This window comes from Nyctereutes procyonoides, unplaced genomic scaffold, assembly GCF_905146905.1.
Source record: "Nyctereutes procyonoides isolate TBG_1078 unplaced genomic scaffold, NYPRO_anot_genome, whole genome shotgun sequence".
In the NCBI taxonomy this organism is placed as follows: domain Eukaryota; kingdom Metazoa; phylum Chordata; class Mammalia; order Carnivora; family Canidae; genus Nyctereutes; species Nyctereutes procyonoides.
Window position 1 is genome coordinate 32,453,777 of NW_026575120.1, and position 141,666 is coordinate 32,595,442.

Genomic DNA, 141,666 nt, shown 5'->3' on the forward strand with positions numbered 1-141,666 from the left:
CCCTTATTTCATGAAAAGCAGAGAGTTCTGGAACTGAGACTGTCATAGATCCTCTCTGGAGAAGTCTTATGGCCATGAAGAAAAAAAAAAATAAAACGGAGATCACTGGCACCTGCATAAACATTATCACAAACTTCCGTATCTTGTATGTTCCTCCAGAAACCCATTTATTTGTCCTTAGCACAGAAGCCTTTTCTCCCCCTTCCTCTCCCCTATTAATTAAGGATGCAGACCCCCATCTTTAACCATTTAGGGAGTCACTTTGTTTCCAGATGGCTGTGGTAAACTTTGAGGGGTTTTGTCTCCTGTTAATCTGTTGTCAGTTAATTTGCACTCCTGAACCTAAGAGAAAAAAGGAAGTTTTTTCTCCCAGTTAGTGGATAAATATCCCAAGGCATTATTATTCCTCAGATAGAATGACTTCAAGGTGTATGTATATTCCTTAGTCTCCCTGAGGTTCTTCAGTGGCATCGAGCTTCAGTTGCCCACAGCTCTAACTTGCTTGTTAAAATGCCCTATATTGCCTTCCTTTAAAAAAAAAAGAAAAAAATATTTTATTTATTTACTCATGAGAGACACAGAGACACTGGCACAAGGAGAAGTAGGCTCCTTGCAGGAAGCCCGATGTGGGTCTCAATCCCAGGACTCGATCATGACCTGAGCTGAAGGCAGATGCTTGACCACTGAGCCACCCAGGTGCCCCCTCTATAGTGCCTTCCTTTCCCTGTCTTACCTCCCTACTTCTCCACTGGTGTTTCTTGGGCTCATCTCCCAAATCAACTGCTTGCCTTCGATCTTCTACCTGCTTCTGAGGGAAGCCAGCCTAACATATAAACCAATAAAGAGATGAGAGAGAAAAATGAGTCACTCAGGGATGCACAGAGGGGAAGTTTCAAGATCTTCAGCATTACAAAATGCTGCAGGAAGTTGCCCTACAAAGGTGTTGATAAACTAGGTGAGTTTATTTCAGAGGTATAATGAGAAAGGGCAGATTGCTGTAGGCTAAGAGGGGTAAAAAATGGGAAAGTCCAGCTTTTTAAGATAAGTTATCATAAAAGGTAAGGTGGTGATAAAATGATTAGAGAAAGACGTAAGGTTGAGAGCACTGTTTTATTGTAGGAGGGGCAAGCATAGTTCTACAAGTGAACAGAGCCAGTAAGAAGGGAAAGTTGAAAATTTGGCTGAGAAGAATGATAATGCAGCAGGTGATTTTCCTAAGGCAGTGGGAGAGGACAGGACCCTGGAAGAATTCATCTCAGGCAGAAGGAGAAATACCTCTTCCATTTAGGCAAGAGGAAGAGAAGCAAGGATGAGTACATGGAAAGACAAGTTTTAAGATGAAGTAGAAAGTTCCAATAGCCATTTGTGTTGTTAAGTATAAGACAAGACTGAGAATGGGTGGGGAGTCCTGTGAGGAGGTTGGTGGAGGTTTAACACAGCTGTCCTGAGGGGATGGGGGAATGTGCACCAGGAGGACAGGTGGGCGGTACAGAGGGCTTTGCCAAAGTTGAACACCAGGCATGTGGAGTGGTATTCACCAAAACAGCTCTGCTAATTCTAAAAGTACTCAGTGTTAAAAAAAAAAAAAAAAGATAAGAAAGTACTCCATGTTCATAGAAACAGAATTTGATGAACCTTCTGCTAGGTTTGGCAAACGGATGGGACATTAAGTCCAGGGGTTCCAGGGGATTGAAAGTATTAACTGAAGGAGCGGTCAGGGGCCTCATGGGCTCCGGGGTAAAGTCAGGAAGGAAGTGAAGACCAGAAGGCGCTGCATGTGTGTGAGAAAGTAGATATAGGAAATGTGAGAGCAAGAGAGCTAAAGGGCTCAGTAGAGGTAGTATATATTAATTTGCAATTTCAGAAAGAGTGGTTCTACAGCAATTTTCCCAGCAGTAGGGCAATGGATATGGATGCCTAGAAGTAAAGATAAAGATGTTGGAGACAAGGAAGTTACAGACACCTCTGAGACTAGGAGTGTTGGCTCGGCTTTCCACAATGAATGTTTGAAGGAAAGATGGGGGACTTGAGTGGGGAGGTAGGCTGTGAGCCAGAACAAGTCTCTCCCTCTGGGAGGTGAGGAGGCGGGACCAGGAGTCTGTGCAGGAGTTAATGGAAGTGTGGGAAGTCAGAGGGAAGGGGTAGCGACTGTTCCCTAGAGAGGAAGCCTAGCAGTATGGTTAATCTGTGGGTTCTGGAGCTAGACTCCAGGGGTTCAGAATGCTGGTTCTGTTCCTCATTAGCCATGAAACTTTGGGCAAGTTATTTGAGCCCTTAGCAGAGGTACAGATTCTGGAATCAACAGTGTGTGGTACCTAAAGTATGGGAATAAATGAGCTTCATGGGGAAGCGTGTTAAGGGGTTGGGATGGGGGGATTGGGAGAAGATCCCAGAGCAGACTACTGGGGAATGTAGAGTTTCAGGGTGCAAAGGGAGACATCAGGAAATGGGTGAAGAGGACAAGAAGATTCACAAGAGCATGTAAAAGAGAAACACAGAAGGTTGAGGTTGGAGTGGTATTTTAGGAGTTGAGTTTTTAGGATTCAGGCAGTTCCTTGTAAGTTCTGATATGTCCTCCAACTCAGATTCTGAAGCTAGTTCTCAAAGAAACTGCTGACCCCTCCAGGTACACTTGTCTGGCACAGGCTTTTATGAAGTCACTCCACTGGTAGGACAATTTTGCCAATACCCATTGATATTTTTAACTTTTGTGTTTCAGCCAGGCCTTGCTGCCATGCCTGGGGCCAAAGGGAAAGATATATTCATAGTTGCCAGCCTCTCTTTCTCTAAGCCCCTAGGCCAAAGATGTGCCGACCAACCGACCAACCACGGGTTCCTCCATCACCATTACCCTGCCTCTCCCTGGCAGTGTATTGACAGCTCCTTGGTCAGCAAGTCCTGGAATGAAAAAGCCAGAAGGAAAAACCACATCCTCTAACCCCCCATTGAATAAATTAGTGTCTGCAGCTGATTATCTTTTTGGAGATACCTAGAAATAAAAAGTCAATTCAGGCAGCAAGGCAAAATTAATATTTCTCTTTATTGGAGAGTCTCGAATTACACTTGAAGAAGAAATACAGCTCAACCCCTGAAATGTAAATAGTTGAGCTTACTTTATTCGACAAAATATATCCAATGTATCAAACACTCAACTAAGTATCAGGTGTAGCACAGTGAACAAGGCTGTTGAGTCAGCCCTCAAGGAGCTTACAGTCTTATGCAGAAAGCAGACAACAAGTTGGACAGATGCTAAAAATGAACAAAGGAAGGCACAAAGTTTTTTAAAGATTGGGGGTTTGGGAAGCAAGCATCGAATCTATTCTACAGAAGGACTCCTTACGAAGGTAGAAGTAAACTAATCTGAGGATGCTAGACATATAACTAAGTCAGTGGTTCTCACTGTGGTATTTTGGAAACGGATGGGTTATTGGCTTCATAATCAGTGGGAACGATTACTACCATTGAGTAGATGCAGCCAGGGAGAACGGATGACCTGTACTGGATGGGTTAGTCCCACAAAACGAAGAATTATTCTGTACTCTATTCGCCTTTTTAATGTCCTTCTAGACATTTATGAAGGACTTGCAGCTCGCCAGAGAGTATCATTCATTTTCTCGTCTTAGACCACCTGTTATCCTTCTACCAGTTAATTTTGCTCTTTTCCTAACCACATGCCTTCTCAGTATGTTATGACTTACCCTAACACTGATTTTCATCCTAGGGTCACCCCTAGCTCTCACCTTTCATTTTCCTGTACTTCTTTATAAGAAGTAGCCTCTGAATGACTCTGAAATTCAAACCTATTCACTGGAAGTAGGAGTAAATGTCTATTACATGATGTCGTAGAGCATAGTCATGCCTGAGCATTTACACACTGAAACTCATTTTCATTACAAATTTTTTTCCTGATGAATGGATAAAGAATATGTGGTCTATACATACAGTGGAATATTACTCAGCCATTCAAAATGACGAATACCCATTTGCTTCCACGTGGATGGAACTGGAGGGTATTATGCTGAGTGAAGTAAGTCAATCGGAGAAAGACAATCATTATATGGTTTCACTCATACGGGGAATATAAAAAATAGTGAAAGGTATTATAGGGGAAAGGAGAGAAAATGAGTGGGAAAAATTAGAGAGGGTGACAAAACATGAGAGACTCCTAACTCTGGAAACGAACAAGGGGTAGTGGAAGGGGAGGCAGGTGGGGATGGGTGACTGGGTGATGGGCACTGAGTGGGGGGTACTTGATGGGACGAGCACTGGCTGTTATACTATATGCTGGCAAATCAAACTCCAATGTAAATATATATATATATATATATATATATATATATATATATATATAAATTCTTTCCTTCTGTTTCTCCATTATAATTGAGTCGGTGTGTTAAATGGGTTTGTAAAGAAATTCACGTGTATAGGTAGGTTGTATCACCTAGGAGTCCTCTCAGACCAACAAAGGGGATGTGACAAAATGTTACTGCTCTGGAAAGGGTGAATAGATCTGATGGGGTTTGCAATTGCCCTATAACTGGGGGGAGGAAAGGGTGCTATCGGCACTTTGTATATGAGAGCCAAGTATGCAGAACATTTCGCAATATACTGGACAGTTCCCCATGATAAGAAACTATTCTGCACCCTACACGAATTTTGAATGTCTCGCTAGACATTCTTGTATGACCTACAGTTCGTCTGCAAAAAATAGAATATTTCCTCATTTTCTCCATTTTGACAATCTGTAGATTTTCTTGGATAGTATCTTTATTTCAATTAAGGCTATTTCGATATTTCTCTTGTAAGTACTATCATATGCAATAAGTTATGCATCACTAGTTTTTATTATAAGGTCCACTCCTATCCCTGCTTTTTCATTTTCCCATACTATGTATAAAATCAGGTTTGATCTACCTTCTTGTAAATTTGCTCATTATAGGTAGGTGTAAACATCTGACTACTTAATTAGGTCTTCTAATAGGGTCGTGCCCAAGTAACGTACCTTTTGTTTTCCTTTTATGTTCATGTTAATTTTGATTAATTTTAAATTTACTTCCAAAATTATATGTACGTAGAGTATATTACAATTGGATTGCACTTTGAGGATAATAAAACAGATGTTACAATGTATTTGTCAAAAAAAAAAAAAAGGCAGGCTTACTTTTTGAGAACCACTGAGCTAGGGAAAAGGAGTACTAAAGAACTGCAAGTAAACTAGCCAAGAGTGGCTTGGGTGGAAGAAAATAAATAATAGAGGGCAGGGAAGGGTGAAATCATGTGGGGCTGTAATAATGATTTTGAACTTTATTCTAAAGGCATGATCAGATTTGTGTTTTTAAAGATTGTTATATAAAAAAATGTTAAAATACGACCATTCTTACTGCTAAGTAAAGAACACCTCAGAAGGGGACAAAGAAATATTTGAAAAACTGGACTTCCCCCAAGCTTGGGGGAAGGAGAGGAAGAAGTCAATGATGACTTCTGGAAACAATACTAGGGGAGAAAATGATTCGTTTGAAGGAGGCTGATTGAGAATTCCATTTGGGACATGTTGCTTTAGAGGCATCTATGAAATATCCAACTAGAGATGTCTCATGGACAACCAGAGTTGGACAAATTGCATCTCTGAACACATGAGAACCGAGATCAAGAAATCAAAGCTCCAAAGCATACCACCATTAAAAAAAAAAAAAAAAGTGAATGAGAGTAAGTGTTTGTGACAAGCCTCCCAGAAAATAACTCTGCCTTAAAAAATCTCTATACATTTGTTGCTGGTGGAGTCCTTTAAACCAAGGGGTTGTGGAGATGTTTGAAGTGATCTACAATCTGATATAAAATCAACTCCAAGGCTAAGTAACTTTTATAATATGTCTGCTGAGGAGCCATAACAGGAAACTGGTGAATGCTGAAAAGGAAAACTGAAAGGAAAAACCTGCTTCATGATAAGGAAAGAACTCTTGGTCCAGGAACCTCAACTGCTTTGAAAACTGATTGTACTACAATGCTGTACAATCCGTTATATTTAGAAAAAAGAAGCCCCTTTGCAGGTGCAAGACCTGTTGAGGCATTATTCTCTTTGTTCTGATTCCGTGCTCACCAGGAAACAAATCTCAACTCCTTAAGGAGCCCATGCTTCAGTGGGGATGGCTTGCTCCCAATTCCTTGGTGAGCCTCATTTGCTACAGCGAACGACTACAATAGCACTCAGGTTTATCAGTCGCGCTTCTGTGAATCTGGTTACTGCAACTCAGATCTCCCAAAATACAGACGCTTTCATTAAAGTCCAACCTAAAAACCTTCTCTATAATCATATATTAGGATATACATGTCTACTTTGCCATAATTATATAAAGAACCCAAATGGGCAATTAACTCCAGTGGGTCGCTTTTCTCTGAGCCACACTTTGTGGCTCTTTTTATTGCATTCCGGACAATCAACCTGGATGGAGCCCCCTAAGTAAACGTAGAGATAAAGAAATGTGTGCCCCAATTCAGTCTTATCTCGAAGGTACGGTACAGTTATATCTGTAATGGCATTTATTTTGTTTTGTTTTCTTTTTTTGTAATGGCATTTAAATGATCTTTTCTTCTCCCTTCCCCCAGCATTTTTCTAAACCCTACCCCCACCCCCAGCTTTCCATAATCTTCTATCCAAGGTGGGATGGTCTAATGTGCTTACTTTCATAGGCAATTTTTAGATTTCTCTCAAATTGCCCAAATTAATTTTCTTTCAATTAAACCAAGACAAAACCATGCCATACAGTAAATGAAGAATAAGTAGCTGGGAGAGAAACTTGTTGCAGTTAAAGATGTTTTAGAAATCCGACTTTTCCCAGTTCTATCTAAGACGGTGATTCCCAAACTTTATGACACATTCGAATCCTTGTAATTCAAAGATTAACACTGCCCAGCTCTCATACCGGAAACAGTGGTTCAGTTGGCACAGGGTGCAATCTGAACACTGGAATTCTTAGCCTTCCACATGATTCAAATGGGTAGCAAACTTTGGGAACCACTGATCTAAAGCAGTTGATAACTAAATGAGAAACGTATAAGTGTACTATTGGGGCAATCTGACTCCGTAAGTGAACAGAATGGTGATGGCCTCCTTTATGACGCTGTATTCATCATTTCTAACTAATCATACAGGCTTTCTCTGGTTCAGTATATTCAATCACGTATTGTGGGTAAATCTGATCTTTCTCGTAGATGACAAAAATGGAAGGATTCAACCTTACATCCACATAGCTGTCATACGGTGGTGGAGGAGGGTTTAGGCTTTCCCTATATCCTTGAGTAAAATCTCCAACCAGGACTCGAGCTACAAACATAACCATGTTTTTGGTATCATACTGCTGATCTTTATGGGAATAGATGGCATCCTTTGTGAAGTAAATTCCTAGAAATAATCAGAAGAAGGAAAAGGGTAAGAATTATTATGAAAAAAAGGCATATAGTTTGCAAGATTATTTACATACCATCAGATGATGGATATTAACTAAGCACGCGGCAGTAACACCTTACTGGTACTTAGAAACTTTCCTTCATACTTAAAAAAATGTGTTTTGGGGGATCCCTGGTTGGCTGGTGGTTTGGCGCCTGCCTTTGGCCCAGGGCATGATCCTGGAGTCCCAAGATCGAGTCCCACATCGGGCTCGCTCCCTGCATGGAGCCTGCTTCTCCCTCTGCCTGTGTCTCTGCCCCACCCCCCGTCTCAAATAAATAAATAAATAAATAAATAAATAAATAAATAAAATCTTTTTTAAAAATGTGTTTTATGCAAGTTAATTTGAATCCAGTATATAACCCTACTGAAATAACAGAAACATTTGCTACCATGCAGGGGCTCCCAGTGAAGGTGTGGTGTGAGCCACTCGCTACAGTAAGTAGCGATGATGTCACAGCAGCCCAACTCATGCAAATCATGCAGGGTGAGTTGAATTGTAACCTGATGAAACAAAGCTACTCCAGCAGAGTACTTTTTATATTATGTACATTTAAAGGGACAAAGGTCATTTACTACTGATGGGAAGGTCCTAGAAAACGTAAAAGAAGGATGTGTAGCATAAGCAACCAACTGACCCTGGTAGAGCTTTTCAAAGCAGTTGATCTATTGTCCTTCTCGAGCATAAAACAACCTCTCTATCACGGAGGTCTCCCTCCCTTTTATTTTTTTTACACTTTATTATTTATTTATGAGAGAGAGAGAGACAGCATGTATGCATGGGGGGGGGGGCAGGGGAAGAAGGAGAATCCCAAGCAGGACTTCACAGTGTGGAGACTGAGGCACGGCTCCATCTCACATCCCTGAGATCATGACCTGAGCTGAAATCAAGAGTCAGACATATAACCCACAGAGCCGCCCAGGCACCCCCGCATCACTGAGGTTTCTATACTCAGCAGATCAACAATGATTTCCTGACAAACTGAAATTTCTTTTTTTGTTTTTGTTTTTAAAGATTTTATTTATTTATTCATGAGACACACACACAGAGAGAGAGAGAGAGAGAGAGAGAGAGAGAGAGAGACAGGCAGAGGGAGAAGTAGGCTCCATGCAGGCAGCCTGATGTGGGATTTGATCCCTGGTCTCCAGGATCATACCCCGGGCCAAAGGCAGGCTCTAAACTGCTAAGCCACCCAGGGATCCCTGAAATTTCTTATATTAATTTTTGTCACTGCCAGATACTTTTCTCTATATTTTTTATTGAAAAGATTTATTTATTTGAGAGAGACAGAATGGCGTAGGGGCGAGGGTTGTGCAGGGGGAGAGGGAGAAGCAGACTCTCGCTGAGCGGGTAGCCTGACACAGGGATCCATCGCAGGACCCTGGGATCATGACTGGAGCCAAAGTCAGCTGCGTAGCCAACCATACCCACCCAGGTACCCCATTTTCTCTCTTTTTAAAGAAATGTGGGGGCACCTGGGTGGCTCAGTGAGTTAAGTGTCTGACTCTTGATTTCAGTTCAGGTCATGATCCCAGGGTTGTGAATTAGGGCCCCAACTCAGGCTCTGTGCTCATCAGGGAATCTGCTTGAGATTCTTTCTCCCTCTCCCTCTGCCCTTACCCCTACTTACATAATAAATAAATAAATAAATAAATAAATAAATAAATAAATAAATAAACTATTTAAAAGGAAAAAAGAAATGTGTATGGGGCACCTGGGTGGCTCAGTCAGTTAAGTGTCTGACTCCTGATTTTGGCTCATGACCTCAGGGTCATGGGATGGAGCCCCATATCTGGCTCCATGCTCAGCAGGGAATCTGCTTAAGATTCTCTCTCTCTCTCTCTTCTCTCTCTCTCTCTCTCTCTCTCTCTCGGGAATGCCTGGCTGGCTCCGCAGTTGAGCATCTGCCTTCAGCTCAGGGCATGATTCCAGGGTCCTGGGATTGAGTGCTGCATCAGGCTCCCCACAGGGAGCTGGCTTCTCCCTCTGCCTATGTCTCTGCCTCTCTCTCTCTCTCTCTCTCTCTCTCTCTCTGTATCCCTCATGAATAAATAAAGTCTTTAAGATTCTCTCTCCATCTCCCTCTGCCCTTCCCCCACTGCTTGCACTAAATAAAATCTTTTAAAAAATTAGATATGTGTGTATATTTGCAAATTCTGATTTTCTATGAAAAGTTAATTAGTAAAATGAATTTGTTTCATTTATGTAACAAGTGTTTAATATTTTTTCATGTATCTGGTTTATTTTTTTATTACTGATTTTAAAAAAATATTTTAGATGTTTGAATTCCAGAAATACTGCTTATCCTGAGTAGATCAGATGCTGGATATTCTGAGTAAATGATGTTCAAATATTTGGAATAAGAAATGAAAGTCCAGGGTGCCTGGGTGGCTCAGTCTGCTTTTGGCTTGGGTCATGATCCTAGGTCCTGGGATTGAGCCCCACATCAGGATCCCTGATCAGTGGAGAACCTGCTTCTCCCTCTCCCCTCTACCTCTCCCTGCCCCTGGTGCTCACGTGCACTCTCTCCCAAATAAATAAATAAAATCTCAAAAAAAAAGAAAGAGAAAGAAAGAAAGAAAGGAAGGAAGGAAGGAAGGAAGGAAGGAAGGAAGGAAGGAAGGAAGGAAAGAAAGAAGAAAGAAAATGAAAGTCCACTTATACTGATCTACCATTTTCCTGCCTGCAGTCCCTCAAAAACACAGTGACCAGCTTGGTGGGGATTCTCTGACCCATTTCTAGGCATTTACATACATATATAACACATTTACTCTGGTAGTTTGATGTTCTTTTATTTGTTAATTTTAGGATTATACTATATGAACTGTTCTGCATTTTTCTACACTCTAGTCCTGGAAATTTTGCTGTCACTCCGTTTAACTCCACCTCATTCTTTTTAATGACTGCACAGGATTCCATTGTATGGATGTTCAATTTAACTACCTTTGTATTGATTAAAATATAGGTTGCTTTTACTTTTTGCTATGGTTTTGAACCAACAACAGTTCTAAATAAATACTTTTAAGACATCCTAGTAAACATACCTTTGAGAGCCTGTATAAGCATTTCTATAGAATAGGTTGCAAAACTATAATGGCTGAGTCAAAGGACATGTGCATATTATATTTTGACAGAGATTACAAATTGTCCTCCAGAAACAGTCTAAAAATTTTACCAGCAATGGAGAAAGTCCCATTTCTCCAAACCTTGTCAACATTGGATATCAACGATCTTTTTAATTTTTGTCAATACGAAGTGTGAAAAATTGTAATGTGTGTTTTCCTCAATACTAGTGACATTAAGCATCTTCTCATATGCTTATTGGCATATTTCATAAGCTCTTTCTTGCAACTGCTTTTCCCTTTCTTTTTTTCCTATTGTATTTTTGTCTTTCTTTTTTTACTGGTGTGTGACCAAAATAAGCTTACATTTAAAAGACAGTGTCCATACAGATCTTTTTTTTTTTCATACAGATCTTTTTATAATCTTATTAAGTAGGCCAGTAGATAATTGGAAAATGATCAAGGACAAAACCAAAAATCATCATCCCACCACAATTCTATTGGGTCACCAGCCTTCCCTCCTAGCCGGTTCCCACTCTCAGTTTTACCAGATGGCCAAATATAGATGTATTCTATACTACTCTGCTATCCCCTGAGTATAGAGGCTGTGCCTTCTTTATTTATTTGAGAGAGAGAACTTGTGCACAAGCCAGGAGAGGTAGCAGGAGAAGAGAGAGGGAAGTTCCCACTGTGTAGGAAACCCAACAAGGGCTTGATTCCAGAACCCCAGGATCATGATCCGAGCCAAAGTCAGATGCTTAACCAACTGAACCACCCCGGCACCCCTGTGCCTTCTTTATTTTTATTATTTCTCATTTGATGGACGCCCACTACAAACTCTCGATCACACTACCCACCTCTGTGCATCATAGTATAATCATAAGTCATTTCTTTTTTTTTTTTTTATGACAGTCACAGAGAGAGAAGGAGAGAGAGGCAGAGACATAGGCAGATGGAGAAGCAGGCTCCATGCACCGGGAGCCCGATGTGGGATTCGATCCCAGGTCTCCAGGATCGCGCCCTGGGCCAAAGGCAGGTGCCAAACCGCTGCGCCACCCAGGGATCCCTCATAAGTCATTTCTAAGTGTCTGCAAAGAGCCATTCCTAAAGCCATTCCTCATAAGTCAATTTCTGGAACTACTAAAAAAATTTTTTAAGATTTTATTTATTTATTCAGGAGAGACACACAGAGAGAGGCAGAGACACAGGTAGAGGAAGAAACAGGCTCCCCACAGGGAGCCCAAAGCGGGACTCGATCCCGGGACCCCAGGACCATGCCCTGAGCCAAAGGCAGACGCTCACCCACTGAGCCACCCAGGTGCCCCACTTCTAAACAATTTAAGCTATTTTGTAAGGAGATCTTTCTAAAACATATATATTTCTCTGATTTAAAAAATGGAACAAGTCATTTTGCTCTTTTCCTGATGCATCAGATGTAGATATTAATTCTGATATACGGTGTTACAACATAGGGGGGGCCCTCTTGAGTTACTAAGGGGGACAGAGCCATTTACTCCTTTACTAATGGTCTATACACAGCTTGAAAACAATGTTAAGCTGTGTTTGTATCTCGTAGATCATTTCCCCTCTCATTCTCCACTTAAAACTGCTAACTTTCTTCTTGCTGCCACCTCTAGCATCTCTCGACTCCCACTCCACACTTGCTGGGCTGAGAAAAACAAAAACAACAACCACCACCACTGTTTTGAAATAAGACCAAATGATTCTGCGAAGCTCCCGAGAAAAAAACATACACAATCTTCAGCACAGGAATTTTATGACAACAACTCAGGCTATTCATAACACAGTTGTTCACTCTTTTCAATTCCAAGTTATCTTTCAGAAAGCAAATATTTCCAGATAAGTGAAATCCAGCTATGCATGTAAAAGCTGTCAAATAAATAGTATGGATTTACTGGTAAAAATATATTTGACTTAAAGCAAATGGAATAAAATCAAGAGACAAAAATTTCATTCATATTTTTCTTGAGTGTGCATTTTTATCGCTTGATAAAGCCATAAAACTTATTTGCAACATTCAGAGATAGTTGTGTATATTTCAATGGCACAAAGTTACTTTTATACTTGTTAAATTAATTTTTTCTATTTTATAATAAAGTCTGAGTACTAATTTGATTATTCAGCTATTTTTTAAAGATTTATTTTTTTTAAAGATTTATTTATTTATTCATGAGAGACAGGGGGGAGAGAGAGAGAGAGAGAGAGAGAGAGAGAGAGAGAGAGAGGCAGGCAGAGACACAGGCAGAGGGAGAAGCAGGCTCCATGCAGGGAGCCTGATGTGGGACTCGATCCTGGGACTCCAGGACTACGCCCTGGGCCAAAGGCAGGCGCCAAACCGCTGAGCCACCAAGGGATCCCCCAAGATTTATTTATTTATTTTAGAGTGAGAGAGAGGAGAGAGAGAGAGAGAGAGAGAGAGGGTGGGGAGAGAGAGAGGAGAGAGAGCACACGTAAGCACAGGGAAGGGCAGAGAGAGAGGGAGAGAGAATCTCAAGCAGGTTCCACATCCAACACAGAGCTGGACCTGGGGCTTGATCTGATGGCCCTGAGATCATGACCTGAGTTGAAATCAAGAGTCAGACATTTAACCCACTGAGCCACTCAGGGGCCCCCAACTATTTTTTTAAAGTAATCTCCATGGTTAATGGTTAATATGGGGCTTGAACTCACAACCCCCAGAAATCAGGAGCTGCACACTCTACCACCTGAGCCAGCCTGGTGCCCCTATTCAGCTATTTTTGTTTACCAGTGATAACCAAACGAAAGACAAATGAAGCCAATGACAAAAGATTCTTTATACAGGTATTCTAGGTCTTTGGAAGACATCTTTATCATTCATCATTCAGAAAAGAGTAGCCATTACCCTAAAGAACTGATTTTTTTTTCCCAAAGGATCATCAGTTGTTTTTAAAAATCACATTTCTATAATGTGGAACCAATATTTGTTTAAGTGAGTCAACCCTAAGACCCAACCCTGTAGCCTGCTCTCCTAAGACTTAGACTCAGTCTTCTTGCAAATACCTCCTTCAAGTGATAGATTTCCTGAACCCCAGTATCCTCTTCATCCCTCTACCTGCATCTAGACCACCCTCATTTCTAGCCTGGACTCTTTTTTTTTTTTTTTTTTAAGATTTATTAAGAGAGGGATGCCTGGGTGGCTCAGTGGTTGAATATCTGCCTTCAGGTGGGGTCGTGATCCCAGGGCCTTAATGGCTTATATCCTCCATGGGGAGCCTGCTTCTCCCTCTGCCTAGTGTCTGACTCTCTCTCTCTTTCTCTTTCTCTTTCATGAATAAATAAATAAAATCTAAAAAAAAAAAAAGATTTATTGAAAGGGAGGGAAGAATGGCCGAGGGAGAAGAAGAAAGCATCTTCCACAGACTCCACACTGAGCACAGAGCCTAGAGTGGGGCTCAAACTCATAATCTGAGATGAGGAGGATGTGAGCAGAAACTGAGAGCCAGTTGCTTAACCAGCTGAGCCACCCAGGTGCCCCATGGACTAGACTCCTAAATTGACCTCCTTACCTGCTTTCTCTCCTATAGGCTTGGTCCCACCTATCCTTTCTCACAACGCAGCCAGAGTCATTGGTACTTCCTTCTCAAAGCCATTGGTGGTTTGTGATTGACCTCTGGATAAAAATCCCTCCCCTTAGCATGGCTCCCATGGTGTTTCAGGAGCAGACACTGACTTCCTGCTCCAGCCTTATCCTCAGTCATTCCCACCAGATCTTAAATGTCCTGTGCTGCTACAGCCTCCCCAGCCTTTGGCAATCTCCAGTCTTCATAAACACTCTTCTCCCAACTTGTCCGTTTTGTTTTGTTTTGTTTTCTGCCAAGCTAGCTTTTGTAAATTGTCCTACAGGTCATACTTAGGTCATACTTAAGACTTCACAATATGCTGTCTTCCTATAATCTACTTTATTCATTTTTTTCATTTATTTAGTATAACTGACATAATGGGATAACATTGTGTGTTTTTTTTTCTCTTAACAATTCTTTATACATAACCATCTTTTATTTTGGCCAGACATATTCTTTGTCTCAGAGAGGATGAGAATCACTATGGAAGGACTCTATAAGGAGAAAGAAAAAATCGTGGCCAGCTTTCGACTACTAAAATAGGACCTGAATATACATTGTAAAAAATGGACTTTGTTAACTAGAACTCTGAATAACACCAGGGAAAGGAACATTCTTCTAGGTTGGGAGTCACAACAGGTCAAGTTGGCTCTAACTCAGTTATTCGGGCATCATGGGCTCCATCCACCATGCTGGGCCTGTCAGGGATAACAGAAAGGAGTCCTGCGGCAGAGGAATGCATGTGTCCCACTTCCTATGTGGAATGCCAACCTTCCAATTCCCCATAGATTCTTTTGGGTTTTCTACATAGACACTCATATTACCAAAAATAATATTTTTGTCTCTTTCTTTCCAACCATTTAGCATTGAGAGATACCTGGGTTGCAGAATCTTGGGAGATGTTATAGATGTCGATGCCTGCAGCACCCTGGATCCCAAACAAGTTACCTGGCCTCCTATGCCTCTCATCGGGCCTCTTGAATCCAGTTTGTAACCAGGACAGGTCCTTGTTTGCTTAGCTACCTTAGCACAAACGTGCTTCTTTTGCTAACTTCACCTCACTTCCACTTTTTATCCAAATCTGAGTTTTTATCATCTCCTTTGACTGTGAAGTTGGGTGGCTTTTACCTAACTGTTATTCTCAGTCCAGACTGCTCAGCAGGTCTGGTTCCGCTTCCCAGCTCTTACCAACTCTCCAACTAACCCGTCTTCCACTCTGATCCCCCATCTCCCAACAGATGCCCTCTTCCCACCTCCAATTTATCAAAAGGTAGCCCATAACCCTTCTATCTTTCCAGGCACATCTTACTCTCCTGACACTCTCCTTAACACAGTCACATACAAAATCATGCCATCTAACAGCCTAACTGGAGTGGTTTCACACATGCAAAGGGGGGTCCTTTGTTTTCCCTCAGAGAGGAGCAGGATCTCTAAAGTCTACCAGTTGGCTTCTTTTAGGACAACTGCCCGAACTTTTTAAGATTGTGGGCCCAGTGAGGTTGCCACCTGGGTAGCTCAGTCGGTTCAGCATTTGCCTTTTGCTTAGGTCATGATTCCACATCCTGCGATCGAGCCCCACATTAGGCTCCCTGCTCAGTGGGGACTCTGCATCTCTCTCCCTCTGCCCCTCCCCCCGACTCATGTTCTTGCTCGCTCTGCTCTCTCTGTCAAATAAATAAATTTAAAAGAAAATCTTCAATAAACAACAACAAAAAAAGATTACAGACCCAATGGTTTGTATCTATCCAGGAAAAGAAAGAAAAGAAAGAAAGAAAAGAAAAGAAAGAAAAGAAAGAAAAGAAAGGAAAGGAAAGGAAGAAGGAAAGGAAAGGAAGGAAAGGAAGGAAAGAAAGAAAAGAAAGAAAAGAAAAGAAAAGAAAAAGAAAGAAAAGAAAGAAAAGAGAAAAAAAAAGAAAGAAAAGAAAGAAAAGAAAAGAAAAAGAAAAGAAAAGAAAAGAAAGAAAAGAAAAGAAAAGAAAAGAAAGAAAAGAAAAGAAAGTGGCAAAGGCAGGCTACTTGTAGCAGCGTCACAGGGTTGGACTTAAGTCAGCAAGAGCCATAGGTAGAAATGAACAGTAAATGGTAGACAATGTAGCCAACAGTTATAAGAGTTTGCAAGCATGTAAGAGACTCTCCCATCCTTCCACCCCCAAAAAAGCCTAAGATGGGAGCAGGGCTCTGATACAGCAATCAAGTCCCAAGCCAATGTGCCACTCTAATTTGGACAGTTAAGGTGAACATAAGCTTAACTCTCCATGCATGCAAAATCCACACATGCTGGTTAGTAAAGAATCATGACATATACCTCATAACAGAGCCTGAGTTATGATTCTACTAGTTAGGTTTCTCTATTCCAGCACAAACCTTTTCCATATTTGGTATTAGAAGATCCATGTAAGATCCAGTTGAAGTTATCCTTACAGATAGACTCCACATAGGTGCGTCTTGTTGCATAAAACAGGATTTTTTCCGTTCTGTTGTTCATCTTCAATTTTTTCCTAATACAGGAAATGTGAAACACCCAGAGCATTCCTCTTCCACTCCAGTTAATGACATTAATCCCAACTAAGGTCTAATCATCTTAAAATTTTATTCCACCCACTTTCAGAATGGAGCTTCTAACATTAATGCACCAGAGGCAAAAAAGTTAATTTATGACTTTTAAATGATAGATAAGTTAAATCAAGGAGTCATAAAACTAAAGCTGAAACAGAGAAGTTGGAGTTTACAAAATGAACAAGACAACTAGACACTGAAGAAACTCTTGACTTAAAATAAACCAGTGGGTAGGTTTTAAAGTGTAGCTCTTAATGAATCCTTTCAAACTTTACATTAAAAAAACCCAAAAAACTCCGAAACCAAAAAACAACCCAATAATGCAGCCACCAACCTTTCAAAAGCATTCAAGAGCTTGGTGTTCTTGATCTTCTTTATGTTTTCAATCTTAAAATTTTTCATGGAAGCTTTAAAAGACTCACTTATCATGACATATTCCGGATTCTGGTTATTGATCTCTACCAACTAAAAAATTTCAAAAATATGTAAAATGTGAAACAGGAGACATTTAAAGCATGCTATGTCCACACATGTGGCCCCCTATGCCATGGAGTACCCTTGCCAGGCCTCTGGTAGCAGGTGGGATAAGCTGGCTTAGGGTTTCCACATCTGGCAGGTCATCTTAGTAATGAACTAGCTGGCACTGGGCCCATCTGCGCAGGCTGACTTCTGGCTAGTGAGGCATTATGCCTAAAGGCAAAAGGATGCCCCCTGGGGGTGTCCAATTTAGTCTAGGGACCTGGTGAGTTCCTCACACCCACAGAAACCTGCCCTTTACCTCCAACTACCAGACAAGGCACTTTTACTCTCTGGCTTTCAGCTTTGTCCTCCATAAAGTGGAGATGATAATATCTATCTCGTAGGGTCTTTTGTAAGGATGTGCCCATAAGAGATTGTGCGTGGCTAGACAATGAGGTGCCCTGTAGAGGGCAACCATTCTCTGGGAAGGTAACACCGTTACCATCTGGATGCCTTTGAATCTTGATCCAAGAATTTTACAGAAACCATTCATTCTTTCATCCAAATACTATACATCCATGGCTAGGTACTTTTCCTCACCTTGAAACAATTTACACACCAAAAGGCAAAAACCAAGTACCTCATATCCATTCAAGCTACAGTCTGGCTGAGGAGGTAGTGTCGAGATTAAAGGCTCTGACAGGGTCTGCATCAGCTGATAGCTACAAAGAAGACAAAGAATTCACTTGGTTCCCTGTTCCATATGCCGGAGTTCCATCCCGAAATTCCAGCCACTAAACCAAGAATTCCCAGAGAATTTATTCTTTGTACTTTATTTTGGATTATATTCTTGCAATATTCCTGGTACAGACATCCTCGTAACCATAGTTCTTTAAAAAAGACAGTCATAAAAAAAAAGTCATTATTCATAATTTGGTAAATTAATGTTATTTTGGATAAAAATTTATATAAATTAACTATAAAGATGTCATACTTGATTTTACACCCATTTTTTTATGAATTTATTTTATTTTTTTTAAATTTTTAAAATTTATTTTATGATAGTCACACAGAGAGAGAGAGAGAGAGAGAGAGAGAGGCAGAGACACAGGAAGAGGGAGAAGCAAGCTCCACGCACCGGGAGCCCGACGTGGGACTTGATCCAGGGTCTCCAGAATCGTGCCCCGGGCCAAAGGCAGGCGCCAAACCGCTGCGCCACCCAGGGATCCCATAAATTTATTTTTTATTGGTGTTCAATTTGCCAACATATAGAATAACACCCAGTGCTCATCCCATCAAGTGCCCCCTTCAGTGCCCATCACCCAGTCACCCCCACTCCCCATCCACCTCCCCTTCCACCACCCCTAGTTCGTTTCCCAGAGTTAGGAGCCTCTCATGTTCTGTATCCCTTCCTGATATTTCCTACTCATTTTTTTCTCCTTTCCCCTTTATTCCCTTTCACTATTTTTTATATTCCCCAAATGAATGAGACCATATAATGTTTGTCCTTCTCTGATTGACTTATTTCACTCAGCATAATACCCTCCAGTTCCATCCACGTCAAAGCAAATGGTGGGTATTTGTCATTTCTAATGGCTGATAATATTCCATTGTATCCAGAGACCACATCTTTATCCATTCATCTTTCGATGGACATGGAGGCTCCTTCCACAGTTTGTCTATTGTGGACATTGCTGCTATAAACCTCGGGGTGCAGATGTCCCAGTGTTTCACTGCATCTGTATCTTTGGGGTAAATCCCCAGCAGTGCAATTGCTGGGTCGTAGGGCAGATCTATTTTTAACTCTTTGAGGAACCTCCACAGTTTTCCAGGAGTGGCTGCACCAGTTCACATTCCCACCAACAGTGCCAGAGGGCTCCCCTTTCTCCACATCCTCTCCAACATTTGTGGTTTCCTGCCTTGTTAATTTTCCCCATTCTCACTGGTGTGAGGTGGTATCTCATTGTGGTTTTGATTTGTATTTCCCTGATGGCAAGTGATGTGGAGCATTTTCTCATGTGCATGTTGGCCATGTCTATGTCTTCCTCTGTGAGATTTCTCTTCATGTCCTTTGCCCATTTCATGATTGGATTATTTGTTTCTTTGCTGTTGAGTTTAAAAAGTTCTTTATAGATCTTGGATACTAGCCCTTTATCTGATACGTCATTTGCAAATATCTTCTCCCATTCTGTAGGTTGTCTTTTAGTTTTGTTGACTGTATCCTTGGCTGTGCAAAAGCTTCTCATTTGGTGAAGTCCCAATAGTTCATTTTTGCTTTTGTTTCTCTTGCCTTCATGGATTTATCTTGCAAGAAGTTACTGTGGCCAAGTTCAAAAAGGGTGTTGCCTATGTTCTCCTCTAGGATTTTGATGGAATCTTGTCTCACATTTAGATCTTTCATCCATTTTGAGTTTATCTTTGTGTATGTGCAAGAGAGTGGTCTAGTTTCATTCTTCTGCACATGGATGTCCAATTTTCCCAGCACCATTTATTGAAGAGACTGTCATTTTTCCAGTGGATAGTCTTTCCTCCTTTGTTGAATATTAGTTGACCATAGAGTTGAGGGTCCACTTCTGGGTTCTCTATTCTGTTCCATTGATCTATGTGTCTGTTTTTGTGCCAGTACCACACTGTCTTGATGAGCACAGCTTTGTAGTACAACCTGAAATCTGGCATTGTGATGCCCCCAGCTATGGTTTTCTTTTTTAATATTCCCCTGGCTGTTCGGGGTCTTTTCTGATTCCACACAACTATTAATTTTGAATGTGTTTTATATAACCACATATCATCCAACAGTGGGGAATCCATCTCCAAAACCGTTCATGAACAATATAGATTTTACTGAGCTTCTTTCTTTCTTTCTTTCATTCATTCATTTCATTCATTCATTCATTTATGACAGACACAGAGAGCGAGGAAGAGACACAGGCAGAGGGAGAAGCAGGCTCCATGCAGGGAGCACGATGTGGGACTCGATCCCAGGACCCCGGAATCATGATGCTCAACCACTGAGTCACCCAGGCATCCCGATTTTACTGAGCTTCATAAGCAGACAGAGGAGAGGGATACTGAATCCTCCACAGCAGAGATTCCTTTAAACAGTCTCTTTTAATCAACTGTATCATGGTCCAAATCTCCTCACTTGGGCGGCTGACACATCCCTCTCTTCTTCCATTTCTTTCTCAGCTGCCTCCCCTCTATAAATCCACTCAGCAAGACTAAAGAACAGAAGAACACACAGCAAAATGAAACCCTTCTGTGCACTTGATCATTTCCGGGGCACACCCATCAATCCAGCCATTCACAGAAGATGCTGAGGCCCAGGTAGGAGAGGCTTGCCCGAATTCCCTGTGAGTCAGAGGGAGATCGAGTTCCTGCTCGCCTACACCTTTGGGCAAGCTATACTGCTTCACGAGTACAGATGATGCAAAAGGAAACTGCCATGTAAAGCAAACAGGAAGATTTCAAGAAAACAGATTCAAGAGTGATTTGGTGAGATCAGTGGGTGAATATCTTAAACATCTGCTGGTAGGCAGTGCTTCAGAACACTTACTTGCTTTTAATCTGCTCCACATCCTTGTACGACATAAAGGTTGGCCTTCTGACAACATCCTTTTGGGTCTTGGAAGCTACATTTGTCTGAATCATCCCTTTAGACAGAAAAAAGACAACAAACAAAAACCAAGAATTAGTCCTAGAAAATGATGTACTGTTATTTTCTGTAGGCTAGTAACACAGCAAATATCACAAGTGAGCTGTAACATGCATGAATAGAGAAAATCCTTCCAGAAGGGGATTGCTCATGATTAAAAACTCATATCCTTTGCTGACTGCCCTTACGATAAGACCCAGAAAACAAAGAGGCAATGAGATGAGCAGTCAGCAATTAATCTAATCTTTAAATCAAGGTCAGATAGTAAAGGGAAGAACTAGGGCAGTCAGATAACAAGACATCATCCATGTAAGCTGCCCTAAACCAGGCATCAATGATTATGGGTTGGAATGTGGTAGCTATATATTGAAGGATCTTTCTAGATCAAGTGTGAAATGTCATTTTCAACTGATGCATGTTGTAGACCCAGGCCAAAGTTGCAGCCAAAGGAGGTTTTTATTTTTTAAAGATTTTATTTATGGGATCCCTGGGTGGCGCAGCGGTTTGGCGCCTGCCTTTGGCCCAGGGTGTGATCCTGGAGACCCGGGATCGAATCCCACGTCAGGCTCCCAGTGCATGGAGCCTGCTTCTCCCTCTGCCTGTGTCTCTGCCTCTCTCTCTCTCTCTCTGTGTGACTATCATAAATAAAAAAAAATAAAATAAAAAAATAAAAAAAAAAGATTTTATTTATTTATTCATTAGAGACAGAGAGAGAGAGAGAGAGAGAGAGAGAGAGAGAGAGAGAGAGAGGCAGAGACACAGGCAGAGGGAGAAGCAGGCTCCATGCAGGGAGCCGGATATGGGACTCGATCTAGAGACTCCAGGATCACACCCTGAGCTGAAGGCAGACGCTCAACCGCTGAGCCACCCGGGCACCCCCAGAAGGAGCTTTTTAAAAAGTAAATCATCTAGGGTGCCTAAGTGGCTCAGCCAGTTGGGTATCGGAGTTTCAGCTCAGGTTGCGATCTCAGGGTGGTAGGACTGGGCCCTATATAGGGCCCTGTGCTCAGCGAGAAGTCAGCTTGGGATTCTCTCTCCTTCTGCCCCTGCCTCCCCCTTCGCGGACAGACTCATGGTCTTTCTCGCTCTCTCAAATTAATAAATAAGTAAAATCTTAAAAAAAAAAAAAAAAAAAAAAAAAAAGAATAAAATAGGGCAGCCCCGGTGGCTCAGCAGTTTAGCGCCACCTTTGGCCCAGGGCCTGATCCTGGAGTCCTGGGATTGAGTCCCACGTCGGGCTCTCTGCATGGAGCCTGCTTCTCCCTCTGCCTGGGTCTCTGCCTCTCTGTGTGTGTGTCTCTCATGAATAAATAAATAAAATCTTAAAAAAAATAGAATAAAATAAAAAGCAAATCATCTTACATGGCTATAGAAAATACAAATGGCATAGCCACTTTGGAAAACAGTTGGGCAGTTTCTTATAAAGTCAAACATACATTTCCTATGTGATCTAGCATTCCCATTCCTTTGTACCCACATAAGAGAAACGAACACTTAAACCCACACAAAGACTTGCATTGAAATGTTCCTAGTAGCATTATTCTAATAGTCAGAAAGTGAAAACAATCAAAATACATCAACAGGTGAATGGATAAACAAACCATGGTATAGCCTTATAATGAAGTGTTACTAGGCATTGAAAAGGGAAGAATTACTGTATAAGCAACAACACAGGTGGGTCTAAAAAACATTCTGAGTGAAAGAAGTCAGCCACATGCAGAGTACATGCCACAGGATGCTATTTACATGATGTTCTAGAATAGATACAACTAATCTATGGTGACAGAGAGCAAATGGGGATAGGAAGAGACCAGTTGCAAAGGGGCAGGAGGAAACTTGGACTGATGGGAATGCTCTAGATCTTGATCAGGATAGCAGTCACATGCACTTTGTCCACACTCATACAACTGCACACTTAAAATGGAAGCATTTTATCGAAGCAATTATGCTTCAGTAGAGTTGATGTAAAGTGAAACAAACATAAACAATAAAAAGATAAAATGAGATGGTGTGGAGCACCTGGGTGGCTCAGTCAATGAAGCATTTGACTCTTGATTTCGGCTCAGATCATGATTCCAGGGTCACAAGATCTAGCCCCAGTCCAGCTCCTCACTCAACAGAATCTGTTTTACTCCCTCTCCCTCTGCCCTTCCCCCTGCTCATACACGTACATTCTCTCTCTCAAATAAATAAATAAATCTTTTTAAAAGATTTATTTATTTATTTGAGAGAGACACATAGAGAGAGAGAGAGGGAGGCAGAGACATAGGCAAAGGGAGAAGTAGGCTTCTTGCAAGGAGCCTGATGCGGGAGTCTATCCCAGGTCCCCGGGATGACCTGAGCTGAAGGCAGATGCTCAACTGCTGAGCCACCCAGGTGTCCCAAAATAAATAAATCTTAAAAAAAGAATAAAGAGGAAGAGAGAGATGTTGCCACAATTCTGCTCCACACCTTGCAGCACTCCCATCTCTTACCAGCCTTCCCACTGTTCTATGAAACCAGCTTGTCTGCAGGTTTGGGGGGCCCTGCTTCCCATGTGCATGGGCTGCTCCCTTCCTTCCACAGTCTCTTCCTGGGATAAAACTAGATACTCTCAGGGATCCCTGGGTGGCTCAGCGGTTTAGTGCCTGCCTTCGGCCCAGGGCATGATCCTGGAGTCCTGCGATCGAGTCCCACATCAGGCTCCCTGCATGGAGCCTGCTTCTCCCTCTGTCTGTGTCTCTGCCTCTCTCTCTCTCTCTCTCATGAATAAATAAATAAAATCTTAAAAAAAAAAAAACCTAGATACTCTCCTAGATTCTCTGGCTTCTTCACCACACTGCTTCATTTTCCCCAGAGCTATTATTGCTTTCAGAAATTGCCTGCTGCCCGCATCTAGAACAGGGCAGAGCTGCGACTCCAATACTAGTTTAATGAATGTCAGAATATAAGAAATGGGGGGAAATTGCCTGGAATACCACAAACTGCTCTGGACTAGTTTCTATGAACCAGGTGAACAAAATTGCCAGTCAAATTTCTTCAGATTTGGGGAACAAGGTACATTATTGGTTCTCCCCACTCCATCACCTTTCTTTTTTTAAAGATTTATTTATTTATTTATAATAGACATAGAGAGAGAGAGGCAGAGACACAGGAGGAGGGAGAAGCAGGCTCCACGCCAGGAGCCCGACACGGGACTTGATCCCGGGACTCCAGGATCGTGCCCTGGGCCAAAGGCAGGCGCCAAACCGCGAAGCCACCCAGGAATCCCCTCCATCGCCTTTTTAAATTGCCAAAGCAATAGAATAATATCCAAAGAAAAAAAAATTTTATTTAAGCCATTCTTAATCTCACCATCCAACAGAAGAGATTTCTTTTTTTTTTTTTAAAGATTTTATTTTTTTATTCATGAGAGACCTAGAGAGAGAGGCAGAGACCCAGGCAGAGGGAGAAGCAGGCTCCATGCGGGGAGCCCGATGCAGGGTTCAATCCCAGGACCCTGGGGTCACGTCCCAAGCCGAAGGCAGACGCCCAACTGCCGAGCCACCCAGGTGTCCCCAACAGAAGAGATTTCTGTTTCTTCCTACTCTCTTCTGTTCTTGGTCCACATGCATACATTGTTGCCTTTACCATGCATATTACATTTATTTATTGATTTTTAAGATTTTATTTATTTATTTATTTATGAGAGACACAGAGAGAGGCAGAGACACGGGCAGAGGGAGAAGCAGGCTTCCTGCAGGAAGCCTGATGTGGGACTTGATCCTGAATCCCGGGATCATGCCCTGAGCTGAAGGCAGATGCTCAACTGCTGAGCCCCAGGTGTCCCCATATTACATTTAAAAAAAATATTTTATTTATTTATTCATGAGAGACACAGAGTGAGAGAGAGGCAGAGACACAAGCAGAGGGAGAAGCAGGCTCTATGCAGGGAGCCCGACATGGGACTCGATCCTGAGACTCCAGGATCACGCCCTGGCCAAAGGCAGGCGCTAAACCACTGAGCCACCTAGGCTGCCCCCCACATATTACATTAAAAAACAAACAAACAAACAAAAAAAACAACTTTCCATTTGAAAAAAAAGAAAACCTTTTCATTTGAATACAACATCTAAAAAGAAAGGCACAAAAACATACATTTGGAGGTTTGCCTTTTTCACTTAACAATATTAAATTTTGCTTTTACTGTGCAGGTTTCATAATCAAAAATTTTAACCAATACTCTACTAAAATTTAATACTAATTGGTTTGGTCACTATGCTAGTACCCTAAAGGACATACCTCTACTGTAGTATGTCAAATAGGCTTTACTAAAAATCTTCATGCTCATCACTTTCCTTTTCCTTCTGGTGAATTCACCAGAATTCTAATTATTCCCTTAGAAAGATTCCTAAGAGAATGAAAAGCAAGCATAGTTTAACATTTTTTAAGTAGGCTCCATGCCCAACATGGGGCTTGAACTCACAATCCTGAGATCAAGAGTCGCATGCTTTACTGACCAAGCCAGCCAGGTGCCCCAAAGTAAACATATTTTAATATCTCTTGATATGTAGCACCAGATTGCTTTCCAAAATACAGCAGCTGGTCTGATGTTCTTCAAGCTACATTACCTAATACACAGTAATTGGCACAGGGCCCGAAGCAACCTGGAATGTCAAGGACCTGAGAAAGTCTTCTTTACCTCTTTCAAAGCACCTGTAGGGATCCTGAAAGGGCAACTATCTGACCATATGCGATGAAGTGTGCCAGGGTGCAGCTGGTGAGATAGTATATTCGGAGGGAGGCCAGTTCCTGCCCTGATTTCTTACTAAACACAATTGATTGGTAGAAGCTAAGCTGACGGCCTTCCCGTGGAGCTCAAATCAACATGGTGGAAGGCAAAGTCTTTAGAAAAGGTGATGGATAAAACCACTAATCTAGATGATGAAGCCCAAAATGAACAGCAAGGTTCTACAATTCTGAAGGCACCCATTGGACCAAGGTCTCTACTGGAGTCACCAGCCCCTGAACTTCTGCCTCGGCCTGGGATAGAGCCCATCCAGAATCAGAAACTTAGAATGGCCGAGCTAGAAGTACCCCTTAGAGACCACTTCATCCCCTGCCCTCATTTCATAGAGAGAGAACAGTGGCCTAGAGAGGCCAGGTGCTGTTCCCTGCATTACATACTACTATGTGGTCAGAGCCAAGGCTCTTGAGCACAGGCCTCTGCTGACAGCCACTGGCTTCCACCCCATCATACTTCATACCTTACTAAAAAGAATCGTGATCCTGGGTACAGCATGCACCTCCACTCTGCTCCCACTCCCACCACATGCCAGATTCGAATTAACAGGCACCACTACCAAATGCGAAGTCTCACCTATAAAACTCAGCTCGTAGTTCCGTGAACCCGCCTGAAATGGCACAATTCCCCTTGGATACAATAGAAAGAAGGACTCCAGGTAGGAAGAGTCGATGTTTGAAGCTTCCTGATTACCAGCCTAAAAATAAATAAATAAACAAACAAACAAACAAACAAACAAATAAATAAAGATACTTCAGGGTAGGCTTTTAAGAAATCTCTATCATATGTCTTATACAACTGTACTTCAGCCATGGGATTTGAACTGGAATGCATCTTGCCTCCCAAACCAGACTGTAAAGGCTGCCAGGTGGAGGCCATGTCACATCCTCTTGTAGTATCCCCATCATGGAGCTAGAAGACAACCGCCTACCTTGCAGAAATGGACTATACACTCAGGGGATGCCTGAAAAATGGAGCTCGTTGCAATATCCTTTTTATACCTTCTATAAAATATGACCTTAGCGTACAGAGCAACTGACACCCACGGTACAGAAATCATGTCTGCCCTTGCCGTCTAACAGAATCCAACACTCTGGCATCGAGTAGAACATGGTAGCTGTTTTTAGGATATCACATGTGAGAATGCAGTTTCCAGTGGGTGTGCTGCTGTCCAAACGTAAACGACCTCCCTCTTCTCTGCCCTGAACCAGAGTAAGCAAATAAAATGGACCGATCCCCCAGTCAGTCAATAACACTGCAAAAGCATCTGGATTTGCCACTCACTGTGGCTATTAAGAAAGAGGCACGGAACACCACCCCACAAATGTAGGGATACAATCTCTGCTCTCAAGGTCTGTACAAAGGGGTAAACATCAGGATGAGTGGGTAAAGGTAAGTGTTGATTCTAGCAGACACAAGCTAGGCCACCACTCCACGGTCCACACGCCAATGCAGGGAGTGGCAGACCAGGGCAGATCGGATGTAAGCCCTAATAGCACGGGTTCCCGATATTTCATGGCGAAGAGACACTCGTTGTTTATGATCTAGAATGGAGGAGCTAATGACAGCAAATTCGCAGCTGGTGGCAGGGAGAGGCTCCCTGTCCCTTTAATGAGACTGTGGGCTCTGCAGCTTTCAGCTACACCTCTGCCCTTCCCCGGTGAACATGCCGGCTGGATGTAAGGGGAGGGGGCCGCAATGAGCCTCCGAAGGAAATGTCCTGGATGGAGAAGGGCCTGAACTAGGTCTCTTCAGCCTGGAGAGGAATATGGTGAGGGCAGATGTCTGCACAGTGCAAAGTGGGAATAAACGAGAAAGGGGTTCAAAAGGTAGAAATGGGACAAACAGGTGGAAGTGACAAGAAAGCTACCTTTAGTAGAACTTTCTAAGCTATAGATCCTAAGTCACACCATGAAGAGGTTTGCTGCAACAGCTGCTGGGACATTATCCACCAGGATAATTGTAAACGAGATTGGCATCCTCAGGGGGCAGGAGGAAATGAGGTGGCCGTGATTAGATGATGTGCGGGTGAGCCACGTGCCTTCCTAGGACCCCAAAGAGCAGATGATGTGGGCAAATGCCTACAAACACAGGGGGCAGTGAGTCACCTCTGGGGACTCTGGGCTGCCATCTCAAATCACTGTCCTGATTTCCCTTTTTTTGTTGTTTTGAAAGGTTTTATTTATTTATTCACGAGAGACACACAGAGAGGCAAAGACATAGGTAGAGGAAGATGTAGGCTCCCCCAGGACCCTGAGATCATGACCTGAGCCAAAGGCAGATGCTCAACCACTGTGAGCCACCGAGGTGTCCCCTAACTTCCCATTCTGACAGCTGACGTTATGGGACATCTGAAGGCCAGCTCAGCAGAGCCAGTTCCAGGCTGGAAGGATAATCTACAACTCTAGGCCAGGCCTTTCAAACTCTAATTTGTGTGTGAATCACCTGGGAATCCAGTTAAAAAGCAGATCACAGAATACAAATTTAGGGAAAGGGTATTTAATTCTCCCAAAGGGCTCCCAGGGTGCCCACGTTGCTAGCCTGAGGGCCTGACTTTGCTGGCAAGGCTTTTGGGTCTAGATCAGGCTTGTCCCCTGGAATTTTCTGGAACATTTCACTGGACACATCCTCTATGTTTTCCTATATGATAGCCACTAGCTCCATGTAGCTGTAGAGCACTTAAATGTGATGAGTGTGACCATGGAACTGAAGTATTCATTTTATTCAAATTTAATTAATTGAAGTTTAAAATGAAATATCCGGGCAGCCCGGGTGGCTCAGCGGTTTAGCTCTGCCTTCAGCCCGGGGCCTGATCCTGGAGACCTGGGATCAAGTCCCACGTCGGGCTCCCTGCGTGGAGCCTGTTTCTCCCTCTGCCTGTGTCTCTGCCTCTCTCTCTTTCTCTCTGTGTCTCTCATGAATAAATAAATAAAATCTTTAAAAAATAAATAAAAAGTTTAAAAAAATAAAATAAAATAAAATAAAATAAAATAAAATAAAATAAAATAAAATGAAATATTCAAGGGATCCCTGGGTGGCTCAGCGGTTTCGCTCTGGCTTTGGCCCAGGGCTCGATCCTGGAGTCCTGGGATCAAGTCCCACCTGGGGCTCCCTGCACGGAGCCTGCTTTTCCCTCTGCCTCTCTTTCTCTCTCTCTCTCATGAATAAATAAATAAAATCTTTAAAAAATAAAAAATGAAAATAAAAAAAAATGAAATAGCCACCACAAGTGGCTGGTGGTTGTCATACTGGACAGGACTAGGCAATTCCAGTGTCTGAGCATTTGGACAGCCTAGCGTGGTTCAGGCCCTTCCTTCACACTGTACTCCAGTTCTGAATAAGTGAAGGAGTGATGATGAGCGGTAGAGCCCTCAATGATTTATTCTCCCTAAAGACGTGAATGTGTGTCTCCACTGCAGTAACCAAGTCTTGACTTTTGTCCTGTTCCCACATGACTGCCTTGATCTTGGTTTCTAGAGCTCTCATCCATGGACTCCTGCCCCTCAACACCAGCTATCAGAGCTACTAACCTCAGCTCCCAGTTAGTAAACATCCCTGGTGGGCTGGATCTGCAGGCACTGCCTGATGCAAACCCCAGGAAGACCTGCCCTGCCGTCATTCCTGCTGTCACTCTGTCCTGCACCACTGCTGCCCACCTGCCCAACTACTCAACCATCACTCTTCCAATGCCACATCCTCTCCCTGCCTACCATCTGTGTAGGGACAAGTCCTGGCTAAGTGCCTTAATTTCCATAAAATGATATCAAGTCTACATTCCAGAGAGTTCACAGTCAAAGCATATGTACTTACCCTTGGCTGGCAAAAGCTGTTCTCCCAGTTTCTACTGGGGAGGTTACTTTTTTTTTTTTTTATAAATTAATTTTTATTGGTGTTCAATTTACCAACATACAGAATAACACCCAGTGCTCATCCCGTCAAGTGTCCCCCTCAGTGCCCGTCACCCACTCACCCCCACCCCCCGCCCTCCTCCCCCTCCACCACCCCTAGTTCATTTCCCAGAGTTAGAAGTCTTTATGTTCTGTCTCCCTTTCTGATATTTCTCACACATTTCTTCTCCCTTCCTGGGGAAGTTCCTGACCCAGAAATCTTAGCTGCCCCAACTCTTACTAAAAATTCAATTACAAGAAATAAAACCTGCAGGACTCTCCCTGTCTGAAGGCTATGCAGTCCACTCTTCTCTCTAAATATTCTAACCTCTACACTGGATCAAACCAGGCTATCAAAGAGCTGCAGACTTGACCCATCCATACACACTGAACTCTGAAAGAAACCAGGCTGCTCCTTCTCTTGTGGTTCAAATCTCCTAGACCGACCAATTTTTATGTCATTGGGACAGACAGCAAGGAAAACACTAAACCTACAGCCTGTTTTCCTTCTTCTTTTTTTTTAAATAGCAGAAGAGCCAACTCAAATTTATGTAATAATGGGTCTAATTAATGAAACGATAATAATTTATTCAAATCACCCAGAACAGGGGATCCCTGGGTGGCGCAGTGGTTTGGCGCCTGCCTTTGGCCCAGGGCGCGATCCTGGAGACCCGGGATCGAATCCCACATCGGGCTCCCGGTGCATGGAGCCTGCTTCTCCCTCTGCCTGTGTCTCTGCCCCTCTCTCTCTCTCTCTCTCTCTGTGACTATCATAAATAAAAAAAATAAAAAAAACAAAACAAATCACCCAGAACATGTGCCACAGATTAAATGAATCCAACAACATTTCACGTGTTTGCATCAAGTTCCAAGTTATGTTCTAGGACTTTGCATTTAAAACAGATTGAATGTCCCATGGAGAACTTTGTGTCAAGTAGTTTGTTGCGTTTTAAAAATGATTTTATTTATTTATTTGAGAGAGAGAGATAGAGAGTGTGAGAGAGAGCATGAGCAAGGGGGAGGGGCAGAGAGGAAAGCAGGCTCCCCTCTGAGCAGGGAGCTCAATCCAAGGCTAGGTCCCAGGACCCCAGGATCACAACCTGAGCCAAAGGCAGATGCTTAACTGACCTACGTGCCCTGTATCAAGAAGCTTTATTGGATGTTGCTTGATATTTTACTAGGGAACACGAGCAATGGAATTTGTGTACGTTTAAATATCATCTATTCCCCACCGGCATTTTTCCTTGGTCTCCAGGACCCCTGAGGTCACGCAAATGCAAATCTTTTCCAACCTTCTTCCCATCTTACTGAAAAGTAAGTATTTGCCAGTATTTGACACATGAACCACCGAAGCATATAGTTTATTTTTATTTTAACCAAGGCTAATTGAGTTTATAATATCTATTTCCACAGTCAACTCACAGGATCACATTTACAGAATTGCCCTCTGACATCATCCTTGGCTTGACCATGGAAACAACCTGTACGATGCTCAACGTCAGGGGGGTTGTCACACCATATTGCTCCACAAGCCACCACAGGAGAGAGAAGAGCAAAGGGGACAGACACCAAGAGACCAGGCTCTGAGCCCCTCTCCCCCGTGCCACAGGCAGCTCTGCTCTACTCCCGTCTGTCTATCCGGGTTCTGTGAACGGTTGTTTGATGGCATGGATGTGCTGCTAGGACAGTGGGGAAACCACTGCACTACGTGGAGTCAGTAGGGCTCATGGGGAGGACCTCACTGGCTGCAGCATATGTGCTCTCCTCTCTGTAGCCCCAAAGGAGAGGTCTTCCTCAGGCTCCACCAACAGAAAAAAGCAATGCTTCTCCTGAGGAATTGGTGTGTTCTTCCCAAAGAGGCACAGGTGAGCCTTGACAGATGGCGTTTCTCTGTGTGCTTTGGAAGCAAGGCGGCTCACAGCCAAACTCAGGGCCCAACAGTTTCTTTTGCTGGCATTTCATTGTCCTGTTTCAGCTTTGGCTGCATTTTTTTTTCTCTTCAATTTTTGTTTATTTACTTATTTTTAAGTAGAACCACACCCAGCGAGCCTGACATGGAGCTTGAACTCATGAACAAGACCTGAGCTGAGATCAAGAGCTGGGTGGACGCTTGACCAACTGAGCCACCCAGGCACCCTGGCTTTGGCTTCATTTTAATCTCTCGCTTTCCTTTTTTCTTTCTTATCGCTCTCATCTCATTGCCTTCTCTCTCTCTCTCTTTCTCTCTCTCAATTTAATCCTGTGAATCAAAGAGAGGAAGAGACACTAGATAGAAGCCGTGCTTATCTGAACTTCTATGGTCTGTTACTGTGTCCCTCTGTGGGTAAGCCAGTTCCAGCCTTCAAATCCATCTGAATCCAGAATCCTAATGACCATCTACCAGTCTTCTGATTTCTCACCCTGCCTGCTGTGCTCCACTGGCTGGAAGCAGTAGTCTCTGTACATTTACAAACTAACACAGAGGAAGCTAGCTCAAGGTTCCACCTCAGTCCCTGATCATGAAGAAAGAAGGGTACTGAAAATAATTCATAGATGCTGTCACTTATGACAGCAATCAGAGTAGACACTTGCTGGGGCCCCTGGGTGGCTCAGTGGTTGACCATATGTCTTCAGCTCAGGTCATGATCCGGGTCTGGGAATTGAGTCCCACATCGGGCTCCCTGCAGGGAGCCTGCTTCTCCCTCTGCCTGCCTGTGTCTCTGCCTCTCTCTCTGTGTCCCATGAATAAATAAATAAAATCCTTAAAAAAAAAAAAAAGGGTAGATGCTTACTAAGAAAAATGCAAATAAAGCTGTGTATAACGTGAAAAAGTATGACTTCCTCTACTATACCAGTGTTCTATGGGTAACCAATTAGGCATCAAGCATTTTATCATTAGTTTTTTTTTTTTTTTTGGATTTTATCATTAGTTTTATCTGGAAGTATCAAGTCTAAACTAGAGCCTCCACAAAGAGGAATGGTACTCACCTCCTCCCCATATTGAACCCATATGTCTGATTCTTTCTTCCAGTACCAAATCCATTTTGTGGCAAAGACAAAATTGGTCAGTGTCGTGACAGATGAAGGCGTGGAGATGCGTCGGATAGGAATGGAATCACAAGTCATTTTCTGGAAATCGATGCTTTTATTTCCAATAGAAAAGCTGAGAGGGAAAAGTTGAAAGTTAACAGCGTACTTTACTGAACTTGATCTTCTACAATCTGGTCTTCCCTAACAAAAGCACAGAATTAAGATCTTAGAGACGACAGGGAACTTCAAATTTTCTTTATACAACTCCAGGTCTTATATACCAAAGAAGAAAAAAACTGAAATGCAGAGAGGATGGGTAAGTTACTTGTCCCATAGAGTTAATCATGTCACAAAATATAATCCATCCTCAACAAATATGTCAGGGTAAAATGTGCCCACAAAACAAAGGATTGGCTCAATGTTAGAAACTCATGTGGGTAAGTTTTCTCAAGTATTATCACTTAATTAGTTACACTATGTGGTCTGAGACCTTTGCAGGAAGTTATTTTCATAATAACACTAAGACATGATTTGCCTTTTCACTTTCATACTTTCATAGGTGCACAGTGGAGTCTGCCAGAGGCTACATGATGTTGTGATTCTACAACAGATGAAAGAGGTTTGCCAAAGTATAAAACAATGTCCATTCTTCTGAGGGAATATCTTGGTTTCATTTTGGAAAAGTTATTATTTAATTATATGTACATATATAGCTATTACATATAACTATTTATAACTATATAAGCATAGTTATATAAAAATATGGTATTTATGTTACCATGTAATGAATTTATTATTGTTATTTTTCAATGAATCCATAAATACTGAATTTTTCTCGGTTTTGATTTTTAATATGGTAAACGTTGACAGCTATAATTCACAGAAACAGAAATTATTTGGGATCCTCAATGTATTTTAGGATACAAGGGTCCGGGATCCCTGGGTGGCGCAGCGGTCTGGCGCCTGCCTTTGGCCCAGGGTGCGATCCTGGAGACCCGGGATCGAATCCCACATCGGGCTCCCGGTGCATGGAGCCTGCTTCTCCCTCTGCCTATGTCTCTGCCTCTCTTTCTTTCTCTCTCTGTGACTATCATAAATAAATAAAAATTAAAAAAAAAAAAAAGGATACAAGGGTCCTGAGACCAACAAGTTTGAAAACTATTGCTCTAAGAAACACCCACCAAATCAGTAGTTCTCAATGAGGAATAGTTTTGCCCCGCAGAGGACATTTAACAATGTTGAAAGAGATTTTTGGTTATCACAACAGGAATCCAGTGGATAAAGGCCAAGAATGCTGCTAAACTGCCTCCTGAAAACAAAATCACTATGTAGCCCCAAAATTTAATAGTGAGAGGTTGAGGAAGCCAGCTTCAGATTTACCTGGGGGGTGGTGGTGGGGGGAAACACACCTCCAAACAAGAAAGTGGCTGATGCTACCCTCTAGTGGCAAAATGCAGTAACACAGAATCTCTACCAAAAATTCACTCTAAGAGGATGGAATGTACGCAATCCTTCCCTCCAATATATACACAAAATTTCCTTATAAGAGAAAGGAAAAAAGAAGAAAAGAGGAAGAGAAGGAAGAAGAGATGGAGGAAACAGAATTGTAAATACAGAAAACAAAATTAATGTTGCCAGAAGGGAGAGGGTTGGACGATGGGCAAAACAGGTGAGGGGTAGTAAGAGGTACAAACTTCAGTTATAAAATAAGTCAGTCACGAGGATGAAAAGTACAACATAGGGAATAAGGGAAAAAAGAACTTACTTTATAAAACTAGGATGCACCTTATAAATATAGTCATATGTGGTATCACCCAGTTCATCACTGGCAGAAACAGAAATATAAGGTATCCCCTTAGATACCTCCAAGATAGAGAAAATAGCAAACATAAAGAAAGACATAAAATGCTCAAGTAGACAACAACATTCTGCACGAGAACTATATGAAATTACTCAACTCGTGTTCTACAGCTATCAAATTAAGCCAGAGGCTCTTTTGACCTATAATCACCATACTTATAATAGTCCTGTTGTGAGTTTACAGTATTACAAACTGACCTCTGCAATGTGTTTTTTTGCAGGACACCCTGAGGATAACTGTTCATATCACACGAATCAGCAAAGAGTCTCAGAACCCCTAGTATATCGGCCAGGTTCTTTGTGACTTCAAATCTGGCTCGTGTTTTTTTTTTTCCTTCATGAATTTAGGAGGCATCTGACATTTTTTATCTCAAGAGTTACCTGAAACTTGAATGGGATTCTGAAGGAAATTTTTTTTTCCTCTTGCCATATGCCCAGCACTATGCTTTCTTTTGATGATGTTGTGGATCTCAAAAGCCAGAGTCTGGCCACCAACTTACATGCGGATTTGGGGGTCACAATAGGCCTTCTCAATATTTTCCATGGGCTGGAGGTCCATCCAGGTGTTTGCAAAGAACATCTGCCAGCGGTAGGGCAGGTGGAAATGAACTTTGTTGCAGTTCTCTACAAAGACAGAGAGGAAGTCTGAGGGTCTGTTGAGTGGCGGTTCTTTTTTTTTATTTTTTTATTTTTTTTTATTTATTTATGATAGTCACAGAGAGAGAGAGAGAGGCAGAGACACAGGCAGAGGGAGAAGCAGGCTCCATGCATCGGGAGCCCGACGTGGGACTCGATCCCGGGCTGCCAGGATCGTGCCCTGGGCCAAAGGCAGGTGCCAAACCGCTGCGCCACCCAGGGATCCCCTGAGTGGCGGTTCTAACCAATTCAACCAAGTTCACTGCTGCCTTTCCCCCACTGAGGGCTGCCTTTCCCGCCATGCTGCACCTGCATGCGAGCACACTTCCTTCCAGTCTATGCCTTTGCCCATGCTGATTCCTGCCTACACCACCCCATAGCTCCAGCTTCCCTTGTCACCAATAGAGACTCACCAGAAAACAAAGCTCCCCACTCCCCAGAGTCACTCTATCCACATGGAAATCTGACGTCATTACAAATGTATGGTTACCCCTCCTGCACCCCCAAGGGGTACATGGAGACAAATTACTCTCTAGTGTCCACAGCTGTATGCATTTTCTTGAAGCCCTGGCTTAAGATTCGGTTCTTCCAGAAAGATTCCCTCACTCATCTCACTCTGTCCTGATCTGACTTGTAATTTGTATTCCCTTAGCCAGTACTCAGGACCCAGTTGGTACTTAGGTTATTTATGTATCTACTTATCTTATGCAGTTTTCTCATTAGTGGGTGCTTTGATGCCACCTCGACGACAAACCCACTGAAAAAAAGTTGGCATCATTGTGCGACAGGACATGAACTGTGAAAGCATGTTGGCTGGATACTTTTTTTTTTTTTTTGTCTTTCATTTGTTTGCTTTTAGTATATGAAAAGATGGGTCCTTGACTAAGTACAATAATATTGCACCTGAAACTGAACTGCAAAAGGAGAAAGTATAATACTATACCGGGGCAAAGAACACAGGATAGGTGGGCAATTGAGAGTCAAAAGTCAACTTGGCCACTTGTGTATGTGAGGTCTTAAGCTCTCTGTGCCTCTAGTTTCCACATCTTAAAATGGGTTAACCATAGAACTTACTTCCAGGCTTGATAGGACATTTAAGGGCAATACACCTAGGGTTCTTGGCAACGTACCAAACATACAGTAAATGCTCAGGAAATGTTGGCTTCTAGAAAGCCTTTAAGTTACTCACCAGTTTGACAACCCTTACACAGGTAGTCAAGACAAATTTCCTGTGGGTCACAGTCATGCATCCTGGAAGAGCTGGTACTACCAACGTCAAATGCAGAATCTATAAAACAAAAGGTGTGTGTATGCTGATCTTAGTGTTTAGACCAAAAATCAAGAGAACCTGATCTCATAATGGGAAAGAGTATCTGTAACTGGCCCCATGTTTAAGAAAATTGCAAATTCACGCGTTGCTCATGAGAGCCTAGATAGCCCCTCCATAAAAGCACACATGGACCATCAGAAAGGATGAAATACCTGCCACTTGCTTCAACATGGATGGAACTGGAGGGTATTATGCTGAGTAAAGTAAGTCAATCGGAAAAAGACAATTATCATATGGTTTCACTCATATGGGGAATAGAAGAACTAGTGAAAGGGACCGTAAGGGAAGGGGGAGAAACTGAGTGGGGAAAAATCAGAGAGGAAGACAAACCATGAGAGACTCCTAACTCTGGGAAACAAACGAAGGGTTGCAGAAGGGGAGGTGCATGGGGGATGGGTACTAAGGACGGCACTTGATGGGATGAGCACTGGGTGTTAATACTATATGTTGGCAAATTGAATTTAAATTTTAAAAAAAAGCAAATGTGGATCTTAGGGTCATGTGAGAGTTATGTTTATTTTTTTAAACCATGACTAAACTACTCCTGTGCTCAGGAAATGTGGCAGCTAACTCCCCATGATTCAACTGTTGGCACTTTGGCCTTCAGGTCAGTCTCCTCACCAGTATCACCCCTCAACCAAACCCTCCAACTCTGCCCTTTAGTGACTACTGGGAAACGTCCAGAGAGAGGCCACCAGCTGTAACTGTTCTGCAGCAGACACAAGACCTGGCCCCCTGCTTCATCCCTCAGTGACTTACATGGAGCACATCTTGGGGTCCTTGCAAACTCACTGGCAGGGCTAACTGGGGTCTGGGCAGAGTTCTGACCATGGCTTGCATAGGTTGCAGCTCTGGTGCCTGAGGAGGACATGGAAAGTGGCATCTCAAACCAAGTGCGCACTTGTACTGTGGGGACAGTGGTCTCCTGTGGTGTTGGCAGGACAAGGGTGTCCAGGTTCTGACTCTCAAAGCAGAATGCATTTTTATCTCCTCTGAAGGTCAGTGTTAAGTAAAAACCAGGGGATCCCTCGGTGGCTCAGCAGTTGAGCACCTGCCTGCCTTCAGCCCAGCGCGTGATCCTGAGGTCCCAGGATCGAGTCCCACATCAGGCTCCCTGCATGGAGCCTACTTCTCCCTCTGCCTGTGTCTCTGCCTCTCTCTCTCTGTGTGTTTCTCATGAATAAATAAATAAAATCTTTGAAAAAAAAAAAGTCAAAACCAGAGGCACCAGTACTGACACTGGGGGGCTTCCCCCCACAACTTGACTAGAGCCGTCTAGTGTGCCGTGGACAGATTTACTGGCCCAAGGTGGCTTCACCTTACCGTTAGCAGGTGCCGCTGCTGGATCATCACCACCCATAACTGTGCCAGTGGTCTGGACATTACCGGGAGGAGTTCCCGCGTCCTGATTCCGAGGTAACGATTTTTCTCTCTGTCCTCTGGTTGTGGTTTTGTAATTTAAAGATCTTGCAGAAGTTCCATCCGTGGCCATTCCATCAACGTTGTTATTAAAAAGCAGGAAATACTGGGCATTTTGATTGCTACCGCTGGCCTCAGCGCTCACGCCGTCTGGGGAAAGCAGGCCTGTGCTCTTTCTGGTGGTCATGGTTTCAGGGGTTTGTAGAGAACCTACAGAGCCAGAGGTGGCCTTACTCCAGGAAAACACAGACTCTCTACTGGTGCCTTTGTCATTCAGCCGGGAGTCAGGGCCCTTCCGGTTGGAGGCAGGCGTCGAATCAGAAGGAAAGAAAATGCTACCTTGATGCCCATAAAAGAGATCCTCTGGACTGCCGTTCTCTGAAAACTGCCGGCTTCCTCCCACTTGACCTGTTCCTCTGAGATTATTGGCCTTAGGTGAGACCGGGGAAGGCTGAGGGCAATCCTGACTTCCCAGACGCCCAAACTTGTGGGCCAGATCCTCAACGGGCACATTATCCAGGGGAGGCCTGTGGCCCACTGGATCTGGACTGGACGAGCAGGACTTCTGAGCAGGAGCTGGAGCAGATGAAAGAAATTCTGTACTGCCCTGAAATGATCGGTCTCTGCTCTTGCTTCTACCTCTGTATGCCTTGTCTCTAAGATAGGAGGGAGGAGCTAGGAAAAGAAAAACCAAACAAGGAGAATGAGCATTAGCATGTTTGGGTTCTCGCCACTGTTCCTCCTCAGCTTTTCCAAGTTTGCGATCTACATTCCATCAAAATCACGTGTCCCAATCTGGTGTGTAAAAGTCTTGGGAAAGGTGTTAAAGATGAAGGAGGAATCTGCTATTCTGCTAGCAGAGCAGGAAACACTCTGCCCCCATGGCCCAGTCAGAGTGACCCTGGCTGGTCTCAACTTCTCTCCTGGGCCTCGGATGTAACCCCAAGCCCCCAAGGTCTTAGCTGGGGGTGTCCACTATGCTCTGGTTCCCATCAACATTCACCACTCTGAGGAATGGAGATGCAGACTAGTGCAGGTCAGGGAGGATTTTCCAAGTCATTTAGGTTTTGCCCATGTTGTCGAAGGTCCCCCAACAAACTAAGGATTCACACACACACAAGAAATAAATTAAAATAAAAATGAAACCACAGTAAAAAGGTCTGATTTCATTTAAACTAGAAATCTTTCCAGAGTTCATCTAGTCCCCAAATATCCAAGCTTAGGTGAGAGATATCAAGAAGAATTAGCCTCTCTCAAGAAAGTTGATGAGTCCCTGGGGAAGAGGAGGGAAGGAGTGGGCACGGGTGCTTTCAAGTGCGTGTGAAGTGTGTATGTGTGGTAGGCACGTCTGTCACATTTCTGTGTGGTGTGTATTGTGCTGGGTGTGCATGCACACATGAGGTGTATATGTGTATAAGATATACATATGCAGTGTACGTGTGTGAGACGTCAGTAAGATGTGAGTGTAGTGTGAAGTATGTATGCATGTATGGTGTGAATGCATGTGTGTTTGTGTGTGGTGTGTACAAGTGTGTGGTACGTATGCCTGTATGTGGTGTATGTGTGTTGTGTGTGCATGTGTGGCATATAAGCTGGCTATTATATGTGTGGGGAAGGGCAGGAAGAGGGCCCTTCTCTTCCAAACTCAAAGGGCAGGGGTAATAGAGTAAAAGCAAACATCCTTCTCCTGCCAACAAAATAATTAATCAAGTAAATTAACCAGAAGGGATAATACATAAGATCTCTCTCACATACCATGAATTTATATTGGGAAACTACACCAGAACACATCCCTCCAGGTGTTCCCCTGTTCAGAGAGCATTACAATGTGGGAGAAAATACACCAGATGAGGGAGCAGAACACGTAAACTCTGCCACTATCTAGTGGTGTGAGGCCTTGAAAACATCTCTTCTATTTATTCATAGTAAAAATGATTTAAGGCTGCTTCCAATAAAAGTCATTTAAGAGACACCTGGGTGGCTCAGCGGTTGAGCTCTGCCTTTGGCTCAGGATGTGATCCCAGGATCCCAGGATCGAGTCCTGCATCGGGCTCCCTGCGTGGAGCCTGCTTCTCCCTCTGCCTGTGTCTCTGCCTCTCTCTCTCTGTGTCTCTCATGAATAAATAAGTAAAATCTTTTTAAAAAATAAATTTAAAATAAGTCATTTAATATTTCTGACCCTCAGTCTCCTTAATCAATTGAGGCTAATAATATGCCTGTCTTCATGGCTTTGCCGTCAGGAGGAACGATGAGATATTTTGGGTGAAAAATTCCTGGTTAATTATAAAGCATTTCTCAAATATAAAGAGGTGTAATTGTTTATTACGTATTATAGAATCTTAAAATTATGTATTCTATCCGCTTTATAAAATTCACCTCCTCTCTCCCTGCTCTCTCTCTCTCAAATAAATAAATAAAATATTTTTAAAAATTTTAAAAATTAAAAAAGGGGTGCCTGAGTGGCTCAGTCAGTTAAGTATCTGCCTTTGGCTCAGGTCATGATGCCAGGGTCCTGGGATCCAGCCCTGCACTGGGCTCCCTGCTCAGCGGGGAGTCTGCTTCTCCTTCTCCTGCTTCCTCTGTGCTCTCTCTCTCTCAAATAAATAAATAAAATCTTGACAAATAAATAAATAATAAAATCTACCTCTTTAACATCCATTTCAGAAAGGCATAAAAAATTGCAAGTGTTGATATTATTAAACAATGTGAAAATGATTAAGGAATAGAACTGACCATTTCATACCCATTAGGATGGCTGTTAACCTGAAAATCGAAAATAACACGTATTGGTGAGGAAATGGAGAAACTGGAACCCTAAAGCACTGATGGCGGGAATACAAAATAGCAGAGCTGCTATGAAAATGGGATGACAGTTCCTCAAAAAATTGAACATAGAATGACTACATGATTTAGCAACTCCACTTCCAGGTGCATACTCAAAAGAATCGAAGGCCTCAAGCAGATATTTGTACACCCATGTTCACAGCAGCATTATTCACAGTAGCTAAAGGTAGAAGCCACTCAAGTATCCAACCACAGATGAATGGATAAACAAAACATGGCATATACACCCAGTGGAATGTTATGCAAAGTGAAATAAGCCAGTGTCATAAAAAGACAAATCTCATACGATTCTATTTGTATTTGGTATCTAGAGTATTCATCTTCATGAAACCAGAAGGTAGAACGGTGGTTGTCAGGGCTGAGGGGGAGGAGGAAATGAGGTATTGTTTCATAGGTATAGAGTTTCAGTTCTGCAAGATAAAGTGAGTTTTAGAGATGGGCTGCAAAACAAAACAACATAAGTGTACTTAACACCACTGAACACTTAGAAATGGTTCAGATGGCAAATTTTGTTATGTATATTTTTACCACAATTTTTAAAATTATATGTATAATTTTGTATATATTCCTTTTTTAAAAAAAGGAAGGATATGCTATCACATGGGTGGGTTGAACCTTGAAGACATTACATGGAAATGAAATTAGCTCATCACGAAAAGTATAAATCCTGTATCACTCCACCTCTATGAGGATGTTGGAGAAGTCAAATTCATAGAGACAAGAAAACACAACGCAGTTGCCAGGTGCAGGCACAAAGAAGGGGGTCATTGTGTACTGGGGTACATAGTATGCATTTGGGAAGATGGAAAAGTTCTGGGGATGGATGGTGGTCGTGGCCGGCAACAGTGTGAACGTAATACCACTGAAATACCACTGAACTGTACGCTGAGAAATGGTTAAAAGGGTCAATTTTATGTTATATCATAGACAATTTAAAAGGTAAAAATAAATACATTTTTCAAGAAAGAGTACTGAGGGGCAGCCCCGGTGGCGCAGCGGTTTGGCGCCGCCTGCAGCCTGGGGCATGATCCTGGAGACCCGGGATCGAGTCCCACGTTGGGCTCCCTGCATGGAGCCTGCTTCTCCCTCTGCCTGTGTCTCTGCCTCTCTCCCTGTCTCTCTCTCTGTGTTGCTCATGAATAAATAAATAAAATCTTAAAAAAAAAGAAATAGTACTGAAGACTGCGAATTAAATTGTGTATAGTTTTGCATTAATGCTAGATTTCCTGTATTATTTGTATTGTCGTTATGGAAGAGGGTGGCCTTGTTTTATTAAGGAAGTGCATGTTTATATATAGAGATGTGGAGGTATGACTGCATACCTCAAATGCTCTAACCACAAAAATGTTATGTGTGTGTGTGTATCAGTGTGGATATGTGTACAGATACTGAGAGAAACTGACAAAACAATAGCAACAAAATGTTATTGGGACAAAATGTTAACAGCTGGTGGGGGGGAAAAAAGCTTTATGATTAACTTTTAGAAAAATTATAAACATTTTAACAAATTGGGGTAAGTGGATTGTGCTTAGCATGAAAATCAAATTGCAAAATTGCATACATACTGTGATTATAATTAAGTAAAAATTACGTATCCATAGAGACAAGGTCTGCAAGCAAAAAATAGCTTGACATGGGGAGGTAGAAGGATTACAGGTAAAGATACACTTCCCTTGTGATTTCTGTTTATTTCTGTTTCTTCTGTTAATGAAAAAGGAGAAAGCATGTACCTCTGTACCCGGAGTGTTTCTTTCGGCTGTGCTTGTTGTTGAAGATGTCCTGGATGTTCTGAACCACGCTGGGGCTCAGGCCGTGCTCCCTCATGATCGCCAGCACCCTTCTATCCATCAGGTTATGGGACCTGAGGCAGTTGGCATACCCACAATTCCCTCGGGTAAAGTGCTCACAGATGTGGAGCCTTTCACACTGTGGATACTTGTCACAAATAACTCTTCGACCCTCTCCCTTATAATTCTTGCATATCTGCAGAAGAGAGAAACAGAGACAACTATGTTGCCAGAGACAATACACCTTCCCGCACCTGCCACATATTCACTAGGGAAAGCCTAAGTATACAAAAAAGTTAGCTGTAAGCAGAGATCTACTGAAGGAAAAAAATATATGTGTCTTCCACAACCTGTGATGAGTTGTATTCAACTGATTTTTTTTTAAGATTTTATTTATTGGGATCCCTGGGTGGCGCAGCGGTTTGGCGCCTGCCTTTGGCCCAGGGCGCGATCCTGGAGACCCAGGATCGAATCCCACATTGGGCTCCCGGTGCATGGAGCCTGCTTCTCCCTCTGCCTGTGTCTCTGCCTCTCTCTCTCTCTCTATCATAAAAAAAATAATAAAATAATAATAATAATAATAAAAGATTTTATTTATTTATTCATGAGAGACAGAGACACAGGCAGAGGGAGAAGCAGGCTCCATGCAGGGAGCCTGATGCAGGACTTGATCCCAGGATTCCAGGATCATGCCCTGGGCCAAAGGCAGACGCTAAACCACAGAGCCACCCAGGCATCCCGTATTCAACTGACAATTTATTTGCAGTAGAAGAGGCCTGCAAACTAACTGAAACATGAATTTAATAACTCTTTGGAAGAATTAAAATAAGATGGCCATGGCCAGCCACAGATAGGACCAAATAGGACCCAAAGGGAGCCCTATGTTACAAAGGAACCCCAAGGAGGAAGACTATCAAGTCATTTTGCAATTAAAGGGACATGTGAAGGGCACCTGGCTGGCTCGGATGGTGGAGCATGTGTCTCTTGATCTGGGGGTTGTGAGTTCAAGTCACACATTGGGTGGAGAGAGGACTTAAAAATAAAAGCTTCGAAAAAGGGGCGCCTGGGTGGCTGTCAGTTAGATATCTGCCTTCAGCTTAGGTCATGATCCTAGGTCCTGGGATAGAGCCCTGTATCAGGGCTCCCTGCTCAGTGGGGAGCCTGCCTCTCCTTCTCCCTCTGCCTCTCTACCTCGTGATTTCTCTCTCTCATGAATAAATAAAATCTTAAAAAAAAAAAAAAGCTTCAAAAAAAAAAGGGGGGACATGTGGGTCTTACCGCAACCGTTGTCTCTGCTAGGCAAAACATGACAAAGTCTCTTAAAAGGTCAACTAAAGAAGGTAATTTTCATATTCCTATGTAAATAGATATATCTACCCAGCTAGCTCTGCAGACATAGAGTCCTTGCTGAAAAGAAGGCATAAGTTGGGGGCCTGGGTGGCTCAGTCGGGTAAGCGGCTGCCTTCAACTTAGGTCATGATCCCAGGATCCTGGGATCTAGCCCCACCATGGGCTCCCTGCTCCATGGGGAGCCCGCTTCTCCCTCTCCCTCTGCCTGCATGCTGCCACTCCCCCTGCTTGTGTGCTCTCCCTCTCTCTTTCTCTCTATGTAAAATAAATAAATAAAATATTAAAAAAAAGGCATAAGTATTTCTTACTGGAATACTGTCCCAGAGGCCAGACCATATGATTTTAAAGTCCACAGGCACAGAACCAGCTGTGGGGACCTCACCTGAATTATTACTCCCAGTCTCTGTTTCCTTCACTGTGAAGGAGGAAAATAGTTGCTCTGTCCACATAACCCAAGTTATTGAGCAGATTAAATAATAAAATATGTAAATACATTGTGTAAAATATAAAATGTGCTACAAATGTTTGAATCACTACATAAAAGAATCCTAAAGATCAAAACACGTATACATTGTTTCAACATACTGGGTACATCAGATCCGCCTGGTTCACTGTGATTTCTCTGGGTGGCAATGACATGAGAATCAGACTCCAGCAATGACAATTTAGGTACACCCTAACCCTAACCCTAACCCTAACCCTAACCCTAATGAGAATCAGACTCCAGCAAAGACAATTTAGGTACACAGACGACTTCGAAAACCTGATTCAAACAGGCATCATTGCCATGAAGCCTACTATACAGATTCTAGGCTCTAGAACCACCAGGGCTCAAAGTGTGATTCCTGGGGGCACCTAAGTGGCCCAGGTCATGATCTCAGGGTCCTGAGATCGAGCCCTGCATCCCATCCTTCCCCCAGCTTGGGCTCTCTCTCTTTCAAAAAAATAAATAATCTTTAAAAAACAAAAAGAAAGCCAAAAAACCAAAAACAACAACAAAGTGTGGTCCCTGGACTGGCAGGGTCAACTCCACCTGGAAACTTATCAGAAATGCAAATCCAGGGCAGCCCCGGTGGCTCAGCAGTTTAGCACCGCCTTCAGCCAGGGCGTGATCCTGGAGTCCTGGGATCCAGACTCACATCCGGCTCCCTGCATGGAGCCTGCTTCTCCCTCTGCCTGTGTCTCTGCCTCTCTCTATATATCTCTCATGAATAAATTAAAAAAGAAAGAAAGAAAGAAAGAAAGAAGAAAGAAAGAAAGAAAGAAAGAAAGAAAGAAAGAAAGAAAGAAAGAAAGAAAGAAAGAAAGACATGCAAATCCTCAGACCCTTCTCCATATACAGTCAGAACCCCCAGAGGTGGGACCCAGCACTCTGGTTCAACAAACCCTCTAGGTGATTCTGATGCTCACTAAAGTTCCAGAACCAAGGCCCTGGGAGAAGAAGAATAATTAGCGGCTTCACAAATGACACTCTGGTTAACAATCCTAGGACTGTCCTAATGAATAAGTAAGAGTGCTCCTGCCTTTATTAGGCTAGAGCAAATGACAGCATTTCTACCTTTAATAAGCACATTTAAATTTTACAAGCTTATAAACCAAGAAGTCTGGTTTGCCTGATGCTTTTATGTTCTCACAGGTCAAGGCAAAGTGAAAAAGTGAGGACACTTTCAGGTGTTAGGGCAGGAATGTGTCTTGTCCACAGCTGCCCTCAGGATTTAACTCCATGCCTACCACCTGCAGGCACTCCTAAATGTTAGCTGAACGAATGTAAAACATCAAATGAAGTGAGACACAGGATTACATGCTTTGTCTGTGATCACAGAAGTAGTTGGTAGCGGAATCAGGACTTTTTTTTTTTTAAGATTTTATTTATTTATTCATGAGAGACACACAGAGAGGCGGAGACACAGGCAGAGGGAGAAACAGGCTCCCTGCAGGGAGCCGGATGTGGGACTCAATCCCAGGACCCCAGGATCATGCCCTGGCCCGAAGGCAGGCGCCAAACCACTGAGCCACCCAGGGATCCCCTGAGACACCCCTTTAGAGACTTCCCTTGCCCAGCCTTTTCAAATACACATCCATGCTACCAATGCTCTTGTTGATTTTCCACTATAGGAACCAGCTCCTCAGACCTCTAGTCCGGTAAACATTGCAGTCTCCCCATCTACAATCTCAGCCCTGACAAGTGGTAAATTGCAAACAAGCTATTAGCTAAAAAGTAAACCAGGCATGGACCTCCCCACCCCACTCACTAATTCTGAGTACTCAATTCTTACAACGAAAAGGCACTCTCTTCTTTGGACTCTCTACGTGGTAAAAGGATGGTAAGAGGGCCCTCACAGAGATTTTGTTAATAGGTTCTTCTAGGATCCCTCAGCAACAGCAACGTCTAGTAGGTTCTTTTTATTTTTTAAGATTTCACTTATTTATTCATGGTATCTCTTCCATTCTCTGGGAAGCAGGTCAGCAATTAAGAACCTACTAGATTCGGGCACCTAGGTGGCTCAGTGGTTGAGCCTCTGCCTTTGGCTCAGGTAATGATCCCGGGAGTCCTACTAGGGAGGCTGCTTCGCCCTCTGCCTATGTCTCTGCCTCTCTCTCTCTCTGTGTCTCTCATGATTAAATAAATAATATCTTAAAAAAAAAAAAAAAGACCATCTCCTTCCAGGAAGCTACTTAGATGTAAAGCATCAACTAGTTCTAATACTGTATCTTCAGATCACCTCAAATGGGAAGGAAATTGCTGGAATCAATAGGTCACTTAGCAACAGCCACCTGTTGATTGCTATCTGCAGAGCCTGGTGGTGATTTTGAGTCTTTTGTGGTTCTATTCCAACCCATCCATGACACAACACTGCCAATAATATTGTCTCTGTGGCTTATAACGAAGGAATCACAACTTACCTCAGGCAAAAAAAAAGGGTCACTTTGGATGAGGAGCACTGCTAATTCCTCTTTGTTCAGTCCAGAGAGCTCATGGTTTTTCAGGACCTTGAAGTTCTCTTCTGAGAGAACCTCATGAGAATATTTGCACAAATTCCTGGAAGAAAACAACAATTGTCAGTGTTTCCACTTCACAGAAGTAAAGAAAAACAAATCATTTGGGCCCACATCCTTTGGTATGGAATCCTGCCTAAAGAAGACACTTTAAAAATATAAATTGATGAAACACCTAATGGGCATACAGGAATTGTTTTTAATGATTTTATTTGTTTATTTATTTGAGACAGAGTGCGCACACATTGTGGGCAAGCAGCGAGCAGGCTCTCCACTGAGCACGGAGCCCTATGCAGAGGGCTCAATTCCACAACCCCGAAATCACAGCTTGAGCTGATACCAAGAGTTGGACATTCAACTGAATGAGCCAAGCAAGTGTCCCTGGGGATGGGTTTTTTTTTCCCACAAATTATACACATCTATATTTTAAATTGTTGCAATACTTCTTTAAACAGTATCTCCTCTAGTATACATTACTAAAGGGAAAAAAACTGGTGAAATAAATTTATTGGAAATGATTGCCCACTGAGGGACAAAGAATAATTAGGATAATACATCTATGGACTTGGGGCACCTCGCTGGCTCAGTGCATAGGGTATGTGACTCTTGATTTCAGACTTGTGAGTTCAAGCCCAATGTCAGGTGCAGGGATTACCTAAAAATAATTTTTTTTTCTAAAAATAAAATCTTTAAAAAAAAACATGCATCTGTGGACTGAAAATAAAGGTCGATGGGAAAAGAGACTTCATTTATCAAATGTTTTAATGATACAAAAGTATTCATTGCCTTATTTCTATATCTTATATACCAATGTATACCTATATGATCTGTGACTAGAAAGGAATGGAATGAGCTCTTAGTTGTATCTTTCAAACAACTCTACAGAAAAAGATAATAATGCCTTCCTTTTAAGACATTGATGATCTAGGTCCACACTGTCCAAGAGAACACACTCTATGATGATGGAATTGTTCTATAATCTGAACTTGCCAAATATGGCCACCAAGTACCTGAAATATAGCTAGTAAGACTTAAGAAATAATTTTCTATTTTACTTTTTTAAGTTAATAAATTTAAATTTCAATAGCCACCCATGACTAGTGGCTACCATCTGGATGGCAGAGACCTAGGTCTCCTGTATCCAAAGTATAGTGGGATAACCTATCGCATCACCATCACCTCTCTGGGAGCTTGTCAGAAATTTAGAGTTTCAGGCCCTAGCCTGGTTATACTGAATCAAAATCTGCCATTCAGCAACATCCCCCAATGACTTAATGACATTAAGGTCCAAGAAGCACTGATTTAGATCACTGAGAAACCGTGATAGCAATGTTGTTTTCATTAGGCAAATGTAATTTGGCAGTTACCAGAGTCCACATAACAAACTCATTCCATTCTTTAACTTATGTATGCTACCTACAATTATTGCCAAAGTCCTCAGATTTATGGTTTTAGTGGTTATTAATATGATGGGATATTAATACTTTCTAGTTTGTACAACCATCATCAAATTATAAGGTGGTTAGGTAATGGCCGGATTTTCACTACATAGGTAGCATGGCTACGATCGCCTTTCTACAAATAACCTTCCATCTTTTACAATATTTTCCTGAGATTTATTCCTTTGGGAGTATTGCCTCAAAGAACAGTAATTTTCTTGGCAGCTTGTTTCATTTTTGATCTACTGCTCTCCAGGAAACATACCAGCAATCTGAGTGTGTCTATTTCCCTGCAAACACATTAAAAAGGAGTTTTATCACTTTTGCTACTTCAGTAGGTAAAAAATAGACTTATGCTTTTAATTTGCACTTAATTTATTAACAAGACTGAAATATTCCCAAATGTTAGCTTGATGCTGAATTTCCCTACTTACTCCTTAGGTTCTCCTTACATCTTTACTATTTGTTCACATTCTTTAACTGTTTACCTATAGTAGAGAATGGTTACTGACAGATTTATAGTTGTTCTTTATACTTTCATTATTTTTTAAAATTTTATTTATTTATTTGAAAGGGAGAGAGCACAAGCTGGGGGGGGGGGCAGTGGTGGAGCAGCAGAGGGAGAGGGAGAAGCAGGCTCCCCGCTGAGCAGGGAGCCTGATCCAGAGTTTGACCCCAGCAGGATCATGACCTGAGCTGAAGGCAGATGTCTTACTGCCTGAGCCACCCAGGTACTCCTGTCTTTAAACTTTTAAAAATTAATCATTACCAGCCTTATTTATTTCAAGTAGTTTTGCATTTTTTCCCCTCTCTACTGAGAACTTTAATTAATTTGCTGTTGCTGAATTTCTTTTTCTTTTTTTTTTTTTTTAAGATTTTATTCATGAGGGATCCCTAGGTGGTGCAGCAGTTTGGCGCCTGCCTTTGGCCCAGGGCACGATCCTGGAGACCCGGGATCGAGTTCCACATCGGGCTCCCGGTGCATGGGGCCTGCTTCTTCCTCTGCCTGTGTCTCTGCCTCTCTTTCTCTCTCATGAATAAAATCTTTTTTTTTTTTTTTTTTTTTTTTTTTTATGATAGTCACAGAGAGACAGAGAGGCAGAGACACAGGCAGAGGGAGAAGCAGGCCCCATGCAGGGAGCCCGAGGTGGGACTTGATCCTGGGTCTCCAGGATCACGCTCTGGGTGGAAGGCGCTAAACCGCTGAGCCACCCGGGCTGCCCATTGTTGCTGAATTTCTATATAATCAGACCCTTCCAATCTGCCTTTCAATTCATTCACCATAGTGGGATAACTATAGTAGACCATTCTGTTTCACTTATAAAAGAGATATCTTCAGCTTTAATTCTTTAAAACATCTGGAGCTTATCATGACAAGTAGTGTCAGAAAGGGACAGAAATGCTTTACATCAACTTTTCTTTTTTTTTTAATTTTTATTTATTTATGATAGTCACAGAGAGAGAGAGGCAGAGACACAGGCAGAGGGAGAAGCAGGCTCCATGCACCGGGAGCCCGATGTGGGATTCGATCCCGGGTCTCCAGGATCGCGCCCTGGGCCAAAGGCAGGCGCCAAACCGCTGCGCCACCCAGGGATCCCCATCAACTTTTCTCAATAACAATTCTATTTTTTTTAAGAAGGGAAGGAAGAAAGGGGAGGGGCAGAGGGAGAGAGAGAGAGAGAGAGAGAGAGAATCGTAAGCAGGCTCCATGCCCAGTGCAGAGCCCGCCTCAGGGCTCAGTCTTACAACCCTGAGATCATGACCTGAACCAAAATCAAGAGTCGGACACTTAGCTGACTGAGCCACCCAGGCGCCCCTCAATAATAATTCTATTAAATAGGATTCTTTTCTTTTTATTCTGTTATCCTGGACTATTTTATGATAATGTTGTAAAAGATTTAGAACTGTCACAATCTCTATTGTGATTTTATCAATCTACTGTTCTGCTTTGAATCTAATACAACTTAAATCTCCTTTGCACAATATTTTAAATATTAACAGAGTAATTTGTCACATCACTGGTTTGCTCCTTTTCCAAAAACTCTTTAGTGTGCTTACCTATCATTTTCTCTATAGAAATTATTGTGGTTTTGTCAATTTCCAGGAAAATATCATATTGAGAATCTAATTTATGTTAACTCCAGAAGTTAGATCAGATATTATGTCATCTTAAGTTCATTAATTAATCTTCTGATTCTGGAACAGAAACTCTCTCTCCATTTATTCAAGTTCTATTTTCCTTATAGAGAATTAAAATCTTTCTTTTCTTTTTTTAAGATTATTTATTAATTATTTATTTATTCATGAGAGACACAGACAGAAAGAGAGAGGCAGAGACACAGGCAGAGGGAGAAGCAGGCTCCAGCAGGGAGCCTGATGTGGGACTCAATTCCAGGTCCCCAGGATCAGGCCCTGGGCCAAAGAGAGTGCTAAACCGCTGAGCCACCCAGGCTGCCCAAAATCTTCCTTTTAATGGTTTTCTTTCATTTCCAAAATATTAAACATTTATCTGTTGCCACTATTTTTTAGTTGTTTGTTACTAATAAGCAGAAATGCAAACAACTTTGCAAAATTATCTTACTGAAGCTGAAAATGTTTTTAATGTAAACATCTAGATAAAAGTCTTTCTCCACGAATTAATCTTTACAAGTCATTTACTCTGGGCACCCGGCTGGCTCAGTCAGTAGAGTATGCAACTCTTGATGAGTTTGAGCCCCGCACTGGGTGCAGAGATTACTTTTTTTTTTTTAATTTATGATAGTCACAGAGAGAGAGAGAGAGAGAGAGAGAGAGAGAGAGGCAGAGACACAGGCAGAGGGAGAAGCAGGCTCCAGGCACCGGGAGCCTGACGTGGGATTCGATCCCGGGTCTCCAGGATCACGCCCTGGGCCAAAGGCAGGCGCTAAACCGCTGCGCCACCCAGGGATCCCCAGAGATTACTTTTAAAAAATAGAAGCCGCTATTCAAATGCTGCTTGTGTATAAGACATTTCTGAAACCCTCTGGAATTGCCTTCAGATCTAGCTGTGGAACCTCCTAAAAATTTTTAAAAATCACAGAATCAAAAAAAAAAAATCACGGAATCAACGACTGTGTCTGCTACCATCTGAGCCCTTAAACCCCAACCAGCTCTCCCTTGCACTTTGCTTCATAGAGAGAGAAGTCATGGGCCACTGGTCAGGCTCTGGTAACAGCCATTTCCTCAGGCGGGCCCTTTCCTCAGGCGGGCCCTTCTAGGTAGGTCTCTGGCACTCCTGGATAAAGCTGACTTCAGCTCTCTCAGCTGGTTTTGGGGTTCTGTGATCCCATAACTGCTCCCAACAGTCTCCACCCCCCCCCCCCAGAGCCCTCAGCAGCTGGGCTAGACTCCACCCTAACACTCCTCCCACCGTGGGGAGAATCTCAAGAGAACTTACAGCAGGGGGAGGGCTCAGCCTCTGGCCCAGGCCCCCCCATCGCCAGATGAATGTGAGACCTCTTAACTATAAGGCCTCTCACTCCACTGGCCAGTGCCAACAATGATCCCCTTGCCCTGGAGCTGACAATAACCTCGTTGAAACAAACACCCCCCTGCGAGGCAGGTTCCACCTCTGTCTCAGAGATACATGACAGCTGTGACTGGAAAGGAGTTTAGAACGTTTACTTTCCCTTTAGCTCCATCCAGTCATCCTGAACTGGGTGCCAAGACTATGGCACCCCTCTGACGGCCAAATGAGGATCATAGAAGAGCACCCGGCCCCTCTCCACGTCACAGCTAGATGCAGCAATGGTCCTATCTGTCCCAGCTGAGGAAGAGGAAGAGGCCACGTCCAAGGTCCCTGAAGTCAACGTTTCCTCTAAATAAAGGCCACCAGGCAGCCTAATGGTTCTGTCTGGAGCCCTGAGTCTCTAGGCTTCTCCAAGCTCACCTAAGGCCCTCATGTCTGGCAGAATGGCCCGCCTAGCACACACTTGCTGGCTGGGTCCCTGCTGCTGCCTGTCTGAAGGCCGGGTTTCCCTAGTCACTTCTTACCTCCATCCTCAGGCAAACTGCTCATTCCTCCAGATTTGGGACACTCACCCTGCATCCAGCTTCGGTCTCCAACATCTCTGTTTAGTTGTTTAGCCCTGGTGTCTGACGAGCAGCCTCCTCCCTGGGAGGCCCTACCCATTTTCCCACATTCCCCTGACTTCTCCCCACTTCTCGGAGGCTTTCTCTTTGCCCTCATTTCAGCATATTGGTCAGCCACGAGGCTGGGGCAGTTTGTGCTCATCTCTTTGGGAGCAAACCCGGGAAGACAAAACAAAAAGACGTTTACTACATGCGCACTAAGTGCCAGGAACTCTGCATCTACATGGTAAGCCTCTGAGGAAGCAGTTTACTTTTTATACTTTGGGAAACTGAGACTGATAAAATGAGAAATGAGAAAAATAAAACGAGAAATCAAAGGCAACTCAAATAAGAGGAAGACCTGATATGTGAACCCCGATCTCAAAAACAAATAAACAAAGCCTAATCTGGAAAAACAAAAATGGATCAAAACTTTTTCAAACCAAAAAAGGGAGGGGGGCAGGAGAAAGAGAAGAAAAAGAAAGACAACGAAGAAGAAGACGAAGACAAAGAAGAAAAGAGAAGGAGGAGGAAGAGGAGGAGGAGAAGAAAAAGAAGTCATTCTGGATTATTTAAACCACTGTTCCCCAGCTATTAATGGAAAATTGAGAGCAGAGTATAAGGAGAGCAAATGCATGTAAATCATGTAGAGGAGGTAGCAGGGAAAGAGCAAATGACAGAAACTACTTCTTGGGGGGCACCTGGGTGGCTCAGTGGTTGAGCATCTGCCTTGGGTTCAGGGTGCGATCCCGGAGTCCTGGGATCGAGTCCCACATCGGGCTCCCTGCGAGGAGCCTGCTTCTCTGTCTGCCTGTGTCTCTGCCTCTCTGTGCCTCTCATGAGTACATAAATAAAACCTTAAAAAAAAAAAAATCACCTAGAAGGTTTGTTAGAACAGATTGTTGGGCTCCACACCCAGAGTTTCTGATCAGTAGGTCTGGGGTGGGGACTGAGGATTTGCATTTCTAACAAGTGCCCAGGTGATGCTGCTGCCCCCCTGGCCCATGAGTCCTCTTGGGAGTCTGGAGGACATCAGAGACTGCGGAAGGCTGGAGCACAGCCACGGGGCTCCCCACCTCCCGGCACAGAGGTGAGCACTCCTACAAACCATTATGTACTGCCCAGGGAAAAACAAATGTTTGCAGAATTTTGCTGCACTGGGAGCAGATAAACTTCAAACAGAGTGAGTTGGGATAGGAGATGATAACTTTTTTTAAAAAGAGCAAAGACGGCCTTGAAAGAGCACAATTGTCTCTGTGTCAGGATCTCTGGCCGAAAGCCTAAAAACAAATGACCTTTTCACTTTTCTCTTCCAGCCACAGAACAAAATATTATTTTAACCCTGGCAATAAATCCTCCCCTACACCTCAGATGAGGTCTGGGCGGTAGAGTGGCTCTCATCCCTGGCTACACATAATAATCAACTGGGGAGTGTTTGGAAATACCTAAGCCTAACCCTCGGAGACTGATTTAATTTGACAAGGGGTGGCAGGTGACTCTACTGTGCAGCTGGAGCTGAGAACTGCTAGCTGGACTAGTCCGATCAGAGTCCAAGCTAGGTTCCAGAACGAGATGGTCACCCCGGAGCTCTCGGGCTTCACCAGCCAGTAAACACAGAGCCAGGCCTGGGCTCAACCACCAGACCAACAGGGAAAAGATAACAACCTAAGGGAGAGTCTTGTTTTTTGACAGGAATCTGTCTCAAAATTACCCCTCCCTTTCTCCCCCCCCAACACCTCGTGGGGAGGGGTTGATAAAAACAATGATATGTTGATTTGTATGGAAAACAGGAAATTGCTCACCGTGATATAAACCAGGTGAAAAAGAAACCAGGACTTGTAAAAGATAAAATCTAGAGAACGCTGGTCTAAAGAATAAAATGTCATCCATCATAAACAATTGTAATGAAATATGATTCCAAAGCCATGAGGCTCCCATTCTCTGTTGTTTGTGCTGCTGACGTTCAAGGTCAACCGGCCTCACTACTAGATGCAGGGGCAGCTCCGAGAATCTGGAAGCCCTATTACCAGGGGAAGGATCAGAGTAGGCCAAGAGAGAACACAGGGGTGGGATAAGGGTAAGAATGGGGGTGGTAGGGGTAGAGAAAACGTGGAGCTGAAGAAACGAACCAGCTTTTTTTTTTTTTTTTTTAAGATTTTATTTATTTAAGAGAGAGCACAAGCCAGGGGAGGAGGGGCAGAGGGGGAAGCAGACTCCCCACCGGGCAGGAAGCCTGATGTGGGGCTCCATCCCAGGACCCTGGGATCATGACCTGAGCCAAAGGCAGACACTTAACCAACAGAGCCACCCAGGTGCCCCAAAAACAAAACCTTAAAAAATAATTATAACTGGAAAATGTCAGTTTCTTCCCTGTTCATCTAATTTTCATAATTCTTTATGGTTGAAGGCAGACACTTAACTGACGGGGCCACCCAGGCACCCCGAAATGAGCCAGCTTTAAGCACAACTGTACTATCTGGACCCCACAAGGTGCAAAGAAGAGAAGGCCAGCCGACTGATGCCACAGGTGAGCTCCAGCTGCAGGAAGGCACCTGGTTGGCTGCAAGACGCTGAGCAGCAGAGGGCATCAGGAGAAGACCAGGCCTGCGGAGGATGGCAGGGGCACCAAGGATCCGTGTGCAGCTTATTGTACTGAGAGTAGGGCGCCCAGAAATCACCTCTCTGTTATGGCAGACAATGCCTCCAGTCTCCAGTGCTCCAATTAGTGTCGCCCATTAGAAACACCTAAGGGACTTCTAAAAATCTCCAGGTGGCTCAGTGGTTGAGGGTCTGCCTTCGGCTCAGGTCGTGATCCCAGGGTCCTAGGTTTGAGTTCCATATCAGGCTCCCCACAGGGAGGGGACACAGGCCTGGGTATCTGCCTCTCTCTCTGTGTGTCTCACATGGATAAATAAATAAATGTTAAAAACAAAACAAAACTGAGTCCAGCTCCTCTGCTCTGACTTGCGTGAACTGACTCCTCACTGGGTCTGAAATCCCCAGTCCTCCTGGATTCCTTTACCCCTTTCCCACCCCCATTCTGGGGCCTTGCCAATTCCAGAATAACCTGTAGGTAAAGATCAAAGATACCTGTTTGGAAGTAAATGTAGTCAAGGAGCAGTAAGCAAATTAGAACGGGAGGAAAGCAACCCTGTATTTGTTTTCATTGTTCACTCTTGCCATCTCTAGATTATGTAAAAAGTAGAAAACATTTTGTTATCAGATGCTTCTTTGTCACTTACTCAACATTTTATCAAGATTCACAGGATCACTTATAATGTCATTATGTTTCTCAGTTTAATTTCTGCAGGAAGCTGCACTGAAGCTGCATATTCGGTCAAATGAAAATAAACATGAAGCAAATCTAAAAAGAGACACGAATTCCCAAATGATTCTTATGGGGCACACGCCCCTCTCTGGGCCCTGATGTCACAAAAAACAGCTCAGCCTCCATGGCCATCAACCGGTCAACTAAACTCCACGGACCAAGCACACGCAGTAACAGAAGGAACTTCCAGGAAGACTTCTCGGTAAGTACAACACACAAATGACACGGAACATGCAAAAGTGAAAGGCAAACCTTGAAAACATTATGCTGAGGGAAAGAACCCAGGCACAATGGGACAAATAGTATGATTCCATTTGTGAGAAACATCCAGAAAAGGCACACCCATGGAGACAACAAGACAAGTAGATTAGAGGTTGCCAGGGTTGCCGGAAAGAGGGGAGAACAAGGAGACTGCTGATTGGTGTAGGGTTTCTGTTTGGGCTGAGGAAAATGTTCTGGAACCAGATATGGTAATGATTGCACAACATCATGAATGTACTTGTTGCCATTGAACTGTACACATTTTTCCCCCAGTTTGAAGGTCATTCCTCTTTGTTTTGTTTTGTCTTGTCTCTTAATTTTAATTCCGGGCAGCCCGGGTGGCTCAGCGGTTTAGCGCTGCCTTCAGCCCAGGGCCTGATCCTGGAGACTCATGATCGAGTCCCACATCAGGCTCCTTGCATGGAGCCTGCTTCTCTCTCTGCCTGTGCTCTCCCCTCTCTCTCTCTCTCTCTCTCATTAATTAATAAATAAAATCTTTAAAAATAAAAAAAATAATTTTAATTCCAGTGTACTTAATACACAGGGTTCTATTAATTTCAAGTGTCTGTTCCACTGATTCAGCAATTCTATCCATTACTCAGTGCTCATCAAGAGAAGCGTGAAGGATATCCTCAAAAATGGTAAAATAAATAAATAAATGACTATCACAAGCAAAAATAAAGCAATAAGACCTCAAAAAAAAAAAAAAAGCAAAATGGAAATAAGAAGCAAGTGCTAAAAATTTGACACCACGTAAGACAAACCTAAAATACGAGCATTAGATCTTAAGACAGCTAGAGACCTAGAAATATATAAAGAATTAAAACCACAGTGAGGTACAATTTCACACTCCTTGTACTGGCACAAATTTTAAAAGGCTGACGATGTCTCCTCCCCACAGGCTTGTAGGTGTTTGCTGCAGCTTCCTTTGCCTGACAGAGCAATAAAGCTACTGTAGCTCTTTTTGCCCCTGCTCACCCCCTACCACATGACAACCCCCCTAAAGGCCAATCTTGTCAAATGGCAAGAATATGAAGCAAGGGAATGCTCGAATGCTTCTGATGGGAGTAAAATTGGTCTACACCCTTGGAAAACAATTTGGGATTATCTCATAAAACTGAAGGTAAGTATACTAGCAGCTATCTAGGGGACCCTTGCACATGTCACAAGGAGAGATATAGCATCATATTCAATGCATCACGGTTTGTAATAACAAAAAATTACAATCTCTATTTTGATAAGAAAAATTGATATGTAAGTTGCACATTCATACAAAAAGAAAGCTATTCATATCACAGAATGAAAGCAGTCCCTCTCCTAAAATGTAGGGGACCCAGGGCAAGATAAAATGGAAGTCTACGCACCAAGTGCCTAAGCATTTAAAAGTAAAAAATCAAGCTACAAAATGGTTCAATAAAATATGATCTGTCTTCCCATCTTAACAAATATACTTTCAAAATGACCTGGAAAACCAAGTGTGAATTCTTCTCAGACTCCTCTGCGTTCTCCGATGAGCTATATAAGAATGAAGCAAGTCGGCCCTGGCTTCCAACTCTGGCCACACTGCTAGAGCCATCAGATACAGGCGATGAACATGCCAGCCACATGGAGGAAGACCTGGGGAAGAAGCCCTGGGCTCTGGAAGAAGTGGGCTCTGGAAGTCCAGGGTCCCAGGAACCTGGATCAAGGTCTAGAATCAAAGTAAGCGCTATAGGTTCTAGATGGGCACAATTCCTTGGCCCCATGGACTCCTCAAAGAGCGAGCAGGGATGTAACTAAAAGACAGCTACAGGGATCCCTGGGTGGCGCAGAGGTTTGGCGCCTGCCTTTGGCCCAGGGCGCGATCCTGGAGACCCAGGATCGAATCCCACGTCGGGCTCCCGGTGTATGGAGCCTGCTTCTCCCTCTGCCTGTGTTTCTGCCTCTCTCTCTCTATGTGTGACTATCATAAATAAGAAAAATAAATAAATAAGTAAAAGACAGCTACAACTAGGATTGTAAAGCAGAGGGCTCAGGGAGGAAGTCCATCTTGTCCAGGTCTACAGGTGAGTCTCAGAATCATCATGCTGTGCACACAAAAGCAAATAAGTATTTGCATACCTAGCATTGATATCATTTATAGGCTTGAAAACAGGCAAAACAATACTAAATATTGCTTAGAAATGCACACATAGGGCACCTGGTTGGCTCTATTGGTTGAGCATCTGTCTTTGGCTGGGGTCATGATCCCAGAGTCCTGGAATGGGTTCCATGTCAGGCTCCCTGCTCAGTGGGGAGTCAGCCTCTCTCTCTCATGCTCTGTCTCTCAAATAAGTAAAAGCTTTTTTTTTTAAAAAAAGAAATACATATATATATTTAAAAATAAGTGTATAGTAAAAATAAAAATCAGGGAATCCCTGGGTGGCTCAGCGGTTTAGCGCCTGCCTTTGGCCCAGGGCGTGGTCCTGGAGTCCCAGGATCGAGTCCCACGTCGGGCTCCCTGCATGGAGCCTGCTTCTCCCTCTGCCTGTGTCTCTGCCTCTGTGTGTGTGTGTGTCTTTCATGAATAAATAAATAAATAAAATCTTTTAAAAAATAAAATAAAATAAATAAAAATAAATAAAAATCAAATTCAGAGCACTATCAGTAGGATTATAAATTGATACAGTCACTAAATAAAACAGAACAAAGACTTCTCAAAAAATTAAAAATAGAACTACCGCATAATCAGCAATCCCACTTTCAGGTATATACCCAAAAGAAATGACATCATATCTCAAAGAGATATCTGCACTCCCATGTTCAAAGCAGCATTAGTCACAAGAGCCAAGATCTGGAAACAACCAAAACATCCACCGATAGATGAATGGATAAAGAAAATGAGGGATACAGACACAGACACAGATATATAGATATACAAAGGAATATGTGATTCAGCCATAAAAAAGAAAAAAATCCTGCCATTTACAACAACATGGATAAACCTAAAAGACATTATACTAAGTGATACAAGGCAGATAGCAAGTACTGTAATGATCTCTCCTATACGTGGAATCTAAAAAGTCAAACTCACAGAAAGTAGAATGGCAGTTGCCAGGGACTGGAGGTGAGGGGCAGGTGGGAGCAATACACTGATACTGGTCAAAGGATATAAATTTTCAGTTATAAGATGAATAAATTCTGGAGATCTAAGGTACGCTATGGTGGCTATAGACAACAATAACGCATACTTGAAATTTGCTGAGAAAGCTGATCACAAGCGTTTTCATCATAAAAAAAAGGGGGGGTGTAAAGAGATAGGTTAATTAGCTTGATTGAGGGAATAATTTCACAATGTATACGTATATCAAAATACCACAGGAGCACCTGGCTGGCTGGCTCATTCTGGGGAGCATGGGACTCTTGATCTCAGGCTCTGGAGTTTGAGCCCCACTTTGGGCATACAGATTACTTAAAAAAAAAAAAAAAAAAACAAGGGACACCTGGGTGGTTCAGCGGTTGAACACCTGCCCCTGGCTCAGGGCGTGATTCGCAATCTCAGGATTGAGTCCTCCATTGGGCTCCCTGCCTGGAGCCCGCTTCTCCCTCTGCTTACATCTCTGCCTTTCTCTCTCTGTGTCTTTCATGAATAAATAAATTAAATCTTAAAAAAAAACAGTATCATATTGTACACATTAAGTATATACAATGTTTCTAAATCCATGATACCTTATTAAAACAGAAGAGAAAAAAACAACAGTATTTATCTCTATCACCTCTAAGATGGGGGAGATGAGCAAGAAAGGGAATTCAGAGGCCCCTGGGTGGCTCAGTCGGCTAAGCATCTGACTTTAGATCTCAGCTCAGGTCTTGATCTCAGGGTTGTTAGTTCAAGCTGCATGGTGGGCTCCACGCTGGGCATGGAGCTTACTTAAAAAGAGACAGAATTCGGGGGAGGGTTAAATGATTAACATTGTATTTCTTTATTTTATTTTATTTTATTTTATTTTATTTATTTATTGCAGACAGGGGCGGGGGGGGGGGGCAGAGACGCAGGCAGAGGGAGTAGTAGGTTTCATGCAGGGAGCCCAATGTGAGACTTGATCCGGGTCTCCAGGATCACACCCCGGGCTGGAGGTGGCGTAAACCGCTGAGCCACCCGGGCTGCCCTTAACATTGCATTTCTGAAGCTGATTCATGGGTACACAGATAACTCATTGGATGCTTTATAATTTTTCATAAGACTTGAAAATCCTTTCAAAATTAGTAAGATGTCATGTTATGCCCTTCAAATTGGCATAAATTTTTAAGTCTGAAAATACCCAGTGCCAGCTGGCCCTGAGATGGGGAAACTGGGACTCTTGAACATGAAAATATTTGTCAGGATCTGGAAAAGTTGAAGCTGTGCAACCATTCAACCCAGCAATTCCACTTCCTAATGATCTACTCTGGAGAAGCACCAAGAGACGTGTAGTCTTGGCAGCATGGTTCGTTATAGCAAAAAACTGGAAATATCCCAAATGACCATTTCTTTGACAACAGGTACTGAGCTGTGCCATAAATTACAGGATGAAATACTAAGGAGGCCTGGGTGGCTCAGGGGTTGAGCGTCTGCCTTCAGCTCTGGGCGTGATCCCGGAAGCCCATATTGGGCTCCCTGTAGTGTGTCTGCTTCTCCCTCTGCCTATGTCTCTGCCTCTATCTCTCTGTCTCTCATGAATAAATAAATAAAATCTTTAAAGAAATACTATATAGCTGTTAAAATGAATAAATTAGATCCTTATATGTCAACAGGAATAGATCCCCAAAACATAACTGAGTAAAAATTCTAAAATACATACAACAATACTACATTTCATACACGGATACAAACATATATGTGAGGAAATTATAAAATCATGGAGGGTCAGAACACATACCATAATCCCAATCGAGGTTACTTCTGGGGAGAGAAGGGAATGAGACTAAGAAATCGAAAATAGTTTTAGGCCCATTATGGTTTTTATTTTACTTTGAAAGATATGTGAAAATGAAAAATGTTAGTATTTCTTTATTCTGGGAGGTGAGTTGTAAGCTTATTATATTGTAGTTTCTCTAATATAACCTTTGTTATATTACATATTCAGAATATGTAAAATACTCTGATGTGGGGCAGCCCTGGTGGCGCAGCGGTTTAGTGCCGCCTGCAGCCAGGTGTGATCCTGGAGACTGGATAGAGTCCCGCATCGGGCTTCCTGTATGGAGCCTGCTTCTCCCCCTTGCCTGTGTCTCTGCCCCTCTCTCCCTCTTTCTCTATGAATAAATAAAATCTTAAAAAAAAAATAAAAATAGGGATCCCTGGGTGGCGCAGCGGTTTAGTGCCTGCCTTTGGCCCAGGGCTCGATCCTGGAAACCCAGGATCGAATCCCACGTCAGGCTCCTGGTGCATGGAGCCTGCTTCTCCCTCTGCCTGTGTCTCTGCCTCTCTCTCTCTCTCTGTGTGACTATCATAAATAAATAAATTAGTTAAAAAAAATAAAAAATAAATACTCTGATGCTTGTTATATTATTCTTTGCAATTTGGGCTTTTTTTTTTCCAATTTATTGAATAGTCAATTAAACCTCTTCCCATCTACCCACCGCACCCAAAGTTACAATTAATCAAACAGGAAAGGCATACAAACAGGAAAGAACCCAGAGGAAACACCCACATTGGCAAAAACCGCAAAGCTGGTTGAAAATGCTCAACAGCCTGCTTCACACAGTTAAACAGTTATTCTTGAAAAAAAAAAAAAAAGCACCACCAACAACACACAACTTGAATTACTGAAAGGTCCTACTTCACACAGCTACTACACCACGTGAGTAGCTAGTTAAGAAATCATACAGATGGATCTGGGTTCAACAACTCTGCAAGTTATCTGCTCTATGGACTTCGGTACTTTTCTAAATAAATAAATAAAATATATTTTTTAAATGTACATTTCTAAATTTCTAAACAGCTCTGGTCTGAGTTGCCTTATATTAAGATGGGATTTACAATACCTCCCTCAGGAGCCACGGTGAAGACTAGCTTGGACACCATCTCTAAAGTGCCTGTTACAGGGCCTGATACATAGTTATTTGTTCAATAAATGGTAGTTATTGCTTACCTTGGAAGTGGGATTAGGACTCCCTGCTTGGGCATATATTTCAGCAAAGCAGATAGAAATATCCAAACTGGGGGAGCCTGGGTGGCTCAGTCAGTTGAGCGTCTGCCTTTGCTCTGGTCTTGGTCTTGGGAGTTCTGGGAGCCGCAGGCCATGCTTCCCTGCTCAGCAGGGAGACTGCTTCTCCCTTCCATTCTGCCACTCTCCCTGCTTGTCCTCGCTTTCTCCCTCTCTCCCTCTCAAATAAATAAATGAAATCTTAAAGAAAAAAATATCCAAACTGATGCACCAAAACAAGAGAATACCTAACATTCAAGCAAGCCCCTGTTGACTAACACGTATAGCTAAAAGCAATATAAGAAAGACTAGAGGGATCCCTGGGTGGCGCAGCGGTTTAGCGCCTGCCTTTGGCCCAGGGTGTGATCCTGGAGACCCAGGATCGAATCCCACGTCTGGCTCCCGGTGCATGGAGCCAGCTTCTCCCTCTGCCTATGTCTCTGCCTCTCTCCCTCTCTCTCTCTGTGACTATCATAAATAAATAAAAATTAAAAAAAAGACTAGAACTGCAGGATAAAGAGGAAAAATCCAATCTATGAATATAAAGGAATTTTTATATAAAGGAATATAAAGGAAATTTTATAAGTCCAACAGCAAAATGCAAACTGCCCTCAGGCAATTGATAGGAGTATTAACTGGTCAACAGATCCCATTAACTTGTAATCCACAAAGTCCTTAGACTTTAGACTTAGACATGTCAAGTTTTAGAAGATTTTATAAATTTCTAAGAAGGGGGGAATACTTTTAAAACATATTTGGGGGATGGGCACCTGAGTGGCTCAGTGGTTGATCTGCCTTCCGCTCAGGTCCTGATCCCTGGGTCCTGGGAACAAGTCCCACATCAGGTTCACTGCAAGGAGCCTGCTTTTCCCTCTGCTATGTCCCGCCTCCCTGTGTCTCCCATGAATAAATAAATAAAATCTTTTTTTAAAAATAAACAAACAAACAAACTTGGGGAAAAAATTGTTCTAGGTTTCAAGTCAAAAAAAAAAAAAAAGTCTCTCAAGGGCCTGATTATGAGGACACAGTACACGTCAATGGATTAAAAATTTGTAATGCTCTAACTCAAAAGTGATGAAAAAGGAAATAAAAGGTCAACTAGACCAATAAATGTAAGGAGAATTTATCACTTCACTAAAAGAAAAAAAAGACTAATGAATTCCCCAGAGGATCCATCCAAATTTGAATAGACCAAATTATCCCTGTATTTTATCTCCCCTTTTAAAACACACAAAAATTCTGGTTAACAATTCAATTTAGCAGTTTAAAATGTGGTCTTGATGTTTCAAACCATACACACAAAAATACCATAATAATATTCATAAAACAAAAAACTAAACTTTCTTAAAAAAACCACACAAAACTAATGTGTCTAAACATATGGTATAAGAAATTGAAAGTTTCTAAATATATTGGATATGTAACATATTTACACATTATGGATTATGTCTCTGCGGGTTTCTTCCTGAAAATGCAAGTCCTATTATGAGGCAATCAGAGAAATCTGAATGCCAACCGGATATTAGATTATATTAAAATTGTAACTGCAAAAAACTGTGATTGTTGTACTGTGGTTATGTTAATAAATTAGAGTCTACCCGTTGGAGATACTAAAGAATTTATGAAACACATAATCTCTGGAATTTGGCTTAAAATAATACGTTGGAGGCAGCCCGGGTGGCTCAGCGGTTAAGTGCCACCTTCAGCCCAGGGAATGATCCTGGAATTCCCTGGATCGAGTCCCACGTCGGGCTCCCTGCACGGAGCCTGCTTCTCCCTCTGCCTGTGTCTCTGCCTCTCTCTTTTTGTGTTTCTCATGAATAAATAAATAAAATCTTAAAAAAAAAAAAGATAATACGTTGGAAGTTGGGTACAGGGATGGGGAAGGAGGACATAAATGAAACAAAACTGGCCATATTTTGAAAATTGCTGAATTGAAATGATGGGTACATGGAGGTTCATCATTCTCTTTTCTCTAGTACATTTTGAAAATATCTAACATAAAAATTAAAAGATAAGGGACATGTGTATTTAAAACTAAAAGCCAACTCTAGTTGAAGAATTTTTAGGAACAGAACAGAAAAGCACACATACAAAGAAAAAAATCATCTTTTCAACACTGTTCTTATTCAAGTACGGTACTAGAATGTTCCTTCCCTTTCTATCCACCACTTTCTGCCCTCCTTCCCTCCTCCCAGATTTCTTGGGTTTCTGTGACTAGAGGATTTCCTCTATACTCATTCATAATTCACCAAAACTTAGAAACAGATTTTCAAATTGGTGCCTCACAACACATTCAATAAATATTTTTATTTTTTTAAAGGATTTATTTATTTATTTATTATTATTTATTTATTATTTATTTATTTGACAGAGAGACAGAGCCAAAGAGCACAAGCAGGGGGAATGGCAGAGGGAGAGGGGGAACCAGGCTCTCGATGATGAGACTGATGCCAGACTCCCTTGGGATCATCACAGGGGCAGAGGGCAGACAGGGGCTTAACCAATTGAGCTACCCAGGCGCCCTCAATAAGTATTTTTTTTTTTTTAATGATGGAGCACATTCAGCGCTTTTTAAAAATGTTACCACTTTGTCCTTTAAATTTTTTTTAAAAATACTATCTCATCTACGTCATCCATTTAAAGCACCGGTCATGGGCAGCCCGGGTGGCCCAGTGGTTTAGTGCTGCCTTCAGCCCAGGGCATGATCCTGGAGACCTGGGATCCAGTCCCAGGTCAGGCTCCCCGCATGGAGCCTGCTTCTCCCTCTGCCTGTGTCTCTGCCTCCCTCTCTCTCTACTCTCTGTGTGTGTCTCTCCTGAATAAATAAAATCTTCAAAAAAAAAAAAAAAAAGCCCTCATGTTTGGCATGGTTTACTACACATACACTGAGGGTGAGTCATCCAAAGGTTGTTGCTAAGAAGCACAAGATCAAAAGATTGACGGCCACCATTGTGGACACCAAGACAAACCACTTAAAGTTTTCAAGGAGGGGGCCAAGTGTGAAAAGTACTATATCAAGAAAAATAATTGAGCAGAAGTGCACAGGGACAGAAAAAGATGGACAGAGAGAACCATTCACTAATTGAACAAGATTTCAATCCGAAGTGGGGTGGGGTGGGGAAACCAAGCAGGAAGGGGACAGGAGGCCTCCAGAAGAAGGCTGGGTAAGGAAGGTATTGTGAAGGGTGAAGAAAAGGGGGCGGGGGCGTGCCAGAGACCCTGCCCTGGAGGAAGGAAGAGGGGTGTGACAGTCAGGGTGCAGACGTTGCCCAGGCAACGGGAGAGCAGAGCCCAGATGTAGCAGGGAGGCCGGGGCGGCCGGCAGACACATGGAAGCCATCTCTGCAGATGTGACAGCTGGGCCCAAGGGAGTGGGCTGTCCTCGGGAGAACAGACAGGTCAAAAGGCTTAACCCAATCCGCGGGGCACACTATATTTAGGAGGCAAAAAAAAAAAAAAAAAAAAAATGAACGAGTGGAAGAAACGCAGAAGCAGCTGCCTGAGAGGTACGCCGCCCTGTTTCAGAGGGGGTCCCAAGGGCGGGCAGTCACCAGCTCGGGCCACCTCGGGGACCCCGGGGCAGCAGCGCTGGGAGAGGACCCGACATCATCGGGAACCTCGAGGAGGGCCATTCCGCTCAGGGGGTGGCGGCTGGCTTCAGGGACCCGACAAGTGACCCCGAGGGGCCTGGCGGCGGCCAGGGATGGAGGGGTGGGGGGCAAGCGCAGGGCCCCCTCGCGGCGATGACGATCCGGGTGCGCAGGGACCACGCAGCAGAAAGGGAAAGCCTCGGGAGTCCAGGGTGCCACATAGTGGAGGCGCCGTCCTCGGTTCCCAAACCTGCCTCCAGATGCTCAAGACCCAGCGGACGTCCCCCACCCCCCCAAAAAGCAACATATTCCCCTGGGGGGAGGAGCGAGGCGTGGTCTTCCCCGGGGCGCTGTGGAGCCACCGGGGTTCGAGGACAGGTCTGGAGGCGGCGGCGGCCGGCGGGGGGGGGGGGCAGGCTGGAGGCGGAGGCCGGCGGGGACCGGGTCCCCACGACGGCGCGCCCCCGGCGGAGCCGCAGCCCCTGCGTCCGCGCGCGCTCACCTCTCCGCCTGCGAGTAGTGGCACCGGCCCAGCAGGTTGAGCTTGCAGAGGTGCAGGTCTTCGCAGGGCCTCTGGCAGAACTTGCGACGGCAGACGCGGGCGCGGGTGGCGGCCACCACCGCCCGGGTGACCCCGGCCCTGTCGCCCGTCTCCAGCAGCACGAAGCGGTCGGGCCCAGCCGCCTCCAGCACCTCGCGGAGCTGCGCCTCGGAGAGCGCGATCTCCTGCAGCAGCGCGTCCAGGGCCATGCGGCCCCCGTGGGCGCACAGGATCTTGGTGATGAAGCAGCACACCTCCGGGTCGGCCATGGCGCGCCGCGGGCCGGGCTCCGGCGGGGAATCGAAACTTAGGGGAGTCCGCGCGCGGGCGCGGGCGCGGGCGCGGGCGCGGGGGCGGGGGCGGGCGCGGGCGCGGGCGGTGCTCGGCCGGGCGCGCCCCGGGCGGGCGAGCGCGCGCTCCTCGCCGCCGCGAGCCGAACCAGCGGTTTCGCTTTCCCGCTCTGGGCCGCGGCCAGAGAGGTCAGAGCTCACGACCCAGGGCAGCCCGGGGGGCTCCGCGGTCTCGCGCCGCCCTCGGCCCCGAGCGTGATCCTGGGGTCCCGGGATCGAGTCCCGCGTCGGGCTCCCCGCACGGAGCCCGCTTCTGCCTCCGCCTGGGGCTCTGCCTCTCTCTCTGGTCTCTCGTGAATAAATAAATAAAATCTTTAAAAAAACAAAACAAAACAAAACAAACAACTCACCGACCCGATCCCGGGACCGGATCGAAATCAGTCGCGACGGCAGCCGGATTGGAAACCGGTCCGCGGGCGCGCGAGCCCCTCGCTGGGTGCGGGGCGCCGCGAGGGTGACTCCCCCCGCCCCACCCCCGGGGGGTGAAGAGAAACCAAAATGACCTGGGGCTCCGGTGGAGTGTTTGTAAGCCAGCCGCGGTGGCGAATGGCGTGAGCGTTGGGAGCCCCCTTGAGGAGCTCTCCGATCCCCTCCGCACCCATCCCGGGAAGAGCCCACCCCTAGCGAGCGCTCCGCGGGGAGCCGGGCGCCCTACCTGCGCTGCAAGCCAGTCTTCTCAAGGAACCCCAAGGGTTAGGTACCATTATCCTCTGTACTTGAGGAAGTAACTTGAGCAAACACAGCCATCAAGGTGGAACCTGAGAGCTCCCCGAGGTTCCCCAAATCATGGGCCCCAGATCGTGGTCCACCCAGCCCCCCAGCACCATGCCCTCTGAAAGAACAGCGAGGATTGCTCTCCCTCTCTTTTGCCTTCTCAAGGGCTTTTTGTAGAAACACTTTTTTTTTTTAAGATTTTATTTATTTATTCATGAGAGACACACACACACACACACAGAGGCAGAGACATAGGCAGAGAGAGAAGCAGGCTCCATGCGGGGAGCCCGATTCCAGGTCTCCAGGACTAGGCCCTGGGCCAAAGGCAGATGCTCCCCTGCAGAGACACTTCATAAGACGTCCTTACCTGCCTCTGGTCGGTAACAGGGGTGCCACTTTATTCCCAACAGCAAACGGTCACAGGCATGTCTAGAGGTATCCCAAGATTTCAGGTAGGTTCCTCTCTTCAGATATTTGGATAAGGCCTCATCCCTTGTGGAGACCCTCTTGGAGCCCCAGGGTCGGTATAAAGATTATTTTATTTTTCTTTAAAAGATTTTATTTATTTATTCATGACAGACACACACACAGAGAGAGAGAGAGAGAGAGAGAGAGAGAGAGAGAGAGAGAGAGAGGGCAGAGACACAGGCAGAGGGAGAAGCAGGCTGCATGCAGGGAGCCTGATGTGGGACTCGATTCCTAGTCTCCAGGATCATACCCCGGGCTGAAAGGCAGCGCCAAACCACTGGGCCATCGGGGCTGCCCTAAAGATTATTTTAAAGTGAAAAAATCAGAGCTACAGAAGATGCAGAAAGAAAATTTATCTGAAATTCTCTTAATCTGAAAGCAGAGCCTGCTGAAGATGCAGCTACCATTAATCCCCTTCAAAAGGAGCTTCCTGCTAATTCAGCTGCCCAGTAGAGACAGACAGCCCATTCCATTAACATTAGAAAGCGGGACAAAATCTTCCATAGTCTCCCATTAAAGCCCTAAAATAAACTCTTTTGTTAAATTGAGGTATACACACTTGGGCTATACACACTTGTCCATTACTGAGAGCTCCCCACCCCACTCCAACTCAATGTGAAAATAAACCTTGTCTTTTCTCCTGTTAATCTGTCTATTGTCAGTTAATTTGCAGATCCCCAAACACTGTATCCAAGTTGGAAAAGGAAACCGGTTTTTCCTCCCAACACTCTTCCCAAGTAAAATAAACGGGTCAGTGATCAGATAGTTTTTTGTTATGTTTTGTTTTGTTTTTTAATGATACAATTCGATTCTCAACTTAGAAGTTCTTCAAAACGGGGGCGCCTGGCTGACTCAACTGGAGGAGCAAGGGACTCTTTCTCAGATGGTGAGTTCGATCCCACCATTGGGTGTAGAGATTACAAAAATTAGTAAGTAAAACTATAAAAGCAAGAAATTCTTGAAAATGATGAGTGGAAATTCTACTTGGTAATTGGTGGTAGATGAACTGTGTCTCTGAGGAATAGAATACTTTGGCATGAAAGCCAGCCAAACATGGGTCCCACACAGGATCATCTGGCTTTTTGTTCCCTCTAGCTATTACTTCTATAATTGCCTTTAATCTACTTGGCCTTAACAGCTTCCCAGGACTGGGCTTTCATTATCAAATAAATTCAACATAGCATCTTCCATGTGACCTTTACATTAGTTAGTTGCTCTAAACATGCAGAAGTTTAAAAAAAAAAAAAATTGTTCCAGCCACCAAAAACCTTGTATTTGGGAAGACATGGAAAAAAACAAACCCTAGCAAAACATAAGAGAATCAATGGTTAAATGCAGCAATAGGTATGGAAGAGAATAGAGAAGGAAGAGTTTGGAAGAATGGGAAAGAAAGTTTTGGCGAGAATGATTGGGAAGAGATCTAAAATTCTAAATTCAAATCCATGAGAAACAAGGTAAGGATTGTGGGAAGGGAAAAGATGGGACATTTGGAGAAATTTTAAAATGTGTGCTGTCACAGTCTGGGTTCCCCAGAAGCAGATAACTGATAAGGAATTATGAGTACAGATAATCCCTGGGGTGTAACACCAGAGAAAATCAAGGGAAAAAGCAGTACTGGTCCCAAGGAGCTGTCAGACAGGGATACAGACCTGACAAAGGCTGTGCCAGCCCACTGGGGAGCAGGAGCCTAGCACTGGGCAGAAAAGCTTAAGCCCTTGCACCACTACCATGCTCAGCCATGGCCAGCCCACTGAAGAAGTGCAGGACTTTAGCTCAAACACTGGAGCAGACCCTGAAAGAGCTAAAACTGGAGGCTATCAGCTAAGCACATCTACTTGCAGTTGGGCAGGAAGCCCTGACTTGAACGGGGCGTTCTGAGCAACATATTGTGTCCTCTATGATCTACCCTGTGCACCACACAGATCTACTTCTCCATCCGTATTCAGGGAAAGGCTCCTTCAGGGTGGCTCTCAAGGGCCACTCTCCCTGAAAAGAAACTTAGAAGAGGGAACTGAACGGAAAGAACTCTAGCCTCTGTCACTGCAATTGGTTGCAAGGCCTCAACAGGTCCTCATCATATCCTTCTACCACTATCCATTCTAATTCTCCTCATCCCCAGCTACCACCTTAGCTTCCTTGGGTGAGTACCCCACATCCTGGTTCCTACGGGGTCTGAGCACCTTCTCAGGTTACTGCTCTTGTTTTCATTCACAGTCACAGTTGGGCAAAAGAGTGCCAACTGACATCCAGAAAAGTCACCAGAGTCCATGCATAGCCCTTCCTGTTCCCACTGTCTACTAGGTGCCCTAGCTCCTCCCACTGATGGGGTCAATGACCTCTGATAAGGCAGGGATTGTCTCATCTGCTAGTCTCTGACCTTTAGGAGGCCAAAGTGCTTGGTAGAAACCATAACTTGTAGTCCAATAGGAACTTTGCTGTGCCCCAGATAAGAACATGCTCTTTTTGGGGGCCAAGATCTCTAACTCTGCAGAGCCCAGAGTTGTAGGGACAAAGAAGCCCACTGGGTCATTGGAATAATGCTCACTAGGGCCACTCATGGAGTCCACTTACTGTTTCCCAATCCATGGATTCTTTTTGTTGGGGACACAGCATTCTACTAAGTTATCTTTTTGAAGGCATACACCAGAATGTCCTGGGGGAAATGTCATCGTTGCAGTGTATTGCCTCCACGCTGGAGCTTTGACTTCATCTTTAATTGGCCATTCCAATACTTTATCTATCCAGCAGCTTCTAGGTTGGTGAGGTATGTAATATGACCAGTGGGCTCCATGTTCATGGGCCCACTTCCCAACTTCCTGTGCCATGAAGAGTGTCCTCTGTTCAGATGCTACGCTGTGTGGGATCCCATGTGGGTAGATCAGGTGATACTTAAGCCTCCAGAGAATGGTGCCATTGAGGCCCTGCAGCCAGGGAAGGCAACTGCATACCTGGAATGAGTGTCTATTCCTGTGAGCGAAAACTGCTAGCTGTTCCAGGATAAAGGGGACCCAATGCAGTCAGTTGGTCACCAAGTATTCTCTTGGTCTCCTAAGGGATACAGTTTCACATTGGTCTTTACGGCTGGCAGATGAGACATTCAGTGATGGCAGTAGCTATAATTTGGCAAATGACAATCTATGCTGTTGGGTTTTGGTATCACCTCCATCTCTGCCACCATAGTTTCTTTATTCAGATACCCATATGCAGCAGTGAGGGTAGGGGGGTCTGACAAAGGCTGCCTAGGTTAATTGGCCAAATTATTTAGTCTAGTTGGCACATCTTTTGTAACAGATACCTACTAGCGGGCCTGAACATGTGATACAAACAACTTCCCATTTGTGTCCGCTCCTATATCTTCACCCAGATACATCTATTCCAGATTTTCTTGTCTCAAATTTTCCAGTGTTTTTCTTTCAGATAACAACCAGGTTACTGCTCACGAGCACACAAATGTTCTAACCTCGGGCCATTCTCCTTCTGCGCCGAGGGGATGACCAGGTGCACATCTCCAAGCCCTTCCTACTGGGGAGATTTTCCTTCACCACTGTTTTTCAAGATCTCCCCCAAGTGAGAGCCACTATTTTCAGCTTGTACTGCATACTGAGATGATTCATTCATAACCCTGACTTGGGCTTTTTTCCTTCCTCCTTTCACTGGTTATGTGGGACCCCCTCATATAACCAGAAGTGTAAGCTAGGGATAGGGTGCCCGTAGAAGCACAGTGAATGACATGGAGGTGTGGGCTATGTACTCATGCAGCTTGCCTATACCCTCTGGTCCTGCTTGTGCTCAGTCCTAGATATACCAGTTTAATCTTACAATGGTCTTAATGCTAGGCCTGCCTGACTTTATGGCTTGATGTGTCCAATAGGACCTAGCTGGTAATGGTGCATTCTGAACCTATGGTCATTTGTTCTCTCTTCCAAGGCCCAGTGGCGCCCTAGAAGCTGCTTTTCAGAAGGAGTATAATTCTTCACAATAGTTGGTGTGAGCTTCTTCCATAATCCCAGGGGCCTATGCTGTGATTCTTCTCCTGCGACTTGCCTTAAATGCCACACTTATTCAATCACGGACTCCTGCAACACTATAGGCTCTGCTACATTACACAACCCAACTGGAAGGGCTGTTTGATTCACAGCCTGGACCAACTGCAGAGCTTCTTCTTGCTCTGGGTCCATTTAAAGCCAACAGTTTTCCATGTAACCTGGTGTGTGGGCAGCAGGAGTGTTCCTAGGTATGGAATGTGTTTCCTTCAGAACCCAAAGATTCCTCCCAGGCTTTGAGCTTCCTTCTTTCCAGTGAGGGATAGGAGATGCAGCGACTTGTCTTTCACGTGGAAGGAGATGTCCCAGGATGCTGCTGACCATCAGACTTCTAAAATTTTTGGTGAAGTGGCAAGTCACCAAATCTCTGTAGGATTTATCTCCCACTCTCTGGAGCACATAAATCATACCAAACCTCTAGCATACTCTCCACCTTTTTCTCATCCTGCTCAAGCAGCATGACATCATCCATGTAATGCATCAATGTGTTGTTATGTGGGATGTCCAAGTGCTCTAGTTCTCTTCAGGCTATATCACAACCTAGGACTGAAGAGCGAATATAGGCCCATGGCAAACTAAATGTTTGCTATCCATTCTGTGGGAATATGAACTATTTCTTTTTTTTTTTTTTAATTTTTATTTATTTATGATAGTCACATAGAATGAGAGAGAGAGAGAGGCAGAGACACAGGCAGAGGGAGAAACAGGCTCCATGCACCGGGAGCCCGACGTGGGATTCGATCCAGGGTCTCCAGGATCGCGCCCTGGGCCAAAGGCAGGCGCCAAACCGCTGCGCCACCCAGGGATCCCAATATGAACTATTTCTTTCACTTTTTTTAAAGATTGTATTTATTTATTTGAGAGAGAAAGCGGGTGCACAAGCAGGGGAATGGGCAAGAGGGAGAGAATCAAGTAGACTCCATGCATAGCACGGAGCCCCACGCAGGTCTCCATCTCACTACCCTGAGATCACGACCTGAGCTGAAACCAAGAGTTGGAAGCTTAACTGACTGGGCCACCCAGTTGCTCCGGGAATATGAAATATTTCTGATCCCTCTTTCCTGAATGGGATAGGAAGAATGCATTTGCCAAATCAATGACCACACACCATGTACCTGAGGCTGCAGAGCTCTGCTCGAGCTAAGACACCACATCTGGCAGAGGATTATTTCCTCAAAGTAGTCTGCGGCCATTCTCTAGGTTCCACCCAATTGCTACAGGGGCAACACTGCCAAGTTAAACAGATATGATAGTGAAAACATTTTTTCATCTTTTCAATATTTAAGAGTAGCACTTATCTCTGCCACCCCCACTCCTGGAACACAGTTCTATTTTGTGAGTACTATACTGGCCTGGGGTGAGGGGTGGGCAAGGTGTGGTGTTAGCTGCTTCCACTTGGCCTTCCCTACTGTGATAACTATTATGCTTCAGGACAAGGAAGTAATGTGAGGGTTAGCCCAACTTCCAGCGATGTCAATCTCAACCACATGTTTAGGGATGAGGGAAATGACAACTAGTCAGTCCATGGACCCAGAGGACTCACTACAAGTTGAACTCTTTTCACGAATCCATTTGCTCCCATTCTCTCTCTCTCTCTTTTTGGTGAAGATTTATTTATTCATGAGAGATACAGAGGGAGAGAGGCAGAGACACAGGCAGAGGAAGAAGCAGGCTCCCTGCAGGGACCCCAGTGTGGGACTCGATCCAGGGACTCCAGGATCACGTCCTGGGCCAAAGGCAGATGCTCAACCACTGAGCCACCCAGGTGTCCCCATTTGCTCCCATTCTCACAGGAGGGCCTTCAGGTCTCCAGCTATCAGTTGACCTCTGACTTGTGTACAACAGTCATCGAAATGCCTGGTATGGCCAAAGTGACTCTCTTTGGCCTGCCATCTTAACCGCTATGCCAGCTCAATGGCCACTCTAGCAGCACTTGTTCCTGGCTCCCTAAAGAATGATCTACGTGTTCCATGACCACATCCTGGGGGGAGAGCACTGGGACATCTGTCACGGTCCCCAGCTCACTAATGGAGATACAAACATTGATAACATAATTTCTCCCTCCTGAAACACAGAAGATGCCAGGAGGATAATTACTGTTAGTTATTAATCATGTTAACGTATGTGCCTCGATCTGACTGCTGTGCTCTTCCTCACATCCCCTCTCTTTATAAAATCTGTGAATTAAATCTCGACTTTGCAGAGAATAGCTGCTCAGCCTCGGATCATCGCCAGCCTGACCTCCCTGTCGGTAAGCTACCCTGAATAAAACTCTGTGAAAACCATATGCGTTCCTGACAGTCCTGGTAAATGGGATTCCTCTGAGCCTAATCCTCCGGTCGGATCTTCTGCTGGCCTAAAAAAATATATCTCTTCTGGTATGTCTGCTTTTCTGAATCTTTTTTTCTTTTAACATTTTGTTTTTAAGTAATCTTTACCCCTAACATGGGGCTCGAACTCACAACCTTGAGATCTAGAGTCGCACATTCCACCAATGGAGCCAGCCAGGCACCTCACTTTTCTGAATCTTGTAATCCTTTCATCTACTGTACACCACAAAAATTTAGGCATCTCAACATCACTCTTTTTTTAAAAGATTTTATTTATTTATTCATGAGAGACACACAGAGAGAGAGAGAGAGGCAGAGACACAGGCAGAGGGAGAAGCAGGCTCCATGCAGGGAGCCTGATGTGGGACTCGATCCTAGGACCCCAGAATCACACTCTGAGCCAAAGGCAGGTGCTCCACCGGTGAGCCACCCAGGCGTCCCTCAACATCACTAGGAAGAGATGGCCTTACCACTGTACTAAATCTTGTATCCTGAAAAACTGCTCCTATGTAAATAAATTCTCCCATGTACAGTCTAATATTCCTTTTCACTTGATAGAACAGTTTTCTCAGAATGAGAAGTTTGGAAATAAAAATAGGTAGTTCATTTTAGGGGTGTCTGGGTGGCTCAGTCAGTCAAGCGCTGGATTCTTGACAATTGATGTCAGGGTCATGAGATCGAGGTTCACGTCAGCTCCGTGCTGGGTGTGGAGGCTGTTTGGGATTCTCTGTTTGCCTCTCCCTCTGCCCCTCCCTCCTAGCTTGCAAGAACTCTCTTTCTCTCTCTTTAAAAAAAAAAAAAAAAAAAAAAAAGAGGTGATTTTATTTTTTCAAGATTTTATCTATTTATTTATTTATTTATTTATTGAGTGTGTGGGTTGGGGGAGGGGTAGACGGAGAGGCAGAGGGATTGGAATCTCTGGCAGACTCCATGCTGAGTGCAGAGCCAGACACAGGGCTCCATCTCACTCTGCGATCATTACCTGAGCCAAAACCAAGAGTCAAATGCTTTACCGACTGAGTCACCAGGTGCCCCTAGATAGCTCGTTTTAGAGGATTGACAGGAAAGGAGAAAAGTGGGAAGGGAATGGGTATACAGAAGGAAAAGGTGAAAAATTATTCAGGTAGCCAGAGAGAGCTATTTTGTTTGTTTCTTTATTGCTATCGTTTTACTGGAAGATCTGGGCAACTGTGAACATTTCAAAGAAACAAATCTGGGGAGAGGTGCAAAGCTGCAAAGTTGCTGGGGCATATTAGCGTGCTACCAGGCTACATGAATCATTTGAACCACCAATCAGAGAGGGAAGCAAAACATGCACAAGGCAGTGATGAGTCAGCTATGCTAAGTCATAGAAATTAAAGTACATAAACATCAGAGGGTTGAGACAGATGGAATGTCCAAAGTCCATGGAAACAGATGTGCTCTAGGAGATGTGAGAAGTCAAGGGAGGCATGAGCTAGACAGGGTAGGGCAAAGGTATGGAGAAAGCAGAGGGGATGTCCCTTAACTGGAAAGGGATGGAGCTGTAGGTAGAGATGGACAGATTAACCTGAGAGTGAGAAGGGTCATTTTCCTCTGTAAGAACGAATTTACAGATTTTGCTTTGGTGGTATTCAAATGAGGAAGTGCAGGCTACAAACATTCACCTAGTAACGCTAGTCAGAAAGCAGAGACAAGAGGCAATAGTAATCCAGGGGTGGGGCTGACTTGGTGACAGGGGCCTGGTGTAGGAAGGCCGACTCCCAGTGAGTCTTGCCTCCTGCATGTGCACTTGCATGTAGTCCCCTCCCACACTGAACAGGACTAATCTGTGCAATCAACAGGATATGACAGAAATGGCAGTCTGAGTTCCAAGGGAACATCAAAGAAAACATTGTGACTTCCTCCTTGTTCACGCTTCCATCACTCTCTCTGAGGAAGCCAGTTTGTGATGCTGCGTGAACAATCAAGCAGCCCTATGGAGAGGTCCATGTGGCAGGTAACAAAGGCCTCCCAGCAACAACCAGCACTGACTTGCCAGTCAGATGGGTGAGCCACCTGGAATGGGATCCTTCAGCGCCAGTCAAGATGGCAGGTGACAACAGTCCCAGCTGACGCTTGGACTTCAACCTCAGGAAAAACTCTGACCCAGAACCACCCAGCTGAGCTGCTCAGCAGAAACCATGTGTGATAGAATATTGACTACATGGGCACCTGGGTGGCTCAGTCGGTTGTCTGACCCTTAGTTTTGGCTCAGGTCCTGATTTCAGGGTCGTGAGATGGAGCCCCAAGTCAGGCTCCTCCCTCAGTGGGGAATCTGCTTCTCTTCCTCTCTCTCCCTCTCCCTCTGCCCCTTCCCCCGCTCTCTCTCTCTCTAAAATAAATAATCTTTAAAAAAGAATATTGATTATAAATCTGTTCAGTTTGGGGGCAAGTTGTTATGCAGTAATGGATAATTAATATAATACACCCAAACACATGCAGTAACAAAGATCCAGAACACAAAGTGATGTGGACTGTTTAAGGAAATTGGATCCAGAGGAAAACTGAAATAATGGATTAAGTGAAGAGAGCAGATGAGAGGGACTGGGAACTAGAGCAGGTTACCTGGCTGTGTGGGGCTGGAGAGAGAAAACAGTGAACTTGAAGTTTCTGAGACCCATGTATGGAAGGTCAAGACAGGACTGGGCATAGCAGGCAAAGGCCCAGCACCAGGCTGTATCTGGGTGGGCTTTCACGACTTGGGCATCTTCTCTGAATATTATTCTACCTGGGATGGAACACAAGGTAGGCTGTGCCCCGAACCCCAAGGCACTGAGTGACAAGACCACCAGGCTTTAAGCATTTACTATGTATCATGATGTGCCTGAAATAACAGGAAGGCTTAAGCGACTGTGGCATGTCCACACAATGGAATATTATTCAACCGTCAGCCTCATTCATAAGAATGAAGTCCTAGTACACGTTATAACATGGATGAGCCTTGAATACATGCCCTGTGAAAGGGGCGCCTGGCTGGCCCAGTCCATAGAGCACTCATGAATTCAGGCCCCACGTTGGGTGTAGAGTTTAATTTAAACATAAAATTTAAAAAGTATGGGACACCTGTGTGGCTCAGCGGTTGGGCGTCTGCCTTTGGCCCAGGGCATGATCCCGGGATGCTGGATCGAGTCCCATATCGGGCTCATTGTGGGGAGATTGCTTCTCCCTCTGCCTGTGTCTCTGCCTCTCTCTCTCTGTGTGTGTCTCTCATGAATAAATAAATAAAATCTTTTAAAAAAATAAAAAAAAACATTAAAAAAATGCTAAGTGAAAGAAGCCAAATATAAAAGGACTACATGCTACATGATTCCATTTATATGAAATGTCCAGAATAGGCAAATCCATACAGACAGAAAATAGATTAATAGTTGCCAGGGGCTGGGGGGATGAGGGGAATGGGGAGTGACTGCTAATGGGTACAGGTTTCTTTTCAGGGTGATGAAAATGTCCTAAAATTGGATATTGATAGCTCACAATTTTGTGAATATACTTAAAAAACACTAAATTGTGTGTGTGTGTGTGTGTGTGTGTGTATATATATATATATAAATTTTATTTATTTGAGAGTGTGTGTGTGTGAACAGGGGGAGGGGCAGAGGGAGAAGCAGACTCCCCACTTAGTGGAGAACATGACATGGTGCTCTATCCCAGGACCCTGGGATCACGACTTGAGCCAAAAGCAGACGCTTAACTAAATGAGCCACCCACGTGCCCCAAATTGTATACTTTAAAATAGTGAATTCATGACATGCAAATTGTATCTCAATAAAGAAACCAATATGAAGACTAAAGCATATATAATGGCATTGATAGTGCACGTAGCACTATTCTTTTTTTGGCAGGGTGGTGGTGGTGGTGGAGAAAACCCCAAGCAGGCTCCATGCACTGGCAGGCCCAGTGTGGAACCTGACTCGGGCTCAATCCCACAGCCCTCAGACCATGCCCTGAGCCCAAATCTAGAGTTGGATGCTTTAACCGCCCAGGCACCTCCACCTAGCACTATTCTAAATGCTTTCTCTATATAATTCACATAACTATCACAACCAATGAACCTAGGAGGTAGGTAATACTGTTATCATTTTCTTTTTACAGATGAGAGACTGAGGCCCAAAGGGGTTATATTACCTGCCCAGGTCACACAGCTAAAGCAAGGGATAGAGCCAAGAACTGAACTCAGGCAGTCCGCCTCCTGAGGCCACATACTCACCTCCTATGTTATACTTCCTTTTGTTTATAAATGATGTCAGGGGTGTCTTAAGCAAATCCATAGGTGGATTTTATTTCCTTTATTTACAGGGGAGTAAATCTAAAACACAGAGAGGTTAACTTACCTGTCCAAGGCCATACAGGTGGGAAGCAGGGGAGGTAGAGTTTATTTTTAAATTTTATTTATTTATTTGATGTAGAGGGAGAGAACACAAGAAGAGGGAACAGCATGCTCCCCACTGAGCAAAGAGCCTCACATGAGGCTCCATCCCAGGACCCTGGGATCATGCCTTGAACCGAAGGCAGACACTCAACTGCTGAGCCACCCGGGCATCCCTTATTATTTTTTTTTAAGTAGGCTCCATACCCAGCGGGGAGCCTAATGTGGGGCTTGAACTCAAGACCCAAGCCAAGGGATGCCTGGGTGGCTCAGCAGTTGAGCATCTGCCTTTAGCTCAGGTCGTGATCCTGGAGTTCTGGGATTCAGTCCCACATTGGTCTCCCTGCAGGGAGCCTGTTTCTCCCTCTGCCTGTGTCTCTGCCTCTCTCTCTCTCTGTGACTATCATAAATAAATAAAAATTAAAAAAAAAAGATTTTATTTATTTATTCATGAGAGACACAGAGAGGGAGGTTAGAGATACAGGCAGAGGGAGAAGCAGGCTCCATGCACCGGGAGCCTGACGTGGGATTCGATCCCGGGTCTCCAGGATCGCGCCCTGGGCCAAAGGCAGGCGCCAAACCGCTGCGCCACCCAGGGATCCCAAATAAATACAATCTTTAAAAAAAAAAAGAAAAAGAAAAAGACTTGCGCCAAAACCAAGAGTCAAACACTTAACCAACTGAGCCATCCAAGAGCCCCTCTTTCCAACTTATTATAAGGAAATTTTTCATATTTACAAAAAGTTATAATATTAGTACAATGAGCTCCATTATTCACCTAGATGCCCTAATTGTTAATATCTGAGGGTTTTTTTTTCTCATGAGACTTTTTCCTTAAGGAAAATCCACCCTATTAAGAAATGCCAAACCTCACTGTCTTTCACATTGCCTCAGAACTCATGGCCCTAGTGAATGAATGACAGCTGAGTGACAGGTGGTCTCCAAGGACCAGCAGTCAATAGCATCATGCTAAATTGGAGTAATAGACTCTGGGACATCACTCTGAAGTAAGGTCTGGATTACTTTCAAAAACAAAACACACAGATCTAGGGGCACCTGGGTGGCTCAGTCAGTTAAGCATCTGACTTTTTATTTTAGCTCAGTCATGATCTCAGGGTCATGAGATCGAGCCCTCAGTAGGCTACATATTCAGCGGGGAATCTGCTTGAGAATCTCTCTCTCCCTCTGCTCTGTCTCTGTCAAATAAATATATCTTTTTTAAAAAACTCATTGATCAGGGCTCCTGGGTAGCTTAGTCAGTTAAGCATCTGCTTTCGGCTTAGCTCATGATCCCAGGGTCCTGGGATCGAGTCTCGCATTGGGCTCCCTGCTCAGTGGGGAGTCTGCTTCTCCCTCTCCTGCTCTGCCTGCTTGTGCTCTCTCTCTCTCTGTCAAATAAATAAAATCTTTTCAAAAAACCTCATTGATCTAGCAAGGTGCAATTTCCATGTCATAAAATTCACCTGTTTCAAGTGTACAATTCACTGTTTTCTGGTAAATTTACATAGTCATACATCCATTATCACAGTCTGGATTATTTTTTTACAATCTCCCAGAAACTGCTGTTCTGTTGCCACCACAATAAGGCTGCCAGTTGCAACTTTACCTCTTGCTCATGCAATCAGCTTTTGTGTGTCTATGTTATTATAAGTTTCATAACACCTTAGATTCAGCTACAGTTGGAAATAATAGCTTCTTCTCAAGTACACTCCATATGCCAAATTCTGCCCTGCATAATTACAGCTACAGTTCAAACAACCTCTACAGGGATTTAGAGGCTTAAAGAAGTATCCCAAACTACTCGAAATCAGATGTTATTTCAATAGATCTAGCAAGATCTACAGGTTGTTTATACCATTACCAGCAATATCGCCTTTAGACTCTGGTGACAAAAGGCCTGTTCTGAAGCCATGGAGCCAAGGTGCTCTCCTCACCATGCTGTGGTGCCTAGGACTCTGAATTGCCTGCCCATTCAACCTGAAGCCTGTTTCACCCAAGCCTGAGCAGGTCTCTTCTCTGAGCCTGACCTGCCTGTAGGTCTCAGGGGGTGACAGCTGTCGGTGGAGTAGGTGACTCCACACAGGACACACAGCACCTCAGTGTAGGATGGAGCCTGGGCTGAGAAGTGAAGGAGATGGGCAGAGGGCTGGGGCTGGCTCTCTCCACCCTGCCATCTCAAGCAACAGAATTCTGGAAAGTCTGAGATTTTTTTTTTTTTTTAAGATTTTATTTATTTATTCATGAGAGTCACAGAGAGAGAGAGAGAGAGGCCTCTAGAGACATAGGCAGAGAAAGAAGCAGGCTCCACGCAGGGAGCCTGATGTGCGACTCAATCCCGGGACTCCAGGATCACACCCTGGGCTAAAGGCAGGTGCTCAAACACTGAGCCACCCACGGATCCCAAGTCTGAGAATTCTAAATTGCAACCTGACCTTCTCCAGAATGGTGTATTTGTCAAGTCAGGAGGATAAAAACATTTTGCCTAACAGTTTGCTAGGTTAATTTAAAATATTTCAAAATTTAGGGGACCTGGGTGGCTCAGTGGTTGAGCATCTGCCTTCGGCTCAGGTCATGATCCCGAGGTCCTGGTATTGAGTCCTGCATTGGGCTCCCTGAGTGGAGCCTGCTTCTCCCTCTGCCTATGTCTCTGCCTCTGTGTGTCTCTCATGAATAAATTAAAAAAAAAAACCTTAAAAATTAATAAATAATAAAAATTTTCAATATTTAGAAATATGGTATGTGGAAATCTGTGTGACTTCGTTTGCATGAAATGTTCAGAATAGGCAAATCCACAAAGACAGAAAACAGATTAAGTGGTTGCCAGAGGCAAAGGGGAGGAAAGGAATAATGAATGAGTACTGATGGATATGGGGTTTCTTTTGGGGATGATGAAAGTGTTCCAGAATTTGATAGTGGTAATGGAGGCACAACTCTGCATCCCTTGCTATCTGAAAGTGTTCCTATGAAAACTTTCCTAAGCTAAAATGTCTTAAAGTAATTACTAGTGGGACGGCTGGGTGGTTCAGTTGGTTGAACAACGGACTCTTGATTTTGGGTCAGATCATGATTTCAGGTCATGGAATGGAGCCCTGCATTGAGCTCCAAGGTATGTGCTGAGCATGGAACCTGCTTGAATCTCTCTCTGCCCCTCCCCACCCTCCATTTGTGCGCATGCTCTCTCTCTCCTTCTAAAACAAATAAATCTTAAAAAAAAAAGAAAAGCAATCACTATTAATGTATATGGGAAATTTTTCAGGCACTCCCAGATCCAAATAATCATCTCTTTTTCCTGATACCTTAGGGCACATCTTGCTAACAGATGCATGGAGTAAATCTAGATTAAGCACAGACACTCACAGACACAACAAAGCTCAGGTGGCTTGATGCTGGGACACAGAGTGTGGTTCCCAATGAAGGACCTTGGCAGCGCCACTCTTGCTGTTCAGGTACAAGCTGCCGCTCTTGATGAGATACAAGTGCTGCATGCTATTTTCACTTTTGCAAAGATTTCTTTTGGTTAGCAAAAACAGGTACTAATGCAGCTTTTCCATAAAAGTGAAGTGGCAAAACATGAACTTTCAAAAAGCAGGAGATACTTGTACTAAAAGTCCGTGAATTATGTGCTTCAAAAGGATGTTTAATATTTGAATGATATTTCAATAAAGCAATTACAAAAATATGTAGACTTCCATAAAGAAGAGCTGAAAATTAATTTTGCTTTCAATTCAACTAAAAGTAGAGAGATTTCGGGACGCCTGGGTGGCTCAGCGGTTGAGCATCTGCCTTCAGCTCAGGGCATGATCCCATGGTCCTGGGATCAGTCCCATGTCAGGCTCCCTGCATGGAGCCTGCTTCTCCCTATGTCTCCGCCTCTCTGTCTCTCATGAATAAATAAATAAAATATTAAAAAAAGTAGAGATATGGGATCCCTGGGTGGCGCAGCGGTTTGGCGTCTGCCTTTGGCCCAGGGCGCGATCCTGGAGACCCGGGATCAAATCCCACATCAGGCTCCCGGTGCATGGAGCCTGCTTCTCCCTCTGCCTGTGTCTCTGCCTCTCTCTCTCTCTCTCTCTCTCTCTGTGACTATCATAAATTAAAAAAAAAAAAAAAAAGTAGAGATATTTCTAATATTTGGTACCAGAAATATAAGTATAGTGCTGGTGATTTTGTGCATTTCTTAAGTCTATGCATATTCCTATCTTTCAATTTAAGGACACTTACATGTATACAAAAATGTGTGTATCAGTGAATTAAGATATGCAGTCATGGGCAGCTCCGGTGGTGCAGCGGTTTAGCGCCGCCTGGAGCCTGGGGTGTGATCCTGGGGACCCCGGATCAAGTCCCACATCGGGCTCCCTGTGTGGAGCCTGCTTCTCCCTCTGCCTGTGTCTCTGCTTCTCTCTCAATCTGTGTGTCTCTCATGAATAAATAAATAAAATATAAAAAAAAAGATATGCAGTCATTTATTTAATCTCCTAGTGACGGGTGGTAGGAGGCAAGGGTTGGAGCATGGAGGAAGCAAAAGAATCTAGGAAACCACACCTGCCTTTATGAGCTTATGGTATACACGAGTCTCTATACGGCTAGTTGTATAGAGTGGTGTGCAATGTAACTCAACCATGCCACACCTACCTTTACCCTTGGGAGGATACTCCAGATGTTAGTTCCTTAGTCTGCTAATTCTCAAGGTGAAACTTGGGATGCAAACACCAACGGACCCCACAATTCAGACAGATTGCTCCCCGCTGCCTCTGACCAGGGTCACGATGTAGTCCTTAGCAACTGTTAAAAGAAATCTGCAAAAACAGATTTTTTCAGGAGGTCATATAAAGTTGCCTCCCCAAAAGTCTGTGGGATGCTGTTCTGCCCGAGATAACAAGCACAATGTGTCAGGTGTGCAAGAAAAAAAAATTAATTTGCAGCTTAGCGATAGGCACCGGACGTAGAACTTTTTGCCTCTGTACTCTAGAAATGACATCACCAATGCACTCTGCCTTGAATGTTTTACAGTTCCAGGCCCCCAAAGCAGAACGGCCACCTCACTACAATCACACCGAAGCTAGACTGGGCGACGCCAGAAAGGATAGGATGATCAGACAAGGAAATATTACAGGGGACCTAATCCGTGATCAATCAGCACGATCCCAGGCCCTCAGACCCTTTCCCCCTGAATCTTCACCCTTTAAAAACCCTGCCTGCCCCCCCCCCGCACCCCGGGTGGCTCAGTGGCTGAACCTCTGCCTTTGGCTCAGGTCCTAAACCCTGAACCCCGGGGTCCTGGAATCGAGTCCTGCGTCGGGCTCCCTGCACGGAGCCTGCTTCTCCCTCTGCCTGTGTCCCTCATGAATAAATTAAATCTTTAAAAAATAAGATAAAAAAAAAAAAAACCAACCCTGGCTGTAAGCCACTGTTGGGAGGAGTTTGGGTCTTCTTATCATTGACTCCCCCTTCTCCTGTGTGGCGCCCCATCAATATGCAGCCTTTCTTCGTTGCAAAAATTCCGGGTGGTTGTTACTGGCTTGCGGGCCTCCCCCCCGCCCCCCACCTCCAAGTGAAACGAACCCTCCTCCCGCTCGATTGGACCGACTGTCCCTCAAGAGTCCTTCCAGCTCCAACATTTCCTCAGGGCGGTGCTTTCATCCTCCCCCTGCAGCCGTGGTGACTCAGTTCGGGAGCCAAGTAGATAAATTAAGTCGCCCAATCAGCATGTAATTATTACAGTTCCTTATAACGTTTGCCCGTGTAAATAAGAAACTGTATTTTGGTGAACTCCCGCCTGCAAACGCCAACTCCCTGGGCTCAGCGCTTTCCCGCTAAGCCTCCGGGAGCCCCGAGGCCCGGGATCACGTGCAAGTCCGCGCGGCGGGTTGCTATGGAGCCCAACGCGGCCCAAACCGGAAGTGGTCCCTGAAAATCACTTTCCCAGGAGACTCGCACTTGAAAAACAAATGCCACTGGGATTCAGTGTGTGTTTTTTTTTTTTCCTTAGAGTAAACCCGTAAGCAGAGATACAAACCTCCGCTCCCGCAGCAGAGGACGACGCCTCTCCTCCTAAAGAACTTGCACGCCTGCGGCGGCGGAAGGGAGGCGGAACCAAAAAACGGCGTCACCGGTGCTCCCGAGAGCGCTTCTCAGCGAAGGACCGGGCTCCGCCCCCCCTTCCCTGCGGGTTGCTGTGGAGACGGAGAGGGCTGCGCGGATGCCGAGAGGCGCCGAGGCTGGGCCCTCGGCTGTCGGTCCGGGGAAGGGGCTCACAGAACCAACGCCAAGATGGTGAGTGGCTCTCAACAGGGAGGGAGAACTTTGAGTAGATCCCAGGACTGGAGATCGGAGGTTCCCAGCACGCCTGTGGGTTAAGCGTAGGGGTGAGAGCGGAGGGGGAGTCCCTGCGCTACCCCGGTTCTCTCCGGAGCCAGGGATGCAGCTGTAAACACCTCCAGGCTTTCTTCCCCTGCTTCTCCCCCAACCCCCGCCCCTGAGCTGCCCGCGGGATGGTTAGAGGCCAAGGAAAGGCTGAGATGTCCCCACTCGAATGAATTGACAGAGAAGAGAAGATGTAGTAGCCGTTGGGTTCAGCTCACGTCCAGGGCGATGGCCCTTTTGGAGAAATACGGGTTGTATAGAGTTTGAATGGGCTTCCCAGGGTTCGTTGTTAAGGATTTGACATGCTGATGCTCTGAGTTTAAAAACTGATCCTAGAGGCGCCTTCAGCCCAGGTCGTGACCCCGGGGTCCCGGGATCGAGCCCGCATCACGCTCCCTGCAGGGAGCCTGCTTGTGTCTCTACCTCTCTCTGTGTGTCTCTCATGAATAAATAAAATATTTTTAAAAAATAAAGCTGACCATTGGAATTGGATGTACAGCTGTTTTTGTTGCTTCCTTCGCAGATGCTTTCAAGGGCCAAACCTGCTGTAGGCGGGGATCTGCCTCACACGGACAAAAGAAAGAAGAAAGGTAGGAAGATTCCGAAACTGGAGGAGCTGCTTTCGCAAAGGGATTTCACTGGAGCGATTACCCTGTTGGAGGTAATGCCCAAAGAAGGTTGCTTCTTAGGAGGTGGATGCCAGGAGCTGGTGGATGAATGCTTGGTTGAATGCTGGTTGCTATGCTGTTGGAACAGGTGGGTGCTGGAGGGGGGCTTCCTGCAAATCTAGTCAGGCACATGTTGCAGATTCCATGTTAACAATATACCTGATTAAAGATGAACCAAGGGGATCCCTGGGTGGCTCAGCAGTTTGGTGCCTGCCTTTGGCCCAGGGTGTAATCCTGGAGTCCCGGGATTGAGTCCCACGTTGGGCTCCCTGCATGGAGCCTGCTTCTCCCTCTGCCTGTGTCTGTGTCTCTTCCTCTCTCTCTCTAATAAATATATAAAATCTTAAAAAAAAAAAAGATGCACTAAGAAGATATACTTTTTTTTTTTAAGATTTTATTTATTTATTCATGAGAGACAGAGAGACAGGAAGAGACACCTTGTTTGATTTTTTTGGTGTTAGCTTTCTCATCATTAAAGTAGGGAAATTGGCTTAGAAAGACTTTCTAGCTCTGCAAATCAATAGACTAAGTGGTAGGTATATTTTATCAGTCTCTTGTTTCTCTTCTCTCTTTAAGACAATGACCACATTTTCCTTATATGGAATCCCACACTGCTTTTAAGTTGTTGAGGAGGTTCTGTTCTGTGCTTACACTCTTAGATGGCCAGCCAAAGCACCATGATATATGGGGATGAGAACTGCTGTGGTTTGCAGGGAGAGGGTCTCATGAGCTCTTTTGTGCTTCCAGGCAATTTCTGGAGCAAATTTAGGGAGGCTTCAAATAAGTATTTCTTCAGACTTGAGGTGCTGTACTCAAATCCACAGCATTTTGTGAAAGAAAGATTTTTAATGTTAGGGCATTAACTACAGGAGTAAGTTCTTGTCCTAGACCAGAAAGCATTAATGGATGTCTTCATCTTGTAACAGTCAAGGCAGCCAGTGTTCTGTAACAATGATCTATAAATATGCATTGACTCCCTATTCAATTTTCTCCCCAGTGTTTTTGGTTTATCAGCTTGTAGAATGGAAAACTCTCATCTTACCATGGGAGTTCAAACTCCTCCTTCAAGGCCTCATTCCTTTCCTCCAAAACAGGACTAATGTTGGCAGGGGAATTCATAAATATTTTTTCACAGTGGACGTACATGAGGCTAGTCTTCTGAATATCGGTAATTCCTGTGGGCTCTGATAAGCCTATTCAAGAATAATGGAATGATTTAAAGGCTTACTCTCAGTGAAAGGTCATACCTATGAATAAATATATGTGTGCCCTAATGGGACAGGTTTGAAGTGTGAGTTGGAAGGCAGTAGAACATGGAGGGTGAGAACACAGGTAATGGGGTCCGTGGGCTGTCGTGGTCCCTGCTTCTATTTCCCCTGACTGTGGTGGCCTTGAGTTCATTGCATCATCTCAGTAACCTTCAATTATATGGCATTAGATACTTCACATAATTCTTGTGTTCCTTAATAGCCCCCAGAATTGTTGTGGGATAACTCTTAAATACTTTCTGGAATAAGGTGTTAGTAAATACAGAGAAACAAATGTGAAATTTTGAAAATATATGATTTTCTTTCAACTGGAAATATTAAGAGAACTAGAAATTTTCACCTTGTGAATGTCTAAGAAATTATCTGTGTTATAGTTTTCTTGAATAATGTATAAAGCAGATATTAAAATTCTTTTAATTCCTGACATTGAAAGGAATTGAGATGATCATACAGTTATATATTGTTTCACTAGAGCATGTTTCAGTTGTTCTGTAGCCTTAACTGTTCCAGCATTTGATGATGCTTAGTGGAATAAATAAAATGTATATTCTGTTAGATGTTGCAACATTCAAAAGTAAATATGTTTCCATGACAATTAGGAGGTAATTGTGCTGGGGCACCTGGATGGATCAGTCAGTTGAGCCTCTGACTCTTTTTTTTTTTTTTAAGATTTTGTTTATTCATGAGAGACACAGAGAGAGAGAGAGACAGGCAGAGACACAGGCAGAGGGAGAAGCAGGCTCCCTGTGGGGAGCCCAATGCAGGACAGATCCCAGGACCCCAGCCTGCAACCTGAGCCAAAGGCAGATGCTCAACCACTGAAGCACCCAGAACTCTGGGATCATGCCCTGAGCCAAAGGCAGATGAGCCTGCCCGCTGAGCCACCCAAGGAGTCCTGGAGTCTACCTTAAAATAAACAAATAAATAAATAAATAAAAATCTTAAAAAAAAAAAAGTAATTGTACTAAGTTCCCTATGTATAGGCTTAATTGAACACTATTGTCTAGCTTCTGTTACTTGTGATTTCCTATTTTTTATCAGTAGCTTAACATAATGGTTTTGGTTTTTAATTTTTTTTAAAGTAATCTCTACACCCAGTGTGGAGTGTGAACTCATAACCCTGAGATCAAGAGCTCCACTGAATAAGCCAGCCAGGCACCCCAACATAGCAGTTTTTTAAAGAGAATTTATTAAAAGTTTTTCTTTCTTCCTTCTTTCCTTCCCCTCTCTCTTTCTTTTCTTCTTTCCTCCCTCCATCCTTCTCTCCCAACCTTCCTTTTTTTCATGAAATTTTAAATTGAAGTTCAAACGTCATGTTGGGGAACAAGAAGAGGATACTAATTTGTGGATTGGATACTGTGCTTTTCACCTGGGTGACTACAAGAGAGCTTTGGAGGTTAGTAAAAGAAAAAAAAAAAAAAAAATATATATATATATATATATATAAAACATAAGGATTTTGAAAAACTTTTTAAGCTTTGTATTATAATAATACATGCTTCTGGTAAAATTTAAACACTACACGAAGGAACAAAGTAAAAAGAACCTGTCTGCTTTCCCCAATCCTATTTCTTTGTTAACAGAGACAACCATTGGCTCTTGTTTGATGTATTGCTTCAGAAATCTTCTATAAATTAATATATATATATATATATGTCTAATTTATTCTTTGCTTTTAGGTATATACTAATGAGATTGTTGAAAATATTTATAGTAGTATTTCTTAAGGAAATCTTTAGAAGAAGAGAAATAAATCCTTTTGATAAAATTTCCATGATGCTTTTCTCTAAAGAAGTTTACTTTTATTGTGCTGGGCTAATTTTAGACATAGGAAAGATTATATTATCTTTATATTTGTGCAAGTTGGGTTTCAAAAATTGTTTTTCTTGGTCATTGTAAACAGCACCTATCTAATGAGCAACCTATAAGATTATGAATCTAGATAAAATTTTAGTCACCTTTTGTCAAGCAATTTTTAAAGCATAAATGAAATTATTTGAACATTTTCCACATATCCTTACCCCCAAATGTAATCTAAGGATATTTATAAAACCTGCATAACCAGGTGAAAGTGTCCAAGATTAGGTAATGAGGAGGTATGACAAAGGACAAAAACAACAAAATCAGTGAGGGCAGAGGGAAGGTATGAAACAGACAGATTAGAGGCTGCTGGTATTGGTGAAAGATAGAGGGGAAAGAGAGTAGCCCAAGTATAGGAAGAAAAAGAAACAAAGGTAACTGGTAAAGTCTGATAAATAGAGTATGTGGAAAACATGGTTGACAAAACGAATCTCGGGAAGTGTTCTTTTCAGGAAGAAAATGCCTTTTTTAAAAAACACTGTTTTGTTTATTTGAGATGGAGAGAGAGCGTGTGCGTGTGCGAGTGCATGAGCAGGGGAGAGGAACAGAGGGAGAAGCAGGCTTCCCACTGAAGCAGGGAGCCTGATGTGGGGCTTGATCCCAGGATCCCGAGATCATTATCTGAGCCAAAGGTAGACACTTAACAGACTGAGCCACCCAGGTGCAAGAAAATGACTTTTTAAAATGTAAAGCCAAATAAGTAAAGCCAGAAAACAATTAGAATGAAATAGTATTGGTAGTATATTAAGGTTATCAAATATTAAGTTAACTGAACCTTTGCATTTCTTTTATTTTTTTAAGTTAGCAAAAATAAAGTATTTTAGTTACTTTTCATTTCTGTAGTTTGTTAGCCCATATCATTGTTCAAAAGGGAAAAAAAAAGTTTAAGATTATGTGGAAAACAGGAATGCCTGGGCAGTGCAGTCGGTGTCTGACTCTTGGTTTTGACTCAGGTCATGAGATCTAGCCCTGCCTCCAGCTCCATGCTCAGCAGGCCGTCTACTTAAGATTCTCTTCTTCCGGGATCCCTGGGTGGCGCAGCGGTTTGGCGCCTGCCTTTGGCCCAGGGCGCGGTCCTGGAGATCCGGGATCGAATCCCATGTCGGGCTCCTGGTGCATGGAGCCTGCTTCTCCCTCTGCCTGTGTCTCTGCCTCTCTCTCTCTCTCTCTCTCTCTCTCTCTCTCTCTATCATAAATAAATAAATAAAAATTTAAAAAAAAAAAAAAAAAAAAAAAAAAAAAAGATTCTCTTCTTCCTTTGCCCCTCCTCCTGCACATGAATGGGCCCATGCCCTCTCTCTCAAATAAATAAGTCTTAAAAAAAAATTAATTAGGTGGACAACCGTCCCCTTGGGTAGGATTGAACTATAGCTTCAGTATTTAATCTTGCAGGTACAGAATAGTTCAGGAGCATATAGGATTCCCTAAATGTGAAGTTGCCCAATCTCAGTAAGAAATCCTATTCCATTATAGAAGAATGGCTCATCAGTTGCTTTACTGCCGAAATGAGATCGCTGCTTAATATATATTTCAGGAATATGAAAATGCAACAAAAGAGGAAAATTGCAATCCTGAAGTCTGGGTGAACCTAGCCTGTACCTACTTTTTTCTTGGAATGTATAAACAAGCTGAAGCAGCTGGATTTAAAGGTAAAATGGCCCCTTTTAATATCTAGTACTCATCACTAATGATATGAGTTATTTTAGAGATTTTAAAACATTTAATTCATTTTTCTATGGAGAAACCAAGCACAATTAGAAAACTGAAAAATAGGGCACCTGGCTGGCTCAGTCAGTAGAGCATGTGACTGTTGATCTTGGGGTTGTAAGTTCAAGACCCATGTTGGGAGTTGAGATTGCTTAAAAATAAAATCTTTAAAAAGAAAAGAAAACTAAACAATAAATTTAATCTTCAAAGAACACTGAATCTAAGCAACTTTATTTATTTATTTTTTTAAGATTTTATTTATTTATTCATGAGAGACACACAGAGAGAGAGAGAGAGAGGCAGAGGCACAGGCAGAGGGAGAAGCAGGTGCCATGCAGGCAGCCTGGCATGGGACTCGATCCCAAGACTCCAGGATCACACCCTGGGCCAAAGGCAGCTGCCAAACTGCTGAGCCACCCAGGGATCCCCGAATCTAAGCAACTTTAAAGAGAGAGTTAATCTCTATGCTGCTTCCTCTCCCCACCCTACCTCCCAGAAGCTATAGCAGACAAGCAGGGTAAAGAGAAGCAAAAGGGCAAGTTATCTTTCTTAGGCCCCCTCATGGTAGGATATTCATGCTGTTGTAGGAGCTGAGGATACTTGTCTAAGCCCTACCAATATGGATTTTATAGCTGTTTTCCCTGCTTCTGAGTGAAAAGCCAAGTAATTTCCACTTGAAGAATTCAGACTTATTTTTATTTGCTTTACTTGTCCTGACAGCTGTCTAAGAAGAACTGGACATCAACCTGCAAGTAAGAATAGGACAAAGAAAAACAGGGGAGGAAAGATAAAAAAAATGAGAGTATGAATCAGATTAAATTCAAAGAAATGTAGAGAAACTGGCCAAGGGAATGTTTGTTAGGAAATTTGTTAGGAAAGAATATATTCTAGGATAGAATTCTTAGATAATTAACTCATATATACATATTTAGGAACTATTCCAGCTCAGATTCATGGGTCTTGTGGAACTTGAAGCCTTTCTTAATCACTACACAAACTTATTTCCTATGTACTAATGTAGTTTTTCTTAATTTAGTTATATGAGCCTTTAAGTTATTATTTATCTCATGTTTCTAGACTTTATCTGTACCTAAAAGAGTGTTAGACACATAGAAAGTGATCAAGGTAGCTAGCTATCTTTCCATTTATTTTTTTCTTTTTATGCTTTGAAGTATGATTTTTTTCTGTAAAAAGACGTAGGGTTAGGTATCTAGATTTAGGAAAATTCTTCAACAGTGAAAAGGGGATTTGGAACTTGAAAGATGTTTACCTTTTCACTTGGTTGACTGTTTCAGTGTGGTAGATTATCATGCTAGAAGATACATGGAGTAGAGACTGGGCTAATATTTAAGAAAATATGGCCATATAATTGTAGAAAAGGAGATTTTAGAAGGAATTGACAAGGAATACTTGGAAGAACAGCTGAATGACACTGGATTTCTACATTAATTGAGATAAACAAAACTGTTTATTTCTAGTGTTTGGTTAGTGTGTGAACAGCCCAGCTGTGGGCTGGTACTGGAACTGTGTGTGTGTGGCGTTGTGCTGTGGGTCACCATGATGAAATCAAGTAGAACAAGTGCTGGGGAAGAACAGAACTTTTTTTTTTCTGGTTCCTGATGCTGTTGCTGCCACTGCAGGTAGAAACCAGACTAAAATAATATATATGATAGTAGAGACAGATTAGGATCACATAGATAAAGATTTGAGAAGATTATCTGAGTCTCACTCCTGTTGTTCTTGCAAGGGACTAAGTGTCATAGACAGTAATAAGCAGCTTGAACTTTTTTTTTTCAGCTCCAAAAAGCCGACTTCAAAACCGCCTCCTCTTCCACTTGGCTCATAAGGTATTTATGTTCTCATTTCACACTTCTTGTTTTGAAAAGATTTTTTCTTCCTTCTTGTTAAAAACAATGGTGAAAAAAATAAGAAATGCTTATTAATAACAGTTCTAGAACAAGTAAAATATAGGTATTAATTTTATAGGATTTTCCCCTTAGTGTTTTTACACTACTAATCTGTTAAGAGATGTTAAATTGTTGTTCTTTTTGTTTGTTTGTTTAAAGATTTTATTTATTTATTCATGAGAGACACAGAGAGAAAGAGAGGCAGAGACACAGGCAGAGGGAGAAGCAGGCTCCATGCAGGAAGCCCGGTGTGGGACTCGATCCCGGGTGTCCAGGATCAGGCCCTGGGCCGAAGGCAATGCGAAACCACTGAGCCACCTGGGCTGCCCAATTGTTGTTCTTCTTAAAAGTAATAGTCATTGAAGATCAGTTTCTTTCAACTATCCTATTGTCTCTTGGAAGCAGACTGAAAGAAGCTTTGTCTTAACTCCTAGAAATACACATTTTTCAAAATTGCCTTAGAGGAACAAGGTTTGTTTTGTTTTGTTTTTTTAAGAGAGAGGGAGAGGGATGACTTGGTGGCTCAGTCAGTTAAGTGTCTGCCTTCAGCTCGGGTCATGATCCTGGGGTCCTGGGATTGGGCCTTGCATCTGGTTCCTTGCTCAGTGGAGAGCCTGCTTCTCCCTCTCCCTCTGCCACTCCCTCTGCTTGTGTGTGCACGCTCTCTCTCTCTCTTTCTCTCTCTCCCTCTCTCAAATAAATAAATAAATAAATAAATAAATAAATAAATAAAATATTTAAAAAGAGAGAGAGGGGGAGAGAGAGAGAGAAAGACAGAGCATGCAAGAGTGAGGGGTGCAGAGGAAGAGCGAGAGAGAGAATCTTAAGCAGGTTTCATACCTAGTGTGGAGCCTGATGTGGGGCTCAATCTCATAACCGTAAGGTCATGACCTGAGCTGAAATCAAGAGTTGGGTGCTTAACTGACTGAGCCACCAGCTGCCCCTTTTTAAAAAGTTTTTATTTATTCATTTAAGTAACCTCTACACCCAACATGGGACTCAAACTCACAACCCCAAGATCAAGAGTCACAATCTCTACCTACTGAGCCAGCCAGGTACCCTTGCCTTATAGCAATAATTTCTTTTTTTCTTTTTTTTTATATAGCAATAATTTCAATCATCATCATAAAATGGTTTTTAAAAAATAATTTTCCACATTATAGAAGTTACATATTAATTATATTAAAATATATGTAAGCAAAAATTGAAGAAGGAAGTAACATCTACACCCACTAAAAAGTAGAATTACAGGGCAATATCCCTGATGAACATGGATGCAAAAATTCTCAATAAAATAATAGCAAATCAAATTTAACAGTACATTAAAAGAATTATTCACCGCAATCAAATGGGATTTATTCCTGGGCTGCAGGGTGATTCAATATTTGCAAATCAATCAATGTGATATACCATATTAATAAAAGAAAGGATAAAAACCATATGATTCTGTCAATAGATGCAGAAAAAGCATTTGACAAAATACAGCATCTTTTTTTTAAGATTTTATTTATTTATTTATTAATGAGAGACACAGAGAGAGAGAAAGGCAGAGACACAGGCAGAGGGAGAAGCAGGCTCCATGCAGGGAGCCCGATGTGGGACTCGATCCCAGGTCTCCAGGATCACACCCTGGGCTGAAGGTGGCACCAAACCGCTGAGCCACCCGGGTTGCCCGACAGCATCTTTTCCTAATAAAATCCCAAAGTAGAGATAGATGGACCTCAACATCAATAAAGGCCATATACAAAAGACCCACAGCTAATATTATCCTCAGTGGGGAAAAACTGAGAGCCTTTCCCCTATGGTCAGGAACAAGACAAGGATGTCGACTCTAACAATTACTAATAAACATGGTATTGGAAGTCTTAGCCTCAGCAATCAGACAACAAAAGGAAATAAAAGGCATCTAAACTGGCAAGGAAGAAGTCAAACTTTCACTATTTGCAGACAACATGATATTCTGTAAAAAACCTGAAAAACTCCACCAAACAATTGCTAGAACTAATACATGAATTCAGCAAAGTTGCAGGATATAAAATCAATGTGCAGAGGGGACGCCTGGGTGGCCCAGTGGTTGAGTGTCTGCCTTTGGCTCAGGATGTGATCCCAGGGTTCTGAGATCAAGTCCCACATTGGGCTCTCCCTCTGCCTATGTCTCTGCCTCTCTCTGTGTCTCTCATGAATAAATAAAAAAATCTTTAAAAAAAATCAATGTGCAGAAATCTGTTGCATTTCTATACACCACCAACAAAGCAGCAGAAAAAGAAATAAAGGAATTGACCCCATTTACAATTGCATCAAAAATCATAATATATCTAGGAATAAATCTAACTAAAGAAATAAAAGATCTATACTCTGAAAAGTATAGAACACCTATGAAAGAAATTAAAAGAGGACACAAAGAAATGGAAAAGCATTCCATGAACAAACATTGTTCAAGTGTCTATACTACCCAAAGCAATCTACACACTTAATGCAATCCCCATCAAAATACCACTAGCATTTTTCACAGAGCTGGAATAAACAATCCTAAATTTTTTTTTTTTTTTTTATGATAGTCACACAGAGAGAGAGAGAGAGGCAGAGACACAGGCAGAGGGAGAAGCAGGCTCCATGCACCGGGAGCCCGACGTGGGATTCGATCCCAGGTCTCCAGGATCGCGCCCTGGGCCAAAGGCAGGCGCCAAACCACTGCGCCACCCAGGGATCCCAACAATCCTAAAATTTGTATGGAACCACAAAAGACCCCGAATAGCCAAAGCAATTCTGAAAAAGAAAAACAAAACTGGAGGCATCAGGATTTTGGATTTCAAGCTATATTACAAAAGTATAGTGCTCAAGACAGTACAGTACTGGCACAAAAACAGGGACGTAGATCAGTGGAACAGAATAGAGAACCCAGAAATAGATCCACAACTATATAGTCAATTAATCTTCATCAAAGCAGGAAAGAATAGCCAATGGAAAAAAAGACATTATCTCCAAATGGTATTCGAGGGCAGCCCGGGTGGCGCAGTGGTTTAGCACCGCCTGCAGCCTGGGGTGTGATCCTGGAGATCCGGGATCAAGTCCCACATCAGGTTCCCTGCATGGAGCCTGCTTCTCCCTCTCTCTGTGTCCCAGCCATTCTCTCTGTCTCTCTGTCTCTCTCTCTCTCAATAAATAAATAAATAAAATCTAAAAAAAATAAAATAAAAAAAAAGAAAGTTAAAAAAACAAAACAAATGGTATTCGGAAAACTGAACAGCCACATGCAGAATGAAACTGGACCACTTTCTTACGCCATACACATACAAAAATAAATTTGAAATGAATGAAAGACCTAAATGTGAGACAGGAAACTATCAAAATCCTAGAAGAGAACACAGGAACACAGGCAGCAATCTTTTTGACCTCAGCTGTAGCAACTTCTTACCAGACATGTCTCCTGAGGCAAGGAAAACAAAAGCCAGAATGAACTATTGAGACTTCATCAAGATAAAAAGCTTCTGCACAACAAAGGAAACAACAAAACTAAAAGGCAGCCTACAGGATGGGAGAATATATTTGCAAACGACATATCTGGTAAAGGGTTAGTATCCAAAATCTACAAAGAACTTATCAAACTCAACACCTAAAAAATTAAGGGCAGAAGACGTGAATAGACACTTTGCCAAACAAGATATCCGGGTGGCTAACAGACATAGGAAAAGATGCTCAACATCACTCATTTTCAGGGAAATACAAATCAAAACCATGATGTGATACTATCTCACACCTGTCAGGATGGCTAAAATTAACAACACAAGAAACAACAGGTGTTGGTGAGAATAAAGAGAAAGGGGAACCCTCTTGCACTATTGGTAGAAACACAAACTGGTGCAGGCGCTCTGGAGAAGGATATGGAAGTTCTTTAAAGTGTTACAAATAGAACTGCCTTGGGATACCTGGGTGGCTCAGTCAGTTAAGCATCTGACTTGGGCTCAGGTCATGTTCTCAGGATCCTGGGATGGAGCCCTGAGTCAAGCTCCTTGCTCAGTGGGGAGTCTGCCTCTCCCTCTCCCTCTATCCCTCCCCCTGCTTGTGTTCTCTTTTTTTTTTCTTTCTCTCTCTCTCTCTCAAATTAATAAAGATAATTATTTTTATATGCATATTTATATTTTTTTGTTTTGCATGATGAGACATGCTGAATATACATTTTTGTATTCTGCTTTTATTTTTTACTTATCTGTATACAATGAGCATATCCCCAAGTCACTAGTCTTTAAGACTATGACTTTTAAAAATAGTTTTTATAATATTTCATTGTATGCATACATCATAATTTATTTAATGTTTCCTAGTTATTTGACTTTTAGATTATATGTATGTATTTATCTTTAATTTTTTATTTTTTATTTTTTTATTTTTATTTTTATTTATTTTTTTTTAATTTTTATTTTTTTTTTAATTTTTATTTATTTATGATAGTCACACACACACAGAGAGAGAGAGAGAGAGAGGCAGAGACACAGGCAGAGGGAGAAGCAGGCTCCATGCACCGGAAGCCCGATGTGGGATTCGATCCCGGGTCTCCAGGATCGCGCCCTGGGCCAAAGGCAGGTGCCAAACCGCTACGCCACCCAGGGATCCCTATCTTTAATTTTTTAATACTTATATACAACACCTGGTGATTATCACAAATGCATCCCTAATCCCCATACCATATTTAATCCATCCCTCCCACCCATCTCCCCTCTGGTACCATCATTAAGGGTCTGTTTCTTGGTTTGCTTGTCCCTCTCTTCTTTTCCCTATGGCTCATTTGTTTTGTTTCTCTTTTTTTTTTTTTTTAAGATTTTATTTATTCATGAGAGACACAGAGAGAGAGAGAGAGGCAGAGACATAGGCAGAGAGAGAAGTAGGCTCCCTGTGGGGAGCCTGATGTGGGCTTAATCCTAGGACCCTAGGATCACACCCTGAGCCAAAGGCAGACACTCAAGCCCTGAGGCCCCCCCCCCCAGGTGTCCCTGTTTTTTTTCTCAAATTCCACATATGAGTGAAGTCATATGGTATTTGTCTTTCTCTAACTGATATATCTTACTTGGCATTACACTTTCTAGATCCATCCATGTTGCCTTGCCCCAAATGGCAAAATTTCATTCTTTTCTATGGCTGAGTTATATTCCATTATGCATATACACGCATATATATCCATCTATATATGTATAACATATATAAATACGCACCGCCTCTTCTTTATCCATTTATCAGTTGATGGACATTTGGGCTCTTTCCATAATTTGGCTACTGTAAATAATGCTGCTATAAACATCAGAGTATATATGTATCCCTTTGAATTATTTTTTTAAAATTATTTATTTATTCATGATAGACATAGAGAGGCAGAGGCACAGGCAGAGGGAGAAGCAGGCTCCATGCCGGGAGCCCGACGCGAGACTTGATCCCGGGTCCCCAGGATCGTGCCCTGGGCCAAAGGCAGGTGCTAAACCGCCGAGCCACCCAGGGATCCCCTCCCTTTGAATTATTATTTTTGTATCCTTTGTATTTTTGTATCCTTTGGTTAAATACCTGGTAGTGCAGTTGCTGGATCTAGGATAGTTCTATTTTTACCATTTTGAGGAACCTCCATACTGTTTTCCGGAGTGGCTGCACCAGTTTGCATTCCCACCCACAGTGCAGAGGGTTCGTTCCTTTTTCTCCATACCCTTGCTAATACCTGTTGTTTCTTGTGTTGTTAATTTTATTTTATGAGGCCAGCATTACCCTGATACCAAAACCAGATAGACTCCACTAAAAAAGAGAACTACAGGCCAATATCCCTGATGAACAGGGAGGCAGAAATTCTCGATAAAATATTAGCAAACCAAATCCAATAGTACATTTAAAGAATCATTCACCATGATTAAGTGGGATTTATCTTTTGGGCTGCAAGGGCAGTTCAGTTTTCACAAGTTAATCAGTGTAATACACCACATTAATTAGTAAAGGAAAGGATAAGAACCATATGATCATTTCAATAGATGTATACACCAATAAAGTAGAAAGAGAAGTCAAAGAATCAATCCCAGGGGATCCCTGGGTGGTGCAGCAGTTTAGCGCCTGCCTTTGGCCCAGGGCGCGATCCTGGACACCGGGGATTGAATCCCACATCGGGCTCCTGGTGCATGGAGCCTGCTTCTCCCTCTGCCTATGTCTCTGCCTCTCTCTCTCTCTCTATGTGACTATCATAAATAAATAAAAATTTAAAAAAAGAAGAATCAATCCCATTTAGATTGTTTTAATTTTAATTATAAAAATGTTATTCTGAACAACATAGGAATGGGCTTAGTGAGTTATTGAATTTGAACAACTTTAAAGGCTTTAATTGACAGGTCGTCTGGATGGCTTATTCAGTTAGGCATCTAACTCTTGATTTCCACTCAGGTCATGAACTCAGGATGATGGAATCAAGCCCCACATTGGGCTCTGCACTCAGCATGGAGCCTGCTTGGGAGTCTCTCTCTCCCTCTCCCTCTGCTCCTCTCCCCACTTGCAGGCATGTATTCTCTCTCTCTCTCTCTCTCTCTCTCTCTCTCTCTCAAATAAATAAATAAATAAATAAATAAATAAATAAATCTTTTTTTAAAAAATAAAGTTTTTAATTGATATTGCTAAATTATTTTACTAAGAGTTTATCAAATCATCCATAGCCATTATATGAAAATAATTATTCTTAGCACATTTAAAAATTTCACAGTATAATTATCCATCTCTATTTAGTTCTTTCAGTTTTTGTGTTACATGTTTTTCAGACTCTTAACATAAAGTACTTACAAGTTTAGAATTGTTCTGTCCTTCCAGTGGATTGAAACATCATTATAAAATGTCTCTCTTTATCTCTAAAAATTCCTCTCCACATAAAGTCTACTTTGTCATATTTGTATAGCTACACCACTCCCTTTTGTTTAATATTTGTCTATTATATCTCTTTACATACTTTTTAAAAAACATTTTTAAAGATTTATTTATTCATTGAGAGAGAGAGAAAGAGAGCAAGTGAGGGTTGGGGAGAAAGACCCACAGAGAGGGAGAAGGAGAGAAGCAGACTCCCCGTTGAGCAGAGTCCAATGCAGGGCTTGATCCCATAACCCTGAGATCATGACCTGAGCTGAAATCTAGAGCTGGACATTCAACACACTGAACCCCCCGGGTGTCTCTCTTCACATACTTTAACATTTTCTACCTTACTATGAAACAGGATATAAAAATGATAACACGGGGGAAAAAGGAAAGGAAGAAGATGAAGGAGAGGTCAAATAATTAATATAATTGTGTCTCAAAGGCTTTCCATTGTCAAGGCTATGCCTCCACAGGCTGTTTTCATCCTTTTTTTTGAAGGAGAGACAGAGAGAAGAAGATAAGGAACTGAAGAGAAAGAGGGAGAACTAAGAGACAAGATGGCTGGAGGGCCAGGAATTAAAATCTCTGTACCATAGGTGTTGATTAACTGTACTCTAGTATGAAACTTTACATGTCTTCTTCCCTTTGACAATTTTAGTTTAATGATGAGAAGAAGTTGATGAACTTTCATCAGAATCTTCAAGATATCACAGAAGATCAACTCAGTTTGGCCTCAATCCACTATATGCGATCTCATTACCAAGAAGCTATTGATATTTATAAGCGAATACTGCTAGATAACAGGTCTGTGTCTTTCCATGTCTATTGAAAACTCACAATCTCATTTTGTTAGCTTTTTCTGTAACTGTTTGGACTGAGGACCTAGTGTCCTTCCAATCTAATCACCATGTGTTCAAATCCATTTAGCTGATAATGTAGTCAGATTAAGAACTCCGTATTCTCCAGATCAGGATTTCTCCACTTTTATTTCACTATCATCCTTCCAAGGAGCCCTTTTAGGCTCCTCCTGCCTCCATCACTCTCTCATGAAATTTTAAAACCACAGATATAATGTATGTCCATTTATGTACTGAACGTATATCTATGCTTTATACTTAAAATGAGTACAATTTTCCACTTTTTCATAAGGATTTTTTTACCCCTTGGGGATGATGTGGCCCCTGTTGAAAATGCATGGTCTAAATGCATCATTTCAGCATTGTATTAGATTGAGGGGAACTTGCTGACAAAATTAGAAATAAACCATTCTGAAGAATGAAGATTCCAACTTTATCACTGCCCACTGGGTCTCTCTTCCACTTCCCAAAAAGATCTCATCCACCTGCCTTCTCCTCTTTTGCTTACCTGCACCTCACCCATTCCTCTTCTCAGTCATCAAGTCTGTTTGCTTTGAGTGTCTGTTCTCTGTATGGTGTACGCTTATTTACAGTTTTGCCCAGTGATAGCATATGTTAGTCTTTTTAACATGAACTAGTAGGAGTTGGATGCTTCCCTTTCTTCTTTAGTTGTCATCTCTCATTCTACTTAAATTAAAACACCCAAATATTATAATACAAAAGAAAAATATTGCACTGATGATATCTTGCCTTCTTTCTTCAAAAGGCAAATTCATGTTCTCTTTACTGGTTGTCCATTTGAACCATTAAAAAAGTCTTTGTAGTTTGACAATCTTACTATGAAGTAGACTTAAACTTTAACCCTTAATTCTTTCATCTAATAGGGAATACCTTGCCCTCAATGTTTATGTGGCCCTATGTTACTACAAGTTGGATTACTATGATGTGTCTCAAGAAGTTCTGGCAGTTTACCTTCAGCAAATTCCTGATAGCACCATCGCACTCAATCTTAAGGCCTGTAATCATTTTCGCCTTTACAACGGCAAAGCAGCTGAGGTAGTGATGGAAATGTGTTTTTAATTCCAGTTTGAATAACCCTATACTTTCTGGGTTATTCATAAGACTCTACTATCTGTAATTCCTGATTAATATAATATCCCTTTGTTATTGCTAAGGTGATTCTATGAGAATCAACTATTTATATTGATTGGATATTCTAAAAAAAATGGTGACTTTTGAATTCTGTGTGTCTAATGTATTGTAGATGATCTTTACCTAGATGCTTTACATTAACTTAAATTTATGTCGAAACTGAACAGTTCTGCTTCTTCCTCTAAAATAGGTTTGTGGCTCTGTGGTTTATTGTTACCAGCATGTAAATCACGTCATAAACCTAGGATTTCCATCAGTCTTTTTCTTCACTCTCCCCCTCTATGTAATCACCTACCAGTTCATTAAGTTCTACGTCCTAGATATTTCTTTGATCTGTCCCTTCTCCTCTACCACTGCTCTAGTCTGGGTACATCTCTTATTTCGGTTCTTTAAATAATTTCCCTGCCTCTAGCCTTGTCCTTTCCAGTCTAGCCACCAACATTGTTCCACACACCATGCTCTCCTACTATCATAGCTTATGACATTCTCGTTTCCTGGAATGCCTTATTCTGTTTGTTATAAGTTAGCATCTCTTTTAAAGGCATTAGTGGTAAATATTTTATAAATATTTAGAAATTACCTAACTTCTAGGCACTTTGCAGAATGCTTTGTATCTATTATTTAGTTTCCCTGACAATCCTGTGGATAAATTCTCTTTATCCCATACGTGGGACCCTCTTTTATTTTTCACTACACACTCACACACATATACAGAGAGAGAAAAAAGAGGACATGTTCTATCTTAAGTTTTATCTATTTACAGATATTTATTTATATAATAAGCAGGTGATTTTTTAAAAAGATTTTAGTTTTTAAAGTAATCTCTATACCTACCATGGGGCTCAGTCTTACAACCCTGAGATCAAGACTTGCACACTTTTCCAACTAGGCCAGCCAGATGCCCCTATACAGGTTATTGTTAAGTTAACTGTGTGAGGGGCACCATGCTTGGAAATTACTTTCTCAACCATTACTTTAGTTGATGTCAGAAGCCACCAAAATTCAAATGTAATGTTTGTGCATGTGTCAAAATTTTAAAATCCTACCCTTGCCCAAAAAGCGGTTCTAGCTGGCATCGTGCCCCTGAAGGAGGAGGGAAAGGAACTGAAATCAACAAATTAATTCCATCAAGGCAAAATTCACTGTGAAAATTTAATAGCAAGGGACATTATTGCCATACTTTAGCTGACAGCAGACTCAGCTCCTGAGTGAAACAGTATTTAGTAATTGTGAGAGAGGGGCAGAGTGGAAAGCATGTGTCCTTATCATAGGCCCAGATTCACTTTTTGTGGCTTATGTCAATAAAAGTGATCTGTTGTGGCCGTACAAATGCCAGCCACTTCAATTGCTTAGTGTGCAATTGAGCAGTCCATTTATATGTTATCTACAACACATTCCTGGGTGTACTTACTTCAACTAAAGAGTCCCTGGAGTCTGCCCAATTGGCTGGTTTCTAGCATCAGCAGTTCAATAGTAAACTGGTTTGCAATTTGATCTCTTCAGAGTTTTTGGCCTGTGGTAAGAGCAAATAAAAGAAATACATTCTTGCCTTTCTACCTTGAGTTAATCTTGGGGACTTTGCCAGTTTTTTCCAGTCTATTCGATGTTTACATTTTGTCTGCACGTGTTCTTTCCATAGTCTGGTATGCGTAGCATATTTAACTGATATTCTCTAGCATGATGCAAGTCAGGAGGCACCACACTGCATTTCCTATCCCCCAAAAGACATGGTTTTTCATTTGAAATTATGTGTGTGTAGTTTACATATTACTGGGTTTTTTTAAAGATTTATTTATTTATTTATTTACTTATTTATTTACTTATTTATTTATTTATTTATTTATTTATTTTTGATAGACCTAGAGAGAGAGAGAGAGAGAGAGAGAGAGAGGCAGAGACACAGGCAGAGGGAGAAGCAGGCTCCATGCCGGGAGCCCGACGCAGGACTCGATCCCGGGACTCCAGGATCGCGCCCTGGGCCAAAGGCAGGCGCTAAACCGCTGAGCCACCCAGGGATCCCCATATTACTGTTTTTTTTTAAATATTTTATTTATCTATTCATGAGAGACACAGAGAGAGAGAGAGGCAGAGACACTGGCAGAGGGAGAAGCAGGCTCCATGCAGTGAGCCCAATGTGGGAGTCGATCCCAGGACCCCAGAATCACACCCTGAGCCGAAGGTAGATGCCCAACCACTGAACCACCCAGGCGTGTCTGTAGTTTACATATTAATTTTATAATGTATTCAAGCAGTAGACGACTATGTCAAATGTACCCTGACAAGCCTTTTTTTGAGGGGGGGTTGTTAGCTGTAGAATATAGTTTGTGTTTGCTGATAGTTTTATTAAACCACTTAAAAATCACGCATTCCTCTAGTAATTTGTATAATAGGCTCAGCATTCTATGGTTCATTCTCTTCACAAACACGAATAGCATTCTGCTCTTCTGTAGTAAGCATGACATAATCTGTAATGATTCACTGAATTTTTGAAGTACTTTAAATAACTTGCCCAAAGTTTTACAACTAACATGTGACAAATTCAGATCTCTATCTGACTTGTCTATCTGACTCTAAAGCCTATATACTTAACTGTAAATTTAGGGGTACTTTCTTCTATTCTCTTATATGTGATTATATGTATATAAATAGATGGATTTATATATATATATATATATATATATGTATATATATTTGATAATTGCCTGATTATCTTTCATGTAGACAAGTTTATTGAGGATTGATACTGTGTCTTTTGACATGCGTATCTGGTACCTGGCATAATGCACACACAGAGTTGATGTCAACTAAGCGTTGGATGAATGAGTCAGTATGACTAAGAAATTAAGGGAGACTTGTGTTTAAAGAAGGAGGAAGTTTAAAAGAGGTCAATAAAATGAAGATTGAGAAAAAGTCATTGGATTTCATAACTAGGATTTACCAGTCTGATTAGTATTATCGTTATTATTGGGAGTTGAAGTTAGATGACAGAAATGAGGAATGGGTGGTAATTGCTTGGATTGGGATTTGTCATAAAGACTATGGCAGAGAGATGATAAGTAAATCATAGAGCTATAGAAGCAGTGACTATAAGATGCTGATGAAAGGAAGGAGAATGCTAATTTTAGAAGATAATGAGTTAGAAGAACTTTTCCCCCCAAACTGGGAAAGCCTCTACGATAGTGATTAAGAGCAGGAGCTTTGAAATCAGTTAGACCCTAAATTCCACACGGTAGCTGTGTGGCTTTTGGTGAACTACCTTAACTCCTTAAGCATCATTTGCAAAATAAGGAAGGTAATAGACTGACTTATTATAAATTGCTGTGAAGATTAAATGATACAACATATGTAAAGTCCCTAATTTGATGTACATAGTAAACTTTCACATTTTTAAATATTCACAATTATCACAGGTTTTGCAGGCAGAAATATTGTCAAAGCTATCTTTTCCTTTATGTTTGATGCTTTCTGTGTCTTGTTTAAGATGATTTCCTGGCCCAAGATCATATTCACTGGTATTATCTTCTTTTTTTGTTTATTTATTATTTTTTTAAAGATTTTATTTACTTATTCATGAGAGACACAGAGAAAGAGAGAGGCAGAGACACAGGGAGAGGGAGTAGCAGGCTCCATGCAGATAGCCTGATGTGGGACTCAATCCCGGGACTCCAGGATCATGCCCTGGGCTGAAGGCAGATGCTAAACCGCTGAGCCACCCAGGCATCCCTTTTTTTGTTTATTTTAAAAAAATATTTAATCTCTTCTCCCTGTGTGGGGCTTGAACTCATGACCTGGAGATCAGGAGTCACATGCTCTTCTGACTGAACCAGCCAGGCAACCCTGGTTAAAAGCCTTATTGTTGAGGCGCCTGGGTGGCTCCTTCAATTAACTTGTCTGCCTGCGGGTCAGGTCTTAGTCCCCGGGTCCTGGGATCAAGCCCAGCATCCGGCTACTTGCTCCACAGGGAATCTTCTTCTCCCTCTGCCCTTACCCCCACTTGTGCTCTCTGACCTTCTCTATCTCTCTGTCAAATAAATAAAATCTCTATTTTTTTAAAGATTTTGTTTATTAATTTATGAGAGACACAGAGAGAGAGAAAGAGAGAGAGGCAGAGACAGAGGCAGAGGGAGAAGCAGGCTCCATGCCAGGAGCCTGAGGTGGGACTCCATCCCAGCTCTCCAGGATCAGGCCCTGGACTGAAGGTGGCGCTAAACCGCTGAGCTACTCAGGCTGCCCAAAATCTTTAAAAAAATGAAATAGGGACGCCTGGGTAGCTCATGGTTGAGCATCTGCCTCCAGCTCAAGGCAGGATCCTGGGTTCAGGGATCGAGTCCCACATCCGGCTCCCTGCCAAAAGCCTGCTTCTCCTTCTGCCTATGTCTCTGCCTCTCTCTGTGTCTCTCATGAATAAATAAAATCTTATTTTTTTAAATAAAATATTTTAAAAAATAAAAGCCTTATTGTTTTACCTTTTTTCAAATCCAAATTATCTATAATTATGTTATATTTATTTTTTTCAATATTTTTTAAGTAATCTCTACACCCAGCATGGGACTCAAACAAGACCAAGATATTGCATGCTCCCCCGACTGAGCAAGCCAGGCATCCCTATAATTATATCTAAAAGGTTTGATTTCTCAATTAAAAGACAAAGATTGACAAATTAGATTGAGAAGACAAAACCCTAATATATGTTTTAAATATAAGGACAGAAAATTTGAATGGAAAAGGATATGTTTCATATAGATTATTTCTTACATGGTTTCTATCATTGGTGTCCTGCTTTTGGAAAGGTCATTTTTCATTCTAACATGGATAAGATGACCCATATCTTTTATTTATAGTTTTATTTTATCTTTTAAAGATTTTATTTATTTATTCATGAGAGGCACAGAGAGAGAGAGAGAGAGAGAGAGGCAGAGACACACAGGCAGAGGGAGAAGCAGGCTCCATGCAGGGAGCCCGACGTGGGACTCGATCCCGGGTCTCCAGGATCACACCCTGGGCTGAAGGCGGCGCTAAACCGCTGGACCACTGAGGCTGCTCTATAGTTTTTTTGTTTTGTTTTGTTTTTATGATAATCACGGGGGGGGGGGGTGCAGAGACACAGGCAGAGGGAGAAGCAGGCTCCAGGCACCGGGAGCCCGATGTGGGACTCGATCCCGGGTCTCCAGGATCGTGCCCTGGGCCAAAGGCAGGCGCCAAACTGCTGCGCCACCCAGGGATTCCTATAGTTTTATTTTTTAATAGCTTCATTGAAATATAACTCATAGACTCTATAATTCAGCATTTTAAAGGGTATAATTCATTGGTTTTTAGTATATTCACAGATATATTGCAATCACCACCACAGGTTTTTTTTTTTTTAATTTTAGTTATTTATGATAGGCAGGGGGGGGGGGGGAGAGAGAGAGGCAGAGACACAGGCAGAGGGAGAAGCAGGCTCCATGCAGGGAGCTGGATGTGGGACTCGATCCCCGGTCTCCAGGATCACACCCTGAGCCAAAGGCAGGCGCTAAACCGCCGCGCCACCCAGGGATCCCACCACCACAGTTTTAGAGCATTTTCATTAACTCAGAAAGAAACTCCAGGGGCAGCCCCGGTGGCGCAGCGGTCCATTTCTCTTGGGTATATGCCTAGGAGTGGAATTGCTGGGTTATATAGAACTCTGTATTTTTTTTTAAGATTTTATTTATTTATTCATAGAGATGCAGAGAGAGAGAGAGAGAGAGAGAGAGAGAGGCAGAGACACAGGCAGAGGGAGAAGCAGGCTCCATGCAGAGAGCCCGACTCGGGACTCGATCCCAGGTCTCCAGGATCATGCCCTGGGCTGCAGGCGGCGCTAAACCGCTGCACCACCAGGGCTGCCCTAGAACTCTGTATTTAATTGAGAAACTGTCAGACCATTTTACAGAGTAGCTATGCCAGTTTATATTCCCACCAGTGGTGTATAGGAATTCAGTTTCTCTATATCCTTGCCAGCAGGTATTATCTGACTTTTAATTCTAACCATTCTGTTGGACGTGCAGTGGAATCTCATTGTGGTTTTGATTTGTATTTCTCTAATGACTAATGATGTTGAACATCTTTTCATCTGTAGTGAGTGCTGCTTTAAATTATGTGCCCTAGGCATCTCACTTGGCTCAGCCCTGGTTCTGGCTGGCCCTGTCTGAAATCAGAACTGTCCTCATAATACTGTAAGATTTTGTCTTTTCACTTTCATTTGCTCAAGTGTGCAGTGAAGCTTTCTAGAGACAGCATAATTTTAAAATATATCAAATGCAGATACAAACATTCCAATCTAGCTGTCCTCTTTTAAGCCAAACATTAAAGAGATTTTCAAAAATACAAAACAGTACTACTCTTCTAAGTTTTTGTTTTGTAAATGCAGTTTCCTTAAATGAAAAATATTTATGTTAATGTGTAGTAAGTTTATTATTACTATTATTTTTAAATATTTATTTATTCATGAGAGACACAAAGAGAGAGGGCAGGAGGCAGAGACCCAGGCAGAGGGAGAAGCAGGCTTCACGCAAGGAGCCCAATTTGAGACTCGATCCCAGATTCTGGGATCACACCCTGAGCCACAGGAGACGTTCAGCCGCTGAGTGGTTGGGACCCAGGCATCCCATATTATTATTTTTGATTAATTGAATACTTTAAAATTTCTGTTTTAATTTCTAATACAGTATATACTGTACTATGGGCTATTTATGTGGGCTGTAGCCCATATAAACAAAAGCTCTTTGGGATCCTTAATAATTTTTAAGATTATAAAAGAGACCCTGAGATCAAAAAGCTTGAAGACTGCTGATCTAGTCTAATATTATTGAACACTTTGGAAATTGCTGCTGTGGACAAGAAAAGGGATTAATAAAAAGGTTGCTGAGGTAGATGTGTAATCTCATATGAGACTAGTAGAACAAGTTTGTAGTGGTTAGTGAGAACAATCAAGAATTTAATTATTTTATCCTGAGAAGTTTAGCTGCCTAGCTGATGAAAGTAGAAAAAGAGGAGAGGAAGATTACTCAAAATTATAGATTGGCAAGGTAGGAATAAGAAAGATGAGGTAGGGTAAGTGAATCTAGGGTGTCAGTGAAGATGCTGGAAATGGCAGAGCATTTGTTCTATGGGGATTTAAGGGGGTAAGAGAATACAGAAGAGATCTGATAGGTCTAATAAGTAATAGGAGAAAATATTTTAATTTTGCTATGTAAATAAAGGCCAAAACAGCAGGAAGAAGGTACTATGAGAATTTAGGATATAGGTAGAATGGTCAGATTTAAGAATCAATCTCAGTTGTCAAAAGTTTAGTTCCTTTATCACCTTTGACTCTTAAGAAAAGATTAAGTAGGAGCCTTCAGACTTAGGCTTACCAGTTTCAAACTTGCCACTTGTTGTAATGTTCACATCATTTACTGTTTATAAGCCCCAATGTTCTCATCTGTAAAATGAGGCTAAAAATCACACTGACTGTAAGAGTCCTGAGGAACAGATGAAATATGAATGAAATGGCATGTTAAATTTCTCATAAACTATAAAACATGGTGCAAATATGTGGTATAATAACTATATACTTATCATTTTCCTAAGCCTTTCCTTTTTCCATTTCAGGCAGAACTCAAAAGCTTGATGGACAACGCTTCTTCTTCCTTTGAATTTGCTAAAGAACTCATCAGGCACAATCTGGTGAATAGCAGTTTCCTGTTTTGACTGAACTGAGCTTATCCTACTTCAATAATATCACAGCAGTTAGATGGATGAATGAAGGGAGATGTTGTAGCAGATACTTCTCTACTCCAAGTGGACTCCTCCTTGCTATGGGGGAGAGAAAATTAAGTTTCAGATATCAGATCCTTTCCTCAAGGAAACTCTTACTGGGAGGGCAGTAATACATACATAACATTGAGAAAGAAGTGCAAGGTAGTGTAGGTCCAAGTGTTCATTTTGTTGGCAAAGACCAGGGAATATGTAACCCCTGTGGGTTAAAATAAACAGGAAGGATTTTCTGGTGGAAGTCCAATTTGAGTTCATCTTTGAAGGATGGCTGAGATTTAGAGGGTTCGTTGAAGTCAAGGATATGGAGTTTGAATGAAAATGACATATGTGAAAGGGTGTGAGCAGGCTAAGCTTAGTAGAACAGAAGGTGTGTGCTGGGGCATAGTGAAAAAAGAAGGTCATAGTGAAAAAGTGAAGAAGCAGTCAGTTTTAAGGCTGGATTATGATGGCCATGGATAAAATCATGTTCACATTAAGTTTAATTGATCATGCAATATTGTGGATACAGAGCAACTGCTTTCAACTCAGACACCTGTAGACATTGGGAAAATCACATAATATTGCTGAGTTTCAGATTCCTCATCTGAAAGTGGCATTAATAATAGCTACACCTTTTCCTTCTGATTTCTTTATTCCTCTCTTTACCACTAGTTTTCCTGGTACCATGATGAAACCATAACTGCTTTAGACTCTCTCCTCTCCTTTTTATCTGATACCTGATTGTTCACTTAATCCTCTTGATTCTTTTTTGGCAAAGTCTTTTTTTTAATTTTTTTTTAAATTTTATTTATTTATGATAGTCACAGAGAGAGAGAGAGAGGCAGAGACACAGGCAGAGGGAGAAGCAGGCTCCATGCACCGGGAGCCTGACGTGGGATTCGATCCCGGGTCTCCAGGATCGCGCCCTGGGCCAAAGGCAGGCGCTAAACCGCTGCGCCACCCAGGGATCCCTTTTTTGGCAAAGTCTTATATTTATTCCATTCCTTCTCTAATTCAGGCCTCCATCACAGATATAATTTTCTCTGGATTGCTTGTTTTATGAGCTTCTGCCTCTTTTCACTTCTCGTCTAGTTTATCAACTTAAATTTTTGTGGAGAATGATGTGTTAGAGAGAGTAGTCTGGAAATCAAGCTTGAAGAGAGATCAAGACTAGAGAGTAGGTTCAGGAGTTTCATACGAGAAGTGATAGCTTCAGTCTTGACAACTATACACGGAAGAAAGGATTAAAAACAGAGAAAAAGATGGTCCCAAAAGAGCATCTGTATTTAAGGAGCTGAAGGAAGGAGAATAAGCAGATAAGACAAGAAAGGGGAGATGGGAACAAGCACCCAAATAATGCAATGCCATTTACAACTGCACATTTTAATCACCTGGGAGGTTTTTAAAAATAATGATGCATGGGCTCCACCCCCCAGAGATTTTTAATGATTGGGCTAGGGCTTAGCTATCAATATTTTTCTTAAGTTTTCCCAGGTGGATATAATATACAGCCAAAAAAATAATAATAATATACAGCCAGAGTAAAGAACCACCATATGTATATATGATTAGAAGGGGTATATCAGCTAGCAAATAGAGATTAGCCTTGGAAAGTGGGATTAAAGAGACAAGTGAGAGTATGCAAATTGTCCTTTTTCCTTTTGTAAAACTATATGTAAGTTTTTTTCCTCAATGATTACATACCACTTTTACAGTTTAAAACAAAGCCTAGATATACTGAGCAATATAAATGATTTTTCTGAGCATTGGCTTTTGTAGTCAGACTTGAAGTCAAAATCAAGCTATACCATGTACTAGCTTTGGACCTTTGGGTGAATCCCTTAGCATTGTTGAGACTCAGTGTCCTCGGGGAAATTACAGTATCTACCTTATTTTCTTATGAGGATTCAATGAGGTAATGTATATAAGATGCTTTGCACAGTATCTAGCACATATAGTAAGCATTTAGTAAATCATGCTTTTGTGGTCATTCTATGGCCATCAGTGTCTAAACTACAGACACATCATTGAGCAAGAGGACAGAAGAGTCCATTGAATTGGTCATAGGGATTAATTCATGACTTGTGAGGGTAAGTTGACTAGTGTGCTAAGAACAGACTTAAGGAGTGAAGAACAATAAGGTTAAAGCAGTAAGCCACGCACTTTTGAAGTGTGGCATTGAAAGGAAGGAAAAACAGGGCACTCTCCAGGCAGAATGATGGTGCCGAGAGGAAGAGCAAAAACCCTTGTTAATGTTTAAAGTTGAGAAGTAACACCAGGACTAATGAAGGTAGAATAATTAATAGAGAAACAAGATCCAGGTCGAGTTAAAAGTTTTGAGATAAAAAGAAAAAAGTTTTGAGATCTACAGATTGGGAGAACAAACATTGTCAAAATGTCCATACTACCCAAAGCAGTCTACATATTTAATGCAATCCCTATCAAAGTACTAAACAGCATTTTTCACAAAACTAGAACAAACATTCCTAAATTTGTATGGAACTACATGAGACCCCAAGTAGCCAAATCAACCTCGAAAAAGAGGAACAAAATTGGAGATATTCCAAACACAGATTTCAAGATTTACTACAAAGCTGTAATAATCAAAATACTGTGAAACTGGCACAAAAACAGACACGTAAATCAACAGAACAGAATAGATAGACCAGAAATAGACCCACAATTATATGGTCAGTTAATCTGCGACAAAGGAGGCAAGAATATGCAATGGGAAAAAGTCTTTTCAACAAATGGTGTTGGGCAAACTGGATAGCTACATGTAAAAGAGTGAAACTGGACCATTCTCTTATACTACACACAAAAATAAATTCCAAATGCGCTAAGAATCTAAATGTGAGACCTAAAACCATAAACATCCCAGAAGAAAGCACAGGTAGTAATCTGACATCAGCCATACATTTTTCTAGATATGTCTCCTGAGGCAAGAGCAACAAAAGCAATTAAACTATTGGGACTACATCAAAATGAAAAGCTTCTGCACAGCCAAGGAAACAACAAACAAAAAGATGATAGTCTATTGAATGGAAAAGATATTTGCAAATGGCATATCCAATAAGGAGTTAGTATCCAAAATGTATAAAGAACTTAAACAACTCGGAGCACATGGGTGGATCAGTTGACTAAGTGTCTGGCTCTTGATCTCAGTTTGGGTCTTGATCTTAGAGTCATGAGTTCAAGCCCCACCTTGGGCTCCACACAGCATGGAGCCTACTTTAAAAAATAAATAAATAAATAAATAAATAAACAAACAAACAAATAAATAAATAAATAAATAAATAAAAGAACTTCTACAATTCAGCACTAAAAAACCCCAAAAATCTTTTAAAAAAATTGTTTTATTGGAGTTCAATTTGCCAACATATATAGCATAACACATAGCTCACCCCCCCCAGTGCCTCCCTCATTGCCCATCACCCAGTCACCCCAACCCCCCACCCACTTCCCCTTCCACTACCCCTTATTCATTTCCCAGAGTTAGGTGTCTTACATGTTTTGTCACCCTCACTGATATTTTCACTCATTTTCTCTCCTCTCCATTTATTCCCTTTCACTATTTTTTTATATTCCCCAAATGAATGAGACCATATAATGTTTGTCCTTTTCCGATTGACTTATTTCACTCAGCATAATACCCTCCAGGTCCCTCCACCTTGTCGAAGCAAATAGTGGGTATTTGTTGTTTCTAATGGCTGAGTAAAAACCCAAATAATCTAATTTAAAATTGGGCAGAAGACATAAACAGACATTTCTCTAAAGAAGACACATACAGATGGCTAACAGGCACATGAAAAGGTGCTCAACATCACTTCCCAGCATTATCAGGGAAATGCAAATCGAAACCACAATGAGATGTCACCTCATTGCCTATCAGAATGGCTAAAATCAAAAGCACAACGAACAACAAATGTTGGCAAGGGTACGGAGAAAAAAATACCCTCATGCACTGTTGGTGGGAATGCAAACTTATGTAGCCATTCTGGAAGACAGGAGGATCCTCAGAAAATTAAAAATAAAATTACCATGTGATGCAGTAATTCTGCTACTGGATATTTGCCCAAAGAACATGAAAACACTAAAAAAAGATACATGCATCCCTGTTTATCACAGCATTATTTACAAAGGCAAGATATGGAAGCAACCCAATGTCCATCAATAGATGAATGGATAAAGAAGAGGTTTTTTATATATATAAAACTGTGTATATATATACACACACACACACAAATAACCTATGATTTCACTCATGTGGAATTTAAGAAACAAAGAAAAAAAGAGACAACCCAAAAAACAGACTCTTAACTATAGAGAACAAACCAATGGTTACCAGAGGGGATTTGGTGGGGGGATGGGGGAAATAGGTGATAGGGATTAAGAGTGCACTTATGATGAGCACTGAGGAATGTATAGAATTGTTGGATCACTGTATTGTACACCTGAAATTAATATAACACTGTATATTAATTATACAGGAATTATTATTTTTTAAATCAATATCAAGAAAACAGGTAAAAGAATCTTGGCAAAAGAAGGGAAAATCTCAGATAAGGAAGAATCATGAAAGATGACCAAGTAGATATTTTTGAGTTACAAAAGAGAGATTAGGTAGTTCATGCCTGATGGCCTTGATTTCTGTATATTTATTTGTGAAACAACTTGCTCTTTGCCAGACACTGTGCTAGGCTCTTGGTACATAGCAGCACACAAAACTGCCTTTCTGAATGGTATTTTTGTTTTAGCTCTTCTCTATAGCATTTACTGTCGTGTGACAATATACTTATGTGTTTGCAGTGTGAGGCTCTCTCCCCACTTGAGTATAGCCTATGTAGTGACAAGGGAGTGATCCATTCCTGCTGTAATCCCAGTGCCTGCTACAATCCCAGGCATATAGTAGGTGCTAATGAGTATTTACTGAGTTAAATGTTACACGACACATTTAGCCCACTTTAACTCATTCAATCATAATAATCCTGAAAGGTAGACATTATCAGCGCTATTTAGAAATGAGGAAACAGGCTCGGAAAAGTTATATAAATTCCTTCATGGAGTTTGTTCATTTATTTGTTGTTAGTGAAAGAAAGAGAGAGTGAGCAGGGAGGACCAGAGGGAGAGGGAATCCCAGGCAGACTCCATGACTAGCAGAGCCTGATGTGGGGCTCCATCCTACAACCCTGAGATCATGACTTGAGCCAAAATCAAGAGTTGGATACTTGGGGCACCTGGGTGGCTCAGTCAGTTAAGCCTCGGCCTTCGGCACAGGTTATGATCTCAGGATCCTGGGATGGAGCCTCGTGTTGGGTTCCCTCAGCAGGGAGTCTGCTTCTCCCTCTGCCCCTCCCCCTGTGCTTGGGGTCTCTGTCTCTGTCTCTCTCTCTCAAATAAATAAAATCTTAAAAAATAATAATAAAAAGAGTTGGATGCTTAACCAACTGAGCCACCCAGGCGCCCCCCTTTGTGGAGTTTTTGTTTTGTTTTAAGATTTTATTTATTTATTCATTAGAGACACAGAGAAAGAGAGAGAGAGAGAGGCAGAGACTTAGGCAGAGGGAGAAGCAGGCTCCATGCAGAGAGCCCAATGTGGGACTTGATCCCTGGTCTCCAGGATCACGCCCCGGGCTGAAGGCTGCACTAAACCCCTGAGCCACCCGGGCTGCCCTTTGTGGAATTTTTGATACAGATTATCTGTCTAGAAAAAAAGTTTTATTATTAATTTTTGGGTACTTCAAGAGTTTTCTGCAGTTGTTGTGAAAAGGAAATGTATAATAGGCTTATGCCTTTATTCTGTTTCTTACAATTTTGATAAATAGCTTGTTTTCAATGGGGTCAAGGTCATGTGTATACTGAGAACTTCAGAAATATATTCAACCTTTCAAAGAATAAATGAGTGCCCAGTTATAAGTTGTATCTCCTTAATTAAACATTTCCACCAATAAATGTATTCATACTTATTGCCATAATAACAGACTCACTCTATCTCTAGGTGGTTTTTCGAGGAGGTGAAGGGGCTTTGCAGGTTTTGCCTCCTCTGGTTGATGTCATTCCTGAAGCTCGGTTAAACTTAGTGATTTACTACCTTCGTCAAGGTAAGAATAATTTGTTTTGGTCTTGCTTATAATAAGATATTTTAGAACATCTAATCTCTAGCTGAAATTCATAGGAGGGAACAAATTTATTGGTGCTTATTTGTTGTATCTTTTCTCTTTATCCTCTCTTTCCTCTTCTCTTGCTTCCAACCTTCTCCCTCATTCTGTTTTTCTTTTTTCCTCTTCTTTTTCTGTCTTTTTGTTCTCTAACCATTCTATTTCAGTTTTTTTTTTCTATTTCAATTTTTGTACTGTTTTCCCCTCCCCTTTCTTGTGGTTCTTTTTCTGGTGTTTCCCTACCTATAGTGCACATCCACATTTTCTTGAGTCTTTTTTATCAACTATTTTTTATTTGCCTTGGTTGTCTGCCTTTCTGTTTCTTTGTACTTCCAGTTTCTTATGAGAAATATTATGATTCAAAGAGAATGTGGTATTCACTGCCCCTAAGTAAGGTTAAAAATGTTAGACATATGCCTAAGCAGTCTTCAATCTAACAGTTTTGAGTATAGGAGAGTAGCTACCATGCATTGGTGGTAGCACTGTCATGGGCCTTGTACTAACAGTGTGGGCCTTTTTAGGTGCATGGTAGAAACCAACCAGACAACATATTCCTCATCGAGGAAAATGTGAGTGTTTTTTTTTTAAAGGTTTTATTTATTTATTCATGAGAGACACACACACAGAGAGAGAGAGGCAGAGACACAGGCAGAGGGAGAAGCAGGCTCCATGCAGGGAGCCCGATATGGGACTTGATCCTGGGGCCAGGGTAATGCCCTAAGCTAAAGGCAGACGCTCAACCTCTGAGCCACCCAGGCATCCGGAAAATGTGGGTGTTTATTAAAATAAGAACATGAACTTGCAAACAGTTCTATTTGATATATAAGCACAAAGAAATAGGCATTTGGACAAGAATTAAATATCTTTTATATTTTAGAAATTAATTTTTATTACAAAATTTTTCAAATTCTAAGCAAAATAGTCAAAACACCCAAAATGAACACCTAAATATTCATTTCAGTTTCAAACAATCTTCAAAATATTGCCATTCATTCATCCATTCTCCCTGTCCCTTTTTACTGCTGAAACGTCTTAAAGCAAATCCCAGACTTCCTGTCATCTCACTCATACATACTTTATATTGTCTTTTAAAAAAAATTGGTCGTTTTACTTATATAATTACAATGCCATTGCTATATAATACTCAGTCCGTATTCTTGAGAATTTTTGTAGGTGCCTCATAACTTACAGGTTTCCTAAGATATTTGGTTATCTTTAGGATAATTACTCCACATTGAACTTAATGGAGAGTTAGAAGACAGATAGAACAAATCATACTTCCCACGAACGTTTGAATACTAAAGGATCTTACCTTTTCAGGACTGTTTCAGAGCAGTTTGTTGGAATCCAGACTAGTCTAGTTACTTATTTCTTGTATTTCAGATGATGTACAAGAAGCTTATAACTTAATTAAGGATTTGGAACCTACTACTCCTCAGGTATTTGAAAATGTGTTTTTTACTAACCTACTTATGTTGAAAGAATTTCAGAAAGGTAGTGGGAAGTCATATTAGACAAGCTTCCAGCTTGTAGAATCTTGGGAAAGACCATATATATTGATCTAGGAATGTCCTGTGAGACTTTCGATGAGAATGAATATTCTGGATTTTTTAATGTTGTTTTTTTTTTTAAGATTTTATTTATTTATTTATTTGTGAGAGACAGAGAAGGCAGAGACACAGGGAGAGGGAGAAGCATATTCCATGCAGGGAACCCAATATGGCACTCAATTCTGGAACTCTGGGATCACGCCCTGAGCCAAAGGCAGACACTCAACCACTGAGCCACCCAGGAGTCCCTTTTTTAATATTTTTAAGCTCCCTTGTATGTGGTCATTTCCTCCAAAGGGATGAGTTTTGAAAAAACTGAAATCTAGATACAAGATACAGAAACAAGATATAGAAACTTATTTCACTAGTATAATTGTCTGTAACTTGTCTTCTCTACTAGATTGTTAGTTCTTTGCAGTCAGGGCCTCTGCCTGTTTGTATTTCCAACACCATGTACACTAAGCATGTAACAGACATTACACTTACTGAATGAAAGACTGAAATGTTTCTAGGCCTATGAAATCTAAACAGATATATTTCTCAGGTGTATTAAAAGCTTCAGCATCTTTTCTACTGCTCATTTTATGAGCCTTCTTAAATAGAAATAGTACTTACATAAAAAATTAATAAAGCTGCTAAGGAAGGTGTCTATTTAATATTTACATTTAATTTTTAATAGAACCAAGTCTGAAAGGGATAGAAGTGAGACCCCAGGGCTCCACAAAAGAGCATACCTTACGAATGGAGATCAGAGGATACTTTTTATTTTTTAGGAAAAAGAGTATTAGCAAACAACAGTTATTATTTGACTGGAAAGGGAAAATAATATATATGATGTGGTCACAAAGAATGGTAGTAGCTAATAAACTGATAAAAACTATTACGTAAATATTTTATTGTTAATTTTTTCCACTGAGTTGAAATAAAACTTAACTTCTCGAAGTTTCCACTAAGTTTTTCTGCTTAAGACTGTGAATTTACAAATATGGTGAATTCTGTTATATGGCCACTTTCCTAAAAACCAAATGAAAGTCTCCTAATTCATTCAAGCCAGAGATGGAACAGAGAAAAGTGACTCTGGGTAACTTTTGATAATATAGATAAAGCATCAAATTGAAATTAATTTGAGAGAGATCTTGTAGCTACACATTCTTTGGAAATTCATTAGTATTATTTTCATGTTGCCAGGAGTATATCCTCAAAGGAGTGGTCAATGCGGCCCTTGGCCAGGAAATGGGTTCGGTGAGTGTGAAATTACTGGTAATCTATAGTTTGCAGTTATAGTGTGTGGAAAAGATCAAAATGAATATTAAAGTTCAACCAGCAATAAGCTTACAAATAGGCTCATCTGAATTTCCTTTTCTTTCTCCATATCTCCCAATGCAGATTCCATTATAAAAAGAATTCTGGGGATCCCTGGGTGGTGCAGCGGTTTGGCGCCTGCCTTTGGCCCAGGGCGCGATCCTGGAGACCCGGGATCGAATCCCACGTCGGGCTCCCTGCATGGAGCCTGCTTCTCCCTCTGCTTGTGTCTCTGCCTCTCTCTCTCTCTCTCTTTCTGTGACTATCATAACTAAATAAAAATTAAAAAAAAAGAATTCTGTTATTTAAAGACAAAGAGAAAGCTTTAATGCTGCTTCATCTTTTAAATACCCAATTTTTAAGCAGTTTATTTATTTATTTTTAAGATTTTATTTATTTATTCATGAGAGACACACACAGAGAGAGAGAGAGAGAGAGAGAGAGAAGCAGAGACACAGACAGAGGGAGAAGCAGGCTCCATGCAAGGAGCCTGATGTGGGACTCGATCTCAGGACTCCAGGATCACGCCCTGAGCTGAAAGCAGACACTCAACTGCTGAGCCACCCAGGGGTCCCTTAAACAAGGTTTATTTCTAATAACAACTACAAAACATTGCACAGCTTCATTCTTATTTCCAGTGTGTTTGGTTAGCCTTGCACACCTCTTATCTATTATTTTGACATCTATAAAATGGGGATAATTGTTTTTTTGGCAAAGACTTTTTTAAACATCAAAACACTGTTTAAAATTAAGTTCTTATCTGAATATGGCACATTAAGTTCTTCTGGGAATGGAGGGGATATAAATAAATATTTTTATCTCTAGCTCACTCTATAGCACCTCATATAGTGGGTAGGCAGTAAATAGTTATTGAGTAAGTGAATAAGTGTTTTGAATTAATACTCCTTTTTATAACCGTGGCTCCTACCATAAGATCTGATGTGTGATAAAAGAGCAATAAGTATCTGTTGAATGTGTGAATGAATGACTAAATAAATGAATTCATTTAATTAAGTTGCTTTTAGGATAGAGTTTGGGGATTGGATTTTTCTTTCTTCTTTTTTATGTGACCCAGGGTAGGTTTTAATTTAGTTTCAGGTTATAATTCTCTAGTTGCTTACACTAATCAGAATTAGTTTGTTTGGGAGAGGATTTAAAATGAGAGTGTATGTCTTAGTCCTGGCAAATATTTTAAAATCCTAAAGTTTAATACAAATAAAATATTTTCAGTTTCTACCAGCTATCTCAGCTCTGCTTTGTTTTTCAGAGGGACCATATGAAAATTGCCCAGCAGTTCTTCCAGCTGGTGGGAGGGTCAGCGAGTGAGTGTGGTATGTCTGAAATCAGTACTCATTCACATAATTCATAATTGGAGTTGGTCATATATTGACTGGTGAAGTTTGAGTTCCTGTCCCAGGATACATCTGTCAGGCTTGACAGCAAAGTATAAAAGTATCAAGTAGGAGGTCCCGTGGGAGAGACACAGAAGACAATTTTGGGTTAGCTCTTCTCAACATTTCAGCTAAGGTGGGATGAGAAATTATATAAATAGAAGAGAATGAATGTAATCTTTAGTTCATGAGAGTTTTTTGTTTTTGTTTTTGTTTTTAAATATTTGTTTATTTATGATAGACATAGAGAGAGAGAGGCAGAGACACAGAAGGAGGGAGAAGCAGGCTCCATGCCGGGAGCCCCTTGTGAGACTCCATCCTGGGACTCCAGGATCGCCCCCTGGGCCAAAGACAGATGCCAAACCACTGAGCCACCCAGGGATCTCCCTCATGAGAGTTTTTAAAGTTTGATTCTGTTTTCAATTTAAAATGCTAACTTTTACTGATTTTTCAAGAGCTCTTTATATATTCAAGTTTTATCATGTCATAGATATTTTTTCTTTTTTTAAAGAATATTTATTCAATATATTTTTTTAGAGATTTTATTCATGATTTTTTAAATTTATTTTTAGACACACAGAGAGAGAGAGAGGCAGAGACACAGGCAGAAGGAGAAGCAGGCTCCATGCAGGGAACCTGACATGAGACTCGATCCCAGGTCTCTAGGATCACACCCTGGGCCAAAGGCGGCGCTAAACTGCTGAGCCACCAGGGCTGCCCCATAGATATTTTTTCCAGTGGGTCATTTGCCTTTTAATTTTGCTTACGGTATTTTTTCACATAGAAAAATATTTAAATCTTATTTAAGCTTATCTTTTTATAATGATATTTTACATTGGTATCTAGCTTCAAAAGTGCTTTTGTACCCCCACAGTTATATAATCTTTACTTATATTTCCATCAGTAGTTTTGTTGTTTCATTTTCATTATTAAAATATTGACTTCATCAGTCAAGATTGACTATAAGATTTCAGAAAGGGTTATTAAAAGGGCTGGTGGTTAGCCAGTATGAACCAATATGGCTGTTTGTACTAGTTGTCTAAGGCCAGCATCTATTCTGATGAACAGTATTTGTGGTGAACAACAGTAGTTGTTAAATTTTTTTAGCACCTGGATATTCATTTTCTTTCAAATATTTCACCAAAACCATTTATTTTTTTTTAAATCTTTTTTTTTTAAATTTTTTAAAATTTATTTATGATAGTCACAGAGAGAGAGAGAGAGAGAGGCAGAGACACAGGCAGAGGGAGAAGCAGGCTCCATGCACCGGGAGCCCGATGTGGGATTCGATCCTGGGTCTCCAGGATCGCGCCCTGGGCCAAAGGCAGGCACCAAACCGCTGCGCCACCGGGATCCCAAAACCATTTATTGAATAATATTTCCTTTCTTCATTTGATTCATTCATACAGAAAAGTTTATTGAGGTGTTGGGGATATAGTAGTAAACAAAAGAAACAAGTCCTCCATCCTTGTAGAGCATACAGTCTAGTGGGACAGATAATAAAATAAAGAGATTATATGGTATATATGCTGTAATAAGTGTTATGGGGAAAAAATTGAACAGAGTAAGAACAAACAGGAGTGCCAGTGGCAAGGGTGGGCATTATACTAATTCTCTATCTCAAACAGGAATCCGCTAACACAGAAAATTGGTCAGGATCAGGATCAGATGGTTCCATGGCAAATTATTTTCTCCATTGAAGTGCTAGGCTGTCTTAGATGAGTGATGATGGAGACTAAGCCCTGTTAATTGAATGTGCACATGTCAGAGTGTGTGAAAGACTCAAAGCTCTGGAAAAAAATCTGAGGAATATTGTAGACTGCAGAGTGTGTGTTTTTCTGGAGTCTGTAAGTTAGCCCCGAGAGATTATTGGCTACTCTCAAGTACTGTGACCTCCATTATGCTGAGGTTTTGTCCACTGAATAGAAACTATAATTTCATAGTCTTGAAAAATGTCTTGGAATACATTCCTATCTCTAAACTATAAAGTAACTCAAATTTTAGCTAAGAGAACTTCCAGTTTCATGAATTTACCTGGTTTCTTTTCCTATTCCATTTCAGATACAATACCTGGGAGGCAGTGCATGGCTTCTTGTTTCTTTCTGCTTAAGCAATTCGATGATGTCTTGATTTACCTCAACTCATTTAAGGTCAGTATAGAAGTTTCTAGATGAGTTTGTCTACCAAATACTATTTATAATGTGTCAGAAGTAAGATAGTTTTAGAGATGGCCCTTTTACTACAATGGCATTGATGGTGTCTGCTAATTCCTTAAGATTATCTTTGAGTTTACCCAGTATAATCGATATGTTATATATTCTATGTTAATACTCAATGTGACCTATTCTTGGGATGTTTTTCAGAGTTACTTTTACAATGATGACATCTTTAACTTTAATTATGCCCAAGCCAAAGCTGCAACAGGCAATACCAGCGAGGGTGAAGAGGTGGGTACATGCTTTTGATGCATTTGAATGATTCTATTTAAAAACATTGTTATCTAACTTTTTGAGAAACCTCTATACTGTTTTCCAGAGTGAAACAAAACAGATGAACATAGGGGAAAGAAAAAAAAGAGAGAGGCAAACCGTGAAACCTCTTAACTGTAGAGAACAAACTGAGGGTTTCTGGAGGAAAGACGTGGGGGATGGACTAAATGGGGAATGAGGATTATGGAGGGCACTTTTGCTGAGCACTGGCTGTTGTATGTTAAGTGTTGAATCACTAAATTCTATACCTGAAAGTAATATTACACTGTATGTTAGCTAATTGGAATTTAAAAACTGAAAAAAATAATAAAAAGGAAAACATTGTTATCTTTTTCTCACTGAAATAAAATATTCAAGGGCAAAGGATTATGAAAAGTTCCTATGTTCTTAGGTTACATTAAAAAGTACAAAAAAGGGATCCCTGGGTGGCGCGGCGGTTTGGCGCCTGCCTTTGGCCCAGGGCGCGATCCTGGAGACCCAGGATCGAATCCCACATCGGGCTCCCGGTACATGGAGCCTGCTTCTCCCTCTGCCTATGTCTCTGCCTCTCTCTCTCTCTCTCTCTCTCTCTGTGTGTGTGTAACTATCATAAATAAATAAAAATTAAAAAAAAAAAGTACAAAAAAAAAAAAAGGTACAATGTGTGCAGCCCAGGTGGCTCAGCAATTTAGTGCCACCTTCAGCCCAGGGTGTGATCCTGGAGACCCGGGATCGAGTCCCACGTTGGGCTCCCTGCATGGAGCCTGCTTCTCCCTCTGCCTGTGTCTCTGCCTCTCTCTCTCTCTCTCTCTCTCTCTCTCTCTCTCTCTCTGTCTCTCATGAGTAAATAAATAAAATCCTTAAAAAAATAAAAAGTATAATGTGAATAGACCAACAGATTTTATAACCATATTAATGTTTTCCTTTTTCTGATATATTTTATAAAAGCAACACAAAAATATACAGCTTGATGATTTTTTAAAGTGAACGTACCCAAATAATCAGTCCTCAGATCATGAAACAGCATTACCCTAACCCCGTAATAGTAGGAACCCCTCATCTCCTTGAGTCCGTCCCTTTCTCCCACGGCTAACTGCTGTTTTGACTTCTAACTCCATAAACTGATTTACCTGAATCATTCAAAGCAATAAAGTTGAATTATTCGATTTTGTTATTATTTAGCAAAATTGTTCCACTTGTTATTATTCAAACTCTAATTCTACCTTACACGATTTTGTCTTCTTTGGGAGTTATTTTAAAATGTGTGTCATGATTTTCAAATATGTGTATTATCTTTCCCAGGCTATTTCATTTTGATTTCTAACGTCATCATATTGTGGTCATCCAGTGTGCTCTGTATTACACTAGTCCTTCAAAATTTGTTGAGACTTGCTTTACTGCTCAGTAACATGGTCATGTGTCGTTGAACAAAATAGGTGTTATGCGATTGTTATTTTGTTCAAATCTTCTATATCCTTACCAATCTTTTTCAGTCATCTTGTGATATCAATAACTGAGAGAAGTGTGTCTACATCACCACAGTTTTGTCCTTTTCTTTTTTTTTAAGAATTGTATTTATTTATTCATGAGAGACAGAGAGAGAGAGAGAGAGAGAGAGAGAGAGAGAGAGAGAGGCAGAGACACAGGCAGAGGGAGAAGCAGGCTCCATGCAGGGAGCCCGACATGGGACTCGATCCTGGGACTCCAGGATCACACCCTGGGCTGAAGGCAGATGCTCAACCACTGAGCCACCCAGGTATCCCCCAGTTTTGTCCTTTCCTTAGCAGCCTGTAGAGGATTTGACCATCTGTAAGGCTACCCTAAATATTAATCAAAGGCAACCCAATACGGTATTTTTACTGCAAAAATAAACTCATGTTTATTCCTTTTCTTTCCTCTTCTTGCAGGTTTTCCTTTTAATCCAAAGTGAGAAGATGAAAAATGATTACATTTACCTCAGTTGGTTAGCTCGGTGCTGTGAGTCTTCTTTTAAATGTTACAGAGGAATCCTCTTTTCATTCTCTGTTGCATAATCTTCTGGATGGAAATTACAGCAAACATTTCTAATTTTATTTCATAGGATGAGTAAACACTGAAATTAAGCATCATTAATACTATTCAGTAAGGATGGTCATATACCTGCATTACATACATTTATCTCGTGATTAGTTCTGCCGTACAGTGTTGGCCTAGCATCAACAGCCTGAAAGATGCCAAGTTCTTCCATCAGCCCTGTTAAAGTTTTCAGAATCTCAGTTTACAGGGTCCTTTTCTAAATGAAACTGTTATGCTAATTTTACCTTTTTATTATGTGGCAGACCTGAAAAGTGGTAAAATGTCAAAAACATACTATTTTTGTATATTTTGTAGCCCAAAACCTCTGTCTTGTCTGTCTACTCCCTCTTCATTATGTTTCCTTGCTCCTTTTTTTCACCTGGATTTAAAATGTTCACAGAGTTTTTGAAGTCATAGGAAGATTTCTGTAATCAGATGTTCTAAGTGAGGCTGAAGCTATAAGTAGGATTGAATGAATGATAGTGCCTTTTAAGCAGATGAGCAAAGTGGGAACTACTGAAAATCAACCCAATCTAAAAAATCAGTAATTATTTTATATATGGTAAAATTCTGATGGAAGTCAGCCTAATGTAACATTGCAAACTTTCTCCATAAGAGCTGTTTACCATTTCTTTGCTTGGAACATACAACCAAATGCAAAGAATAGAAGTTGTAGAATTGTATTTCCTGTACGTTTAAGAGGCACAAATCTTTGCTTCTTTTTGTAGATATCATGAACAAGAAACCAAGACTAGCCTGGGAACTTTATCTCAAGATGGAAACCTCTGGAGAGTCCTTTAGCCTCTTACAGCTCATTGCTAATGACTGCTACAAGGTGAGTCTGAGTGAGATCTAAAGGGAAAACTAAAGATCAGTCTCAAGTGCTACACTGATTTAAGTATTAGGGAGAGGTGCCTAGAGATTAAATGGCCATTGGTGAGAGGATTCACATCGGACTATCAGAAATGTCATCTCTGGGGCATGGCTGGCTCAGTTGGAAGAGCGTGTGACTCAATCTTAGGATTTAGAGTTCAAGCCCCATGTTGGATATAGAGATTACTTAAAAATAAAACCTTTAGGGTCACCTGTGTGGCTCAGTTGATAGGTGGCTGACTCATGATCTCAACTCAGGTCATGATCTCAGAGTCGTGAGTTCAGGCCCCCTGTTGGGCTCCATGCTGAATGTGGAGCCTATTTTATTATTATTATTATTATTATTATTATTATTATTATTATTATTTTAGATTTTATTTATTTATTCATGAGAGACACACAGAGAGAGGAAGAGACACAGGCAGAGGGAGAAGCAGGCTCCACGCAGGGAGCCTGACATGGGACTCGATCCCCGGTCTCCAGGATCACGCCCTGGGCTGAAGGTGGCGCTAAACCGCTGAGCCACCCAGGCTGCCCTGGAGCCTACTTTAATAAATGAATAAATAAATGAATAAGATATTTAAAAAATAAAAATATAGGGCAGCCCGGGTGGCTCAGTGGTTTAGCGCCTCCTTCAGCCCAGGGCGTGATCCCAGAGTCCTGGGATCCAGTCCCATGTCAGGCTCCCTGCATGGAGCCTGCCTCTCCCTCTGCCTGTGTCTCTGTCTCTGTCTCTCTGTGTGTGTCTCTCATGAGTAAATGAATAAAATCTTAAAAATATATATATATATCATCCCTTTTAAAAACAAACTGAACTCAAGAGTTAGATAGCATTTTAGGGTTTTATATGTACGTCAAGAATATATACATATAAATAAAATATAGCACAATATATATGAAACAATGATTTAAAGAGATTGTTTTAGATTTCTAAAGGTTGTGTTTGAGTCTTTAGATACCATCCAAGTAGAGGTATTCATCTGGTAGTTTGAAATTTGGTTCTGAAACTCAAGAAAGATGTCCTCTGACATCTAGAGACTAGATTTAGAGAAATCATCACCATTTCAATAGTAATTGAAGCCTCCAAAAATGAGATTACCCAAGTAAGGAAGTAAAGTGAGAAGAGTAGAGAGTTGCAAACCAATCCTGGGGAAATACTTAGGTACAAATAGTAGATGAGAGACAAAGGAACCAGAAACAATAAAAAAGCAACCAAATTTAGTAAAGGACTGGCTCTTTATGTATGTATGTGGGAGCAGGGGTGTGTGTATGTGCATGTAGGGAGTTGAAAAAGCAGAGAGAAGGAGGGAGGACTTTTGGGCTCTATATATAGGCCCTATATATCATCCTATATATTAAAAGCTTTTTTACAAATTAGTCTCAAATAGGAAACTCCTTTTTTTGGAATATTTCTTCCTGTTAGGTAAATGTTAGGTATAGAGAGTCTAGTGTTAAATTAATTAATAATAGCTCATTTTAGAGTGAATCACTACTAAAAGGAAGTGAATCACCATCAGTGGAAAAGGTTTTATTTATTTTTTTTAATTTTTTTTAAATTTATTTACGATAGTCACACACACACAGAGAGAAAGAGAGAGAGAGAGAGAGAGGCAGAGACACAGGCAGAGGGAGAAGCAGGCTCCATGCACTGGGAGCCCGACGTGGGATTCGATCCCAGGTCTCCAGGATCGCGCCCTGAGCCAAAGGCAGGCGCCAAACCGCTGCGCCACCCAGGGATCCCCTGGAAAAGGTTTTAAAACATAGGAAACTTAAAAATGTTTGATATGACTTAGTAGATGGCAAAGATGAAGTGAGTTAAAGGAGGCAGAGGGGAAAGAAAACATTCAGAGAGGAATTTAGTTCATTTGTACATGTATTAAATATGAAGCGTGTTTGGGGCTCCATTTAGAGATATTACATGTGGGAAATTATCAGGGTGTTCATATGAGAGGTCAGAATTAGAGATGTAGTTTTAGAAGTTCACAGTAGGGGCACGTGGATAACTTAGTTAAGCATCCAACTCTTGATTTTGGTTCAGGTCATGATCCCAGGGTCATGGGATTGGCTCTGCGTGTGCTGGGCATGGAGGCTGCTTAGGAGTCACTCTCTGTCCTCTCCTCCCTCTTCCTCTGCCTCTCCTCTCTCCCAACCCATGCACATGCCCCTCCCCCCCCAAAAAAAAAGGGAAAAAAAAGTTAACAGTAGTTAATGGTGATGGTGGTAGTGGTAGTAATAGTAGTAGTAATAGTAGCAGCAGCAGTAGTAGCAGCAGAGTATGGGAGAGAATGAGGTTAACCAGTGAATGGGGTAAGGAACTACATGAACACCAGAGTTTAAGGGATAGAAATAGAAGAATCAGTGCAAGAGACAGAGGATGAAGATGGACATAAAGGAAAGAAAAGAACCAGGAAGGATATAAAAAGTGCTTTTCATTCCTCTTTTTCTTGTTCCTATTTTATCAAAAGCCAAGGGAGGAGAATGTTAAATCTGCAACCTGATGGAATTGTATGAGACCTGAGAAAACAATAGTGGATAGAGAAGAGAATGAAATTAGAAAGCAGACTCAGTAAGTGTAGACGACAGTCAAAAAAAAAAAAAAAGTGCTAAAGATAAGGGGGAAATGTGTTGCTAACTTAAAAGGGAAAACAGATTTAGGGGTAGGGGAGTATTTTTGGAGATGGTGAGAGTTCTTTTTTCTTTTACAGTAGGGAGTAAAAGTATATCCTTAGCCGGAGGAGCTGTTAAACAGGGAGATTAAAGATTCAAGAGAGTGGGAACATTTTTGATGGAGGAAGGCCCTAAAAGAGATGAGAGAAAGATGGAGTAAAGATCAAAGGAAGATAACAATCTCAATAAACAATTTAGTATTACCTATTGTCTCAGTGGTCCCATGACCACCCACTAGTTTGGTGAGCCACTGGAGCGGTTCACATGACTCAAAGTTACACTCATGGCTAAGTTTTATTACAATTTAGAAAAAGCAGGAAAAAGATATATATAGCACACTGGAGAGGTCAAGTCAGATTTTTTTGTCCTCCTTCTGTGCTAATTGCACAACCATGTATTTCTTCAGCTGCAAACTACAGAGACATATGCAAGATATCCCTGTCCAGGAAAAACAGAAAGGGCAAAGAGGAAAAAAAAAATGTCAGAATTAAGTCCTAACATGGCAATAATTGCATTAAATGTAAATGGTCTAAATATACCAATTAAAAGACAGATATTGACAGAGTGGATAAGAAACCATGACCCAACTATGTACATTTTATAAGAAACTCACTTCAAATATAATGATATAGGTAGGTTGAAAGTAAAAGGATGAAAAAAATATATACTGTGAAACAGGCAGCTTCTTTAACAAACAAACGTATGCTTACCATATGACCCAGCAATCACCCTTCTGGGCATTTATCCCAGAGAAATGAAAACTGTGTCCACACAAATACCTATTCCCAATGTTAACAGCAGCTTTATCTGTCATAGCCAAAAACTGGAAATGATCCAAGTGTCCTTTGGTAGTGAATGGTTAAACAAACTGGTTTGGCATGGACTACTACTCATTAATAAACAGGAATGGTGATGACAAGCCTGACTCCATTTCTTGATGTGTGAATGCTGACAGCTTTTAAGTTCCACCCTTCCCTCTTCCCCTTGTACCCCATATCTGGACAAAATGATAAGAAATGCTACACACTCCTCTGGTGCCATCAGATGATTCAAACCACACAAGACCCTGCTCCTGCTCAGGAACCTCATCCCAGCCCCACCCCCAACTGCAATAAAAACCCAGCCAGTCTCCTTGCCTTGCTCTCTCAGGCCATTTTGAACCTGCTTGAGAGGCCTGCCCTACTTCCCCCACAGATCTCAATTATGTAAGTAAGAAATCTTCCCATGCTCTCTTAGTGTATCACCACTCTTGACATCCAAACCAAACTTTGGGCAGAGATCCCTCCTGCTTTTTCAGAGTTATATAATAGGAGCAAACTATTGGTGCACACAATAACTTGGATTTTTTTTTTAACTGAAGTATAGTTGACACACTATATCACATTAGTTTCAGGCATACAACATGGTGATTCAACAACTCTATATATGCTCACAAGTGTAGCTACTGCCTGTCACTATACAACAGTATTATAAACCATTGATTCTATTTCTTACACTGTACCAAAATAACTTGGACTAATAAGGAATAACAAGGACATTATGCTGAATGAAGAAAAGCCAATCTCAAAGGGTCCCATACTGCTTGATTTCATATATACATAACATTTGTGAAATGACAAAATTGTAGAAGTGTAGAACAAATTAGTGATTGTTGGGGGTTATGGACTGTGAGCAGGGAGGGGAGCACATGTGACTATAAATAGGTAGCAAAGCTTGGTGGTGATGGAATAGTTCTGTATCTTGATAGCAGTGGTAGTTACGTGAATCTACACATTTGATAAAATGACAGAACTAAACACACACTTTGAAGCAATGTCAACTTCCTGGTTTCGATACTGTGATATTATACTATAGTAAACTGGAGGAATTGGGTGAAAGGTACATGGGACCTCTTTGTACTATCTTCAGTAACTTCCTGTAAATCTAGAAATAAAAAGTTCTAAAAAATGAACCAACTAGAGTAATATCCAGCAATATAGATGCATCTTAACATATGCAAGACACAAAAGACTATATAGGTAGTCATATAGATAAAGTTTTGAGCAGCACATTTTAATTATATTGTCTAAAGGCATATACATAGGTAATAAAACTGTAAAAAAAAAACTTCTTTTTTTAAAGATTTTATTTATTTATTCATGAGAGACACAGAAAGGCAGAGACGTCGGCAGAAGGAGATAGATGCAGGCTCCCTCTAGGGAGCCCATTGTGGGACTTAATCCCAGAATCCCAGGATTGCGCCCTGAGCCAAAGGCAGAAGCTCAACCACTGAGCCATCCAGGTGTCCCAAAGTGAAAGACTTTTAACAAAAACTGATGACCATAAAAGTTGGAATAGTAGTTGCTTCTGGAGGGAAGGAGAAAGTTGCCATCTGGAAGCGACACACAGAGAGCGTCTGTTTTGCTGTCAATGTCTTGGTTTTTGACCTGGGTGGTGATTATACTTGCATTCATTTTAAAGGCATTAAACTGTACATTTATGTTTCATACACCACTCACATTGTTATTTGACCAGAAATAATTTGAATAGAACATAAGAAGAAAGATTAACCTTGAAAAGGAATAAGAACACTTCTTCCTCTAAAATGGGCAGAAATGAGGGAAGGATGATGAAAGTGCAAGTATAATTTGAATCAAAGGGAGGAAAGTTGTGTCTCCCCTGAAGGATAGAAAACACTAAGCTAAGAATGCAATAGAGATCTTCAGGAAATTAGCAAAGGTTTAGAACAACAGTTTACAGGAATGGAGAGGTAACTAAACCACCTTGATCAAGGGGAATTACCCAGCAATTTGAAGCCTTCAGTGAAATGGCAATTCTACATTTATGATTGTCAGCCAAGAAAATTCATCTAAGCAAAACTTAATCCTATTAGGCATGCTCTTATGAGGCCAAGGAGATGTGTAATATATTTGGGAAAGAAGTCTGTCAAAATGAATTAAACGTTTAGAAGATTTGGTGTTTAGAGTAGTAGTATCCATCTAGGCATTTTGAGAATTTAGGAACAAGATCAGGGAAAGTAATGTTCTCTTGGGTTGAAGTGGTCAAATTAGCATAAATGAAATATAGTAGTAATCTACAAAATGTATTGAGGAAACATGAAAGATACCTTGCTCAAATCACAATCATCAGTTTATCATCAAGATTTCGCTATAATTAGGGACATCTGGGTGGCTCAGCAGTTGAGCGTCTGCCTTCGGCTCAGGCTGTGAACCCAGGGCCCTGGGATCGAGTCCTGCAACAGGCTCCCTGTGAGGAGCCTGCTTCTCCTGCCTGTGTCTCGCCTCTCTTTGTGTGCGTGTCTCTCATGAATCTTTAAAATCTAAAATCCTTAAAAAAGATTTTATTTATTCATTCATGAGAGACACAGTGAGAGAGAGAGAGAGAGAGGCAGAGACACAGGCAGAAGGAGAAGCAGGCTCCATGCAGGGAGCCCAATGTGGGTCTTGATCCTGGGACTCCACGATCACGCCCTGGGCAGAAGGCAGGCACTAAACCACTGAACTACCCAGGCGTCCCTAAATAAATAAAGTCTTTAAAAAAAAAAAAGATTATACTATAATTAGAAGAAATGACAAATGTGATTACAGCATAACTTGACTTATATGTAAAAAAAAATGTTTTTTTTTGTCAAAACTGAATGAAGGTGCTGATATAAATTGAATCGTGTACTTAAATTGTGCTTTTCCTTCTTTTTGTTTTAATAAGAAATTGAAATTTATCTAGTCTGCTACTGAAAATGTTATCACCAACCATACATTCTTTTATACAGTCCTGTTTCATGGTATCTTTACATTTAGTTTCATTTGGTGCAATCTTTTGGATACGAGTATCATCACAATACTTTCTTTTAATCAGATGGGCCAGTTCTATTATTCAGCCAAAGCTTTTGATGTCTTAGAGAGGCTGGATCCCAACCCTGAATATTGGGAAGGCAAGAGGGGTGCCTGTGTGGGCATTTTCCAGATGATCTTAGCTGGAAGAGAACCCAAGTAAGTAATCACACAAGAGACACTACCTCTATTCTTTTGCTGGTTTGTGAGGGAAAAGAATTGTTTTCTTAGATGCCATATTCTGAAAACCCAAAACTATAGTGATGAATAAAAGATTAAGGTGTTTCATGTCTCTATCTGACTTTTCTCCTCCAGAAATTTTTATGTCGTAAAATCAGGTCATCCCAAATCATATGTACTGGGGACATTGAGTATACTATACTATACTATACTATACTATACTATACTATACTATACTATACTATATACTATAGCTTTCATATGTAAGAGCAAGATCTGTATTTGGCTCCAAATGAATCGTCATTTTTATAAACAAAGTCTTTTTCAGTCTCTTGTACTCCTTCTTTGCCTATTGTTTTTTTTCATGTCTTTTAGTTTAGGCTTCAAAGAATTAGGAATGGAGTGGGTATGGTTGATAATTGTAATTCTTTTTTTTTTTTCTTTTGCCTTCTCATATTCCAGGAAGTACTAAGACGGTAGATTTACATAAAATTAAGTAACATACAGCTCCACTTGTAACAAAACTGAAAATACTTAAAACTAAATTCAGTTTTCTAAAAATAACCTTGTGGAATGTATTTATTAGTATACAAATAGGACATGTGATTATTTTTTAAAAGTAAATAATCTATCAAAAATTACTTCCTGCCTTGTGTCTACTTCCAATCCTAAACACAAGTTTAAAGAATTTTAGGTGAAAGAAGATGCTTGAGGGAAAAAAGAAATAGAAAATATGAGTGAACTCTTAGGGAAGAGGATCAGTGGGCAGTCACCTATACATTTGATAAGGCAATAGGAAAGTTTTATTTATTTATTTATTTATTTATTTATTTATTTATTTATTTATTTAAAGTTTTTTTTTTTTAAGATTTATTTACTTATTTATGATAGAGAGAGAGAGAGAGAGAGGCAGAGACACAGGCAGGGGGAGAAGCAGGCTCCATGCTGGGAGCCCGACGCGGGACTCGATCCCGGGACTCCAGGATCGCGCCCTGGGCCAAAGGCAGGCGCCAAATCGCCGAGCCACCCAGGGATCCCCAATAGGAAAGTTTTAGTATGCATTACTTAAAACATGAGTTTTAATTTTAATTAATTTTAAATTACTTAAAACATAAATACTGGGAGTGGGGTACCTGGTTGCCTCCATCAATTAAGCATCCAATTCTTATCAGCTCAAGGTGTGGATCTCAGGATCATGAGTTCAAGCCCCACATTGGGAGCCTACTTAAACAAACAAACAAACAAACAGAAAACATAACTACTGGGTTTTTGCTAAATCTTGGCCCTGAACTTTCCTGTCTTCTATATGTATTAGTATATTAATTTTCTTGAAGAAGTCATTTGTTCCTCTGGCTTTGTAAAACATTTTTTTTTTAGATTTTATTTATTTATTCATGAGAGACAGACAGAGAGAGAGAGAGAGAGGCAGAGACACAGGCAGAGGGAGAAGCAGGCTCCATGCAGGGAGCCCAACACGGGACATGATCCCGGGTCCCCAGGATCAGGCCCTGGGCTGAAGGTGGCACTAAATCGCTGAGCCACCCAGGCTGCCCTGGCTTTGTAAAATTTAACAAATATGGCATTGACTCTCAGTTTATGGTGATTACCACCTTAAAGAAAGAAGAACTTGGATTCAGAGAAGCAACTTGTTAGTACAGAGCTAGAATTTGAACCCAACTCTTTGAACCTAGCTCCTTGATATACCCTTTTTCTATGGGGTCAAAAGAATAGGCGTAGAAATAGAAATACTAATGTCATATTAGGACAGAAAGATTAACAGATGTATATAGATAGTATAAGTAAACAAGGGAAATTTGGGTTGGTTAGAAGGATTTCATAGAATTTCCATTTTACTATACCACTGTAAAAATAGAAGGCTTGAAAGTTCATAACTATTTGTGAATACACAGTAAAATAATCTGTTACCAAAGATGCCCTACTGGAAGTATGTGAAGAACAAGTACAAATTTATTTTACCTGTTAATTTACATGGTTTATTGAAACGCTTTGTCCTTTCAAATATTTTCCTCAGAGAGACCCTTCGAGAAGTGCTCCATTTACTGAGAAGCACAGGTAACACCCAAGTGGAGTACATCATCCGGATCATGAAGAAATGGGCCAAAGAAAACAGAGTGCCTATCTAAAATAGCTCCAGAGTCCTAGGGAACCAGTCACCACTTTGATGTGAAATTGGAAATCATTTTCCTCTAGTTTAATGTAAGATGCAGGGCTCTGTTCTTTGACATTTCCTTCCTTGCCCTTCAAGCATCAAGATCAGTGACTGACTTGCTTAGAACTAGCTTCCTGGCTGAACTAAGCACCATAGTCCATGCTATGGTCCCCATATGATCCAACTAGCAATAAGACTTTGGACTTGTCTGGTGCCTTTCTTCCAAAAGTACTCAGAGAACTCTTATATAATTTACTGACTTTAAGGAGAATGGCATCATTTTTTTTTTAAATATTGGGATTCCATGATACTTTCCCCTCGCAATAACAAATGCCTTTAATGCTCAAGAGGCACCATCATTCTACAGTCTTCATCTTGCCCATGTGTACATTATCCCATTTTACTAGAAAATTCCATAAAGAATTTTGTAATGCATTTCTGAATCTTGGGAGAGCAGAGGTCATAAATAGTGATATGATTCTAAGAGTGGCAGGAAGATCCCTTATCAAACTCATTAATGGCTAATGAACTTCAGGGATTACTCTTTCAGTAATTCTGATGATAAATAACATGGTACACTGAAGCAACAGGAGTATTGCAGTTTTTCAGAAGGTGAGTACCATAGAAAAAAATCCATGTGGTACATCTACAAATGTTCAAGAAATAGTATACCGATTGCATTAGTCACTCCTCCAGTATATTTTAGGGAACAAAACAGGCTAGGCGTTGTTTTTTCATATATCTTGTTCAATAGACATCAATTTTGAAAGTAGGGCTGCAAAGATCAAACATATGCAGTGTAGCTGTTAATTAATGTAATGATAAAGCATGGATTGTGCGGAGTCCTTTGAGGAATCTCCTAATGGCTGGACTCTGTCCTAAGTCATATTCCAGCCCCATGTTTCTGAGCTCTTGCAACACAAACCTATTATACAACTGAGCAGTTTTAGACTGGCAACTGATGTTCAGAAAATAGACGTACCTGTTTTTCTGTACCAGATTACCTTTGTTTCTATACCATGCATTTTGTTTCTATTAGTGTAAGGTCTGCAGCATTACAGGTGTAGAAAGTGCAGAGCCGTCCCCTTCCAGCATGCAAACTGAAAGAAAGTCCTAATTCCTTGGAGCACTCCAGACAGCTTAGAGAATTCACATCTGCACTGCCTGGGCTGATACACCTATGCCCCCAGTGTGCCCCCAGCCACACTGTGGCTGAAGAAGTTATGCAGAACGGAGCCGGAAACACGGCAGGGGAGCAGCCTAGGAGAGAAGATGAGGTTCTGCAGGGAGCCTTTGCCTTCTGGATGGTTGTGAGGGGTTCTTTAATTCCTGTCTTTTATCTTAGACCCAGATCTAACCCATTCAGAGCACGGGTCAAAACAAACTGGCCTGAATAACTGAATTTTAGAAAACAAAATCGTATCATTTTTCATATGCCAAAGCTGCTTTGTCATTACATTTTCCTACTTTTTCAGTAGTTGGTTCTCAGCATCTAGGGTACTAGATGGATAAGAGCTGGACAGAGCATGCTTTAAATTTAGTTATCTTGTGATTTTTACTTGCACTCACGTAAAATATTTGGAAACATAATAGTGGAAAAAGACAGATGGAACTCCTCAGTGGCTTTTGGCAATGAAATTTGTCTTCCAGTTAATTGCTATTATTTTCAAATTTCCTAGACTTAATAAGCTTTTCCATTGATGGTGATTTACTGTTAAATGAGTTTTTGTGGAATTTAACAATCTAGCTTCTCCCTGCCATTGTCCTGTCTTTTGAGAAAAGCAGATACTCCAAAACTAGCAATTCCTGGAATTTTAAGCTAATTTCTAAAAAGTTTTTAATCTATAGTATTGAGCCAAAAAAGCATAGTCTAGTTTAAGAGGGATACCATCCAATTCTGTTAGTAAGGATAGCTACTTTTGAACTATTGGCGGGGTCTCAAGATTGCTTGGCAGTTTTCTTATATGTGATGATACAGGAGAGAAGAGGGTACAGGCTTAGGAATGTAGCGTCATATGTACAGTTCAGAACATCAATGTACTATTAATAGTTGGAAAAAAAATAGTTGGTAGCAAATTTTACTTGCAAATGGAAAATTTTTTAAATTATTTTTGTACTTCAAAAGAATTATTATATTGTACTGCAATATACTCAAATTAAAGTTTATTATTTGGTCTTATGGTATTCTGTTGAGTGCAGTGAATGCAGGTCTTGGGTATGTCATGTGCCTTCCCCCGCCTCTTTTTTTTAAAAAAATTTTTTAAAAATTATTTATTCATGAGAGACACACAGAAAGAGAGAGGCAGACACATAGGCAAAGGGAGAAGCAGCTCCCTATGGGGAGCCCATGTGGGACTCAGTCCTAGGGCCCCAGGATCATGACTTGAGCCAAAGGCAGATGTTCAACCACTGAGTCACCCAGGTGCCCTACCTTCTCCTCTTTCTTGACCCCAGAATGGAGGGGATAAACAAAGTTTGGGGCTCCACAGTTAACTCTTTATGAGAGAGGAAAGTAGATATATTTTTAGAAGCCTGTCCACTAAGGCTGTGGTTCCTGTTTGATCATATTCCGTTTGGCTCTTTGCTGAGTCATAGCTCATTTCAAAAGTGTTAGAGCCAGTACCATACCTTGCACAAGAAAGCTCACAGATACTTGTTCACTGACTAATTAAGCATATCATAGATGGTAGAACAAAAGACTTATGAGACCTGACCTCATATAATTCTGGTTCCCATCTAATTATTGTTTTATTGTGTGCCAAGCATATCCTAGGAGCTAGGGGTGCAAAGATAGATAATGCACAGTCCTGACCCTTAAGGAACTCAGTCCAAAAGGATTATATACAACTAAACACAATACTGTGTTGTTGGCAACAGGAACAAAATGTTGATAGAAAATAAGGCAATGGGTTGAGGTGCCTGGGTGTCTCAGTGGTTGAGCATCTGCCTTTGGCTCAAGTCATGATAAATGTTAAATGTCATGTTAAATGTCAGCTCTTGATTTTGGCTCAGGTCATGATCTCAGGTTCATGGGATCAAGCCCCACTTGGGGCTCCAGGCTCAGTGCAGAGTCTGTCCCTCTCCCTCTACTGTTCACTCTCACTCTCTCTCTAAAATAAATAAATAAAATCTTTTCTAAAAAACTAAAAGAAAAGGGCAGCCCCTGTGGCACAGCAGTTTATCGCCGCCTGCAGCCTAGGGCGTGATCCTGGAGACCCTGGATTGAGTCCCACATCAGGCTCTCTGCATGGTACCTGCTTCTCCCTCTGCCTGTGTCTCTGCCTCTCTCTCTCTCTCTCTCTCTCTCTCTGAGTCTCTATGAATAAATTTTTTAAAAAATTAAAAAAAAATTAAAGGAGGCAATAGGAATGTTTGTATCCCTTATAAATCAACACCTCTTGCCTCATTTGGGAGAAGCAATCAGAATGGATCTGAAAGTCTGCAGCTAGCAAGATGCCCCTTCTTCCATGTGTGCAAGATGTGCAACATACATCTGAGTACATGGAAGCTGAAGGAATGCTTTCCTCCTTTAAGGCTTGGTAAATTTAAAGAGTTGAGAGCAGGTGGCCATTACTAGACCCCAATAGTTATATCTGCTTTTTTTTTTTTTGTATATCTACTTTTTAATGGTAAAAATGAATTAGTAATTTACTAGTAGTTCCTATATGTAGGATTCTGTTAATTTGATTTAGATAAATAGTCATCTCTGCCTCTTCATCCTATAAATACTTCTAAGGTGTGTAGGTATTTTATGATAGTGTTCAAACAGTGTTCTGTCTGTTGAGAGATGCTGTCAGAGAAGCAGCGCTAGAGACCTGATGATGCACCTGTGACCTAGCTTCACTCTGGACTCCAAGAATAAGTGAAGAACAGGGGATCCCTGGTGGCTCAGCGGTTTAGTGCCTGCCTTCAGCCCAGGGTGTGATCCTGGAGTCCCAGGATCGAGTCCCGCATCAGGCTTCCTGCATGGAGCCTGCTTTTCCCTCTGTCTCTGTCTCTGTCTCTCTCTCTTTCTCTCTGTCTCTCTTGAATAAATAAATACAATCTTTAAAAAAAAATAAGTGAAGAACATAAGACAGCACACACTCACCAGATGGGTACAACCAGCTGATGGGTGTATGTTGACTATGTAGTTTATGGTCAAATGTATACTTTTTGTTACATCAAAACCCTTCCTTTAAATACAATCTAGATGCCACATAATTCCACATTGGTGGCTGGAGCAAAGGAAAAGAAAGAAGCAGATACAGCAGGTCCCTACTCAGGCTGCCCCTCTTGGGGCAACACACTTTACAGACCATCGTATGGAGTAAGTACACTGCTCCAAGGACCTAAACTATACATAAACAATGAATACATTTTATGTAATTTTATTCATCATAGTTTTTGTATATTCATTCATCTATTCATGTATTTATTTAGACAGTTACTTATATCCAACTATGTTCTAGAAGAGAATTGAGATAAACTACTAAAATACACATTATAAAATATGAATAGAAGGCATTTAAGAATAAAAGAAGCCAAGAGTAAAGTTCATACACAAAAGTACATACAAGAATTACTAAAGATGGGCCAGAAGTTCACCTTTAAGCTTCCTACCAACCAAAGCAAAGGGTAAAATATAACCAGATAAAAAATTCACAGTCCACCTATATGAATGAACTCTGTAATGAGAAGAAAAAACTGGATTCTCAGTGATCTCTGATTGTTTCTTGGGTTCTAGTTACGTTTACTGCACTATGACTTAGACATAACTACATGCTTCACAAAAATTTCAAAGGAGCCTTATTGCTTCCCTAAACATATACAGGTTTTTCCTACTGTGTACAATTAAATAATTACACTTGTCTTTCTATTCTTAATTTCCCCTATAAACATATAATTATACTCCTTTGCCAGTTTTCTGACCACTGGGTAGTTATTAATATGGTGGAGCTGAGACATGTTATTCAAGTTTTTAAAATTACAAGTGGTTCAGTTGGTAGAGCATACAACTCTTGATCTCAGGGTTGTGTGTTCAAGCTCCACATTGGGTGTGGAGCCTACTTTAAAAAAAAGGCAAATTACAAGTGCATGTTGGGATGAAAATGTGGGTAACAGTGACCTAAAGCATAATTGCCAGGTACTGTAAAAGCAGTGAAGGGGTGGGTTAGTGTAGTTTATACATTTACTAAGGAGATTCAATAAGAAATTTAGGGAAATTTGTTTTCTCTCTTGTCATGTAAGTAGTTACATAATATTCTCAATTTTGCCTCCTGGCCCATAAAGCCTAAAATACGATCTGGGCCCTTTATAGAAAAGATTTGTTGAGCCCCACTCTAGAATATTGCCTTATCAGCCTCAAGTGAAACTTTCTCCAATGGAATATTTAAAAAGACAAATTTTGGGGACATGACTGTGTATGAGTCCACTTGCATAAGATATGTAAAGCTGTCAGATTCATAGAAGCAAAAAATAGAACGGTCGTTACCAGGGACTGGAGAGAAAGGGGAAACAGCAGTGGTTTAATGGGTATAGTTTTAGCCCTCCTGGACGCAGAAGTTCTAGAAATATGTTTCACAACAATGTGAAGATACCTCATTCTACTTAAAATGATTAAGATACTAAGTTTTATGTTATGGGGAGTCTTTTTGACCAAAATAAAAAAAAAGTAAAGGTGTGTAAAAAGATATGCTGTACAAATACCAGTGAGAAGAAAGCTGGGGTGGCTGTCTGAATAAGCAAAGTAAACTTCAGAGTGAAGAGTCCAGAAAGCCACCTGAATCATTCACCTCATCTTTCAAGTATCCATATTGCTCCCAATATCCCTGACTCTGAACAACTGTTCTTGCCAAAAGGCTAATTTATTTTCTTTGGATACTGTAGTTTTTCTTTTTAATCAGCTGCTGCAAGCCAACAGAATTTAATTAACTTACCATTAGTAAATGGCTTTCCTTGCTTGGTTAACAAAGGAACTACTCAGAAATATACTTTGGTTGAAGCCTCATCCTCGTTTATTCTTGTGAAGAAATTCTGCTGTGATGAAATCTCATTTTAAATTTTCTAATTTTTTGACCTTTGTTTTCCTGTGAGTTGGGGTTGTTGTAATGACTGCTTTTCTGGTCACGTGACCTTTATTGCATTCTCTCACCACTGCCACAGTATCATTACATAGCAAGCGTAATGTGTTGCCACCTAATTTGACACAAAACAATTCCCACTCCACTGTGCCTTAAAGGCTCTAATACCACAGGCTGAGGACCCATTACTGGAGTTTCCCTAATTATCAAGTGTGTGGATCCTAAAGATATATTTAAAGAAGGGAAAATGACCATTAGGTGGCTCTGTGGACCATTGGACCCATAGTAAGATGGACTTTGGCCAGGACTATATTTATTACTTGGTGGCTGCACTCCAGCAGTGGACTTGTGGCACATTCTAGAATCCTGTGTATCACAGCCCTGAAAAGACCTGGGTATTCCTTAGTGTCCTGCCATCTGAGTAAATGGCCATAGGTCCTTTGTGAGAAAGGACTGAGGAAATCATGAAATAAATATATAGGGGATCCCTGGGTGGCTCAGCGGTTTAGCGCCTGCCTTTGGTCCAGGGCGCAATCCTGGAGTCCCGGGATCGAGTCCCACATCGGGCTCCCGGCATGGAGCCTGCTTCTCCCTCCTCCTGTGTCTCTGTGTCTCTGTGTGTGTGTATGTGTGTGTCTATCTCTATCATAAATAAATAAATAAATCTAAACAAACAAACAAATAAATAAATAAACTAACTCATACAGTTCTGTGAGTTTTGGCAAATGTATGCAGTCATGTAACAAGGACCAGATAGATGATTTGGTTTTGTACAACAAAGTTATTTTTTATAAAGAATCCCAGGTTTAACTTTATGCTCATTCTCTGTGGTCACAACCACTATTCAGGAATCTGACCTGGGCATCTGTCCAGGATGGCAGAGGAACTAAAAAGGAAAATTTTAGAGGGGTGGGGGGAGCCTGAGTGGCTTAGTTGGTTAAGTGTCTGCTTTTGGCTCAGGTCATGATCCCAGGACCCTGGGACTGAACTCTGCATTGGGCTCTCTGCTCAGCGGAGAGCCTGCTTCTCCCTGTCCCCTCTATTTGTGCTCTCTCTCATTCTCTCTCAAATAAATACAATCTTAAAAAAAGAGAAAATTAGGGTGGCTCAGCGGTTTAGCGCCTGTCTTCGGCCCAGGGCATGATCCTGGAGTCCTGGATCGAGTCCCACGTCAGGCTCCCTGAATGGAGCCTGCTTCTCACTCTGCCTGTGTGTCTGCCTCTCTCTCGCTCTCTGTGTATCTCATGAATAAATAAATACAATCTTTAAAAAAGAGAGAGAGAGAGAAAATTATAGAAAGGGTGATGCAGACACGGTTGCAAACAATCAAAAATCCAATCAATAAAAAAATAAGATCGATAAATGGTATTGGTCTTCTCAGTAGCAACTCTGAAAGCTATAAAACCATGCTGCAGTGCCGTAAGAATTCAGAGGAAATTATTTCCAAGTAGAAATTGTCATTCAAATATGTAGTAGAACAAATATCTTTTCAGACATGTATATAAACATAAAATTATCTCTGGAATTATGTGCCAGACCAAGAATATGGGGGGAAAAAGCTAAGGAAACATGAAGACAGGCATATAAGAAGTGAGAACTCCAGGTTAAGAGCAGGTGAAGAGAATGCCCTGGATAATGACGGGGACGTACTTCAAGGTGCTGTGCAACTTTTTCAGAGAACAAAACCAGGACAGACCAGAGCAGGTCAGAGGCTCCAGGAGAGACTAACTGAAAATTAAATAGAATACCTAGATTATTAACATACTGAGAAGAGAGTTAGGAGATAAGCTCTATAGAAAATGAAGCAAATGGGACATTGATTATTAAAATGTTCAGGGAAGGAAAAGTAATCATCGTGTACTTCATGGTTCAGCTGGAAAAAGCCTTTATAGGCCCTAAAACTATAAGTACTAAATACCAATTCAACCAAAAATTGATCCAGCAGTATTAGGAGGAGAGGGAATGTAAAATGTTCATGTACGGAGGTGTGTGTGAGAAAAAGCTGTCTTCGTATTTTATTGCACAAGGGTAAATGAAAATATAGTGCATGATTTAGTTCTAATAAACAGAGGTGGCCGAGCAAAACCAGAGAATTGCTTAGACAAGCCATATTTGCAGGAAGCACTTTGCCACGTAGCAGAGAAGACATCACTGTGAACAGCTCCACAGCTGCTCATCGGGGAGGTGGAGAAGGGTAAATGCAAGCTCCTGGGTCATAA

The 141,666-nt window shown here is 41.8% G+C and overlaps 2 protein-coding genes across 4 annotated transcripts; one reads left to right on the forward strand and one right to left on the reverse strand.

Annotated features, from left to right (window-relative positions):
* Positions 1-3,020: 3,020 nt before the first annotated feature.
* Positions 3,021-66,373, reverse strand: ZC3HAV1 (zinc finger CCCH-type containing, antiviral 1). 2 transcript variants are annotated; one of them, XM_055335207.1, is made up of 14 exons: positions 66,013-66,373; positions 46,565-46,700; positions 42,254-42,506; positions 37,584-38,354; positions 37,020-37,118; positions 36,120-36,218; positions 34,795-34,918; positions 32,393-32,567; positions 26,115-26,235; positions 20,678-20,774; positions 17,765-17,846; positions 17,000-17,130; positions 16,474-16,607; positions 3,021-7,399 (listed from the first exon to the last, which is right to left on the reverse strand). In XM_055335207.1, the coding sequence occupies exons 1-14, from the start codon at positions 66,318-66,320 to the stop codon at positions 7,134-7,136; spliced, it is 2,796 nt and encodes a 931-aa protein (XP_055191182.1). In that variant the 5' UTR covers positions 66,321-66,373; the 3' UTR covers positions 3,021-7,133. The 2 variants fall into 2 exon arrangements, with proteins under 2 accessions (XP_055191182.1, XP_055191183.1); XM_055335208.1 differs by lacking the exon at positions 37,020-37,118 and having other exon boundaries at positions 66,013-66,371.
* An 18,158-nt stretch (positions 66,374-84,531) lies between these two features.
* Positions 84,532-135,564, forward strand: IFT56 (intraflagellar transport 56). Of its 2 annotated transcripts, XM_055335513.1 has the most exons (18): positions 84,532-84,616; positions 85,230-85,367; positions 87,946-88,038; positions 90,037-90,151; positions 92,007-92,056; positions 99,636-99,781; positions 100,719-100,890; positions 108,598-108,672; positions 114,740-114,842; positions 116,283-116,338; positions 117,638-117,691; positions 119,019-119,082; positions 121,204-121,292; positions 121,506-121,589; positions 123,518-123,587; positions 124,394-124,500; positions 131,061-131,194; positions 133,248-135,564. In XM_055335513.1, the coding sequence occupies exons 1-18, from the start codon at positions 84,614-84,616 to the stop codon at positions 133,357-133,359; spliced, it is 1,665 nt and encodes a 554-aa protein (XP_055191488.1). In that variant the 5' UTR covers positions 84,532-84,613; the 3' UTR covers positions 133,360-135,564. The 2 variants fall into 2 exon arrangements, with proteins under 2 accessions (XP_055191488.1, XP_055191490.1); XM_055335515.1 differs by lacking the exon at positions 117,638-117,691.
* Positions 135,565-141,666: the final 6,102 nt, after the last annotated feature.

Excerpts from the sequence above, each read along its gene's own strand:
- ZC3HAV1 (XM_055335207.1), bottom strand. The coding sequence starts at position 66,320 with ATGGCCGACCCGGAGGTGTGCTGCTTCATCACCAAGATCCTGTGCGCC. Across the intron at positions 46,701-66,012 it reads CACTACTCGCAGGCGGAGAG|GAATTTGTGCAAATATTCTC; the intron begins GTGAGCGCGCGC and ends GTTTTCTTCCAG. Across the intron at positions 7,400-16,473 it reads TAATACCAAATATGGAAAAG|GAATTTACTTCACAAAGGAT; the intron begins GTTTGTGCTGGA and ends GATTATTTCTAG.
- IFT56 (XM_055335513.1), top strand. Across the intron at positions 88,039-90,036 it reads ACTACAAGAGAGCTTTGGAG|GAATATGAAAATGCAACAAA; the intron begins GTTAGTAAAAGA and ends TATATATTTCAG. Across the intron at positions 124,501-131,060 it reads TTGCTAATGACTGCTACAAG|ATGGGCCAGTTCTATTATTC; the intron begins GTGAGTCTGAGT and ends TCTTTTAATCAG.